Source organism: Macaca fascicularis, chromosome 7 (genome assembly GCF_037993035.2).
Source record: "Macaca fascicularis isolate 582-1 chromosome 7, T2T-MFA8v1.1".
Lineage (NCBI taxonomy): Eukaryota > Metazoa > Chordata > Mammalia > Primates > Cercopithecidae > Macaca > Macaca fascicularis.
In genome coordinates this window covers 136,950,136-137,072,031 of record NC_088381.1, presented here as the reverse complement: position 1 = coordinate 137,072,031, position 121,896 = coordinate 136,950,136, and the positions used below count along the sequence as shown (strand labels likewise).

The window sequence follows — 121,896 nt, the reverse complement described above, 5'->3', positions numbered from 1 at the left end:
TGTAGTTATTATTTTTATTGGTTCATTGTTTAATCTTTGTACTTAGGATAAGGGTAGTTTATACAACACAGTTACAGTGTTAAAATACTCTGTATTTTTCTGTGTACTTACCATTACTGGTGAGTTTTCTACCTTCAGGTGATTACTTGTTGCTAATTATCATCCTTTTCTCTCTGTGTTAAGTAACTCCTTTAGAATTTCTTTGGTTTTTATTTTTGTTTGTTTGTTTGTTTGAGACTGAATCTTGCTCTATCGCCCAGGCTGGAATGCAGTGGCATGATCTCAGCTCACTGCAACCTCCATCTCCTGGGTTCAATCAATTCTCCTACCTCAGCCTCCTGAATACCTGGGATTACAGGTGCCTGCCATCATGCCCAGCTAATTTTTGCAATTTTAGTAGAAATGGGGTTTCACCACGTTGGCCAGGCTGGTCTCCAACTCCTGACCTCAGGCAATCTGCCCACCTTGGCCTCCCAAAGTGCTGGGATTACAGGATGAGCCACCGCACCCAGCCCCCTTTAGCATTTCTTGTACGATAGGTCTGGTGTTGATGAAATCCCTCAGCTTTTGTTTGCCTGGGAAAGTATTTCTCCTTCATGTTTGAAGGATATTTTCCATGGTTATACCATTCTAGGATAAACATAATATTCCAATTTAAGTAATTAGAGAAAGAAGACTAAAACCAAAGCAAGCAGGAGGAAGGAAATAGTGAAGGCCAGAGCAGAAACAAATGAAATAGAGAAAAACAATAGAATCAATAAAACCAAAAGTAAGTTCTTTCAAAATATCTACAAAATTGACAAACCTTTAGCTAGACTGACCAAGAAAAGACAGAAGACTCAAATTACTAAAATTAAGAATAAAAGAGGTGACACCACCACTAACCTTACAGAAATAAAAGGAATTATAAGGGAACACTGTGAACATGATAACAAATTAGATAATCTGGATAAAACGGACAAATTCCTAGAAACACACGAACTACCAAAACAGAATAAAAAGAAATAAAAAATCTTAACAGAAGTATAACAAGAGATTGAATCAACAGTCAAAAACTTTCCCACAAACAAAAGCTCAGGGCAGATAGTTTCCTTTGTGAATTTTACCACATGTTTAAAAAAGAATTAACATTAATCCTTCACGAACTCATGCAAAAAATAGAGGATGGACTTCCCAACTCATTCTATGAGGCCAGTATTACCCTAATACCAAAACCACACAAAGACATCACAAGAAACAGACACTATAGACGAAAATTCCTTATAAATATAGTCAAAGTCCTCAACAAAATACTAGCAAAGTGAATCCAGCAACATACAAAAAGGATTATACACCATGATCAAATAGAGTTATTTCAGGAATGAAAAATTAATATATGAAAATCAATCCACATAATATACTATATTAATAGAATAAAGGATAAAACCATATGATAATTTCATTTCAATACACAAAAACACTTGACAAAATTCAACACCTTTGCATGATTAAAAAAATTCTATAGGGATTGAAGAAAACTTCTGCAACCTAATAAATGGTATCTATGTAAAATCAAAAGCTAACATAATATTTAATGGTAACTAGAAGACTAAAACTTTTCTCCTTAATATCAGAAACAAGGCAAGATGTTTGCTCTTGATACTTCTGTCCAACATTGTGCTGGAGTTTCTAGCCAAGCCAATTAGGTAAGAAAAAGAAGTAGAAGACATCCAGATCGAAAATGAAGTAAAACTGTTTCTATTAACAGATGACATGATCTAGTACATAGGAAATTTAAGGAATTCATAAAAAAATTAAAATTAATAAATGAGTTAAGCAAGTTTAAGGGTACAAGATCGATATACAAAAATTTGTTGTATTTCTATACATTTAGCAGTTCAATGGAGTAAAGAATCATCTTCTAAACAAGTGGTGCTGGGATGGCTGGGTGTCCACATGCAAAATAATGAAGTTGGACCTCTACCTCACACCATATACAAAATTAACTGGATCATAGACATAACTGTAAGAGCTAAAAAGTATAAAACTCGTAGAAGAAATATAGAAGTAAGTATTTGTAACCTTGGATTAGGCAGTGGTTTCTTCTTTAAAAAATTGACCATGGATTAGGCATATGATACCACAAGCACAAGTGACAAAATAAAACAACAGATAACTGGAGCTTATCAAAATTAAAAACTTTTGTGCTTCAATGAATACAATCAACAAAGTGAAAAGACAACCCAAAGAATGGGAAAAAAGTATTTGCAAATCAATTATCTGATAAAGGACTTACATCTAGAATATGTAAAAAACTCTTACAACTCAGCAATAAAAAGACAATTCAATTTTTAATGTGGGCAAAAGGTCTAAAGAGACATTTCTCCAAAAAAGATACACAAATGGCAATAAGGCTGGGCTTGGTGGCTCACACCTGTAATCCAGCACTCTGGGAAGCCAAGGCAAGTGGATCACTTGAGCTTAAGAGTTCAAAACCAGCCTGGGCAATATAGTGAAACCCCATCTCTACTAAAAATATAAAAAATAGCCGAGTGTGGTGGAACACACCTGTAATTCCAACTACTTGGGAGGCTGAAGCACAAGAATCTCTTGAACCCAGGAGATGGAGGTTGCAGCGAGCCGAGATTGCACCACTGCACTCCAGCCTGGGTGACACAGTGAGACTCTGACTCAAACAAACAAACAAAAACAAATGGCAAATAAGCATGAGAAAAGATGCTCAACATCAATAGACATCAGGGAATTGCAAATCAAAACAATAATAAGAAACTACTTCACCTACTAGTATGGTTATAATTTAAAAAGTTGGACAATAACAATAATTGGCAACAATGTAAAAACACTGGAACCCTAGGCCAGGCATGGTAGCTCACGCCTATACTCCCAACACTTTGAGAGGCTGAAGCAGGGGGATCACAAGGTCAGGAGTTCAAGACCAGCCTGACCGACATGGTGAAACCCCGTCTCTACTAAAAATACAAAAATTAGCCGGACGCGGTGGCGTGCGCCTGTAATCCCAGCCACTCAGGAGGCTGAGGCAGGAGGATTGCTTGAACCCAGGAGGTGGAGGTTGCAGTGAGCCAAGATTGCACCACTGCACTCTAGCCTGGGCAACAGGGTGAGACTCTGTCTCAAAAAAAAAAAAAAAAAAAAAAAATTAGAACCCTCATACAACCTGTGGAATGTAAAATGGTCAGCTGATATGCAAAATAGTTTGGCACTTCCTCACAAAGTTAAACATAAAGTTACCATATAACCCCAAAATTGTCCTACTACATAAAATACCCAAGAGAAATAAAAACATATGCCCACAAAAAAGTTGTACACACGTTAATAGTTGTATTATTATTCATAATAGCCAAAAATTGGAAGCAGCCCAAAAGCCCATCAACTAATGAACAGATAAACAAAATGTGGTATATCCATATAGTGGAATACTATTTGGTGTAAAAAAATAATGAAGTACCTTGAAAATATTATGCAGGCTGGGCGCAGTGGCTCAAACCTGTAATCCCAGCACTTTGGGAGGCCAAGATGGGTGGATCACGAGGTTAGGAGATCGAGACCATCCTGGCTAACATGGTGAAACCCCGTCTCTACTAAAAAATACAAAAAAAAAAAAAAAACTAGCTGGGCGAGGTGGCGGGCACCTGTAGTCCCAGCTACTCAGGAGGCTGAGGCAGGAGAATGGCGTAAACCCGGGAGGCGGAGCTTGCAGTGGGCTGAGATCCCGCCACTGCACTCCAGCCCAGGTTACAGAGCGAGACTCCGTCTCAAAAAAAGAAAAAAAAAGAAAATATTATGCTAAGTGAAAGAAGCCAGATACGAAGACCACATATATTGTATGATTTCACTCCTATGAAATATGCAGAATATGCCAGGCGTGGTGGCCCATGCCTGTAATCCCAGCACTTTGGGAGGCTGAGGCAAGTAGATCACTTGAGGTCAGGAGTTTGAGACCACCCTAACCAATGTGGTAAAACCCCATTTCTACCAAAAATATAAAAAAATTAGCTGGGTGTCAGTGCACGCCTGTAATCCCAGCTACTGGGGAGGCTGAGGCAGGAGAATTGCTTGAACCTGGGAGGTGGAGGTTGCACTAAGCTGAGAGCATGCCACTGCACTCCAGCCTGGGCTACAGAGCCAGACTCTGTCTCAAAAAAAAAAAAAAAAAGCAGAATAGGCAAATCCATCAAGATAGCAATTAGATTAGAGGTTGTCAGCAGCTGAGGGGAGGGAGGAATGGTGAGCGACTGCTAATGTATATGGGGTTTCTTTTTGGAGCGGTGAAATGTTCTGGAATTAGATGGTCATGGTTATACCACTTTGTGCATACATTAACAACCACTGAATTGTACACTTTAAAAGCATGAATTTTATGATATGTCAATTGTATCTCAATAAAGTTATTAAAAAATAAAAAGATATATGTCCTATGGATCTTGTTGGAAGAATACGAATTTAAGTACATCAGTTTCTTTTCTCCCCAACATTAAAAGTGACCGTTGTCTATTTGAGATGATCAATAAATAATTTACCTTTTAAAATTTAAATGTTGGCAGGCCGAGGTGGCTCATGCCTGTAGTCACAGCACTTTGGGAGGACAAGGAGGATAGCTTGAAGCCAGGAGTTCAAGATCAGCCTGGGCGACAAAATGGTAAAACATTTTTTAAAAAATTAGCCGGGCATGGTGGCATAAACGTGTAGTCCCAACTACTCAGGAGGCTGAGGTGGGAGGATCACTTGAGTCCAGGAGTTCCATGCTGCTGTGAGCTATGATTGCACCACCGTACTCCAGTCTAGGCAACAGAGAGACTGTGTCTTTAAAAAGTTAAAAATGTTACAGTTAAATTATATGTATATTTGAGGCATTGATCTCTGCATGAATTAACATCTCATATTATGAATAGTTATTTTAAAGTTGAAAATATTTTGAATAAAAAATTTCTGAGCATATTAGTGTCCATATGTAGTACTTAATATGCTAAGATTTAATAAAAGTTTCAGAAGGGCTTAGTATTTTCTCAGTTAAAAAAAAACAAAACAAACAAAAAAACAGCCAGGCTAGGTGGCTCATGCCTATAATCCCCGTACTTTGGTAAGTGAAGGCTGGAGGATCATTTGAGCCCAGGAGTTTGAGAGCAGCCTGGGCAACATGGAGAAACCCCAGCTACAAAAAATACAGAAATTAGCTGAGTGTGGCGGTGTGAGCCTGTAGTTCCAGCTACTCAGGAGGCTGAGGTAGGAGAATCACTGGAGCCTGGGAGGTCAAGGCTGCACTGAGCAAAGATCATACCACTGCACTCCAGCCTGGGTGACAGAGCCACACCCTGTTTCTAAATAAATATTAAAAACACAGTTTCTAATGTTTGAGCATTTCCTTAGCATTCAATCAGTTTTTAAAGATTCCTTACTCTTTCTTCAGCAATATTGGAGTCAAACAAAATAGAAGTCAAAGAGTAAATACATTTCTGGGAATTCTACATTTGACCAGTATTCAACCCATGGTGAAGCAATTAAGAGTTCCTGGGTTAAGCAATTTCCATATCTTTGTTTTTCCAGAATGAATTTCCAAATCAGTGTTTCAAGGCTTCCTGAACATGAACATTAATACACATAAGTTTCTGGGTTTAGGTAAGAAAATTATGAGTTTTTCACTCTTCTCCCTCTTCCTTCACACATTCTCTGCAGTGGTTCAATTTACTCAGAAGTAATTTCATTTGCTATTTTAAAGCTAAGTACGCTGGCCTTTTCACAATAAATGCCTATATGAAAAAGACAAAGCTCATGTGGTCATCAAAGATGATTAAATGTTTGTGGTATTGCAGTTTTGTTACAGGTGTGGTGGAAAAAAGTTTGTGGTATGTAGTTATGTACAATATTATTAGTTTGCAATAAATGACATAAGGGACTATGTTAAATTCTTAATAAAAGCAAATTGATATCATGGAGTTTCATCTTTTGAAGTTGGTTATAAGTAGGTGGCCAGATTGAGCAAATAAAAAATTCAGGATGCCCAATTCGAGTTTCAAATAAACAATAATTAGTATATCTCAAATATTTCATGGGGTATACTTAAACATTCATTGTTTATCTGAAATTCACACCAAATTGGGTATCCTCCATTTTATCTGACAACTCTAATTATAGAAACAGGAAGATATTTCACTCAGGCTTACAAAAAGCTGGCCAGACTAGCAGTAGGATATAAACAGACTAGGTGGTCCTACCTTTCTGTCACGGTTGGTCACCCAACAGTTAAGGAAGTTTCCAGCAAAGTCCTAGATTTGGGCTGGCATGTGACCAGACACTGGTCTATTTTTATGCTGAGGTAAATGGGACAATTTTTCCAGGAATTCAGTAAAAACTGTAGAGAAGGGGGTATGTTCTTAAGAAGGCAGAGGAGGGTACGTATTATATACTGCCACAGTAAAGGCCACTTCAAACAAATCTCCCCCACCCCAGGCAACTAGTGTAGGTATAAATGATGGCCTATTAACTGGAAGAAGTCAGAGAGGGTTTTGAATGTGTGGACTGAGGATGCCAAGCAAAGGAACAGTGAGCAGGGAAACTGGCCTTGGAACGAGTGGATCCCACTGGAATGAAACAAGTCAAACTCAACATATCCAAACCCGAAAGCACGACCTTTCCCTCCAAACTCTTTCCCACTCCCTAAGTTCATTCATGAATTCAGCAAGCATTAAAGTGGCCACTAGTGCCAGCAAGTGCTGGCTCCAGGCATACACCCTTGAGCAGACGTAGTCCCTGCTCCCGGAGAACTTATAGCAGAGTGGGGCAGACTCACATCGTCACAAAAATAAATGATTAATTACACATTTTGACATTTCTATGACAAAAGGATGTTTGGTGCTATACATCTTTAACAAAGCTGGTATACTGCTACTAATTTTCAGGTGGTTATTATAATGAATAAACAAAGGATTATTAGAAGGCATCCTACATAGTTTCCTATTTAGGGGAACAATATTCCGTTAAAATTCACATTTTAGGAATTTGATTTTCTTTAAAAATATTTTTTGCCCTTTTCCACAAATTCTGATGGAATTTGGTTTCTGTTTAGTAATGTTTGCTAGAATATGTACTTTTATATGAAACACTTGCATATTTGTTATTAGTACGATTAATCTTATTGTCACTGAACAAAAAGTAGAAGTTAATTTTGCTTGACGGGTAAACCCTCTTCCATGTTCAGCCGATCCTTTTTTTTAAAAAAAAAATTATTATCATCTTCCCCAGATCAGAGATGTACAGCCCATCGTTCAATGATGATTCTACTCAACTGCTCCTGTGCCACCTCTGGTCCAGAGGATGTAATTCCTGCTAACTTGAAAGGGCAAAACTGACAAGTGCCTATTTCAGTAGCTTATTACCACTTAATGACAGAGGATAGCTTCCAGGAAAAGTACTATAATACATCGAAAAGGGGACTTTTAACTGTATCTGGTAGAATTCCAAAGCACTTAACACCCACTAGGGTCAACGCGGTGACTCCCATCCTACTGAAGTGCAGCCACTTCTGGCCTGGAGCGCAGCTGCTGGTTAACAGCTGTCCAACCTCAGCGCTCCCGACTCAAGACCTTTAAGAGGAGCTCACCGCACCCAATTAAATAACATATATCGTTAGTTTCAAATCACGCTTCTTGTGTCCTGCAAATTTATCTGGAACGGAGAGAAGTACCTCGTGCTTCTCGGGACTTCAACAACTCGGTTTTGGCAATTTTCTTCCCACTTCTTTATCCCTTTCTCCCTTTCTCTTTCCCCCCATGTACCACTCTATTTAATCTGCCAGACGGAACAATTTAGCCTTTTTCTACTGAAGGACCGGAGGAAGAGAAGAGTTAGAGAACTGGACTTGGGGAGGAGCGGTGGTGTTAAACATTTACCGGGAGAGGGGAAGGGCCGGGTGCGCGAACAAAACCCCCTGGCAACCTTCCTCCAAGCGTGCAGCCCGAACTCCCGGTTCCCCCGCCTCGGGCAGGGCCGGACTGCCCAAGGCAGAGGCCAGCAGAGGAAGGAGGACCGGAGCCCCCATTCGCACCTTCCCCCACTCCAGCCGGATTTCCCCCGAACTCGCACGGGCGCTGGCCTCCGGACAGCCGCCGGCCCGCGGATTCCCGCGGGAGGAGGGCGAGCCGAAGCCCAGTGGCCACCCGGATTGTTACGCGCATTCAACTCCGCGGAGTGCGAGGCGCTGGGGTGCAGCGGTGTCTCTGCCCGGCGCCACCCGGATCCCCGCGTGGGAAGCGGCTCAACGGCGAAAGCAGCAGGGGCCCGTGGTCTCCCGGCCGGCAGCCCGCGTTCTTCCGGCCAGCCCCCCGCAAGGGGGAGGGGCGCCGACGCCGCGTTCTCGGGGCCCCGCGGCCGGCGGAAGGGCCGCGCATCGCGGAAGCGCGGCAGCAGCTGAAGATCAGCTGCTGGAGGAGGCGGAGAAGCAGAGGGAGGAGCCTCGGGGGGAAGGAGAGGGAGGGGACCGTCAGGAAGCCGCGAACGCCGCCGAGTGTCTGCACACCTCGCTCTGCCTGCCATGGCTGGTTAAAGAACCATCCGGATCGCAGCGCGGGGGGAGGGCCGGGTGGGGGGAGCGGCGGCCGCGCGTGAGGCCGAGGGAGGGGCGGCGGCGCGAGCGGCGGCGGCGGCGGTTCCAGCATGAAGAGGAGAACTGGCCTGGGGGGCAGCATGAGGTCAGTGGTGGGCTTCTTGTCCCAGCGGGGCTTGCATGGGGACCCCCTGCTCACTCAGGACTTTCAGAGGAGACGCCTGCGGGGCTGCAGAAACCTCTACAAGAAGGACCTCCTCGGCCACTTCGGCTGTGTCAATGCCATTGAATTCTCCAACAATGGAGGCCAGTGGCTGGTCTCAGGTAAATCAACCCCCTTCCCCTCCCCGCACCCTCCCAGCCTCCCCCTCTCGCTCTCCCCCGTCACCCTCCTCCTGCCCTCTGTCCCCACCCCCTCCCTTTCTCAACCCCCTTCTGCGGTAGGAAGGTTTGGTGTCAAATTAAAACCATTGCAGGGGGAGGGGAAGGAGAGGATGTCTTCTATAAAAAAGACCTAAAATGGTTGACAGCTCCTTAATTCGCTTTATCCCAAGTGCAAAGTGATCTCTTCTGATGCCTGCCCCGAAAGTGTGGGTCGGGGAGGGGGGCGAGGTTACCGCTCGACAAAGTTTGACGGCAAACTCTTCCTCCGCGTACTTTAAAAGGTGCTGGGGGCATTTTGGGGATGTGGAGGGGGAGGAGGCCGAGGAGCGCCGGAGGCAAGGGGGAGCTGCAGCTCCCGTCGCCGGCGTCAAGGAAAAGGGGTCTTGGGGCTGGAAAGCGGGCGGTGACAGACCCGGACGCCGAGGGGCCGGGGGCTGCGACCCGGGGGCTGGCGGGGTCTGCAGAGGGGAGGTGACTGGCGACGGTAGGGCCGCGGTGGGCCGCCCCCCTTGGCGCTCTTAGGGGCCCAGCACCATGGCCTTTCGTTCGGTTGTGGCCCCTTCTGCGTCTTGTTTTTAATACGGTTTGGAGAGTGGCGAGGGCTGTGGAGGCTAAAGGGCACCAGCCTGAACTTGAATGCGCAACTTGTGAGGCAGGGGGTAGGGGGGGTCCCCGGGAGACTTGTTGGCGGGAGCCCGGCGCTCCGCACCCTGTTTCCTGCGGCCGCTGTTGCAAGTGGTCTCTGCTTCTCCTCCCTGTCGCCCAGACCGGCCTGGTTGCCCCCGGGCTCTCCCTCTGGTTTGGGGAAAGTGGCGAAATCGAGGCCGGGGCTCCGGCCGGGCGGTGTAGGCCTCGCTCTCCCGGGGCTCCTAGCGACAGGCAGCTGAATCGATAGCCTATTGCTCCCGGGGAGGCCCGGGCCCCGCGGGCCGCGGCGACAGCTGCCCCCGGGGAGGTGCGCCTGCTGCCGGTGGGGGCGCTCGCCGCCGTTGTCCCCTCCTCCCTGGGGTCGCGGGCCCAGGGCAGGGGCGGGTGGGAATGGACCTACGTGAGGGCTAGGGGGCGGCTCCCCGAAACCTGGCTCAGGGGAGGGGGGTGAAGACGACTGACTGGGCGTTCCTGCTTGGCTGCTGCCCTCTTCTGTCCCTTTTCCTATATTGGGAGGGATGAAGGGGGAGCCCAGCCCTGGACGTGGCGCTTAGCTTCACCCAGGTCGGTCCCCGAGTGGCTTTCTAATTTATGTCAGCAGCTCGCCAGAAACTTCTGGGATCATGGCAAAGCATCCGTCTTCGCGAGTAACCGTCTGAAGTGACACGGGGCGTACAGTCCAATTTGGGGGTAGCAAAGAGAAAGATCTTCTGTGATCATTTTATGATAAACCTTCTGGGGTCTGTCCAGAACTGACGTGACTTTTGTACCCCAGATCGTTTTCTCTTTGACTAGGTAGATTTTGGCCCTAGATCATCTGCTGAAGAAATCTGATCTTTCAGACGAAAGCTTCCTTCCCCCACACCACTATGTAAAATTTTATCAAATAAATTTCAAGAGCAAAAGTGAGGGAAGACTTCTTCTTTAAAGACCTAGCTACCAGTTTCCCCGCTACTGTTTTTTATGTATTCATAAAACTCCTGATGTATTCCAACAGAGAAGTTCCCAGACATAAGTAAACTTTACCTACTGAGTGAGGGAATTTGGGGGTACTCTTTTGGAGACAACTGAACTAATCATGTTAATGGAATTGTGAGTAGTCACAGGTTGCCCAGCTTGACACGCCTTTATTTATGTATTTATTTGAGACAGGGTCTCACTCTGTTGGCCAGGCTGGAGTGCAGTAGGCTATCACTGCTTACTGCAGCCTTGACCTTCCAGGCTCAAGCTAACCTCCCACCTCAGCCTCCCAAGTAGCTGGGACTACAGGCAGGTGCCATCATGCCCGGCTAATTTTAAAATTTTTTTTTTTGTAAAGGTGGAGTCTCCCTGTGTTGCCCAGGCTAGTCTTGAACTCTTGGCCTCAAGTAATTCTCCTGTCTCACCCCATAAAGTGCTGAGATTACAAGCGTGAGCCACCATGCCTAGCTCAAACTTTTTAAAAAATAACAAATTTATTGAGATAATTTCCCTGCCATATAATTTATCTATTTGAAGTTACATTTTGAAAAGCACTAAAAAGTTCCCTCCATTCGCTACCAGTTATTACTCCTTTTATCCTTGGGCAAGACGCTCCCCTATATCTTAAATGAACTCTATTTTCTCTAGTCTTGGCCAGGTCATTTCCTTTATCTTAATTTTAGCTTGTAAAAGAGGAAAGTCCTTTCCACAAGGGAGGCTCTGGCAGACCTTTCGATTCTGGGTATTTATTTCCTTACTTTTCTAGGCTTGTGGTGCCCATCTCCATCAGTACTTCCTGGGTTCCAGCCTTCTTTGCCCCTTGCTCCTCCTCCTTCCCCTCATACTCCCTCTAGCTCAGTTCTTCCTGTTCCCTCTTTATCTACTCCTGTTCCTGTTCTTAATCCTATCAGCAGGCTATTCCACCGCTCCTCCAGTTTGGCTAAGATACACCTAGCTTTTCCTGTTTGTTCCTTGGATATAGAGTTTTTGTTTAAAGCCTTTTTAGCTATTTACCTTCCATTATGAGTATACAGCTGTGTTAACAGAAAGTTCCTCCTGTTTGCTTCAGATAAGGAAGCCCCCTTTGGGAGTCCTAATATACCTTAACTTGTTAAAGCTAATTACATTTTGTTCTGGGAAGTCCTTCGATAATTTTCCCAAGTTTAAAACTAGTGTCATGTTTATATTTTTTTTTCTTATCTATCTTTGTCTCTCATTAGCAGTCAGCACCTGAGCGGGGGGAGCACAGTATTCTGAGGCTAATGCTATGTATCCCCAATGTTGTAATGTGGTGGGATGCCAGACTCTGGGATGGTAATGAGATTACTTTTATGCATTTTGTTGTTCTTGTGTCTTGTCTGGATTGGAAAGCCCTTAGAGAGCTGTGATTAAAATGATAGATTGTTCATTGTTTTCATTTCATAATTGTTTGGGCAGGCTCACATTTCTGGTAACTGACACATACTACTTGACAGAATTAACTTAGACCCAGAGCAGAAATAATATTTGCATGATTCCTGTGGCTGAGTAAAGTACTATTAGTTAATAATACATCACTTTTCTGTTCCAACAGTATCCCCTGTTCCAGGGCACAGTGAGGCCAGCAGATATTGAGTAAACCAGAGAAAATCAGGAAGAAGAAAAGGTGCTGTGCTTGGAAGTGAAATTATGACAGCAACAAGTGGAGAAATGGTTATTTGACACGTTAAGATATTTTAACCTAAAAAGTACTTGATTTTTCTTGTTGATGACCAGAAAAAGGCATCGCTGTGATACTGTGTTAGGCAGTGTGGTATAGCAGACGTGTGGCTAACATCATCGCTGTGTCATTTGTTTATTCTGTGACCTTAGTCAAGTTTCTAAGCCTCTCTGAATGTGTTTTCTGAGGTATACAGTTGGAATATCGGCACCTACCTGAGGGGCTTGTGAGAACTATGTTAGTCAAGGTATAGGTTGGGTGCTGAACAGAGTGCCAGGCCTGTCAGAGAAAATACTGAGTTTGTTTTGTTTCTCTTTTGTATTCGTAACACGTGGTGTCATTAATAACAGACAATTGTTCTTACAGTATTGGTAATAGACCAGTGCAGATTAGGCAGACAGGATAGTTTTGTGACTTTTTGATGTGGAATGAGGAGGCGCAATGTGGTGTGGAAAGTGCTTGGGATTTGATGTCATGTGATTTGAGTTGGAGGCTCCACCAGTCACAAAGTGTTTGAATTTAGGTAAGCCCCTTCACTACTCATCTGTAAAATGAGGATAACGATTGCCCTCAAACTGGTAGATGAATGGGGATAGTGAATGGTCAATGAAATGTTATATGTGAAGGTGCTTTATGAACTTGGTTTTGAGTGAATATTACTTTTTTTTTTCTTTTTGAGATGAAGTCTTGCTCAGTCGCCCAGGCTGGAGTGCAGTGGCACGATCTTGGCTCACTGCAACCTCCGCCTCCTGAGTTCAAGCAATTCTCCTGCCTCAGCCTCCCGAGTAGCTGGGATTATAGGTGCGTGCCACCACACCCGGCTAATTTTTGTATTTTTAGTAGAGACGGGGTTTCACCATGTTGACCAGGCTGGTCTCAAACTCCTGATCTCGTGATTCACCCACCTCGGCCTCCCAAAGTGCTGGGATTACAGGCGTGAGCCACCCTACCCAGCCCGTGAACATTACTTTTTATAAAGACTAGCTTATACTTGATGATTGTAGTCTCTTCTTAGAATATTTATGTGTGTTAGTCCTTTGAGGGATGGCGAACAACATTGTATGTTGAAGCGACACAAGAGATCCTAACAACATCAATGAGGTTACAGTAGTACACATATTTAGGGTATATCTCAGGTTTACCTTTTAGGTCTTTGGTTGCATCTAGTACTCTAAATTGCTCTCATTGCCTCCTCTTATGCTTTTCCTTTTTCCTAGAATGGGATCCTTTATATGTTTGTTTAAAGTTTTTTTTTTTTTTTTGCGAAGAAAATGAACATCTTTTAGAGCTCTGATTAGATGACCAATCAGAATGTATCTCTATGTGCATTCGACTTGGATTGTTACTCCGCCTTTTTATATGTTGTAAAGGGTTTGTGCAGATCATCTGAGCAGTAAACAAAAACAAAGATTTGGCTGTTTGGAATGAGAGTGGCTATAATATTATTTCCCCTGAATCGAGATTTAAGGCATTGGAACTTGTAGAACTAGCAGAATAACCCGTAAGTATGAAGTTTTTAGTTATAGTGACTAAATATAGGAAGAGTGCCTTCAGAAGTTTTTCAAATAGCATGAGCAACTATGATGTTTCAAGGTATTAATTATGTAGGAGTTGTGAATGGGGAGAGGCATTTAGTTGCTTGGTCATAATACTTACAAATGGGGATAACTATTTAGCCTATTTCTAGTTCAAATGGGTTTCTGACCATATTGATCATTTTAAGGATCCATAATATATAGAGAGAGACTTTGGAGTATGAACCCTGAAGTCAGACTGCCTGGGGTGAATACCAACCCAGCTACTTGGTCACTTATCCTCTCTTGTCTGTTTCCTCACCCATGTAATAAGGATAATAATACCCTACAGGGTTGTAGTAAGGATTGAATGAAATAACATTTGTAAAGTTCTTAGCACAAGGGCCTAACCCATGCTGTTGCTGCTGCTCCTGCAACTGTTGTTTCCCTTGAATGTCAGGAAAGGCTTTTAGGAGAGTGATACTTTCATCATCTAGCATATACTGCACATGGCACAGTACACCATGAAAAATTGAGAAAGATCTCCATGAGGTGAACTGTTCAAAATACTTTGTGAATAAGCTTAACCAGTACTGTCATCAAAGAGTATTTTTAAGCATTGAATAATAGCTATGATTATACCTATATGCTTAATTTGAACCTGTTAATTAATGGTCATTTCCTGTTTCCCAATCACTAGTTTATATCATGTTTTATGAAATCAGTTTTTTGTAAATAAATTAGTCTAAAAGCACATTATCTGCAGGTAAGGTGTTTGGCTTTAGCCAGTTAAATAAAGCCTGGCTTTATTAAAGCTGTTCATTTAATTAGAATGAATTTCTTGGTTCTGTGGTTACATATCAGGAGAAATATGGCCAGTGATAGAGCAGGTTTCTGACTTTGAAAAGCTTTCATAGTATAGACGTTTTAACAAGGTAATTGAGGAATTAATTTTCAAATTTTCTTCTGGCCTTTTCTATTTACTGATAATTCATTGCTGTGAAGGTATTAAATTTTATTATTTGGTCTATTTATTAGTTCAACAAATAGTTTTTGAGTGCATACTATTTGTAAGACAGGAGCTATGAGAGCAGGAATGATGAATCAGATATAAATTATGTTTACAAAAAGCTGGCGTTTTAGGAGTGTTCAGTTCTCATTTGTAATCTTTCATGACCTTTTAAAATGTATCCCCTCTACCTTATTATACTTTAATAGATATTTGTTTTTTCTCTGGTTTGCTATACTTAATACAGCAAAAATGCCGATGCCTGTGAGATTTGATGGGAAAGAAAGAAGGCCTGTAGAGATGGCCCTGAGGAACTTTGCTATGAAAAATTGTAAGGATCATGTCATAAGGATAAAGTAACGTGAATATTTATAGATACACATTATTTGTCCTACTTGTTCTTTAGTCAGCTAGTTGATACCTATCAAAGGTTGGCAAATTTAGATTTATGCCAGGGTTTGTTACTTCTGCTTTAAAATAACCTAGTGAGATTTAGCTGATGATCATCAGTCACGTTAGACATTATTATTAACACATCAAAAAGTTGTCCTTTTGTTCAGTATTGTTCAAAGGATCATTTTTAATTTGATTTATGCCAATGTGTTTTTGATTGCTAAGATTTCCTAAAGACTCAGTGTTCAGCCTGCTTCCAGACGGGCGAGGAGACTCGTGGTCTGGTTCTTGGACTTGCCTAACAGCATGGCTCCTAAACGCCAGTCTCCACTCCTGCCTCAAAAGAAGAAACCAAGACCACCACGTGCTTTGGGACCGGAGGAGACATTGGCCTCTGCAGGCTTGCCAAAGAAGGGAGAAATAGAACAGCAAGAGCAATTGAACACATTGATGAAGTACAAAATGAAATAGACAGACTTAATGAACAAGCCAGTGAGGAGATTTTGAAAGTAGAACAGAAATATAACAAACTCCGCCAACCATTTTTTCAAAAGAGGTCAGAGTTGATCACCAAAATCCTAAATTTTTGGGTAACATTTGTCAACCATCCACAAGTGTCTGCACTGCTTGGGGAGGAAGACGAAGAGGCACTGCATTATTTGACCAGAGTTGAGGTAATAGAATTTGAAGATATTAAATCAGGTTACAGAACAGATTTTTATTTTGATGAAAATCCTTACTTTGAAAATAAAGTTCTCTCCAAAGAATTTCATCTGAATGAGAGTGGTGGTCCATCTTCAAAGTCCACCGAAATCAAATGGAAATCTGGAAAGGATTTGACGAAATGTTCAAGTCAAATGCAGAATAAAGCCAGCAGGAAGAGGCAGCATGAGGAACCAGAGAGCTTCTTTACCTGGTTTACTGACCATTCTGATGCAGGTGCTGATGCGTTAGGAGAGGTCATCAAAGATGATATTTGGCCAAACCCATTACAGTACTACTTGGTTCCTGATATGGATGATGAAGAAGGAGAAGGAGAAGATGATGATGATGAAGAGGAGGAAGGATTAGAAGATATTGATGAGGAAGGGGATGAGGATGAAGGTGATGAAGATGAAGATGATGATGAAGGGGAGGAAGGAGAGGAAGATGGAGAAGATGACTAATAGAACACTGATGGATTCCAACCTTCCTTTTTTTAAATTTTCTCCAGTCCCTGGGAGCAAGTTGCAGTCTTTTCTTTTTTTTTTTTTTGTCTCTTGTGCTCAGTCGCCCTGTTCTTGAGGTCTCTTTTCTGTACTCCATGGTTCTCAACTTATTTGGGGGGAAATACCTTGAGCAGAATACAATGGGAAAAGAGTCTCTACCTCTTTCTGTTCGAAGTTCATTTTTATCCCTTCCTGTCTGAACAAAAACTGTATGGAATCAACACCACCGAGCTCTGTGGGAAGAAAGAAAACCCTGCTCCCTTTGCTCTGCTGGAGGGTGCTAGGCCCCTGTGTAGTAGTGCATAGAATTCTAGCTCTTTGGCCGGGCGCGGTGGCTTACACCTTTAATCCCCGCACTTTGGGAGGCCGAGGCAGGCGGATCACAAGGTCAGGAGATCAAGACCATCCTGGCGAACACGGTGAAACCCTGTTTCTACTAAAAATACAAAAAATTAGCCAGGCGTGGTGGCGGGCCCCTGTAGTCCCAGCTACTCGAGAGGCTCAAGCAGGAGAATGGTGTGAACCTGGGAGGTGGAGGTTGCAGCGAGCTGAGATCGCGCCACTGCACTCCAGCCTGGGCGACAGAGCCAGACTTTGTCTCAAAAAAAAAAAAAAAAAATAGAATTCTAGCTTTTTTCCTCCTTCTCTGTATGTTGGGCTCAGAGAGTACACTGTGTCTCGATATGAATGTGGACAGTTAGCATTTACCAACGTATATGTGTCTACTTTCTCTTGTTTAAAAAAAGAAAAAAAACTTTAAAAAATGGGGTTATAGAAGGTCAGCAAAGGGTGGATTTGAGATGTTTGGGTGGGTTAAGTGGGCATTTTGACAACATGGCTTCTCCTTTGGCATGTTTAATTGTGATATTTGACAGACATCCTTGCAGTTTAAGATGACATTTTTAAAAATAAATTCTCTCCTAATGATGACTTGAGCCCTGCCACTCAATGGGAGAATCAGCAGAACCTGTAGGATCTTATTTGGAATTGACATTCTTTATTGTAATTTTGTTCCTGTTTATTTTTAAATTTTCTTTTTGTTTCACTGGAAAGGAAAAATGATGCTCAGTTTTAAACATTCAAAGTGTACAAGTTGCTTTGTTACAATAAAACTAAATGTGTACACACACACACACACACACACACAAAAGATTTGCTAAAGAGAGCAGTAGTCCTCAATTACGTATTCTGGCCAGCACATTGAAAGGAAGTGTCAGCCCAGGTACAAGCATGTGCTTATTCACTGATTATTGATGGATTTGGTTGTAAAGTACAGTTGGAGTCATTTAGATCAGGGAAACTTTATTGACTAGTAAAACTTGTCACACAAATACCTACTGCTCTCTGAATTCCAAGTTAAGAAGTAGGTACATTTATTTTCTCATGCATTGATCAAGGCAAAGAGAGCATAAGTTTATAAGGGCACTTCCATTGCTAATAAACGTGGCACTTAATTTTGATCTCTGTTTTCTTTTTATGGTCTTAAGAAAGAAGAAACTAATTGCTTTTCTTATTTTAATCTGAATTTACATACTCAAGGGTGAAATGAAAGTCTTTGAAAGTTAAAGGAAATAAAATCCTAATTCAGATGAAGATTACCTAGGTTAAGAAGGAATCAGTTCTGTTTTCAATTTTTGTTGCCTCACATTATTTAAAAAATATTCATACATATAAAATAACTGAATATTAAATAGTTTGAATTAACTCTTACATTATTGTGGGAATATGAAATTCTATTTCTTTTCTACTCAATTCTCTGTCCTTTAAATTTTTTGATTTTCTTATGTTGCTATAGTATGGGAAAGTAAAATTTTTTTTTTATTTTCAGTTATAAAAATTAGGTTACCATTTGCCAAAGTTTGGGTATGTTAGATGAATTTAGGTAATCTTTGAGTGAATATTTAAAGTTTGGTAATTTATCTTTAGACACATTAGAAAAATTAACTAAAACCATAAAATACTTTTAACGGTTTTATTACTTAAAGTGAGGTTAAATTTTTAAGTAAATTAAGGCCAGGTGCAGTAGCTCACACCTGTAATCCCAGCACTTTGGGAGGCAGAGGCAGGAGGATCACTTGAGCCCAGGACTTTGAGATCAGCCTGGTCAACATAGCGAGACCCTATCTCTACCAAAAATTTTAAAACTAACTGGGTATGGGGGCATGCGCCTTTAGTCCCAGCTATGCTGGAGGCTGAGGTAGGAGGATTGCTTGAGCCCGGAAGGTCAAGGCTGCAGTGAGCCATCATTATGCAAGTCAATTTAAAGAAAAACAATAAAGGTGTTATGTGGATATGGCAAAAATGAAAAGATGATCAAGATTGAAGCTTGTGAAATACTGCATTAGGTAACCCTTTTATATCTTCTCTTTTCTGCATGGAATCAGAGAAATGGAAGGATTTTCATTTTACGGGAAAGGGAGCTGAGATCTAGACAAGGTGACTTGCCCAGAGCTGTCTGCATTGTCTTTGGCTCTCAGGACTCTAAGTAGGACTCATTGCTCCCAGGCAGGTGCTGTTTCTCTCTTTTCCCTCTGTAGGCAGGTCACATTTTCTGGATCTGTCCTAAAGAATTGAAAGCTGAATGTTAGCAATTTCTGGAGCACATGTACAACTCTGGTTGCTTCTCTTAAATGATAAATTATATCTGTGTTTTGCTGTAAATAAGGGTAACTTGTTTTACTTATGTTTATTTACTCATTAAAATATTTATTGAGTACCCATTTTGTGCCCCTGTAATCTTTTTTTTGTTTTTTGTTTTTGTTTGTTTGTTTGTTTTGAGACGGAGTCCCGCTCTGTTGCCCAGGCTGGATGAAGTGCAGTGGCGCTGCGAGATCTTGGCTCACTGCAAGCTCCATGTGCCGGGTTCACGCCGTTCTTCTGCCTCAGCCTCCCAAGTAGCTGGGACTACAGGCACCCGCCACCACGCCTGGCTAATTTTTTGTATTTTTAGTAGAGACAGAGTTTCACCGTGTTAGCCAGAATGGTCTCAATCTCCTGACGTTGTGATCCACCTGCCTCGGCCTCCTAAAGTGTTGGGATTACAGGCCTAAGCCACCACGCCCGGCCTTGTGCCCCTGTAATCTTAATAACAATGAAAATCATTATTTAACTTTTAGCTTGTAACATGTGCCAGGCCTTCTGCTAAGCACTTTACATGTCTCATTTGCCACTTGGAAAATAGCCAGTGTTACCTGTAGTGTAGAAAGGCAAGGAGATTTGAAGGTTTTGTATTAATTGTCATAAGTGAGTGCTAAAGAATCAAGAAAGGACATTGATAAATTACTGCTGAGAGTTCTATAATCCAGAGAACAAGCAATGCATTATGGAAAAATAGATATTAGAATTCATTATTTGTGGTTAAAATGAAGTGAAATATGGCTGGTCCGAATGCAATGGTGCTTACAACTAATTGATCACAACCAGTTACGGATTTCTTTGTTCCTTCTCCACTCCTATTCCTTCACTTGACTAGTCATAAAAAAATGAAGTGAAATGTAATTCTAGGGGTGAAAAAATGATTTTTTTATTACCATGATCCATTACTTTATAGAAAATTTGGTTCCGGTAACTGCTTTTCAAGTTTTTGTTTTTCAGTTTTAGTTCTTATTAGTCGCCACTGCCATTATAATATAAGCTTCCCAAAATGTAACTAATTGTTTCACATCCCCTGCTGATCTGCAGCACTCCCCAATGCCTACCAAATTAAGGAATGCCTCGCCCAGTGTTCAACTGAGACATTGCTGTTTGTAAAAAAAAAAAAAAAAAAAAAAGTTTAACAGATTTTCTAAATAGCTAATATTTGATGTCATTTATTTATCAAATGTTATTTGGGGGCATTTCATGTGCCAGGCATATGTAACACTTAAAAGAATCTTTCGTAAGTTAGGGTAGTATTATTATCCTTATCTTAAATATGAGGGAACTGAGGCTTACAGAAGTTAGGTAACTTATGAAAGTTCCCCTTTATGGTGGAGCTAGATTTCCAGGCTGTGTCTGAATATTTTCTGAGACATGCTAACTGCTTTGAAATTTCTACAATGTTATATACATTTTTAAAGGATCTGATTTTTTTCTCCTTCATTCTCCTCTCTTGATGTTATCACTCTTATATTTTGCTCTCTGCAGTTTTTCGCTTGTATATGTAAATGGAGGAAGATGGGTGGGATTGCGAAGATGGGAGTGGGCTTGGAGCCAGTAAGCAAGGTTCTCATCACAGCCACAGTACTTACTCCTCAAGCAGATCTCTCTTGGTGCTAGCACTCACCTCACCTATATTCTGATGTTTGCAGTCATCTAAAGTCTCCTTCTTCCTCACACTCTGTGTATTCCATACATAAACCATGTGAGTAACTCCCACTGGGTTTAACTCCCTACTTTAGTCTAATTAGGAGTAGGTATACTCTAGTTATCAAGTTGGTTTCTGTTGTCTACTAGCCCAACTAAAAGTAAAAACAATATATGTGTATTTACTGAGCCTGTAATTTGAGTTTAATATCTGTCCAAGCCATGCTGAATGATTACATTTGGCTGAATTTCAGTCAACAAATAGGTGTCTTTCCTCATATAATTATACATGGGGAAAAAATACCTGTCTGGGGCACAGATGAATACTGTGCTTCAGGATAAAGTGCTTTTTGGAAGAAAGTGTAAACCTAATATGGGCTGATTTGCCCAGAGAGCGCTAGTGTGGAAGCACTTTTTCATGCACATAGTATCATAAAGGGAAGTGTAACTGCTAGACCAGATGATAAGCCTGTTTAATCCTTAATGAGCTTGAAGCATAGTGTTTTTATAAGTAAGATTTACTTCTGTCACCACAGCTTCACTCTGCTTTTGTGGAAAAGAAGGCATTTCACTTTCATGGTCATTCACTGAATGGGTGAAAAGGAAAGTTGCTGCATTGGTTCTGGTCTTGGACTCAGTTCGCTCTTCCTGTCAGTTTTCTTAAATCAGAGATTTAGGGAAAGACTTGACAATAGTCATTTGTCACTTTAGTTACCTGATCTTCCCATGCCTTCATGTTCACTTTCCCTGCCACTTTATTCATTCCTTGCAGTGTTGAATACCAGATATTTTTTCTTTTCTTTTTCTTTTTTTCTTTCTTTCTTTCTTTCTTTCTTTCTTTTTTTTTTTTTTTTGAGACAGGATCATGCTCTGTTGCTCAGACCAGAGTGCAATGGCAGTTACGGCTCACTGCAACTTCGACCTTCCATGCTTAAGTGATCTTCCCACCTCAGCCTCCCAAGTAGCTGGGACTGCTGGCATGCACCATCGAGCCCAGCTAATTTTTAAATTTTTCTGTAGAGACAGGGTCTCACTATGTTGCCCAGGCTGGTGTTGAATTACTGGGCCCAAGTGATCCTCCTGCCTTAGCCTTCCAAGGTGCTGGGATTACAGATGTGAGCCACCATGCCTGGCCAGAATACCAGAAATTCTATCATATACCTCTCGGGATACAGAGTCGATAATTCATAGATCAAGTCCATGTGTTCTAGTACTGTTTTCCTATTAGGGCCAGTTTAAAAAATGAAAGTTATATTCCAGAGGGCTGGGATTATGTAGGAGTCATTGAGAAAATGGCATCTGAGGAAATTGACAGGTTTATAATGGATCAACATAGCAGAGATAATGTTGGCAGGAGGACTGATTCCCATATTCCCTTCTGCCTCTGCTGGGGCTTCTGCCAGTTGATAAGATGAGGTAAGGTTACCTTATAAGGTTCATTAGGTAACTCTACGTCCCCTGCCTGCCTTGTTGACTGTTGGGATCCTTCATAACCAAGCCGATCATATATCCTGATTTACTTGGGATCATCTGAAACTCCCCCATTGTCCCAGTGTAATTATTAGTGTTCCTTTCATTCTTAAAAAGGTCCTAGTTTAAAGGATAAGTTATATGGTCACCTACTTACAATCATTGAACTGTCTGGTGTGCAAGTAAAACCAAAGCCCCAGTCTCTTAGTTCCTCACATTCACCATGGGATGCCTCTAGGAGAAAAGCCTTTAAGCATCCATTCTCCCTACTTCAGGTCTTTCAGCTTCCACTTTTTTCTTTTCTTCTTTTTTTTTAATTTGAGATGGAGTCTCACTCTGTGGCCCAGGCTGGAGTGCAGTAGCGTGATCTCAGCTCACTGCAACCTTCACTTCCTGGGTTCAAGTGATTCTCCTGCCTCCATGCCTGGCTAATTTTTGTACTTTTAGTAAAGACGGGGTTTCCCCATGTTGGCCAGGCTGGTCTTTGACGGAGTTCAGTCCCTAGGCGGGGGTGATCCACCCGCCTCGGCCTCCCAAAGTTCTGGGATTACAGGCGTGAACCACCGCTCCTGGCCTCAGTTGCCACTTTTAAGGTACCAGATAGAGGCTGAGAAGCAGAGTGGTTAGTCACTTGCCTTTTTATTAGAAAGGAGACAAAAAAGGCCAAAACCATTATGAACATGCCAGATCCAGAGCCTTATGTTACTCCATCCTTTCTATATACATCATCTTGTAGTTCTTATTATACTGTTTACTTGTACTTTTTTTTTTTTTTTTACAGTCTTCCAATGGGTTGTTGTTCTTTGTAGAGTTGATTTTGAGAAAGGTATTTTGAGGAATGATTCTCCACTGAATTGAAGTTTTTTCTGAGGAGTGTTTAACTAAAAGTAGATGTGATATTGATATTAAGACCATGTTACAATTATCTGTAAAATATGAATGATAAAAAATAAGAATTAAATAAGCAAGAGAAAAATGTTATAGGCTTAATTTTTTGGGATAGCTGTCCAGCACCAGAGTATATTTGGAGTAAAAGTTGGTGCCCTCAAGTGGCCTTGAGAAGAATTTTCAGGAATTGTAGTTTTTCAGGTATATATATGGCTGTCGAATGTCTTTGTCTTCTCTCTTTCTCTCTCTCTCTCTTTTTTTTTTTTTAAAGACAGAGTCTCATTCTGTCTCCCAGGCTGGAGTGCAGTGATGCTCTCTTGACTCACTGCATCCTCCGCCTCCCGGGTTGAAGCAATTCTGGTGCCTCAGCTTCCCAAGTAGCTGAGATTATAGGTGTGCACCACCATGCCCAGCTAATTTGTTGTAGTTTTAGTAGAGATGGGATCTCTCTACATTGCCCAGGCTGGTCTCAAACCCCTGAGCTCGGCCTCCCAATGTGCTGGGATTACAGACGTGAGCCACTGCACCCGGCCTCTCTGTCTCCTTCCTTCCTTCCTTCCTTCCTTCCTTCCTTCCTTCCTTCCTTCCTTCCCTTTTCCTCCCTCCCTCCCTTCTTTCCTTCCTTCCTTCCTTCCCTCCTTCCCTTTTTCTCCCTCCCTCCCTTCTTTCCTACCTTCTCTTTCTCCTTTGTTTCCCTTTCCCTCCCTCCCTCCTCCTTCCCTTCCTTCTCCTTTTCTCTTCTCTCTCTTTTTTTTTTTTTTTTTTTTTTTTTGAGACAGGGTCTTATTCACTCTGTCAGTGGCGCTGACAGGCTGTAGTGCAGTGGTGTGATCTCAGCTCACTGCGACCTCCACCTCCCGGGTTCAAGCCATTCTCCAGCTAATTTTTTAGTGTTTTTAGTAGAGACAGGGTTTCACCATTTTGGTCAGGCTGGTCTTGAACCCCTGGCCTCAAGTGATTCACCTGCCTCAGCGTCCCAAAGTACTGGGATTACAGACATGAGGCACTGTGCCCAAGCCGCCTTTTCTTTTTTTCTTTTCTTTCTTGTAAGACAGAGTCTTGCTTTGTTGTTCAGGATAAAGTGCAGTGGCATAATCATAGCTAACTGAAGCTTCAACCTCCTAGGCTTCATTGATCCTCCTGCCTCAGCCTCCCACGTAGCTAGGACTATAGATGTGCATCACCACGTCCAGCTAATTTTAATCTCTATGTTGCCCAGGCTGGTCTTGAACTCCTGGCCTCAAGCGATCTTCCCACCCTGCCTCCCAAAGTGTTGGGATTACAAGTGTGAACCACTGCACCTGGATAGAATGTCTTTCTTGTTTTCTTCTTTCTCTCTCTCTCTATTTCTGTTTCTTTCCTTTTTTGAGACAGGGTTATGCTCTGTTGCCCAGGCTGGGGTGCAGTGGTGTGATCACAGCTCACTGCAGCCTCCACCTCCTCGGCTCAAGTGATCCTCCCACCTCAACCTCTGGAATAGCTGGGACTGCAAGCATGTGCCACCACACCTGACTAATTTTTTAAGTTTATTTTTTCTAAAGACGGGGTCTCACCACGTTGCACAGGCTGATTTTGAACTCTTGGGCTCAAACAATCCACCCACCTCAGTCCCCAGGGTGCTGGGATTACAGGCATGAGCCACTGTGCCTGGCCCTAGAATGTCTTTCATGTTGTGAAATGTTTAAGTGATCTGGTTGGAGTCCTGTTTTCACCACTCTTATTTGTGATCTTATGCTTCTGATGTCTCTGTAGAATCATAGAATTTTGTTGCTGGAAAGGACTAATAATCATCTAATAGAAGTCTTTAATTTTACATCTAAGTAAACAAAGGAGCAAAGAGGTAAAGTGATTTGCTCAGTAGGTTACAGCTAGTGAGTAGTACAATCAGGATTAAGCTCTGGGTCTTCTGACCTTTTCCCTCAAAAGGGAAAGTTACAAGGTTCTGCATTTATAAAGGACTTGCTCAAGTAAAGTGTTAAACTCTAAGTGGCTTACTCTGCCAGTACATTCTGTCTGCAGTTTCATTGCCTGTGAACATGGTTTTGATTAAATTGGTGATGCCCTATTATTTTACAGATGAGTAGGTAGAAATTTTTCAGGGTGGAGGCCAACTGTCACTCTGGTTGAGTCTCCAGTTTTAATTCTCAGCCTGCTGAGCTATAGTTCCTTACTTTGGAAAGTCTTTGTTTCCTTCCAAGAACATTACTCAGAAGGAGGAATTCTTTGCAAATCCAGATGCCTGTCAAAATCATGTTACACAACTTCCCCCATTCTGAATTTCCATTCAAGTCTTGTATCTAAATTCCAGTTGTATCTTGGTGTTACAAGTTAAAGCTAAGTGACTAATTGGAACCTTTGAGGATTGCTATGTTCCTTTTTTTTTAAATAGGTGTCTTGACTACGTTGATGGCTTAGCACAGATACCTCATTTATATCACTTGCTGCCACAGATGACTCAAGTGTGTGCTTTGCCTTAGACGTACAGTAGTCCCTCCTCATCTGTGGGGGATGAGTTTCAAGCCCCGCTATGGATGCTTGCAACTGCAGATGGTACTGAACCCTATGTATACTATGTTTTTTCTTATGTATACATACCTATGATAAAATTTAATTTGTAAATTAGGCACAGTAATACATTAACAACAATAGTAATAAAGTAGAACATTTATAATATTATACTGTAATAAAAGTTATGTGAATGTGGTCTCTCTCTCTCAAAATATCTTGACTGTAATATTTTCAGACCCTGGTTGACTTCCGGTAACTGAAACTAGAGAGTGAAATCATGGGCAAAGGGGGTTACTGTACTGGCGAGAAACAAGTGAAGTTTGAGTGTTTGGCAGCTAGCCCCTGATTTAGTCTCAGAGTTGACTACTTTGTTTAAATCTGCTGGTGGGTGGCTGAGTGTAGTGTGCATTCCTAGAAGTGTTAGGGCCTTCACTGATTCAGTCTTTTTAGAATTGCCAAAAAAGAGACAAGAAAGCTTTATTATGTTGTTAATTTTGTGTATACAAGGAATTTTGCAAAAGTCCAGACAGGAAGTGTTCTTATGTACAAAACTAAAAAAGGAATAATCAGAAATTGCTCATAGAATGGATGAAGAGTATTTGATATAATCAGGAGAGCGTAATGTCCAGGTTAGTCCTCTATGGCAGAAGAGGTAAGACTGGAGATGAAGACAATCTGTGATCTGGAAGTACCTGGCAATGCATCGTCCACTAACTTAGTAACTTTCCTTCCTGGTGTTGAGGGCCTAAGAACCTGTTTTTAGTATCACCCAGCTCTATTTAAGGAACTTTTATTCTTGGACATGTCACTAATTCCATCCTTTACTATGGAGAATTGCCTGTTGAAATCATACAAGTCATCAGCATATGGTACTTATAAGATAGGCCCCCCACCCATTCCTAATTTAAACAACCGTTATGTATTAACTACAGGAAATTTGGAAAATAGATATTTAAAGGAAAAAAGAAGTAATTCCACTTAGGAAGACCATTGTTAATATTTGGAACATGTTGTAGCCTTTTTGATACACATTTAGTATACATATATTAGACATATAATTGAAAGTAGGCCACCTTTGTTATTTTGTAATATTAAGATTAATATTTTAAAACTTAATATTTTTTCATATATCGTTGCATATTCTTTTAAAGCAGGGTTTCTCAACGTGAACATTACTGACATTTTGGGCTGGATAAGTCTTTGTTATGAGGAGCTGTCCTGTGCACTATAGGATATTTAGTAACATTCCTGGCCTCTACCCAGTATATGCCATTAGCAGTTGTGACAACCAAAAATGTCACATATTGTCAAGGATGATTTTCCCTGGGGGAAAAAAATCACCTGGGTTGAAAACCAGTGTCCTAAAGTAACAGTTCTCAAACTGAAAAAATGCTAGTTTTCATAAGCGAAAAAACATTAAATAGTAAAAACAGTATATTTTCCAAAATTAAAAAAATAGCGAGGAGAGTGTCATTGTTACATTTTCCCAAATCTCTGTGTATCTGTCATAATAAAAGGCATTCACATTTAATCTGTTGCAAAATATTGCTTTAGCTGAAGTATATAAAGAAAATTATAGGCTGGGTGCTATGCCTCCTGCCTGTAATCCTAGCAGTTTGGGAGGCTGAGGCGGGAGGATTTCTCTAGTCCAGGAGTTCGAGACCAGCTTGAGCAACATAGCAAGACTCTATCTCTACAAAAAAGAAAAAAATTAGCCAGGCATGGTGATGTGCACCTGTAGTCTCTCAGCTACTCTGGAGGCTGAGGTAGGAGGATCACTTAAGCCTGGGAGGTTGAGGCTGCAGTGAGCTATGATAGCCCCACTGCACTCCAGCCTGGGTAACAGTGGGACCCTGTATCCAAAAAGAAAAAGCTTTACACATCAGTATTTATAAAAGGGAAGAGCATGTTAATGACTTAGATAACTGTATTCTTCCTTAATACTGTATCAAAACTCAACAAGTGGAAGTTTCTTAAAGATTAGTTGCAATGTAGAATATAAAACCGTATCAAATAATTTGTCATAGCCTGTTACATTGTTACATTAAAATCCATTAATCTGTCTTAAACTTTGGGTCTGTCCTCCCATGCATCGTTTTATAATGTCATACATTGATCATTTGGAAAATACTGGTTCACTGAGTTTTTCAGATTTTCCAAATCTTGACACATTTCATTGTATATTTTAAAAAGTCACATCTATTGACATTACCACCAGTCTCATCAGAAGAGCCTCTATGTATTGGGAAGTGGTTACATTCACCATGGTGAATACAATTTTTCCAAAATTTTTATTTTTACTTGAAAGCTTGAATTTTATCATTGGCCGCAAATACTGCCAATTATTTTCCTTGAAGTGACAGGCTCGTCTTATTCATTTTTGAGAAAATATTACCAAATACCCAAGTCTGAATAACCATAGTTTTTCAGTAATTTCAAGTAAAATGTTATTCGTGAAAAAAGCAGCCAGTTCAGTTCACAATGCAAACTATCTCATACATACGTTTTCACAAAATAGGTATTGTTTTTCAGTGTGCAGTAGAAGTGTTTTATGTGTACTTTCCATTTTGTCATACAAAGTATTTAGATGTGTACTCTGGTTGAAATTTGATACAATTATTTTTACTGCTTCATCAAGGCACTCCTGAGTGAATGTGGCATTTGTGTCTTATTGTGAATGAGTGGCAGTTAAAGAATACACTAATGAATAGTACAATTTGCTGTCACTGCCGTAGTGCCAAGGCACCAGTGGTTTTACCCACCATTGCTTTTGCATTGTCAGTACAGTTTCAACACAGTGAAAAAGGCAGATAACATTGTAGTGTTGTTGCGAAAAGAGTTTTGACTTTGCAGACCTTCTGGGATCCATGGAACACACTTTGAGAACAACTGTTCTGAAGCATATTATGACATCGTATCCTTTCAAGTGTCTATATCAGAATTTAACCAATTCTGTCTTGTTTCTTCTTTTTTTTTTTTTTTTTGCTTTTATCACAATCCTTGTAGCTAAATTCAAGGGCAAAAATATTTTCCCTTAGAATAATATCTTTAGAAGTGGAATTCTGAGTCAATGGGTATGAATATTTTTTATATTTTTAAGATACATTTGATATATATCACCCAATCACCCAATTGTCCTCCAAGATGGTTAAACCAACTTATTTACACTTGTACCAATGTATTATGAGACTGCATCGTGGCTAAAGATGGGCATTATTTTATCTTAACCAATTCAGTCAGAATATTGGTATCATCTAAAAAGCGTATTATGACTTCTTATACAACTGGCCTTGATTACTAGTGAGTCTGAATATTTTAAAGTTTTGGCCATTTTGTAGTCTTCCTTTAGACCGATTACAGTGCAACTGATTAGGTTGTAACTTTCTTTGTTAAAACAGTCACATTCTCCTAATTCCTTTTGAGATTATTCCCTAGTTAACCCTGTTTGCATTTGGGTGTATATCAAATTGCAGCCTCTGATTTAGAGTCCCTCTCTTAAGGAGGTCGTAAATGTGCCTTTCTCCAAATTTCAGAAATTTGAGCCCCACGTTTTTCACTTTTGTTATATTTAAGGAGTATCACCTGTGCTATTAACATTTTTTTCTAAGTTGATTTTCCTTATAAACAGTATTTGAAAGGAAACTTGATATTACTATAAAGTCTACTAAGTCACGGTTTTATGTGCTAGTTGTTTTTTTCTAGTACACCTTAAAATACATAATTATTAAAATCATTTCTGTCTAAAATCATCCAGTGGCCTTTGTTTACCACACTTTAGGAAGAGCAGGGGCTTTGGACTCAAACATCTTGGATTTGAATCCCACTCTGCTTGTAACTAGTGGTGTGCTCTTGGGCAGGTGAGTCTAACCTCTTTGTGCTTCAGTTTCCTCACTGGCAAAATGGGGATGTTCAAAGATGAACTCTTAGGTGCCTTACATCTCTACTCTGTGACTCTGGTATAAGAAGAAAGGGATATTTGAATATTTGTGGATTTCTTTCTCTGTTTCTGATCAGGAATTAGAGACATTGTCTAGGGTTAGTATTTCAAAACCCTAACTTGATTAAATTCCACTGCTATTAGTCATCTGATTTTGGAGAAACCATTTCATTTTATGGGGCTCTAACTGTCTAGTTAGGGTATTACTGCTGCTTTAATACTTCCTATTTATTGTAAAGTACTTCTAGCTAGGAGCTAAGGCAAGCCAGGACCTCACTTTTAACATGTTTAAAATGGGGATAATGTTTCTGTTCTACTTACCTCATTAGAGACATGGAAAAATGAGATAATAGGTAGATAAGTGGACTCAGCTTTTAGCAGAAGGGTACTAGGTAAAGATAGGGTGTCAGCAAAAGTAATGCCTGTAGATGTTATCCCTTCTATAGATACTTCTGTAGTGAAGAGCAACATACGTGTGACACCACCTCTCCTATCTCTCCAGACCTGCCTGTACCCCTCCCTCTTCCCTGCCTACTGGTTTCGATTTGGGAAGTGCCATTGAACAGCAGTTTTGTGACCTTGGGCAAATCACTCAACCTTAACTATCCGTGGGCCAAAAATTGGGAGATCTGACAACCTTGAGTCTGTATTTCTCTATGGCAACAACTGGCTAGAGCTGAATGGTGGCTTATCTTTTAAAAATACAGATATATTCTTCAGTCTGTCACTTAATCTGGCAAGTCTGACTCATTTACTTTGCTGCCTGGCCTCTTTGCGAGGCTGGATTGCATTATGGTAAGGAGCATGGTTTCTGGAGCCACATTACCTAGATTCAGATCCCAACAATGACTGTTGGTAGCTGTGTACCCCTTCATATTATGTAGCTTTTCTGTAGTTTCATGTGAATTCCTACTTCGTGGGGTTGTTTAAAGGATTGGAAGAGCCACTACATATAAGACCCTTAGGATAGTCCCTGACCCAGAGTAAACTTAACTGATATTAGTTGTTTGAGTTCAAATAGCATAATAATTAGCTGACATTTATCTAGCTCTTAATATGTATCAGGCACTGGTCCAAGTCTTTCACACAGATCTATCTCATTAATCCTAAAGGTAATACTGTGAAATAGGTAGTGTTGTTTTCTCAGTTTTACAGATGGAAAGACTATAATTTAGAGAAGTTAAGTAACCTATCTAAAGGCACACAGCTAGTAGGTGCCGGCAACATTGAGAGTTGACCCTGTGTTTGTATATCCTAATCCTGTGGGTTTTTTCTTATTATTCTTTCCTGTGTCTTACTACATGGAGACTAAGCCTGTGGGTTTGAATGCTGTGCTGTGCTATGCTGCCCCACATTATATCCACCTCTAAAATAGGTCTAATCACAGAAGTGGCTGACTTGAGTAAATACAGCTTAGCGCTCTTAATGTTTTTGTAAGTGATTTGAGGAGAGAATGAATATAAAATTTCCAAAATTTATATATGATGTTAGTTCCTTCAGGCAGTGAAATGCAAAACAATAGGAGATAAATAAACTACAGAAAACTTTTTTGGGCTGGATGGGGTGAGTGAATAGAAAAATGGTAACTGAATTTCAGGGTAGGTACTCATGAAGAAAGATAAACTGTTTGTAGAATGATGTGCTCCGAGATACTTAATAAGGACTTGAGAGTTATTTTAGGCTACTATTTGAAGGTTAAAAAGGCCAGCAAACATTTCACACCCATTAGGATGCTATTATCCAAAAAAGCAGAATAAAAAGAGTTGGCAAGGATATGGAGAAATTGGAACTCTTGTACATTGTTGGTGAGAATATAAAATGGGACAGCCACTGTGGAAAACAGTATGGCAATTCCTCAGAAAGTTAAAAACAGAATTACCATATGGATCCAGCAATTTCACTTCTGGTTATATACCCAAAAGAATTTAAAGTAGGGGCTCAAACAGATATTTGTACACTAATGTTCAGAGTGGCATTATTCACAATAACTGAAAGGTAGAAGCAACCCAAGGGTCCATCAGTGGATGAATAGATAAACAAAGTGTAGTCTATACATACAATGAAATATTATTATTCAGCCTTACAAAGGAATGAAATTGACACACACTACAGCGTGGATAAACCTTGAAGACATTGTGCTAAGTGAATGGTGTCTAGAGGGAGAATGGCAGTTGTCAGCGGGAAGGGGTAGTTCTGGAAATAAAGTGTGGTGAGGGTTGCACAACAATGTGAAAATGTGAATGTAGTTAATGCCACAAAACTCTATACTTAAAAACAGGTAAAATCATTAAAATGAAAAAAAAAAAAAAAAAGACTGGAAAGTGCTTTTCTTCCTTGTGTAAAGCTCCAGAACATTCCTTATTTGGAATGCTAGGTGCTGTTCTGTCCTCTGCATGTTGGTAGAATGGATACAACTTAGTTTTAGGCTCCAGGCCCAGCTCTTTGGATTATTAGCAAGTCATTTTATAATCTCTGATATGTGTCTAGAAAAAGGGCCCACATAATCCTTACCTCACAAGCGAGGATAAAATGGATATGTATGTGACTGAATTTCTATACAAATGTCAATTATTTTCAACTTTGGAAAAATAGCAAAACAGACTTATTTTCCATCCACTGACGTAGCTGGGCTGTGTGTCACACAGACTGTGCCTCTGTAATGCGCTGCAGCTTCTTGGAGCTTAGGAGAGGTATAGTTAACACAAAAGGAGGTTTGGTCTTACACAGTACACTCACTGAAGAGGAATAAATGGGCTGAGAAGAAAGCCAGGCTGAATGATTTTCCTTTAGTCTTCACAGTTGTTAAAAAAAAAAAAAAAAGAAAGAAAAAACTTCAGCAATATAAAAGGGTATTAAGTAAAATTGCTATCTGCAAGAGATGACCTCTGCTAACCATTTTGCATCTGTCTTTGTATGTATAAATTTGTGTATGTTTTTGTGTAATTGTATCATACTATTCATATTCTTAATGCTACCTAAAACAAGATTTGAAAAATTAGGACAAATTCATGGGTGATACTTTAGGGACACAAGGACATTTTGAGAGCTGTGTGCACCTAATGTATATCACACTAGGCTAAATGTTTTTGCAGACGTTATCTCACAACACACAACAAGCCTGGGAAACATTTGGTATTTTCTCCATTTTACAATAAAAAAAATTAGGGTAGAGGAGTAGAATAACCAGGACACATAAATGGTGAAACCAAGATTTGAATCAGGTACTTTTATTCCAGAGCTTGCACTTCCTGTATCCTTCTATAGCAACATCTTTGCTGCCTCTCGAAGATGCAACCCCAAGCTCTGTATCTACTCCCATTGTGTTACTTGTTAAAAGAATGTTTTGAACAATTAATACAGTCACTAATACTTTATATTTTAGAAATTGTTCCATGTGAGTATAAACAGAGCTGCCTCATGCTTTTATTTATTTATTTAGGCTGCGTTGTACATATATAAATAGTAAACTTTCTTGCATTTTTTTATTGTGAAATATATACAACATAAAATTTACCATTTTAACCATTTTTAAGTGTACTTACTGTTCAGTAGTATTAATTACATTCATGTTGTGCAACCATCACCACATCCATCTTTAGAATTTTTCATTTTGCACAACAGAAACTACCCATTAAACTAATAACTCCCCATTCCTCTTTTCTCCAGCCCCTGGCCACTGCCGTTCTACTTTGTCTCTGATTTGAGTATTCCTCATGTAAGTGGAATCATACAATATTTGTCCTTTTGTGTCTGGCTTATTTTATTAAACAATAATTTTAACCAGACTTCTATTGATGGACATTTAAATTATTATTCTTTTGCTCTTCAAACAATTATCAGTTCCAGGAGCATTTGATCCAGAATTTCAGACTGCTTTCTCAGTTCTATGCTTGGCGGGCTTTTGAGGAAACCCAAAGCAAGTCCTTACCTCAGCTTTTCTGAGCAATAAAATAAGAAGAATGTTAAATAATTACTTTTGTTATAGTGTGTTGTAAGGGCTTGCCTAGTTTCTGCTTATAGCTTGGGACCCTTTGGGAAAGGGTACTCTTTAAGGATAAAGGTTTTCTATAACTACAAAGCTGCTGCCACAATGTGATTATGGTACATTTTTTGATGAATTAGTGATTTTAGTGCAGAATGAAACCAACCCGAAAAACCAAAATCAGAGTATGTAGTTGTATTTTCTTGGGGTTCTCAGATGAGTTGAAGGTAAGCAATTGTTTGTGAGAAAACCAGGCTTAGAAGGCCTGGCCTCTGCTCGTCTTTGCCTGGCACTGGCACTGAGAAGAAAGGGAAGGTCTAGCCTTCCCAAGAAGTCTCTGTGCTCCACCTCCGGTGCCCCAGAGAGGCTGGGGCTGGGCTCCCTCTCCTGAGGCTGACCCCATTCTCATCCAACTGCCAGGCCCATGGGGCTGGCTTAAATGGTCTGAAATGATCCTAAATATTCTTCACTTGGATTATTTGCAGGTCAGTCTCTCTCTCTGGAACTAAACAATAAATCTCTGCCTTTCTGAACTGATAAGGTGATTAAGGGAGACAACTGTAGAGCTTCTTTTGCGTCTGAACTGACTTTCCCTTGCTTCACCAGCCCTCCTTTGCTTTGTTGAGTCAGAGGCTTGGGCACAGCTGTTTGTTTAGCTCCCTCTGCTGGCTGAAAAGCAGCCTAACGGTTTCACATTATGGCTCAATTTGTACTGGCTGTTTTTCTGCCAAGGCATACTTGAAAAGTGCCGTCTTTGCATAGGGATCTTAATACCTTGCCTAAAGGAATGAGAAGTTGAGTGGGGTAAGGGAGTGTGTTTAGCTTACATCTTCTGATGCTAACCTTGAGGGCAAAGTCAAGAAGCAGGCCCCATCACAGCAATAATTTTTGCCTCAGTGATTCCAATCTCCCATGGACTTTGACTGTCATCATCATGTTCGTTACTAAGGACACATCATTTAAAATGATCCCAAGACATTTAACAAATAGCCATGAATTTTAAATTACTGAGTACTTGGCAAAATGAAATCATCCTATAAATGCCTAGAATGAACATCAAAGATTATTGCTGTCTGGGTGATGGGGGGAGACCTTAGGCTCAGAATGGTTATGAGTTGGACACAAACATATAGATATTCTGGTTTCTTTTTTTTTTCTTTTAGTAGAGACAAGGTCTCACTATGTTGCCCAGGCTGATCTCCAACTCCTGAGCTCAGGTGATCCTCCCACCTCGACCTTTGAAAGTGCTGGGATTACAGATCCTCCTACCTCGACCTCCCAAAGTGCTGGCATGAGACGCTGGGCCTGGCAGATATTCTGTTTTTGTTTTCGTTGTTGTTGTTTGTTTGTTTTGAGATCAAGTCTTGCTCTTTCACCCAGGTTGGAGTGCCGTGGCACGATCTCTGCTCACTGCAACCTCTGCCTCCAGGGTTCAAGTGATTCTCCTGCCTCATGCTCCCCAGTAGCTGGGACTACAGGCGCACAATATTCTGCTTTTACTTAAGCTGCTTCAATTTAGGAGAGACTGTGCTGTGGGTCGTAGTGAGCCATGAGTATCCCAGCCCATCCTGCAGAGTCTTGTTTTCTTTTGTCTTTTTCTATCATGAACATTAAACGTAATCCAAAACTCTTTATTATGGAAATGTTCAGCTGGGCTCACGCCTGTAATCCCAGCACTTTGGGAGGCCAAGGCAGGCAGATCACTTGAAGTCAGGAGTTGGAGACCAACCTGGGCAACATGGTGAAACCCTGTCTCTTGAAAAAAATACAAAAATTAGCTGGGTGTCATGGTGCTCCCCGGTAGTCCCAGCTACTCAGGAGCCGAGGCAGGATAATCAGTTGAACCTGGGAGGTGGAGGCTGCAGTGAGCTGAGATCGTGCCACTGCACTCCAGCCTGGGCGACAGAGTGAGACTCTCTCAAAAAAAAAAAAAATTTGTTCAAGCATACACAAAAGTAGAATAGTATAGTGTATGTATCTACAGCAGTTTTCCATATTTTATTGATAATCTATCCCTCTACTTTTTTTTTCTGGAATGTTTATAGGAAATTCCAGACATACTCCATTTCACCCACCTCAGTATGCATCTCTAATTGATGAGGATTTTTTTCTTTTTTAACATAACCATAGTAGCATTAATAATACCTAAGAGATGTAACAATACTTCCTTAATATCATGAAATATTTAAACAAAGTAGAGAGATACCAATCGGATTTGACAAAATGTTGATAATTTGTTAAATTTACTTCCAATCTATCATTATTACTGGTAGAAGGATTTACTTATGATCTTTTGTTTTTAAGACTTTATTTATTTTAGAGAAGTTTCAGGTTCACAGCAAAATTAAGAGAAAGGTACGGAGGTTTTCCATGTTCCCCTTATTCCCACACCTGCATAGCCTCCCCCATTGTCAACATCTTCCACCAGAGTGGTAAATTTGTTAAAACTGATAAACATATACTGACACATCATAAACACCCAGAGTCCCAATGTTCAAAAAATGAAACTTAGTGTTCACTTTTGGTGTATATTCTATGGGTTTGGACAAATGTAATGACATGCATCCATCATTACAATATCATACAGAGGATTTTTACTGCCCTAAAAATCTTCTCTGCTCCATATATTCAACCCCTGCCTCCAAGCCCTGGCAATTACTGATCTTTTTGTTGTCTCCATGATTTTGTCTTTTCCAGAGTATCATAGAGTTGAAGTCATACAGTCTGTAGCCTTTTCAGTTTGGCTTTTTTCATTTTGTAATGTGTACTTAAGGTTTCTCCATGTCTTTTCACTGTTTGATATTTCATTTCTTTTTGTCACTGAATAAGTTTCTGTTGTCTGATTGTACCACAGTTGATTTATCCATTTACCTACTGAAGGACATCTTGGTTGCTTACAAGTTTTGGCAATTGTGAATAAAGCTGTCGTAAAATAAATCCATGTACAGGTCTTTGTGTAGATATTAAGTTTCAACTCCTTTGGTTAAATACCAAGGAGCATGATTGCTGGATTGCATGATGAGAGTACATTTAGTTTTGTATGAAACTGCCAAACTATCTTCAAAGGTGGCTGTACCATTTTGCAATCCCACCAGCAATGAATGAGATTGCCTGTTGTTCCACATCGTGACCCGCGTTTGGTGTCATCTAGGTTTTCTCCTACTATCTTCTAGGAGTTTTATAGTTTTGCGTTTTACATTTAGATTTATGATCAATCTTGAGTTAATTTTTATGAAGGGTGTAAAGTCTATCTAAATTCATTTTTATGCATGTGGATATTGAGATGTTTCAGCACCATTTGTTGAAAAGACCCTTTTTGCTCCATTGTTTTGTCTTTGCTCTGTGGTCAAAGATCAGTTGATTATACCTATGTGGGTCTATTTTTGGCCTCTCTATTTTGTTCCATTGATCTATTTGTGTATTTGTTTGACAGTATTATACTGTCTTGATTACTGTATCTTTGTAGTAACCTGAAGTCAGGTAATGTCAGTCCTCCAACTTTGTTCTTCAAAATTGTGTTGACTGTTGTGGGCCTTTTGCCTCCCCTATAAATGTTAGAATCATTTTGTTGATATGCATAAAATGATTTGCTGAGAATTTGAGTGGGATTGCATTGAATCCATAGATGAAGTTGGAAAGAACTGATATCTTAAAAATATTGAGCCTTGGCCGGGCACAGTGGCCCAAGCTTGTAATCCCAGCATTTTGGGAGGCCTAGGTGGGCAGATCACCTGAGGTCAGGAGTTCGAGACCAGCCTGGCCAACATGGTGAAACCCTGTCTCTACTAAAAATACAAAATTAGCCAGGCATGGTGGCATGTGCCTGTAATCCCAGCTACTCAGGAGGCTGAGGCAGGAGAAGTGCTTGAACCCAGAAGGCAGAAGTTGCAGTGAGCTGAGATTGCACCATTGCACTCCAGCCTGAGCAAAAAAAAAAAAAAAAGCAAAACTCCGTCTTTAAAAAAAAAAAAGGAATATCTGTCCATTTATTTAGTTCTTTGATTTTGTTCATCAGAGTTTTAAAATTTTTCTTATATATTATAAAACTTTGTTAAATTTATACCTAAATATTTTATATTTCAAATTCCACTTATTCATTGCTGGTATATAGGAAAGTGATGAACTTCTGTATATTAACCTTATATCTCCCAATCTTGCTAAAATCACTTCTGTATTTTTTTTAAAGAAACACTACAGATACACTTAAAAGCCTCTTTTACTATGTGTGTTTATCCATAAACAATATGAAGTATTGTTTTTGATATTTAAAAATACATGCTTAAATATTATCCCTTTCATATCCTTTTGAAACTTGCTTTTATTACCATTAGGTTTTCAATATTTATTCATGTTTGTATACATGTTTCTTGTTCATTTTAACTGCTGTATAATATTCCATTGTGTTTAGACTCCATCTATTTTATATTCCAGTGGAATTTATCCATTCCTGAATTGTTAGGTATTTATGTTGTATATAGGTTTTCTTGATATTATGACCAGTGCTTCAGTGAACTTTCTTGTACATTCCCTTGTGCCACTTTGTGAGAATCTGTCTAAATTATAATGTACATTTCCCTGATAACATATAGAATTTGAGATCTATAAAATCTGTTTGGTATTTGGGTTTCCTTTTCTGAATGGTTATATTCTTTGCCTCTTTTCCTATTGGAGTTTTAAGAATTATTTGTAGAAATTCTTTGCATCTTCTAGATATTAAGCCATTACCAGTATCGTGCGCTGCAAGAATTCTTATAAATTCAGGCAGTCCTGTCCTGGTCCTTCAGTTTACTCCACGGGCCAGTTTGCTGGAGTTAAGTCAGCTTCTGTTTTTACTCCTGGGGTCCCTTTATTCTTACTTAACAGTTGAGTTATGCTACTAAGGCGGACAATCCCTTCAACTGTCCATCAGAATGAATTTGCTTTGTCAGTTATGGTTCATTTTTTGTTCAATAAGGCAGTATAGAATAGTGGTTAAGAGTTGGGGCTACAGAGTCTTTACTGCTTGTGTTTGGATCTTAGCTCGATGACTTTATTATGTGATGTTGGCAAATTACTCTTTTGTACTTGGCTTTATCATCTATAAAACCAATGAGGGTAGAACCATTATGATGACCATTTTATGTTTGGTGAAACTGAGGCTAAGGGAGATTAGGTCAGAAACATGAGCAAGTAGAAAAAACATGTGTGCCTCTCTTTTAACTTTTTGCTTTCACTAGAGGCATGAGTATAGAGAAATATTTATTTAACTTAAAAAAATATAGTAGCAGAAGCAGTGATAAGTCCCTGACTCACAGCCTCAGTGTTGGGAGAAAACCATAGGAGTGAAGACTATAGAGAACTGAAGTGTCCATACCTAAGTCTGTTTGTAGTGTGGAAAACCATTTGTGTCATTTTTCATGAAAATAAAGTGACAGAAACCCAAACCATGATTTTCATGACCTTAGCTTGATGTTTTACAGAGTGGTAAATTTGTAAGAAATACATAATTTTGATACTATCCTAGGCCAGAGAACTCATAGTTGAAATAAGCCTATCATAAAGAGAACACTGTGGGCCACACTTAGGGCATCAGTCTGGTATACAACTTGATTTGGACTGACAATGGAAGGAAGAAGAAACTCAAGAAACAAAGGAATTTGGCCAGGCGCGGTGGCTCAAGCCTGTAATCCCAGCACTTTGGGAGGCCGAGACGGGCGATCACGAGGTCAGGAGATCGAGACCATCCTGGCTAACACGGTGAAACCCCGTCTCTACTAAAAAAATACAAAAAACTAGCCAGGCGAGGTGGCGGGCGCCTGTAGTCCCAGCTACTTGGGAGGCTGAGGCAGGAGAATGGCGTGAACCCGGGAGGCGGAGCTTGCAGTGAACTAAGATCACGCCACTGCACTCCAGCCTGGGCGACAGAGCAAGACTCTGTCTCAAAAAGAAAAAAAAGAAACAAAGGAATTCAAGTAGCAAAGACAATTTCTTTCTAGGAGAAGGAGAATAAGTAGAATAAGTATGATTTGGCTTCTGTATCTTCTTCTATTTTTTTATTATAAAAAGAAATCTGCTGTGGCAAAAAGTGAAGCAGTATAGGAAGGTATAAAGTAAAAATTAAAACATAAAAGTTTTCCAATAGTATATACCCAAATTAAAAGGAGGGATTCAAAAAGTTATTTGTACACTTGTGTTCATAGCAACATTATTCACAATAGCCAAAAGATGGAAATAACCCAAATGGTCATCGATGGATTAGTGGAGAAACAAAATATGCATACAAATATATATACGATAGAATACTATTCAGCCTTAGAAAGCAAAGAAATTCTGATACATGTCACAGCCTGGATGCACTTTGAAGACATTATGCTAAGGGAGTGAACCAGACCTAGGAGGAGAAATATTGTGTGATTCAACTTATATGAGGTTCCTAGAGTAGACAAATCCTTAGAGGCAGAAAGTAGAATAGTGACTACTTGCCCGGGTGCAGTGGTTCACGCCTGTCATCCCAGCACTTTGGGAGGAACGAGGCGGGTGGATCACAAGGTCAAGAGTTTGAGAACAGCCTGGTCGGTCAACATAGTGAAACCCCTTCTCTATTAAAAATACAAAAAATTAGCTGGGCGTGGTGGCGGGCACTTGTAATCCCAGCTACTCGGGAGACTGAGGCAGGAGAATCACTTGAACCCAGGAGGTGGAGGTTGCAGTGAGCCAAGATTGCGCCACTGCACTCCATATTCCAGCCTGGGCAACAGTGCGAGACTCCATCTCAAAAAAAGAAAAGAAAAGAAAAGAACAGTGATTACTAGGTGCTGGGAGGAGTTATTGTTTGTTGGGTATAGAGTTTTCAGTTTGGGGTGATGAAAAAGTTCTGAAGGTGAATAATGGCAATGGCTGTACAACAGCACAAATGTACTTAAAGGCAGTGAATTGTACACTTGAAAATGGGTAAAATGGTAAGTTACATGTATATATATTTTACCACCATAAAAAGTCTCCCAACACCAGCCTACCAGTTATAGTTGGCACTGTAAACAACTTCTTTTATAGCCATCTAGATAAGGCTATGCAAATACAAGCACAGATACAAGATTATAAGCATACTCTCAATGCTCATTCTTTGGAACACTCATTTATGTGCCAGGTATTTCCCAGTGAACAAAACTGACAAGGTTCCTGCTGTCATGGAGCTTTTAAAAATTTTGTTTTATGCAAATGGATATTGATGTACATACTGTTTATACCTCATTTTCCCCCTTAACAAGTATCTTTGGACATCTTTCTGCATTAGCTCTTATATAGATCTAACAACTTAATGGCTTCATAGTATGCCCTTGTATGGATGTGCTATCATTTGTGGCTGCATTTTTCATTGAATGGAGGAGGGGAGGCGGAGGTATAGAGCTTGCTATGGTTTGCTGCTGTTGTAAATTAAATTTTTATTAGGAAAATAGTATAGCCTTCTTATAAAAAGTGCAAGAAAAGTAAAAGTAAAAAGTAAAAGTGAGAAAAGCAAAACAGCAACAACCCACCCAGACCCAAAGTTACACAGAGTTAAGAGCTGTGCTGAGCCGTATTCTGTCTAGATCCTATTACTGTAAGAGGCAGGTGATTTCTTAGTTACCATTTGTATGGTGTCCCACAGTCAATGAGATCACATTAAGAAGATTGCTTTGAAAACCATTATGCTAGAAATATTATGGAAGTCATCTCAGGTTCTATTAAACAAATAAAAAGGACTTCCATGAAGGGATTCTGGGTAGCAAATGAAGAAATATTTAAGCAACTCTGGAAAGACAGGAACAGGGTGGCTTTAGGAGTCTCAATATCAGTGCTTATCCCTTTCATTTTCTATGTCTGCTTAAGATGCAGTTCCTGGGAGAAGATGAATGGCCTAGAGAACATGTACCTATTGATGGTGAAGTAGGGAGAGTTCTGGGTTTTTGTGCTCCATGTGAATCTTATGGAGTTGGGGAGGTGCAGTTTTGGAAAGGATGGGATTCGAGGCTGGCAAAACCATCTGTCAGCCTTGTGATGTCAGCTGTTATAACCACAGATTCTTCCTTCCTAAGGAGGAGATGACCGCCGGGTTCTGCTGTGGCACATGGAACAAGCCATCCACTCCAGGGTCAAGCCCATACAGCTGAAAGGAGAGCACCATTCCAACATTTTTTGCCTGGCTTTCAACAGTGGGAACACTAAAGTGTTCTCTGGAGGTAAAAAGGAAGATTCTACCTTGGGAACGTCACTGTGGTTGGGATTTTAGAGAAAAGAGTGTGAAAATAACTCCTTATTTTTCTTCCTGTATTTCATTGAGCTGTGGAATTACTGGTTTCTCATAGCTTGTCTTTTCTGCATTACAGCAGTCTATTAGGATAGTGTGTGTCTTTTCTCTCTCTCTCTTTTTTTTTTCTTTTCTTCACCTGTCTTTTTCTTTATTTCTCTCTGGCAGAAAACTTTTCACATTGCCATCTGGTACACAGAAACACATACAGACACACACACACACACACACATATTTGAAACAATACTTAACCTTTCTATATGTGGCATACTCTGATTTTGTTTTTTATTCTATTCTATTTCATTTTTAAAGATTATGCTGGCCATAACTCAAATGGATGTCATAACCCACAGATGGCTTCTGTTTGAAAAGTGTTGTGTTAGGTACAATTGAAATGGCTGGTGCTCACACCAACCTCTTGGTGATGGCTTCCATCAGCCATACTCCTTCTCACCCCCACATTTCTAGTTCTGACCTCTTTTCTAAGCTGCAGATTTTCCCGCTGAATATCTACCTGTGTTCCAAAAGCAACTTAAATACAATAGATCTAAAACCAAGATCATTAGTCCTCCCTTGAGGGAAAATTTCTTCTTGTCTGCTGGATTTTCTTTCTCAGTTATTACCATTCACCCAATTATATAAGCTATTAAGTTTAAGAAATTGCTGACAATTAACCATTTTCAACTTAAAAAAGTAGCAGTTTCACATGGTTCATTCTACCTATGATCTTGGAGTCATCCTCAAACCTGTCTTTCTTACATTTCCACATCTAGTCTGTCACCAAATCCTGTCGGGTCTATCTTGAAAGCCTCTCATATTCATCCTTTAGTTTGGCCTGGATTTTTGCAATGGCTTTCTGTGATTTCTGTTACCACTGTCCATCCTCCTTTGAATTCATTTCATATACAAGTTTACTTTTAAAAATAAAGACTGGACCATGTGAACCATTGAGCCTACAGTGCCTAAAAAATAAAGTCTAAACCCCCATCTGTCTGGCCTGACCTCCCTTCCCTGAGTTATATACTCTAGCCCATCAAACTATTTGTCATTTGAAGACTGCACTGCACGGTACTATTTTGTCCTGTGCCTTTTGTTCATGGTGTTCTTCCACCTTAATTGTCCAGTCCCCACCAATTCCCCTAAGCCTTTCATTGGTAGGAGTTTTGAGTTATTTGAGTTTCTCTTCAAATATCTCCTTCTCCATGTACTTTCACCCTGCTTATGAAGGAAATAGTTGACCCCATAGCTAGATCATATTGCTACAAAGCAAACCCTCTTGTTGCTATTAGTTGTTTGTCCAATTGGACTGTGAGTTCTCAAGGACAGAGTAGAATCTTATTCTTTTTATATACCCAGGACCTAGCACTGTGCCTGATATCTAGAAGGCATTAGTATGGGTTTACTGATTTCATTGGCTTGCACCCACAATAGAATTTACAGCCAGGCCTTTGTTTAAGATGCCCTGGGCCATATCTTTACTGCTACTTTTGCTTTCTATTTAAGTGACTGTTGGTTGTGCATTTTAGCATAGAGTGGGGCTTTTTTTATGTTTTGTCTTTTTATATTCAGGTTTTAATTTTTTTGCTATACAAACCATTTGAAGGCAGGACTACACATATCATGAATATAATTTATATCCTTTGATAGAATAAGGAGAAATACAAGATTAAAACTTTCACATCATTTGGAATCACAGTCATCAAGTTTTAATGCTGTGAAAGATGATGTGGCTAGGTATGGTGGCTCACACTTGTAATAATCCCAGCACTTTGAACGGCCAAGGCAGGAGGACTGCTTGAATCCAGAAGTTTGAGACCAGCCTGGGCAACATAGTTAGACCCAAACATGTTAGATCTCTACAAAAAAAAATTTTTTTTTTTTTAATTAGCCAAGCATAGTGACACATGCCTGTAGTTCCAGCTACTAGGGAGGCTGAAGTGGGAAGATTGCTTGAGCACAGGAGGTCAAGACTGCAGTGAATCATGATTGCACCACTGCACTCCAGCCTGGGCAGCAGAGCAAGATCCTGTCTCAAAAGAAAGAAAAAAATTTTTAAAAGAGCATGAGGTTAGAAATATTAGCAAACATTTATTGGGGGCTTATTAAGCGCTCAGCCCTATTCTGAATGCTTTTACAGTTGTACTCTTACGCTCACAATTACTCTGTGATGTTATTATCACTATTCTGTAGGTTACAAAGCTGGGTCATAGAAATGTTAAAGATTTTATTGTGGGTCTCATAATTAGTGAGTGTTCTGCTGAAAAAAAAAAAGCTAGTGAATTAATTTGCCAATGATCATTTAGTGTTTTCCTTGATGGCCACAGTTTTGTTTTGTGTTGTTTCCCCAACATTTTTTTTTTTTTTTTTTTTTGAGACAGTCTCTCTCTCTTGCCCAGGCTGGAGTGCGATCATAGCTCACTGCAGCCTTGAACTCCTGGCCTCAAGCGATTTCCCCCACCTCAGCCTCCCTAGTAGCTGGGGCTTCAAGGGTGTGCCACCACCTGGCTAATTTTTTTATTTTTATTTTCGTAGTGATAGGGTCTAGCTATGTTGCCCAGGCTGTAGCCACAGTTGTTTTTTTTACATCATCCACTGGATAATACATGTTGGGAACTGTTACTATGTTATACTTGGCTGCTATTATTTTTAAAAAATTCTCTGTAAGAGTGTCCTATCCTTCTTAAATGATTTCTATAAATCTTTTTTCTAGCTAACACTTCTAATTTGTATTAGCATTGGCTTTGTTCATATTTTTTCCCTGAAAACTTAATAATACTAAATTGTAATGTGGACAGGGACCACCTTGCAGGAATGATCAAATGTCTGCTTTTTTCTTTTGCAGGAAATGATGAGCAAGTTATCCTCCATGATGTTGAAAGGTAAATAGATTGGTGGTATGTGAAGGTGATTGACTTTGTTTTTCATATATGAAGAGGCAAATATTTCTTTAGACTAAAATTGGATTTTGTTTTTTGAAGAAAACAGTGTGAAACCAGCTGTTCTTTTCTAAAATATATTCCTACGATAGTTTGAAATAAAGTTTTGATTTAAAAAGGAAAAAGGGATTTGAAAGTTGGCATGAAAGTATACGTTTTAGATGAAAATTTAAAACAAGAGTTTAGAAGAGAAGGAACCATAATATTTAAGAACAGTAATAGCTAATATTGATTGAGTTCTTACTATGTGCCAGACACCATTGTAAATGCTTTGTACATATTAATTTGTTTAATCCTCACACTTATTTTCTAAGGAGATACTATTGTGATCTCCATTCTAGATGAGGAAACGGAGGCACAGACATGTTAGATAACAGAAGGTCAAGTGACGAGAACCTGAACTTAGGCTACCTGGCGTCAGAGCCATACTCTTCATCAGATTGCTAGGAGACCCCTCTTCCACCCTGTTGGCATCAGACTTGGCTGCTCTAAAGCTTTCCCTTGCTCTTTGAAAATCAAGTACAGGCCGGGCGCTATGGCTCACGCCTGTAATCCCAGCACTTTGGGAGGCTGAGGCAGGCGGATCACAAGATCAGGAGATCGAGACAATCCTGGCTAACATGGTGAAACCCCGTCTCTACTAAAAATACAAAAAAAAAAAAAAATTAGCCGGGTGTGGTGGCGGGCGCCTATAGTCCCAGGTACTTGGGAGGCTGAGGCAGAGAATGGCATGAACCTGGGAGGCGGAGCTTGCAGTAAGCCAAGATTGCGCCACTGCACTCCACATTGGGTGACAGAGCAAGACTCCATCTCAAAAAAAAAAAAAAAAAAGGAAAATCAAGTACGACCTCCAAATCTGTATACAAGCAGAAGAATTCTGTAATAAATGAAAATACTAAACTCAGCTATTGAGTTACTTTTAAATATGCTTATTTAACACAAAAATTATAAAATCTCTAAAAAGACTCCTTAATAGTACCTTTTCTTAAACCTGAAAGTTGACTACCTACCTTTCAGGAAATATAATATTTTTCAGGTTTAGCTGGGTTGACTTTCTCCTAGAAATGGAGAAGATGGCACCCTCGGTACTGAAGTGCTGGGACTCTGCACTATGCTTGTGTGTATGTGTGTGCCTCTGTCTTGCTCTCTATCTCCCAGCAGTGAGACATTGGACGTGTTTGCTCATGAAGATGCGGTATATGGCTTGTCTGTGAGCCCAGTGAATGACAACATTTTTGCCAGTTCCTCAGATGATGGCCGGGTTCTCATTTGGGACATCCGGGAATCTCCCCATGGAGGTAGGGTCACTATGCAAAAGACTGTTGGACTGTGTTGAGCAGTTTGGTGTCAGATTCATTGAAGATCCAATTTATGACCTCAGTATCTATGTGCAAGTGACGTCAAGGGAAAGGAAATGTGAAACACTCACATGGGGGCATAAGAGGTCTTTGGAGGCCTTATCCTCCACCTAAGTACTCAGGAGTGAGGCACCTTTGCCAGTCCTTCTCTACCCTCCTGTGGCTCTCCACAGACCCTTGTACCTTGCTGTTTAGTGCCCCAAGGAGCAGAAGTTGTGGTGCTGACATGTAACTATGCTTGATTATTTACAGAGAATGCGGGTGTTATGCGCTTTCCTGCATCCTAGTTTCAGGCTTGTTATTTTGTTGAACCACAGAATCTCAAATTACCTGTGTATAGGATCTTAAAATGATGGCAAGTAAACTCTATTTAAAGGGGATTGTCTGTGTGAGTGCCTCCTCTGAATGTGCCCTTTGACTCTGATGTGTAAAATGAAGAAGTTGCTTTGTTGACTTTCTCTGAAGTTCTTCAGGAAATGCATCTTCTCAGCTCATTTCCTACGGAGAGATTTCTGTAATTCTACCTGTCTTCAGAAGACCCCTTCCTCTAGTACCAGCCTTAGTGCCACTGTCATACTCACCCTGTCCTTTAGTGCAGATTGTAATGATCACAGCTGTGTACCTAAATTTACTATCCTGCCTGCTTTGTCTGGCAGGATCTGGGTCTTTTAATTTTTTTATATTCTAAACATTTTACATTCTGGGCCGTGCTCATTATTTAGGTTCAGGCTATAAGAGAAGCTTGTTTTTAGGGTTAGGTAGGTAAGGTAGCAGGAAGTAGCAGCTGTGGTCAAGTCACTGTGGGCTTGGTAGGTGATATTCTCCTTAGTCTGAACTGCCTGATGGCAGAGATGACTGAGTGCTTTACCTGCTCAAAGACCTGTGAAGTACTGCATATGGAGGTCATAGACTGAGAAGTGCTTTCTTTGTATTACTCTAACAGGTCCCATAGGAGTATATCCTGCTAGGTAACTAAGTGGTTTCTTCTTCACTTGGAACCTGCTAATTTTTGTAAAATGATGCAGGGTTTCTAGGTGAAGTTGATTACAGACTGGCTAGATGTTAGGGAGCATTGTGAAGCAGAAGAGAAAAACCACACCATTATTTCACCATGTCTTAATTTTGTTGTGTTTTGTTTTATCTTCATCAAATCTGTGTGCAGTTTAAAAACCTTTAATTTCTAAAACTAATACAATTGGATTAAAAGCATAAGAATCCTACCAGTAATTGGTTGTGAATTTTTTCAGCTCCTGCGGAATTCAGTTTTACTTACTGTAAAATGGTTTGTTTTCCCATTTTTAGTAACCATTTCTGTTTTGTCTCAAGATCTGATAGCTACTATATATATTTCTGGGTGTTATAGCTTAAAATGTTGTTAAATGTGTTTACCTGGCTATGTATAGGACTCATGGGGACCTCGTGAGTAGGGGTGACTGGTGAAATTATGTACTGTTTTGGGGCACCAGGTCATTGGAGTGGTTATTAAAGAGTGCTCCGACCTGCATTCACATTTCTGCTTATCTGCCTGCCAGTGGCCCAAAGGTACCTGGAATGAACTGGTTGTAATTTTTCTTTCCACAGAACCCTTCTGCCTGGCAAACTATCCATCAGCCTTTCATAGTGTCATGTTTAACCCTGTGGAGCCCAGGTTGTTGGCCACAGCCAATTCAAAGGAAGGAGTGGGACTCTGGGACATTCGCAAACCTCAGAGGTGAGTCCCCTTTATTCATAAGGTGTTAAAACTTTCCCCTGCCTCATTTCTCAGGTAATGTGACCAGCCAGTAAGTGTTGTAAGGACCTCTTTGGCAGTTATCTCTGCTGGGCGTTTCTTAAGATAAATAGTGTGTCTCAAGCCAGGAGAGCCTGTTTCCAAGGAATAGACAATGAAAAATCCATACTCCTTGCTGAGGAGGAATCATAAACAGTAATCTGGACTGTAGACAGGGTCAGTTTTAGGCAATTATCTGAAGTAGTCAGAGCATCCCTTTAATATTGCCTTCTCTCTTCAGGCCCAGTGTTCCCCAGATGCATAGGAGCTCTTGGTGTGGGGTGGGTGGAGGGGAGGAGGTGGAGGTGGAGATTTGCCAAACTTGTTGCTGCTGAGCCAGAGGTTCTTAAGCCTAGGTTGGAGGGGATCCCTAACAGGGCTTAAAAAATACTGAACTGCCAAAATTATATGAAAATTATATATTATATTTTCAAATAAGTGCATTTTCTGTTTATCAAAAGGACTAATGACCTTTATAGTGACAACAACAAAAGGTTGAGAGCCATTGCATTGTGGTGTTCACAACCTCATGTGTTCCTCCACATGGCACTATGAAAAGAGCATACTTAAGACAATCCTGAATGATGGCATGAATCACTAATAGGGGAATCTCAGGCATCATTAAAGGATGTGGGAATGGGGGTGAGTAGCAAGCTCTTTTATGTTCCTTAAGTCCCATGGGGGAGGGACTACTTTTTATGGCACCTGTACATAAAGCTGGCCATGCTTTATTTAAAAACTTCCATGCATTGCTAGCTAGCTCCTCTGGAAATTCTGCATAGATGTAATTTCCCACTTCGTAAAGCAATGTTGCAAAAGAGTATCATGGAAACTAAGTGATGTTATAATTTATTTCATGGGCCTCAGATGAAAGGAATAGTTAAGTACAGAAGATTATCTTCCTTGATGATTTTTACTCCTAGCTGATTCTCTCCATGGGGCAGTAAGAGATGGTTGGAACTATTGTAGCAGATACGTGTAGCCTGGAGGGTTGTCCCTGGCATTGAGCAGGGCTCCCTAAGCTTCCTGAGGGCAGCAGAGATTTCTCCTGCCCCCTCTTGCATAGGCACCTGGCTCTTGCTTTTACAGTCTATTGAAATGTGTGTAGTGGCAGGACCCCTAATGTGCTTTTGCACTGTGTACTTTAGGAGGCTTGCTGTCTGCCAAGAAGACAATTGCATTTAGCTGCAGTGTTCTCTACTACTTCAGGCTCTTTAGTAACAACTGTTGTACCTCATCCATATTACGAAAGGCAGGATTTGGACGAACTGTGCCAGCCTTCTCCCAACCTACTATCTCCCCTACTTAAAATTGCAGTGAATAGCTGGCAACTGGAGTAGGGCACTGAGCTATTCATCTCGAGTGGAAAGCTTGAGTAATTCATGGTGTCTGCAGTGTCTTGAGAGAGGAGGAGTGTGTGGATATTTTAATTCTCCCAATTCTCTCCCATTCTCTTCCACCAGTTTCTTACTGTGCATTATATGGGCCCTCCTCTGCTTTCCACTTGTCTCCTCACTAATAAATATAGTTTCTTTCTTGTTAAAAGAATTGTAAGTGATGATGATTATTTTATTTTTACAGTGACATTTATTGGTTTTGGGTTTTTATGCAGAAAAAAATAAAAACAAAATCATCTCCAGATTATCCCTAACACTTGTATGTTTTTAAAATGTTTGTCTGTCAGTACAGTTCTACTCCTTTCTAGTGTCTGTAGTCACTCCAGAGGTAACTACAGTAAACAGTTTATCTTTCCAGAACTTAATATAATATGTATACTACTATGCATATGCATCCTTTAAAAAATTCGAGACAGAAGGAAGCATGTAGTAATACTCACTGTTCTTGATTTCTTTTTTAAATTAACAATATGTTTTGGAGCCTTTTTTCATACCAATACTAACAGATCTAGCCCCTTCTTTCAATTCCTATATGGCATTCAATTTATATGATGTACCCAACAACCAGGAGGACTTCTTGTTTCCAGTTTTTGGTCATTATAAACAATGTTACATTTAACCTGGTTGTATGTCTATCTTGGCCTACTTTTGCAAAAATATCTGTATGGACTTGCTGCATCAAAGGATGCATGTTTTTAAATTTTTGATAAAAACTGTCAACTTGTAGCCCCACCACCAAAGGCTGCACTGACTTACAAATCTACCAGCTGTGTATGAGATTGCATGCGTCTCCAGACCTTCACCAACACTTGAACTACTGCTAGTATTATGGGGGAAAATGATACCTTGTTTTGAGTTCTTCAATTATGGGTAAGGTTTTATAGTTTCTTTGATAACTTACAGTTTTCAGAGTCCATGTGGGAGAAAAGTTGCCTAGTAAGGCTAATTGGCAATCGTGACTAATTTCTTTTTGGAATAAAAGAAGGAGCATAGTGCCATGGGGACTAGGATGTTATTGCATTTATTTCAACTCTTCTAAGGTTCTACAAGGTTTTATGGGTGTCAGGCAGAAAAGGGGCATGAAATATCTTTGGAACTCTTCTTAACTTTGCATCCACTGGAGTTTGGGGATGAAATTACAGATCTTTTCTGTTAGAATTCCTCCAGTACAAGTTGGTTTGGGGGAAGAAAGCGCCCTTTTTCTTTTCCATGTAGTGATTAGTTATGCTGAGTTGCAATAGATGATTTGTCTCTTGAGCACTACTGCCTAGAAACGCCAACCTAGATTTTGGGGCAACTCTGTATCTGTTGGGAGGACAAGCCTGGAACATGATAGAACTTTTTCAGGGATACTTCAAGTGTAGGGAGAGATTTTAAGGAATTTGTGAATCTCTTACAACTGCAGGTAAAATTGTGTGGCTTATGTATCTGAGTGAGCACACGTCATATTTTCTCTAGGGATGGTAGAAAGCTTTTACCAAGTTCTCATAGAGATCCTTGACTCCAAAAGGGTAAGATTGCTTGGTGTTCTCATTACCCTAGATTTTAAACCTGTTGTGGTTCCTTATCAGGATTTTAAATGACTTCTAGCTTGTAATTGCATGGGCATGTGGGTGAATCAGGGCCTGCTGTCCTAGAAACAGATAATCTCCTTGGAGCAGTGATGAGGGTCTCACCCTGAACACCTTCTCCTTCCTGGCTTAACCTATGTATTAGTCAACGTTTGAATGATTTCCCTGGCTTACCCCAAGCCTACACTATACCTCTCCACTTGGTAGCCTGAAGGTATAGGAGCAGAGTCACTTTTGTCCCACTGCTGCCCTGAAATAAGCTGATTAGAGGGCTGGCTGGCAGAAAAAAAAAAAGTCAGCTCTAAAGAAGACTTTAATTATAATATGATCTGACTTCCTCATTGTACAGATTAAGAATAAGAAACTAACCCAGCGAGGTAAGGGGAGGCAGAAGAGCTGCCTTTAGTATAGGAAGAATAGGCTCTGAAGCCATACCTCCTGGGTACAAATCCAGGTAGTACACCTTAATAGGCATGTGATCTTGAATAAGTTACTTCACCACTCGGTGTCTCATAATAATAACTAATAACTAACATTTATTAAGCATTACTTGCCCTCTGGGTATTGACCATCATATGAATAATTACCTTATTTAATCCTTACGATAACCCTATGAGGTAGCTTCTATTATTTTATGATAAGAAAATCAAGGCACAGAGAGGTGAAATAACTTGTATGTTATATTTGTGTGTGTGTGTGTGTGTGTGTGTGTGTGTGTGTGTGTGTGTGTATCATCCTTCCCCTTTCCCCTGTTTTTCTTTTTCTTTTTTTAGTTTTTATTTTCAGAGACAGGATCTCACTGTGTTGCCCAGGCCTCAGGCTCCCAAGTAGCTGGGATTATAGGCATGAGCCACCACACCCAGTTCCCTCTCTTACTAAATCAGATAGGGTCCCTGTACATTCTAGTTTTCTTTCATCTATGCCTCCTTACAATAGAACTTTTTCAGAATTCCTCTCAAATTTTTCCAATACCGACCTGTCATATTCTGAAGTCTGAGTCCTTTAGACTTTCTGTCCCTGAAAGTTAAACCTTATTTCACTGTCTCATGGCCCAGAACCTGTTCAAACTTCTTACCTTTTATAACCCTGGAAATCTGCATATACTAGTTATTTTGCTGCAACACTTTAGATCAGAGGTTGTAATCTAGCTGCCTGTAGGCCAAATTCAACCCACAGAGATATTTTGGTTTACCTGATATGCTAGAATTTGAAAAATTATAAAGTAAAATTGCAGTTTCTTACATCTCTTGAAAAAGACGAAAGATGTGCTCTCGTTGGGCCTTTATTCTCATACGGCAAAAGTCAGCCAAAGCCTCTGTGATGTTCGTTCAGGGTCCCACCACATCTTGATGTCTTAATACCGGTGTGTCCCTCATTTACATCACTTGCCTGGCCCTGTAGACATTGGAGTTGGAAAGTTCTGCTTTAGGGATTTTAGTGGTGATGAGTGGGCACTGGGGAGGAGAGGCTGGAGTGTAAGTGACTGGATAAGAGAACATTTCACACTTGCAAGTGTACATTGCATGTTCTGTCAAGGTTTCATTTATTTCATTTAGATGATTTCTGCTGTTTTTTTCACAACCAACCTCCTTTCTTACTGCCAGTGTTGCATTTATATCTATCTTGGGCTGTTGCAGTGCCTCTGAACAGTTTTCAGAACTGAGATCCTCTAATGTCTAGAGAATTCAGGAAAAGCAAAAGTTTCCCCTGCTCTCACTCTGTCATCCTTTTCATTGCCTGTTTTAGCTGTCTGCTTACTCACCACCTCTCTCCCTTCTAATCTCTTTAGTTTCTGCCAGGAACTGTTAGTTCTATGATAGATAACAGTGTCTTGCTTTGACAAGGATAATAAAGAGAGTGGTTTTTTTTCCCACTCAATAATAAAACTGGGGCAAGCCAAGAATCCCTATGAAGACTTGCCTTATAAGATGGTGTTTTCACTTGTGTAAATGACGCATCTGAAAATGGGCAATGAACGCAAGTTCCTACTATCAGAGAAGATTGCTCTTAGGTCCTCTCTGGGTTTGGGGACCTCTCAGTTAAACGTCTGTTTTTTGGGGCCTGTGACAATCCTACTTCTATAGAGACCACATTAAATGAAACTCTGCCTTCTGAACAAGCCAGACAATCTCTGCCACATTGCATTTGAGGGTTGCTCATATCATTATAGGAAAATAAAGCCCAGGGGCTTAATGTCAAAGACTGGAAAAGGCACTCATGTGCTGATGTATGTTGAAACTTCAATGAATGAGACTGCCCTAAATTTAGCCTCCTTCCTTTCAGAATGCAAGGCAATCAGGATAGACAAAGATTTCTTAAATTTCTTAAAACCTCTGAAGCACTATGCATCAAAGAAAAAATTGACACATTGGATTTCATTAAAATTAAGAACTTTTGCTCGGCAGACACCACTTTTTTTTTTTTTTTTTTGAGACAGAGTCTTGGTCTGTTGCCTAGGCTGGAGTGCAGTGGAATGATCATGGCTACAGCAGCGTTGACCTCCAAGGCTCAAGCAGTCTTCCTGCTTCAGCCTCCCAAGTAGCTGAGACCACAGGCTCATGCTATCATGCCTGGCTAATTTTAAAATGTTTTTGGTAGAGACAGGGTCTCTTTGTGTTACCCAGGCTGGTCTCGATCTCCTGGGTGCAAGCAATCCTCCTGTCTCATCCTACCAAAGTGCTAGCATTACAGGTGTGAGCCACCACACCTGGCCAAAGACACCATTAAGTAAGTAAAAAGGGCGGGGCACAGTGGCTCACGCCTATAATCCCAGTACTTTGGGAGGCCGAGGCAGGTGGATCACGAGGTCAGGAGTTTGAGACCAGCATGGCCAACATGGTGAAACCCTGTCTCTACTAAAAAAATGTATATGAAAATTAGTGGGGTGTGGTGTCGTGCACCTGTAATCCCAGCTACTCGGGAAGCTGAGGCAGGAGAATAGCTTGAACCCAGAAGGCGGAGGTTGCAGTGAGCTGAGGTCGCACCACTGCACTCCAGCCTGGTGACAGAGTGAGAGTCTGTCTCAAAAAAAAAATAAAAATAAGTGAAAGCGTGAGCCAAGAACAGATCTGGAAAAAAAAAAAAGCATAATACATATATTGAGTAAGAATATCCAGAATTTATGAAGAAGTACAAATCAGTAAGTAAAAAACAAAAAAAAATCAATTTAAAAAATGAGCAGAAATGTTGAACAGGTACTTTACCAAAGAAAATATCCAAATACCCAATAAACGTTTGAAAAGTACTGAACTTTATCACTCATGAGAGCAATGCAAATTAAAACTACAGTGAGTGTCAGTATACACCTAGAGTGTTTAAAATTAAAAAGACTTATAGTATCAGGTGTTAACAAGGGTATGGACCAACTGAAACACTCATACATTTTAGGTGAGTGTTCAGGAGAAAGCAAGCTTTTTATTAAGGAGTTCAGAGGACGGAACACTAGCATGAGTATTGTAAACCTACATATGGCAAAGATGGGTGAGTAGAAGACAGAAGGGAGTAGCTTAATAACTAGAAGGCATGCCCCCGACTAAAGCTAATCATTGTGACAAGCAAATCCCAGTGATCTCCAGCTTTTCTGTTGCAGTTTTCTATAATACCATCAAAATTTCTAGGTCCCCTGACTCTTCAGTCTCTTTTGTCCCTTTAAGGCAGCTCTGTAAAGAGCCAGTGTACAACCATTAGGGAAACCTATTTGTCAGTATCTACTAAAACTAAACACCGTAACTCTATGACACGGCAATCTCACTCTTAAGTATATCTAAGAGAAATGAGTACCTATTTCCACCAAAGACATGTGCAAGAACATTTACAGCTGCTTTATTTGTAATAGCCAAAAGCTAGGAACAACCTAAATATCCATCAAAAGAAAATGGAAAATGGTTAAATAAACTGTGGAATAGCCATACAATAGAATATTACACAAACATAAATAAACAACAAACTATAAATATACACATTGACATGGATGAATCTCACAGTCATAGTGTTGAATAAAAGAATTCAAATACAAAAGAATCTTTACTGTGTGATTCCATTTGCATGATGCTCAAGAACAGGCAAGTTATGGAAGTCAGAATAGTGGTTACCTCTGGGTAAGGTATTGACTAAGGAAGGCATGAGGGAAACTTCTGGGGTTCTGTATCTTGATCTGGGTGGCAATTTCATGGTTGTATACCTATATACATTTTTACTGAGCAATGCCCTTAGAATTAGTGCACGTTACTGTATCATGTTGTATCTTTTTATTTATTTATTATTATTTTTTTTTTGAGATGGAGTCTTGCTCTGTCGCCCAGACTGGAGTGCAGTGGCGCAATCTCGACTCACTGCAAGCTCCGCCTCCTGGGTTCACACCATTCTCCTGCCTCAGCCTCCCAAGTAGCTGGGACTACAGGCGCCCACCACCTCGCCTGGCTAGTTTTTGTATTTTTAGCAGAGACGGGGTTTCACCATGTTAGCCAGGATGGTCTCGATCTCCTGACCTCGTGACCCACCCGCCTTGGCCTCCCAAAGTGCTGGGATTACAGGTGTGAGCCACCACTCCTGGCCAGTATTATGTTGTATCTTAAAATTAAAAAAAAAAATCCAAGGCCACTATTGTCTTCAAATGGGTATTTATCTTCTTCCTTATGATTCCAGTAGCTGTGGCAATAACACTGGCTCTTTACAGAGCTGCCTTAAAGGGACAAAAGAGAGAGACAGAAGAGTCAGGGGGACCTAGAAATTTTGATGGTATTATAGAAAACTGCAACAGAAAAGCTGGAGATCACTGGGATTTGCTTGTCACAATGATTAGCTTTAGTCGGGGGCATGCCTTCTAGTTATTAAGCTACTCCCTTCTTTCTGTCTTCTACTCACCCATCTTTGCCTTATGTAGGTTTACAATACTCATGCTAGTGTTCCGTCCTCTGAACTCCTTAATAAAAAGCTTGCTTTCTCCTGAGCACTGTATTCCTTTCTTAAACTTCTTTGTTTTTTATTAATGTCATCGTCTCTCTTATAATCATCCTGGCTGAAATCTCAAAATCTGTTTGCCTCTTCTGTCTCTCCCTCCCTCTGCCATAAACATCTTTGCTCTGTGTTAGTGCTTGGCCACTCTTTTCATTCCTTAAACCCCTACCCACTTCGGACCCATTTCACTCTCTCCATAAGGTTCTGACTTCACTGGCTCCTTAGCTTATGTCTCTTCTCCCTTTGCACCACCCCCCAAAACACATACACATAGAGGATACGTTCTCCTTTTTTCTTGATTTTTCTTTATGTATTCATGTCATAGTTACCAGGATCAAATGGTGATCATCAGGGAAAACTTCCTTGCTAGATCTCCCTGTTACATACTCTTAAAAATGATTTTACTCACCATGTCCCCCAGCACCTGGCACTATTTTGGCACAGAGTGTATGTTGAATGAGTGTAGCTGTCCCTAACTTCTAGAGGAAAGGATCTCTCCATTCAGAATTTCTGTAATGTTTATGGACCTGTTAATCCCTGAGTATAATGATATGAATCCAAATGCTGTATTTCAGGAATAAATCCTTAGAGGAAGTTGTAAGATTTCTTGCTGGGCTTTGAATGTCACCATCAGTTATGTGGCAGAGAGCCAGGTAGTCTGGTGAAGTTGCTTTGTAGCTTTTAGGCCACAGGGTGGAGTTGTAGAATCAGTTTTGCCCGCTGGAGGACACCAGGTCGCTGGTTTCCTAACCCAGTGATTCTCAAACTTTAAGGGGCATCAGAATCACCTGAGGAGCTTGTCAAAGCACTCCTTCCCGGATCCCATACCTACAGACTGAATTGTTGGTCCGGGGTGGGATCTTTGATTCTGCCATTATTTAACATACACCCAAGGTGATTTAGCAATTTTGCTGATCTTACAAGATGGAAGCTGTGGTTAATCAGAGAGGTCCATGTTGAATTTGCTCAAGTTCACTCAGACCCCAGGTCTTTGGGGTTTAGGCCAGAGATTCCTTGTGTCCATTCTTTCTCACCAAACACAAATGTCTTTCATGACAAGAGACTTCACTTCAGACCAGAGCATCTGGGGGAATGCCTGGTAAATGGAGGGGAGCTCTGCAAACACGTATCATTTCATATTCTTCCTTTCGTATTCCACAAGTCCAGTTATTCAGAAGTAGATGATATCAAAACCTAAATTAAATGGACTTTCTTATTTTATTTTTTAATTTTTTTTTTTTTTTTTTTTTGAGACAAAGTCTTGCTTTGTTACCCAGGCTGGAATGCAGTGGTGTGATCTCGGCTCACTGCAGCTTCCACCTCTTGGGTTCAGGCAATTCCTCTGCCTCAGCCTCCCGAGTAGCTGGGACTGCAGGCATGTGCCACCATGCCTGGCTAATTTTTTTGTACTTTTAGTAGAGATGGGGTTTCACCATGCTGGCCAGGTTGGTCTTGAACTCCTGACTTCAAGTGATCCACCCATCTCAGCCTCCCAATGTGCTGGGATTACAGGCATGAGCCACTGCGCCTGGCCAACTTTCTTATTTTAAAATCATATGTTGACCTTTTCTTCTTAAAAATTTTTATGGTAAGGCTTTTTTTCAAATATATGTAAAAGTAGGCTGGGTGTGGTGACTCATGCCTGTAATCCCAGCAATTTGGGAGCCCCAGGCAAGAGGATTGCTTGAGGCTAGGAGTTCAAGACAAGCCTGGGTAACATACACCCTATCTCTACAAAAATATTTTTTTAAATTAGTCAGGTGGGGTAGTGGCAGAACCTGCAGTCCTAGATACTGGGGAGGCTGAGGCAGGGGGATCGCTTGAGCCCAGGAGGTTAAGGCTGTAGTGAGCCATGACTGCACCACTGCGCTCCATCCTATGTGACAGAATGAGACCCTATCACTAAAAATAAAATAAAAAATAAAAAAAAAACAGATAGGACTAGGCGCGATAGCTCACACCTGTAATCCCAGCACTTTGGGAGGCCAAGGCGGGTGGATCACCTGAGGTCAGGAGTTCGAGACCAGCCTGGCCAACATGGTGAAACCCTGTCTCTACTAGAAATACAAAATTAGCTGGGCATGGTGGTGGGCGCCTGTAATTCCAGCTACTCAGGAGGCTGAGGCAGGAGAATCACTTGAACCTGGGAGGCGGAGGTTGCAGTGAGCTGAGATCATGCCATTGCACTCCATCCTGGGCAAAAAGAACAAAACTCCGTCTCAAAAAAAGCAAAACAAAACAAAACAAAAAAACAGATAAAAGTAGAATAGTAAAAATAAGATTTACCTATTCTGGGTATTTCACACTATGTATAATTATTCAGGGTTCTCCGGAGGAACAGAACCAATAGGATATATGTATATATGAAAGGGAGTTCATTAGGGAGAATTGGCTCATACTGTTACAAAGGTAAATGATAGGCTGTCTGCAAGGTGAAGAATGGGAAAAGCCAGTAGAGTGATCAGTTCAAGTGTGAAAGCCTCAAAAGCAGGGAAGCTGACAGTACAGGCTTCAGTCTGATGCCAAAGGCCCAAAAGCCCCCAGGAGGCCACTGGTGCAAGTCCCAGAGTCCAAAGGCAGAAGAACTTGGAGTCTTATGTCCAAGGGCAGGAGGAGAGGAAGCAAAGCATCAGGCTTGGAAAGAGAACAATGAACGTCAACAAGCTGAATATCCCCGTTTTTCTGCTAGCTTTGTTCTAGTCACACTGGAACAATGCCTGCCCACATTAAAGGCGGGTCATCTCCCTGCCCACTGACTGACATCTCAGTCTGCTCTGGAAACAGCCTCACAGACACACACAGCAACAATGCTTCAGCAGCCATGTAGGCATGCCTGAATCCAGTCAAGCTGACACCTAATATTGGCCATCATAATTTGTGACCTTCTGTCTGGCTTCTTTCACTTAGCATCATGTTTTTGAGATTCATCCACATGTATTAGTGTCTCATTCCTTTTTATGGCTTAAATAATATTCTATTATATATACATTACACAGATATAGATATACACATTTTGTTTATCCATTCACCTAATGATGGCCATTTGGATTGTCCCATCTCCTGGCTATTGTGAATGATACTATCATTAACATTCATGAAAAAAATTTTTTTGAGAACCTGTTTTCAATTATTTTGGGTATATTACACCTAGGAGTAGAATTACTGGATCATATGGTGATCTATATTAAACTTTTTGAGAAACTACCAAACTGCTTTCCATAAAAAGATAATTAAAAAAGAAACATAACCACAAGATTATTCTACCTAAAAAATAACGGTAATTCCTTAATACCATCTCATATCTAGTTGTTACAATGGTTTTTATGAAGCAGGACTCAAACTCCTTACAAAGCAATTAGATGATTTGACTTATAAGTCTGTCTTTGTTTGTAGGTACCCCTGTCTCTCACTTTTTTCTTTTTCTTTTTTTTTTTTAAGACAGAGTTTCACTTTTATTGCCCAGGCTGGAGTGCAATGGTGCAATCTTGGCTCTCTGCAACCTCCACCTCCTGGGTTCAAGCAATTCTCCTGCCTCAGCCTCCTGAGTAGCTGGGATTACAGGTGCCCGCCACTACACTCAGCTAATTTTTGTTATTTTTAGTAGAGATGGGGTTTCACCATGTTGGCCAGGCTGGTCTTGAACTGCTGGCCTCAGGTGATCCACCCACCTCAGCCTCCCAAAGTGCTGGGATTATAGGCGTGAGCCACCCCGCCCGGCCATCTCTCACTTCCTTTGCTTGCAACTTATGTGTTGAAGAAACTGGATTATTTGTCTTAGGAATTTCTTATATTCTAGCTTATGCTGATTGCATTCTTATACTGCAGTTTCGCATGTTCTTCTGACTCTGGTTTTTCCCATAATTTGATATTAGATCTAGAAGCTTGAACAAATTCAGGTTTGATTTTTTTTAAATGGGTACAAAAATATTTCATTGATGTGTATGTCCATAAAGAAGTTAAAAATACCTAGTTATCTCTCCTTTTGTTTTGAAATACTTTGACAGACTTGTTAGTTTAGCTTTTTAAAATACAAGCAATACTGGTGAAGATGTAGAGAAACTCAGTCACTCATATATTGCTGGTGGGAGTATATGATGGTACATCCTCTTTGGAAAACAGTTTGTAGTTACTTTATAAATTAAAGATGAGCTTATAACCCAGCAATTTCATTCTTGGATCTATATCTAGGAGAGATGAAATTTATTTCTACACAGAAACTTGTACATGAATGTTCATAGCAGCTTTACTCCTTATAACCAAAAGCTGGAAACTACCCACATATCCTTCATTAGGTGAATGTGGTACATTCATAGCACAGACTACGACTCAGTGATGAAAAGGAACTAACTGTGTTGATAACAACTTGGATGAACTTTAAGGAAATTTTGTTGACTGAAAAAAGCCAATCTCAAAAGAATACATGCTGCGTAATTCCACTTATGTAATCCTCATTAATGATACAATTCTCAAGATAAGTACAGTTTATTGATTGCCAGGAGTTAGGGATGAGAGTAGAGGACAGAGTTGCATGAGGGAGTCTTGTGATGGTACCGATAAATATCTTAATTGCAGTGATTGTTACATGAAGCTATGCATGATGTACATATACAAGTGAGTTTCCATAACATAGTGGTTATCACATTCACCTAATACAAATGAATGCATGTGTAACTGGTAAAATCTGAATAAAGTCTGTGGATTGTACCAATGTAATTTTCCTGTTTGTGATACTGTACTATGGCTATGCAAGATGATGATAACATTGGAACATAGGTAAAGGATGCACAGGACATTCTTGTACATTTCTCATGTCTTGCTCTGAATCTGTAATTATTTCAAAAGGAAAAGAAAAAACCAGCAACAGGTAATAATGTTCTCCTTTTAAAACTGTCCACAAGCTAAAGCCCCCTCTGACTACCTCTTCTAGTCCTGGTCCTTCATGTTTTCTCCTGGGGGTAGTGAGTATTATGAGTTTATAACATATGCTTCCAGAACTTTTTCTTGGTTTTTATATGCTTATACATGTACCTGTTGAAAAATATATGGCATTATTTCCATATGCTTGTATGTTTTTCACACAAATAATATGCTGCTATATAATCATTCTACAACTGGACTTTTTCACTCATTGGTATGTGTTGAGAATTTATCCATATACATGCGCGTTCTGCATAACGATTTTCAGTCAGTAATGGACCCACATATATGACAGAAGTCCCATAAGATTATAATGGAGCTGAAAACTTCCTGTCGTCTGGTGATGTAGCTGTCATAACATTGTAGCACAACACATTATTCATGTGTTTGTGGTGATGCTGGTGTAAACAAACATACTGTGCTGCCAGTCATATAAAAGTGCAGTACATACAATTTGATGTACAGTACATAACACTTGATAATAAACAGCTATGTTACTGGTTTACCTATTTACTATACTGTGTTTCTTACAGTTATTTTAGAGTATATTCCTACTTATTTAAAAAAGTTAACTCTAAAGCAGCCTCAGGCAGGTCCTTCAGGAGGTATTCCAGAAGGAATTATTATCGTAAGAGATGACAGCTCCACCTGTATTATCAACCCTGAAGACATTAGTAGGACAGATGTGAAGGTAGAAGATAGCGATACTGATGATCCTGACCCTGTGTAGGTCTAGGCTAATTGTGTGTATGTGTGTGTCTTAGTTTTTAACAAAAAAAAAGGTTAAAAAGAAAAAAAATAATAATAGAAAAAAGCTTATAGAATAAGGATATAAAGAAGGAAAATGTTTTTGTACAGCTGTACAATGTGCCTGTTTTAAGCTAAGTATTACAACAAGAGTCAAAAAGTTAAAACAGTAAAAAAGTATTATAAAGTAGAAAAGTTATAGTAAACTAATGGCCGGGCGCGGTGGCTCATGCCCGTAATCCCAGCACTTTGGGAGGCTGAGGCAGGGATCACTTGAGGTCAAGAGTTTGAGACCAGCCTGACCAACATGGTGAAACCCTGTCTCTACTAAAAATACAAAGATTAGCTGGGCATGGTGACGTTGCCTGTAATCCCAGCTACTAAGGAAGCTGAAGCAGAAGAATCACTTGAACTCGGGAGGCAGAGGTTGCAGTAAGCTGAAATCACACCACTGTACTCCAGTCCGGGTGACAGAATGAGATTTTGTCTCAAAAAAAAAAAAAAAAAAAAGTTATAGTAAACTAAGGCTAATTATTGCAGAAAGAAAAATATTTTAAAATAAATGTAGTGTAGCCTAAGTGTATAATATTCATATAGTCTGTGGTGGTAGTGTACAGTAATGTCCTAGGCCTTCACATTCACTCATCACTCACTCACAGACTCACCCAGAGCAACTTCCAGTCCTGCAAGCTCTGTTCATGGTGGATACCCTATACAGGTGTACCATTTTTTAAAATCTTTTATACTGTATTTTTACTGTGCCTTTTAAATGTTTAGATATGTTTAGATACACAAATACTTACCCATTGTGTTACAGTTGCCTATGGCATTCGGTGTTCTGTATAATAACATATGTTAACATGCTGTACAGGTTTGTAGCCTAGGTTATATCACATAGCTGGGGTGTATAGTAGGCTATACCATCTAGGTTTGTGTAAATACTCTCTATAATGTTTATACAACAAAATTGCCTAACAACACATTTTGTAGAACATATTCCTGTCATTAAGCTGATGCATGACTGTATTAACATATCCAGATTTATCTTCTTTTGCCAGTTAAGAATTTGAGTCAATCCTTTGACTCTCTGTTGCGTCAGCTCAGGTTTTTCTTCCAGGAAGTCTTTTGTGACTACTGCCACTCCTGTCTCCCCAGTAGAGGGCAGTTATTCTGCCTCTGTCTTCTCATGGCACATCTTCTCCTTATTACAGCACTGTTCATGGAAACTGTAACATCTTTGAATCCATGCGCCTGGCGCAGTGCCTAAGATAGTCAGCAGGCATTCAGTAAATATTTAAATGAATGTATGCATGAATAAATGAATTACTGAATCGTAGGGAAGGGTGTAAGGTGAATGACTTACATGAATCCCTCTGGCCCTGATGCCTTGCGCTCTGATGCTGTTCTTTTTAATGGGTGGAATAATCCATCTCCACAGCGTATTCTGTGAAATCTTGTTGAACCAAGAAGCAGAAAAAACTTGCTTCTCCTATTTTGACTGCTTGATTGTGTGGTCAGGGCCAAGTCATATAATTACTCAGGACCTTGGTCTTCTCCAGTGTAACATAGGTTGATGTTACCCACACTATTTTATAGGTTTATTTTAAGGATTAGATGATACGATATACATGAAAACATTTTGGAAATTAAATTTAATGAAGAACTTGTTGCTTCTTCAGGGGTATCTATCTTGATATAGTCCCTTCAGTGAATTCTTTGTAGTTTGAACTTTCTATTTTGTGATTCCAGGTTTGACCTTACGTTTTATGTGTTGGGAGTCACATATTTTAGATAGGGACTTCTTAGTATACTCTCAATAATAATCTTGGCTTCTTTTACCCATGAATTTGCCCATGTATAGAAGACTTTCCAAGAACACTGCTAATGTTTCTGGATTATGCATAAAATACTTGTGTGTTTTTAATCTGTTTTCTATTCTGATCACTTAACTTTGCCATTTATTTATGGATACTTTGGAAGTGGGATGGTGGATCGGTAGAAAGAAATAAAACAGTGTAGTTTCAGACCTGACTTGGTGACTATGTCCAATGCTAACCAAGGGAAGCTTGTTTAGTATCTAGAAACCTACCAAAGGAGGGATATTATTTGTCCTCATTGAGAAGGTGGTAAGGGACACTAAGATTTTCAGAATCCTTTGAAAATTTTCATTTGATTTAATTAATATTTAATTAGTATTATATGGATTTAAAATAACGACTGAATTTCAAGTTTAGCATTTGTACCAGAATCCTATGGGTCAGTTTATTATGTGAAGTTTCCATTAAGAGGCTCTCTAAATTCCCTATTCTCATACTTTTCTCAAAGCTTTCTTCCATGGACCCTTTTTAAAAGAGGGAGTATATGTGAGAAGACATTTCCTTCTGATTATAGAAGAAGTTTATATTCATTGTAGAAAAACTTGGAAAATAAAATGAAAGCTATAAGGAAAATAAAAATGACCGAAGTTCTATAGTCTAGTTAATATATCTTCTTATTAATATCTGTATATCCATCAACATGTACAGTATATCACTACCTATTTTTGAACATAATTGTGTGGGACATATATTTAATACCTGCTGAATTCACTGGTCACTTTCTGAAATATGATAGATGAATCTACTTTCTTTTAACTTGTAATTGACTTCCTTTTAAAGCTTAATTATTAATTTTTTTTAACTTCTTTTCTGCAAATATCAGAAACTTGGTTTTGTTTTGTTTTTTTTTAATGTTATTTTATTCTTTGAGACAGTGTCTTATTCTGCTACCCAGGCTGCAGTGCAGTGGCTCAGTTGATCCTCCCACCTCAGCCTCCTGAGTAGCTGGTACTACAGGCATGTGCCAGCATGCTCGGCTAATTTTTGTATGGTTTTTTTTGTAGAGACGGGGTTTCACTTTGTTGCCCAGGCTGGCCTCGAACCCCTGAGCTCAAGCAGTTATCTTGCTTGAGCCTCCCAAAGTGTTGGGATTACAGGCATGAGCCACCATGCCCAGCCAGGAACTGCTTTAAAGTCTAAGATATAATTAATATACTTGTTTACCTGTTAAATTATCTTGTTGGACCCTTACATGATTAGCACATGGATGAATTTAACTCACTTAAAGGATGTATGGTGGCATCATGGCTTCATGTGAGATGTAGAGACCTGGATGGTCATTGACAAATCACTGTGGACCACAGATCTGCACCTATGCGCCTATGTAGGACTTTGACTCAGATGCTTTCCAAGCCTCCTGCTATTTATCTGATTTTATGCTGCTCTGCTGCTTGCCTCTCAAGATCAGGTTTCATGGGTAGACAAATGTCAAGAGCCATGTGAATCTCAATGGAGCCTGTTTTTACTTTGTTAGTGTGTGTGTGTATGTGTGTGTTTGTTTTGAGACAGAATCTCACTCTGTCGCCAGGCTGGAGTGCCGTGGTGCAATCTCTACTCACTGCAACCTCCGCCTCCCGGGTTCAAGTGATTCTTCTGCCTCAGCCTCCCAAGTAGCTGATACTACAGGTGCGCACCACCACACCCAGCTAATTTTTAAAATTTTTAGTAGAGACTGGGTTTCACCATGTTGGCCAGGATGATCTCAATCTCTTGACCTCATGATCTGTGTGCCTCGGCCTCCCAAAGTGCTGGGATTACAGGCATGAGCCACTGCACCAGGCCTGTTAGTTTCGTTTTAAAAATGTTTTAAGTCAGTGTTTTTCAAACTGCTGCTTATGATCTATTACATTGTTCATTCAACAGCTGATTATCAAATGCCTATTGTCTGGCACTGTTTAAGTATGAGATACACAAAGAAAAGATATAGAAGCTAATCATCTAGTGGGAAAAGACAAACAGGAAACAAAATAAATATGTAAAAATACATGGTATATAAGATGGTGATTGATGCAGTAGAGGAAAATGAAGTGGATCAGGGAGGAAGCATTGGAGAAGTTATATTTCTGCATAAGGTGTCAGGAAAGGCCTAACTGAGGATACTTGAATAAAGAGCTAATGAATGAACCATGCTCAGACCTAGGGAGGAACATTCTAGGCTGCAGGATCTGTAAGTACTACAGCTCTGCAGCAGAAGCATGCCTGGCATGTTCTAGGAGCAGTTAAGAGGCACCATGTGGTTGAAGTTGAATAAGGTCCTAGGAGGTGGGGTCAGAGACATAAAGGATGAGGGTAGGGGTATTGTCTAGGGCCTTGCTGGCATTGTAAGGAATTTGGTTTTTACTCTAGTTGAAATGGGGAGCCACTGGAGGGTTTTCAGCAAAAGAATGATAGGATTAGATTCATGGTTCAGCATCTCCTCTGCCTGCTTTGTTAAGGATAAACTGAAGCATGGGCCAAAATGAAAGCAGAGACAAGCAGGAAGCTCTTTCAATAATCCAGTGGGTGGCCAGGCATGGTGGCTCATGCCTGAAATCCCAGCACTTTGGGAGACTGAGGCGGGCAGATCACTTGAGGTCAGTAGAGTTCAAGACCAGCTTGGTCAACATGGCAAAATGCTGTCTTTACTAAAAATACAAAAATTAGCTAGGCATGGTGGTGCCGCCTATAATCCCAGCTACTCGGGAGGCTGAGGCAGGACAGTCACTTGAACCCGGGAGGCAGAACTTGCAGTGAGCCAAGATTGCACCATTGCACTCCAGCCTGGGCGACAAAGTGAGACCCTGTCTCCAAAAATAATAATGATAATAATCCAGTGGGTGATGAAATCAATTTAGATGGTCACAAGTACTTCTTAAATAAAAGTACACAATAGAGGCCAGGCATGGTGGCTCACACCTGTAATCCCGGCACTTTGGGAGACCGAGGCAGGCAGATCACGAGGTCAGGAGATCGAGACCATCCTGACTAACACGGTGAAACCCCCTCTCTAATAAAAATACAAAACAATTAGCCGGGCGTGGTGGCCGGCACCTGTAGTCCCAGCTACTCGGGAGGCTGAGGCAGGAGAATGGCGTGAACCCAGGAGGTGGAGCTTGCAGTGAGCCGAGATCGCACCACTGCACTCCAGCCTGGGCGACAGAGTGAGACTCCGTCTCAAAAAAAAAAAAGAAAGTGCATTGCATATAGTAGCTGCTAAGTATTGTTTAATGAATTTATGCTAAATTAATGTGGGTGTAGGAGAATACAGTATAAAATGTACTTATTATGAAAGGTTACTATAAAAAATTTTTAAAGCTGTTGTTCTGAGGCATTCATATTATTGCCAACTAGAGGTGATTTTGGTTTTTGGACATGTTCTCAATGAGTGGCTCCTGTATGAAACAAGCTGTTTTCCTGTAATCGTGTCTCATCAGTCAGCAGGTGGAGGGAAGGAGTCTTTCCTTGACCTTTCTCTCTTCTCTTGTTTTCAATTGTTTTTATAAGAGTTCTTTTTAGAAAGTACCAAATCATAATTTTTGTTTTCAGACTCTCTTCTGCTTAGGAATTTTTTTCAGACTTTTCTTCTTTCCTCTTCAGCATTCCTGTAGCTTTGTGGCCTTGTCACCTAATACTCAGTGCACCCACCCCAACTTCTTGTCTTGCCATCACAGACTGTCCGTTTACCTGCATATCTTCCTACTCCCTCCTTCGGCACTGTTACTGTTGCTGTAGCAACTGCCATCTCAGTGTCCCTCCTTCCCCTTGCTTTTTTCCTTCTTGCCAACCACTGTTCATTGAACTCTTCCCAGTTTTATGCACTGTGAGGTCAGGGCTGATACTACGTAAGATGAAGATTAAATGGCTGTTTATGAAAATTGTTATTTCACCAGCTTTTGGGTAGAGAGGGGTTTTGAATAAACCAGGCCATCTGATAAATGACGAAATGTTGAGTCCCTTATTTTGTGGAAAGTCATGATAATAAATCTGTTATTATACTGCTTCTTAATTCACTTTGAGATCTTGGTTGGTTCTGTGGGGCTTTTGGAACCTGTGGGCCAAAAAAGTTGAAGCGTTCTGGGCTCTAGAACACTTCTTCTCTGGGCACGTTCCTGTTCTGGAAGATGATGATTAGAAACACTGCAAGGCCCGCCATCCATGTGTGCTTCTGAAAGGGCTGGATACGCCATTTGATTATATAAAGATTTCTTTACAGGAATTTAGTCAAGCTTTTCTGCCAACTTCAGTCAAATTTCTGGAGATTCAAAAAGTATACTGAATTCATCTATATATCAAGCCAGAGAAGCCTAGCAGTGAATCATGTTCTGGGGAAAATAAACGTGTTTATTCACAGATCGCAATGTGTCTTTCTTAGGCTGGTTGTCTGACAGTTCTGGGTCTCTCTAGAGAAGTTTCAGTCTTGGGACTGAGGAGTGCATTAGGAAAACAAAAGAGAAAGCCCAGGTTTTTCATCCCCCTTCCAACTCACATAAAATAAATGGTTAAGGGATTACTGGGGCTCTAAACATACTTGAATGCGACCAGTGTGGACTGTGACTCCCTGAACTTGCTCACTCTTTACCTAGTTCTAGTATCTTCTAGGATTTATCATATTCTATGGGTTGTGTTATAGGAAATACAAAACATCCCATATTCCTTATAGGTCATCCTGTCTTAAATCAAACTGGTGGGGAGAGACTTTCTCCCATAGAAAAGACCTTGCTTTTCCCTCTCTGCTTGTGGTATGACACCAGCTGTGATGTCTGTGAGTTAGGACAGTAGTGCCTTGACTCCAAGTATTCCACCGGTCTTATAGAACTTTTACATGCAAACAATGAGGAAATTCATGCCAGTGGCCTTTGGAAAATCTTGTTGGCACCACCAGGTGTACCGTATGGATTAATCATGGATTTATAGTAATCTAGGTCCACAGAGCCTGATCTTGGAAGCTTTTTCAATTCCCTGTGTTGTGCTAGAAGTGATACTCTCAATCACTTTCCCTGGAAACAGCCTTGGCCTGTTTCTCTTGTGTTCCAAATCTTGCCTTGGTCAAGGACTTTTTTAAATGTTCTTTTTACCCCACCAGAGCAATAAAGAAGTCCAATTGAGTGGACTTAAAAAAAAAAAAAAAACAACCAACCCCGCAGGAGAGAGCTTGTGAGGGACATTTTCCTGATGTTCTGAGGCATTCTTGCTTTTCGCCCTGGGTCTTTTGGATCACCTTGGATCACCTTCTACCCTGTTCTTGTTGTGTTTTATAGCAAATCCTTGGATGAAGATAGGTTGGGATAGATGTATTTCATTAATTTTTCTTATAAAGATATTTTTATTTGAACTTGTTAACATGTTTTGCTAGTTCTTGCAATATATTGCTCATCTCATTTGAATGTATTGGTAGCCACTTCTCTGAAGGAGTAGAGACAGTGGCATTTTCATTATCAAGATAAGTGTCCAGAAAGCAAGTCAGGATTGAGGCATTCTTGTTTGTATAGAGGCACCCCTATTTCTTTAAGAGAAAATGAGAAATTAATTCTTCAGGGAATGTGTTGAGGACAGGAATAGAACTCCAATCTGAAAAGGAATTGGAGATCCTTCTGCAAACAGACATGATAATAATCCAGTGGGTGATGAAATCAATTTAGATGGTCACAAGTACTTCTTAAATAAAAAGTACACAATAGAGGCCAGGCACGGTGGCTCACACCTGTAATCCCGGCACTTTGGGAGACCGAGGCAGGCAGATCACGAGGTCAGGAGATCGAGACCATCCTGACTAACATGGTGAAAAAGTGCCTTATGATATGGTTAGCTTTTCTTTGACTTTGATAATTTATCTTTTGTCCACCTTGTTTTCTCTCTACCCCCAACCCCACAAATTCCAAAATGGAATCATGTTTCTCACAGTGTGGTTTGAAAGTCACCTGTATTACAATTAACTGGTGTTGCTGGTAAAATTCAGATACCTGGGCCCACTTTCCAGATTGAATTAGAATATTGTGGGGGGCAGGGGGTGGGAATTCTGAGAATCTACGTTTTTTAAAGTCCTTGATGATTTTTCATGCATCTTACACTTGAAGCCAGAATCTTTGACATCATCTTTGTATCTTGACTATGAGGGCAAACTGCTTCCAAGCTCTGCCTTTCTAGCAAACCAGATCATCCTTATCATTCTCACCAGGAGTGGCCAGCTGCAGACCCCTGCTGATAAATTACAGCAGGTAATGTATGATAATGTAATGATAATGTAACTTACTTTCTGGATTTCAGGTGTCATTCCATCCCTCTGGAAGGAATGGAATTTTGTGACAAAACATGAAGTTTTCAGTGTTGGTGGCTGCTGCTCTTTAAATAGCACCCCTGAACAATCTAGGAGCAAGATTCCTCTGTACTTTCTTTGTGTGAGAGGTTAGAGTTCCCTGCCCAGAAGCATAGGCAAGAGAAAAGTTAGTTACTATCCTGGAGCCCACAACCTAATTCCTGTAGTGTAATCAGACTGCAGATGGTGGGTCAGGGAGCTTGGGTGGAGTTGGGATGGTCCATATGCCATCCTGGGCAGATTCCTCTACAGGCCTGACTAGGCTGGGCAGAGGAAGTTCCTGATAACAGATGGAATGGGTATTTGCCAGAGGCTCTAGCTTTCCTCTCAAGGATGCCTGAGCTGCTGCAAACCCCTGCTGCTATGGCTGGTGAGGCTGGCCAAGTCTCTTTCTGTTGACTCTTGTTTCCACCCCCAACTCCTAGTCAGTCCTACAAATGCTGGTTTATTTGCACACTCCATGCTGATTTTGGATTGAAAGCCTCTCATTGTTTTTGAGTTCAGTGTTTAGATAACACCACATGCCTATCGCAGCCAGGGCACCCTGTAAAGGAAATGCCTGGTCTCTAACAGTCCTGTCATTCATTTTATGTATGCGAGTGAGTGTGGTCTGTGTTTCGGACCATTATAAGAGCATTTCTCTGCAGGGATTACTACTTGGGGCCTGCAGGGATACGGGGCCCCTCCTTGATGTCTGGAATTCTAGGGGTGGTTTTCTAAGTCTTCCCTCTTTCCTTTCATTCCAATCCTAACAGGGTTACAGGTTGTTTTGCCCAAGGCTTGTTTCCACACATAGCTGCAGTACCAGAGCATTCCTTCCTTTGGTGAGAAGACTGCTTTGGGGGACACAGGACTGACTGGGGCTGGTGTTGGTACAGGCTGTTTTTGTGACCAAGCTAGGTTGGCAGCTGCCTCTGTACTGTGGTTTCAGGGCTTCCCTTCCCATAGGATAGGATAGCTCTTTTCTTGTCCACTTAATTTTCCCCACCATTCTCTTGGCAAAAAAAGAAAATATGTTATCTTCATTCAGTATTAACTTTCTTCTGGTAATATATAGCTCTTTTTTCATTTGGTACAATGCAATTAAAACTTCTTTAAAATGTTTCAAATAAATCTGTTAGGCTCTAATTTAGTTGTCTTGAGGCCCTTTTCAGGTCTGTGATTCTCTAGAATTTATAAACTTTTTTCTCTAAATCTACTGGGATCACTACCTATCCATGACAGTAATGTCTGCATGAGACAGAGTGAGTTCTAATGTGGCACTTGTTCTACAGTGTCCCCAACATATATACTTAACTTCACTTTCCTACCAGTAATTCAGTGCTCCAAAAATTAACCCAAAATACAAAAGAAAACTTGGTTTTGACATGGACTATGAGCATTCATCTCTCTGTAATAAAATAGTGATCCTGACTGCCTGAAAGATCGCACTTACCACTCCCCACAACCTTTAAAAGTTAGTACTGTATATACTTGTTAATGTTCATGGCCATCCTGGTTCACTGTAATATTGAAAGTACGTTCTGAGTCATCAAAAGAAATTATTTAGAACCATACTGTGTGAAACTTTTTTAAAAATGTGAATCTTATGAAACTATGGAAGAATATTAGGTGAACCAGAACATAGTACTCTTTAGTGAAGCTAGATAAATGAAGTTCTATGTATTAACCAAAGTATGTTTTAACACTACATATCAATTTGTGGGGAATTGTAAGGAAAACAAGTCATTTTCCTTTTCTAATTGTTGCACTCCTTGCTCTGCATTTAAATTTAAGAATTGTCTTTAATACTTATTCTCTAATCATGCTATATAGAATATAAAAATTCTCCATGAACACATTAAAAATTCAAAATAAAGTAATAAAATGATTATGATTGAAAAATTATCCATTATAAACAATAAAGTTTCTATTGTTCATTTTTTTTAGACAGGGTCTTGTTCTCTCACCCAGGCTGGAGTGCAGTGGCGTGACCATGGCTCACTGCAGCTTCAGCCCCCTAGGCTCAAGTGACACTCCCTCCTCAGCCTCCTGAGCAGCTGGGACTACAGGCACATGCCACCATGCCTGGCTAATTTTTTTATTTTTTTGTAGAGACAAAGTCTCATTATGTTGCCAGGGCTGGTCTCAAACTCTTGGGCTCAAGTGATCCTCCTGCCTCAGACTCCCAAAGTGCTGGGATTATAGGCATGAACCACTGTACCCAGCCTATTGTTTTTGCTGATGGTTCTTGTATCTCTAATATGAAGGATGAATATATTGCTTAAACACCATCCGTGACTACCCAGTTAGAGTGGATGCAACCCACTTCTCAGGGTCTTGACGAGTATGTTTTCAGTTGTGCAGTTAGCTTGGGTAAACAAAATCATTATTTTAATATGTCTCTTCTTTCAAGATGTTTGTTATCCTTTTCTTGTAAATTTACTGGTAATTCATCTTTTGGAGACTGAGAAAGAGAACTGACAATTGAAGTAAATTGTTTTAAAGTAACCAAGGAAGCGTTGCTACCCTCATTTTTCTAGCCACTGCATAGAAATATCCTTTTGCTGAAATTCAGCTGTACAAGCTTGACAGGAGGTCCTAGGCAAATGTGTTTTTCAGATTCTTGTCTGGTCTATCTCATGCCTGATTTCTGTGCCTTGTGCCTTCCAGTTCTCTCCTGCGCTATGGTGGAAACCTGTCCCTCCAAAGTGCCATGAGTGTACGATTCAACAGCAACGGGACGCAGCTCTTGGCCCTGAGGCGGCGCCTGCCCCCTGTGCTCTATGACATCCATTCCCGCCTGCCTGTGTTTCAGTTTGACAATCAGGGTTACTTCAATTCATGCACCATGAAAAGCTGCTGTTTTGCAGGAGATCGTGACCAGGTAAGTGCTGTCTGCCTCCTGCATCTCACACTCATGCTTTTCTCTCTGATTGTTCTTTCTATACTAGTCTTTATTTCTCATTAGCATTATGTCAGGTAGAAACAATTAAGGGGAAATAGTGAGTGCCTGACTTAATAATAGTGAGGTGTTCTGACTTAATAATAGTGAGTTTCTTCATCAAGGCTGCCACTGGGTATATACAAGGCACACACCATAAACCAAGGCTGGCCACGATATGGTTCTGAGCCACCTAGCTCTGCCAAGTTTGTGAACAGATTTTAAGATTCTAAGAATGTGCCATTTCAGAAGAAAGGAGGGAATCCATGGAAAATTAGCCTGCTGGGGAGAGAGACATTAAAAAAAAGAAACCAATAAAACACAATGATGAATGAAACACCCTAAGTACCATCCAAAAGACATGTATCTTGAATGGCCTCTTGGGATGGCATCTTTTTGTTGGATGAAATGGGGTAAGCAGCTTTGTTTGAGAGGGAGCCAGATGCTGACTCTTTTTCTTTTTACTGCCAGCATCACAACTGGAAATGGAGAGCCCAAGCTGTGAGTTTCCAGCCTTTTCTCAGTCTCACTAGGAATGGAGATGCTGATGTTGACTTAAAGCTGGCAGCTTAAGAATACACTTGGCATTCTTGCACCTTTCTGTCTTGGCCATAGAAGTTCTGAATTGTCAGTGACCAGTTGGGCTGGTCTGGGTCACAAGCCAAGGAAAGACAAATGCGAAGAAAGACAAATCTAAGGAAAGGTTGATCAAATAAACAAACAGGATTTTTTATTCTCAAGCACAACAAATCTTATTGCTACTTCACATATAGATTGGGAAAAAGAAAAACCTTAGTCTCTTGCTAATGCTTAGTGTTCTTATCTTTGGGTCAATGAACTATGTCAAATTTTGAGTTAACAATTCTTATATGTTGTACCCCACCTCTTTAGAGCTATTTTTGGCATAAAAGAAATATAAAAGAGGCATAAAAGAAAAATTTCTTTGAGAAACTGGCAAAACCTTGCTTTTTGAAGTAAAAGCTAGGATTTTTCTCCCTAGATGGGGGTTGCTGGAGTCTTCCTAATGTCATAGTTTAAGGATTAGTAGATGTAGTAGGAACCGAATAAATGCCTGTTGAATTGTCTTGCGTGTAGATAGATGAGAATGTTCTTTTAAGTTTTCTGAACTAGAGATTTCCCCTCTTTATATAAATAGAGACCATATATCCAAATTCAGAATTTATACTCATGTTGGAGTCTTAGGGCCTACTTAGCTGAGATCCATACTGGAGACCACTAGGTGGCTTCACTGATGTCTCCTTGGGGAGGCCACAGTACCTGAATGACTTAATTTGTATATGCCTGTATGGCACTGCAGGGAATTTGTTTCTTGGGTGGGAAGAAACAGTTTCTAGAGGCGATCAGACTCACGATAGAACAGATATGCAGAATGGTTGATTTAGCTTTGTCTGGCTGTGGAAATGACAATCACATCTCTCCCTCTCTTCCTTTTTTCCTTCCTTCTTCTTTGCTTTTGTTGATTTTCCATATTTTATCAACAACTTATGCATGTAATTCTTGTTTTGTTGAATAATAGAACATGCAGTGAAGATGATATTCATAGTTTATTAGGCTTTATTTCCAAAAACTAGAGGCTGAGGGAAAGGTGATTTTCTTCAGGTTGTATTTAGCAGCCAAAGCCTGTCTTCATGGACCTTAGAAGACCCAGAACAAAGACCTCTAGCCAACATGTAAGCACCTAGACCATGGTTTCCCATCCTTATCATTGTTAACATTTTGGCTAGATAGTTCTTTGTTGTGTGGGGCTGTCCTATGCATTATGAGATGGTTAGCAGTATCCCTAGCCTGTCTCTACTAGATGCCAGTAATATCATCCTAAGTTATCCTCCAGGCAACCAAAAATGTCTCCGGACATTGTCCCCTGGGGGGAAAATTGCCCCTGGTTGAGAACCTGTGATCTGGATTATAATTACCTATTTTGCTCAGAGGCATTGGGGCAGGTATTGTCATAGGCAGAGCCACAGAAGGTATTTTGTGATAGTCCTAGGTATATACATCAAATATATCATTGTTTCTGCCTTTCAGTTTATATATAATCATAAAAATATTGAATGGCTTTTGATTTTTCTCTATTTAGATTTGACTAATTTATTATTTGTGACTTATGTCCTGTGGGAAGAGTTTATGGGTATTTTATTCTCTCTGACAAACAAGACTTCTTTTTGGCTGGGATAAGTGGTTTTTCTTGAAAGAAGATGCGAAGTCATTGAATCTAACTTTGGATCAGTTAACAGAGTTAAAGTCTTAAAAGTCTGTTCATATTCCCAAAATAGTTAGAGGTATATAAAATACAGAGATTTGTGCTTGGCTTTTTTGTTGACTCCTTAGGGACTAAGAAATGTGGCTAATTCATCAATGTCTTGTCTCCAAATCCTGGCACACAGTGAGAACACAATAAAAATTTGTTGAAGTAAATATTGAATACTTTTGTCAATGTGTGGTATTTAGCTTTGTGGGCCTAAGTCTTCTCTAACTGTAAATCAGGATTGATAAGTATGATTTTTCCTGTTCAACTTCCAGGGGCCTGGAAAGATGGATGAATTAAATAATTCATCCAATTAGGAGGATGAATTAAATAATGGATTTATAGTGAAACTAATCTGCTGAACTTATAGTTTTTTCAAGTGTTGAACAAGAGGTCAGTCTTACTGTCCCAGTCCTAGAACATGTCTCAAAGGTGATTTTTAGACTCTGACTTTCCACACTCAGGGATAAGGCAGCAGTTGTCACAGTTACAGTATGACCTGCAGGACTGACATGTATATTGTTTGATGAGTCTAGACAGAATCTTGTTTTCTGCTTTCAATTTCCAAAGCCTGCCTTTTCCTTATATTGGGCTTTATATTTGACCTCATTCCTGTATGCTCTGAGAACACCCACAGCCTGAGGCTCTGTGTTCTGGAACTCTTCATTTAGTCATAGGCTGGGTAACCATCCCAGACAGGAATCTGAGAATTTCCATAATAGGAATGAACGTGGATAAGAAAAGCAGTAAGAGATCCTATTTATCTGAGACAGTCATCTGGCTTTTAATTATGAGATTATTCAGTCCATACAGATGGACCCAGATATTGTTCAGAGTATGTGTACTTCTTTTTAAACTATCATTAGTCTCAAAATAAAATTAATGTTTCAAGAAATTAGACTTGTGGAATAAAGTGTGAAATATCTAGGCCTCCTTTGTGTCTCCCTAATGCTCACTGCCACCCCTGTAGATGAATTCTAATTATAGAGCTATTAGAGATCATATTGTACAAACCTTTTCTTTTACAGATGAGTAAACTGAGTCTCAGAGAGGTCACAAGTCACAACACATGTAAGTTTGTAGGCAAACCAGGGCTAGAACCCAGATTTTTGGGCTCTCAGTAGAGACCCCTTTTCGCTGTACAAATGATCACAACTTGTTGCAGACAGGAGCAAGACAGGCAGCAAAAAATAAGTGAATTGGGCTGGGAGTAAACATTAAAGAGTGATGGGGACTATGGAGAGCCCACATCCCATCTAAATGGGTCAACTTCTACATAGCTTTAGCCCATTGTTGCCAGGGTTTCTGATTTTTTTCAAGAGAAGACAGAAATAAGGATTTTTACGTGAGGTCTCTTGGTTTTAAAATATTACAACAAATTCATGCTTTATTGTATAGATGAAACAAATCTGTACACCATACCTATTCTGCTGTAGATCCACCAGTTTGAAACCTTTGTGCTTCATTCAGCAAGACATTTTTTCTCATGTTTAGTGCCATGGACTGTCACTAACTCACCGAGACAAGTTCCTTTTTCCTGCTTCCTACCGAAGGCTTCCTAACTTCATGTCTTTTTTCTCGCTCCATCTTTTAAATTATGAGAGCATGTATTTACTGAGCATTTACTGTGTGCCTGATGCTCTGATAGATACATTCACATAACATTGCCAGATAGTACCCTCTTTGAGATTTGCACTCAAAGCCCTGTATACAATCTGTCTTCCCCCCCTTTTGGCTACAAATACATAGTTTGTTTCTTTCTAGTGTATTATAATTATTCAAGTTTGATAACTTCTAGCATCAGATCAGGTGACCATAGTGACATCAAGTTGGCTGGGTATCAACAGAAGCAATTAGCCTTAACTAAAGGCTTACATTTTTTTATTTTATTTTATTTTATTTTATTTTATTTTATTTTATTTTATTTTATTTTATTTTATTTTATTTTTTTAAAGCAAGCCTACCTTCTAGTCTTGCAATATAGTGGGAAATCTTGCAGTAAAACAGCATTCCTTTCCTTGGAGGCTGCCTGAGCCCAAAGGTGGTTCTTGCTTTCACTTCCTACTTGGATTTTTGTTTTGTTTTCTCCTGGAAGCCTGACTGGGTACATTCTGTCTTCTAAGCTTCATACACTTCTCTACATACTCAGTGAGCCAGTCTCTTAATAGGGTTAAAAAAGAATGCCAGTGTTCTACCTGCTGGCTTTTCTGGCATGCACGTATAAGACAGCACTTGGCTCTTGTTCCTTCTCTTTCACAATTCCTTAAATGGCTCTTGTCCTAGATTGTGAGTCCAGTAGAATGGCTGAGGCTTCTGGTAAGCAAGTCTTTCAGGCTAGCAGGCTTGTTTGCCTGGAAATGGACAGTTTGATCATTTAAAATATTTCTTGCTTTAGTCTCATATGATGCCTGGTCTAATAGTCCCTACATCTTGCTGAAAGTAGGATGTACACGAAAGGAGAAAGTATAGTAAGATTTTCTTGAAACGACTGAGCACTGGAGTACCTGAGCACTAGGATCTGTTATACTGGTCTTTTGAACTTGATAGATGGCAAAGCCCCAAAAATCGTGATCATGAAATCATCTTGTCCCATCCCCTGGAGGAAAGAGCTGACTTGTACCCTATGAGTCCAACAAAACGGCCTTGGATAAATGGCCTCCCTCAGACATTACATCACCACTCAACCTCTCTGTGTTGATATTATATGGGTATAGCCGAGGTGTGGAATGCACCAGTAAGTACTCTGTAGGCCAGAGAGGCCCTGTAAAGTTATAACTTTGCCTTTTTTTTTTTTTTTTTTAATAACTCCATGCACCCCTGATTAAGCCCACTTTTGGGCCTGGCATGCCATATGTTCTCCTTTATCTGAGATAAAGATATACTTTTAATGAGGGAAATTCAACCCTTGGTTTCTATCCTTTGATTTGTTGTGATTTTAGGCTACTCTTTTTTTTTTTTTCATCTCCTTGCCATTTATATCTTACATATTTTTAGCCCTTTAACTTGTAAAGCATGTTCACATCCACTGTTATATTTTTTGTTGTTGTTGTTTGTTTGTTTGTTTTTAGACGGAATCTTGCTCTGTCACCCAGACTGGAGTGCAGTGGCTCCACCTAGGCTCACCGCAACCTCCGCCTCCCAGGTTCAAGCAATTCTCGTGCCTCAGCCTCCGGAGTAAATGGAATTACAGGCACATGCCACCATGCCTGGCTAATTTTTTGTGTTTTTAGTAGAAACGGGGTTTCACCATGTTGGCCAGACTGGTCTCGAACTCCTGACCTCAAGTGATCCACCCGCCTCAGCCTCCCAAAGTGCTGGGACTACAGGCATGAACCACAACACCCAGCCCACTATTATATTTGAATGCTCCCAGCAACCTTTGGGTGCAATTGGACAGGTTTTATCCTCACATGAAACTGAGGCCGACAGTAGTGTGAAACGGCGAATTGAATTGTTAGCAAAACCAGGACTAGACTCAGTTTCTTGTTTTTGACTGTACCCTCTTGCTCATAGGCATGCTGCCCGCTGTGTTATAGAGATCAAGCAATGATATGATCTGGTGAGGAAGAACTGAACACAGAATGTGGCAGAAGAATTCCTTGTATGTCTTGTTTAGAGAGTGAATGTTTTAGGAAACTTTTTTTGAGGAAGAGGGCAGACTTTCTGTTTTGTAAAGAGAAGGTAGAGGGAATATAACTTTTTTTTAAAAGGTGCAAAAATAATTAAAACAGTAACATACATTTGTGTGTATGAGGGAGGGATATTTAAAATTAAAATATTATGTCGTCACAAGAAAGACCAGATATTCCTTACTCTGCCCTTGGGCAACCAAGAAAATTAAAGCCTGTTTTATATCCCAAAAATAAAAGAGAAACTTGATAGAAGTAACAGTGCTCAGTGCTTGCAACCAAAGTCAATTTATACTCTTGTTAGATGAGTCCAAATTCTAAAGGCTACAAAAATCCTATTAAATCAAGGGGGTAAAAGAATCATTTTAGGACAAAGTTATTCAAGATGAAAGAAAGGCATATCTTCAGTGAGAGAACTGCCTACTGTTGGATACTTTCTTGCTAATGTGTTTAAAGATTTTGGACTTCTCAACTTTCTTGGTTTTCTGGTAGCCAAATCCACCACTGCCTACTCGCTTTTTCTGCTCGCCTTCATTGCTGTTGACATTCAGATCAGCAAAGGGAGGCACCTTGAAACCAAATGATAGAGTAACTTGAGGCAAATTGAAGTTATTAACATTAAAGATCTGTTTCAGAGAATGGGAATCATAGGCTTGTATGTATGATTTTTATGTTTCCTGGGCTGACTTGTGAAGAAAGTAGTTCTTTTCAAGCTGAGACTGAATGTCAGAAATTTTAGACCAGAAAAAGTCAAATTCACTTGACGGAACCTTGGATTGTTTCAAGTAGTGAAGAAAACCCAATTCTTCTGGGTGCAAAATGAGCAAGGCATGCCCTCTCCCATTTAGGCCTCTGGCTGTTCTACCCACATGGTGAATATTATTCCTTAGAGTCATCCAGAGGGTCATACTGAACAATCCAATCGACTTCAGTAATGTCCAGTCCTCTTGCTGTCACATCTGTACACAATAGTGTTCCCGAATCTGCATTGCAGAACTGGAAGAATGTGGTTGTATGCTTATTTTGCTTTTGCTTTCCATGAATGGCCAAGATGGGCAAATCAATGTAGTTCAGCAACTCATAGTGGTATTTCACAGACATACAAGATGAAAAGAAGGCCATCAGCTTATTTTTTTTGGTTCTTCTTAAGGAATGTAAAGAGCAGAAGGAATCTCTTTTCAGAAGGACAAACAACATATCCCTGCTCAAGACCATCCACTGTTGCATTAGCTGTGTTATCAACACCAGCATACAATGGCTCCTTTTTCAGAGAAATCCTTGCCAGGCATTCAACTTTTTGAGTTTGGGTGGCAGAAATAAGCATCGTCTGTCTACGTGTTGGCAAAAGTTTAATAATTTGCTTTAATTCCTCTTCAAACTCAACATCCAAGATACGATCAGCTTCATCGACGACCAGACACTTCAGATTTTTATACATAAACCCTGGGATATTCTGCATATGGTTCAGCAGATGGCCTGGTGTGACCACAAGGATGTTGATCCCGTTAGCAAGTTTCTATGCTTCAGCAGGTCTGTTACTGCCACCCATTATCAACCCATAGGTATGCACGTGGTGAGTCATTAGCTCCTTAAGAACACCAAAAGTTGGCATGGCTAGTTCTCTAGTAGATGAGAGAATAAGGACCCCTGTTCCATTCCTGGGCATGAACTTAAATTTAACAATGAGTTCAGCTGCAGGGATGAGAAAAGCCGGGGGTTTACCACTGACGGTTTTTGTAGCTGCAAGAAGATCCATGCCTTCCAGAAGTGGTCTGATACTTTTATGCTGAATTTCAGTCATGTTTGTAAAACCCATTTCTTTTGTTGCCTTCAGAGTATTTTCATTGACAAGATTACATAGAGAAGCAAATGAAATATCCTCAAAAGCTCCTGTCAGTCCCAGGGGCAGACTGGGCACCTCACTGTCATCTTCATCATTATCTGGCTTCTCCACATTATTTTCTGTTTCTTTAGGAGTCTTGGCACTTTCTTCTTCAGATTCCTCTTTGTTTTCAGTTTTTGCTTTTTTTGTATCCGGTCCAGCATTATTCACCATTTTTCTGTTTTTCTTTTTTGATTCTGAATTAGGAGACTGCATTGCTGCTTCTCCATTGGTTAATACAGTGGATTTCAGGGGAGATGTTTTAACTTTTATATTTTCCACTGCTTCTTGAGACACGTCTCCATTTTGAGCATCTGATAAGCCCACGTTCATAGAATGTTTTGATTTTTTAACCTTTCCACCTCCCATTGTTTCTTCAGACACATCTCTAATTTGAGTTTCTGACAGGGTCAGATTTGAGGCCCCCTGAAACTTTAGGTTCCGCTGCCGCAATTTGAAGTTCCGCTTCTCGATCTTCTTGCGTAGGAGTTTCATCAGCAGGTGAGACATGCTGTCCAAGTAGTGTCTAGACCATGGTGCTACACTGTACAGCTACTCAGTTCCAGAATACAACTTTATTAAATCAGCCGTTTATAACTCTTTTTGAATCCTGTACCTTTTTGAAACTCTAAAAACTATAAACAGTCATCTCTGAAAAATATACACATCTACATTGTTTTCCATATAATAATAAAGTGTTTATGGAACTCTTGAAACCTAGAGGCTCAGGTATTATCAATCCTGGATTAAGATTTTACCTTTGGGGGCCGGGCGCAGTGGCTCAAGCCTGTAATCCCAGCACTTTGGGAGGCTGAGACGGGCGGATCACAAGGTCAGGAGATCGAGACCATCCTGGCTAACATGGTGAAACCCCGTCTCTACTAAAAAAATACAAAAAACTAGCCGGGCGAGGTGGCGGACGCCTGTAGTCCCAGCTACTCGGGAGGCTGAGGCAGGAGAATGGCGTGAACCCGGGAGGTGGAGCTTGCAGTGAGCTGAGATCCGGCCACTGCACTCCAGCTTGGGTGACAGAGCGAGACTCCGTCTCAAAAAAAAAAAAAAAAAAAAAAAAAAAGATTTTACCTTTGGGTTATGTTGTCTTTTAGTCCGTTTACTGATGCAACTTTAGAACTTAGAAGCTTAAAAGGTTTTGGAGTATGTGAGGCCTGCTAGGTATGGTCTGGTTTATAATCGTTCAGGAACACAAGGTGACCTGGATTCTTCTTAGGAACAAGTGGAATTGATGTGATCTGGTGACAGGACATGGCAGTTCTTTAATGCATGGCTCCTGGCTAAGAGTCTGGGCCCCACTAGGAAATCCTTGGTAGATGTTAATGAAGAGGAACAGAGTATAACCTGTCTCATCCTCCTTAGAGATTTTACTTTTAGTAGAAGAGCTTTGCCTCTTTTTGAGGTATCTTCAAGCTTTGGAGAAAAAAGAAAATAATGTTACTTCCTCAGAATGCTGGGACACCTTTTCTTGAATGAAGAGTATAAATACTCATATATGGACTGAAGTGAGTGCTACCATCTCCTCACTCCCCAGTCCTCACATACAAAAACTGAAGCCCATGGAAGGGGGCTAATAGTTAATGGCCCCTCATCTTGCTCAGGTTTCCAAAATGGTTGGCCAAATAAAGATTCATGTTTCTGGTCACTTTGTTATAACCACCTGTTGGTAATTTACAGCATTTTTTTCCTTTTCTGTTGATTATTTGACTGTTATTGGCTGCCTTTATGGAATATTCCTTTATTAATAGAATTTTTTTACACAGAACCCATAAAGGTTGGTTATTTTAATAAACTGAAAGATTCCAGAAGCCTAATGGAGCTGAAATGGCAAATGGCTCAAAGCAGCAAGAATAATGTAACTTCACATGCAAAAATAGTGTTAAGCTTATGGGTATGCATATTTGTATGCTTTTATTGGGAGGCAATGAAATTTCTCTTACCACAAATAAAATAAATCTATGGCTTTGCCCGTTTCCAAAGAAAATTTGCTCTGATTGCTTTGTATTTGTGGCAAGCACTGGTTATAAATGGTATGATCAAAGGTATATTATATGCCAATTAGCAAACCTTTTTCTGGAAATAGTCATCTAGAGAGCATATCACAGAGTTTTCAATCACATTGTTTTTCCCCTTCTGACAGAAGGTCAGGGGAAAATAAGAACTATGTTTGATTTAAATTTAAATAGCAGTCTCTGTGATGTTACTGATCCAGGCTAGCGAGCCATCTGGTTTTTCTGTCGTAGTCAATACAGCTAATTAGACAGGCATGCCATTTACTGGAGAATAATTAATCAATTACTATGGAAGGAGCCTTTGGAGAGAACTGGGTAAATTGATCAGTACTCAATGAATAGTAACTGATTGATATGTTTCCTTCGTCATCAACAGATGTTGGAGAATATCAAATCCTGTGTAAGCATGCACCACAAACACACACATACACACAAATACACACACACACACACATTTTCTATAAAGGTCAATGGATTGACAGAGGACATTTGGGTCAGTGAGACAGTGACAGATACCAATCAGTAATCTTTTTCAATGTTGTTCTTGGTGGTGGTCGTGATGGTGGTTCCTTCCTGAAATCTATTGAGAGGGAGTTGTTGATCTGTTCCTATGCTTGAGCAAGTTAGTATCTCCATACCGACAGTGGATTGGATGAAACCCCACCATGCACTGGCCTCAGGTTAACCCTACTTAAAATGTCTAGATCAGTAAACATTCAGATTAGTAAATAGCTTGCCCTCTTGGACCACAGAATGAATGAAAAGTGAGGTGAATCAGAATGTGGCCAACTTTTAACCTTTGTGGCCAGCTGGGAAGGATTAGGGATAATGTGTGTCCACACAACAACTCACGTTCATTTTAGCATTGATATTTCCCACCTTACCCACAAAACCAAACAAAAATTAAATATATCTTCCACTCTGATCTAATTATAGTCTATGGATCTCCTACTTCCTCCTCAACTCAGGGTGTTTTGGAAAATGGAGACTTTATTGCCTAGATAATGAAGTATCTAAAACATTCTTTCTTCCTCTTGGAGCCCCGCCCTGTTCTTCTCAATAGAATATAAGATAAAAGGCTCTGTGAAGTGAGTTTCGTTTTTTTGTTTTTTATTTTCTCTTATATTCTTTTAAATCTTATTATTTCTTATTATTTATTTTTTCCTCTTACATTTGTTATTGCCTTTTTTTTTTTTTTTAAGCACAGAAGCAGAACATGAAGTGAGTTTTTAATTTGTGGTTTCCCCCTCAATGTTTAGAATGATATTAAAAAAATAACTTAGAGAAGGCAATGAATTCTTCATATTCATGTCCCCATTTGGCCACAAACTTCTTATCACCTTATTTAGTTTTTGCCTTTCCAAAGTTGAATAGTAATTTTTAGTTTTTTTCACAGTAGTGTATGAAATACGAACGTTGGTTGTGAAGTCATAAAAAATATGAAACATAGGAATTTGGGGTAACCAATTTTTCTATTAAGTTTCTATAGCTTGCCTATTTATATAGAAGTATCTGCTGCTGAGCCTTTCTGTTATCTAGGCCAGAAGCACTTTACTCCAGGTCAGCTTCAGACCCCAAACACCAGATTTCCTGGGTGAGAATGAGCAGGTACTGTTTGAAATTAGATCATCAAGATAAAGAAAAGACAGAGGGAAAAGCCTGTGCCTCCAATTTCACCTCTTGAGGTGAAGTCCAGTTTTCTGGTTAATTGAAATAATTACTGTGTTTCTTAAGTTTTAATATAATGAAGTACTTTGGGTTTGTTTCTTTTGGTAGTGAAGCAGTGCCATGGGCACTGTTTGATCTTTGTTTTCTTGCTTATATTTCCTTGTATCCTTCAGCAAATATTTGTAAGATGGCCCACCTAGACCTGCAGTGTCCTGGTGGTCCTTTTAAGCACTAACCATCAGCAAGGCCCCACTCGGTGGCCCTAGCCAGCCTGAGTCTGGGAGGGGATGACCCTTTCAACATAGCTTTAGAAGACAGGAATGTTTCTAGCTGCTCTTATGATAGTAAATGTATCTCTGTACTCAGCTCACTTGAAATAATCTTTATTTCCACAAAATTAAAAAAAAAAAGACAAAAGAGCTCTTAATGGCTACCTTATATTTTAAAATAGCCAGAACTCTGTCCGCTCTCCTGGAATACTTTTCTCCCAGATATCCACATAACTTGCACCCTCATTTCCTTCAAGGCTCTATTCAAAATACCATTTTATCAAAGAGGCCTTCTGTGACCACCCTCTGTAAAACGGAAACTAACACGCCAACCTCCAGCACCCCCTATATGCGCTAACCTGCTGTTTAATTTTTCTCTATAATACTTGTCACCACTGGATACATTATATATGTTTTTTTGTGTTTAACTTTTTTTGCTCTCCCCATATTATATAGGTCTATAATATTTTCCCCCTCCCATCAATAGAATGTAAGCTTCATAAGACAGGAACAGGGTCTCTTTTGATCAACTCTGCCTTCCCTTCCCTGGAACAATGCCTAACATGTATTAGACATTCAATAAATATTTGTTTAATGAATAAAGGAATGACCTCACTTTTATTTCTGTCCTTATAGTCAGGAGTACCCAGGCAGCCAACTTTTAATGCTAGAAGGCATCCAGCAGACAACCGTGAAATGCCATAATGAATTCCGCAGGACAGTTTTGTGATTCCAGAGTGTGTGAACACTTAAATGCCCTCACTAGATGGCAGTGAGGCAAGACGCGCCCCCTTAAAAATCATCCCGAGCTGTTCTCTTGTGGTGGGTGGAAGAACAGTTCCAAGAGGAAGAGAGGTCAGGAGTTCCCTTTATCCCTAAGAGGAAGCCTGTACATTTTATGCATTTTCTGCATATTTTGGGAGCTGTCATATTAAACCCAACAGGCCTTAACTCTGGGAGAGTTTTCTTCCTTCTAAGGCAGTCTTCTGAGTCAGCATTCTGTCTGGGAATCCCGTTTTCCCTTCTCATGGCTTTGTCCTGGTGAATAGCTGAACAACTAGGAAAGCGCTGATGCTTCACAATGAAATAGTAAAACCCCTGATAAGCCCACTGGGCTCAATCTTTTTAAATATTATTTTTTGTTTGTTTAGTTTGCAGTGGTATGGGGGGCAGGGTAGCAGGAACTCCACATGAAGTTCATAGCCTCTTTTAAACACGTAACAGGTAACAGGAAATGGTGGCGCCCGCCTGTAGTCCCAGCCGCTGGGGAGGCTGAGGCATGAGAATCGCTTGAATCCGGGAGGTGAAGGTTGCAGTGAGCTGAGGTTGCACCACTGTACTCCAGCCTGGGCGGCAGAAACTCTGTCTCAAAAAAAAAAAAAGTGTACATTAAATATATACATTTACATTGTTGTGTAACCATCACCACCATCCATCTCTAGAACTTCTTCTTCATCTCAAACTGAAACTCTGTGCCCACTAAACATCACCTCCCCATTTCACCTCCCACTAGGCCCTGTCAACCACCATTCTACTTTGTGTCTGAATTTTCATGACTACTGTAGTAGGATCATATAGTATTTGTCTTTTTGTGACTGGCTTATTTCGGTTAGCATGATGTGATGTCCTCAGAGTTGATCCATGTTGTAGCATGTGTCTGAATGTCCTTCCTTGTTAAGGCTGAATGATGTTGATGGACACATAGGGGATGATTCCACCTCTTGGCCATTGTAAACAGTGCTGCTATGAACATAGGTTGCAAGTATCTCTAATCTTGTTTTCAGTACTTTTGGATGTATACTCAGAATTGGAATTGCTGGATCATATGATAATTCTATCTTTAATTTTGGGGGGAACTATTTTGTGGGTCTTTGTTTTGTTTTTGATAGTAACCATTCTAATGGGTATGAGGTGGTATCTCATTGTTTTGATTTGCATTTCCCTAATGATCGGTGATGTTGAACATCTTTTCATGTGCTTATTGGCCATTTGTATATGGCCATGTTCTACTTCTTTGGAGAAATGTCTATTTAAGTCCTTGGCCCATTTTTTAAATCATGGTTTTTCATTGTTGTTGTTGTTTAGGAAGCTTTTAAATTAAAGTTTAACAAGATGAGCCTTATGAGTTTCCTTGTCTTGAGCATGTTTGTAGAGTGACTTATGAAATCACTTGGGCTAGCAGCTTAGGGACTTTTTGGGTCTAATCCAGCTTCCAACATTCCTTCACAGAGTAATCATAGAATCTTAGAATTAAATGAGCCTCACAGAGCTACCAGTCCAGTTCTCTCCTTTCGCAGATAAAGAAACTGAGCCTACTGCTTTTTCCACTGTGCCCTTATTACCTAATCCCTATAGACAGCATTTTCTTCATCTTTAAACCTACCTGTCTTTGCCTTTTTTCTCATGTTCCTACAAGTGTTTTGAAGGCTAGAAAATTGATTTTAAATGATTGCACAGTATTTAGTAATTTATGTTAGGTAAGAGGTTGTGTGCATGTTGGACTTATACTTTTTGGGGATTGTTTGATGTCGTTTTCAAGTATGACATTTTCTTTAGAAAACTCTAGACCTGGCCAGGCACTGTAGCCTATGCCTATAATCCCGACACATTGGGAGGCTGAGGCAGGAGGATCACTTGAGCCCAGAAGTTTGAGACCAGCCTGGGCAATGAAAGTGAGACCCCTGTCTCCACAAAATATTAGCTGGGTGTGGTGGTGCCTGCCTGTAGTCCCAGCTACTCTGGAGGCTAAGACAGGACGATCATTTGAGCCTAGGAGGTCGAGGCTGCAATGAGCAATGATTGTGCCACTGCACTCCAGCCTGGGTGACAGAGCGAGACCCTGTCTCATAAATAAATGAATGAATAGATAGGCTACGTGTCGTGGTGCGTGCCTGTTATCCATCTACTGGGGAGGCTGAGGCGGGAGGATCACTTGAGCCCAGGAAGTGGAGACTGCAGTGAGCCATGATCATGCCACTGCGCTCTAGCATGGGCAACACAGCAAGACGCTGTCACATACACACACACACAAAAGGAAAACAGTAGACCTTTCTTTTTCAGGGAAATGAGCAGATGGGGGCAAAAGACAGGAAGAAGTAATGCTGACCTCAACTTAAAGTAAAACACTTATGTTAATCTTTGGAAATAAATGAACTCTCAGAATTACTCTCTGGTTGCTATAAGACAATGTTAGAGAATGCTTTTATGAGTTCACATTAGAGTAGATCTGGTACAGTGTCCTTTTTGAGATCAAGCAGTTTGGAGCTGCCACATAAAAGACCACTGCTTATGCCCAGGCACTAATTCATGGCTATGTTGGTGATGGCTTCCTGCTCAAAGGTATCAGCTGGCAGTAGAGAAGTTCAGGATACTTGGCCTTATGTAAAAGATCTCTGGGAAGCTCCTAGTTTTTACATTCTGCATTAAAATTTTTTTAAATTGTGGTAAAATATACATAACATGAGATTTACCATTAGAAATCCACAGCTCAGTGGCATTAAGTACAATCACATTGCTGTGCAGCCATCACCACTATCCACCTTCAGAACTTCTTCATCATCCCAGACTGAAACTCCCCAACAAACAATAACTCTTTATTCTCCCTCCTCCCAGCCCCTGGCAATCACTTGCTCTTTCTGTGAATTTTACTACTCTCAGTGCCTCATATAAGTGGAGTCATACAGTATCTGTCTTTTTGTTTCTGCCTTATTTCATTTAGTATAATGTCACGGTTTATCCCTGTTGTAGCATGTGTCAGAATTTCCTTCCTTTTAAAGGCTGAATAATATTCCATTGTATGTATTACCACATTTTGTTTATCCATTCGTCTCTCAGTAGACCCTTGGGTTGTTTCCACCTTTTGGCTATTATGAATAATGCTGCTATGAAAATGGGTATACAGATATCTCTTAGAGTCCCGGCTTTCAATTCTTGGATATATACCTAGGATTGTAATTGTTGCATCATATGGTAGTTCTATATTTAACTTGTTGAGGAATTGCCATATTGTTTTCTACAGTAGCTGCACTTACTCATTCCCACCAGCAATGCACAAGAGTTCCCACTTTCTCCACATCCTTGCCAATACTTGTCTTTTTTTTTTTTTTTTTTTTTTTTTGGTAATAGTCATCCTAATGGGTGTGAAATAGTATTTCATTGTGGTTTTGATTTGCATTTTTCTAATTATTAGTGATGTTGAGCATCTTTTCATGTACTTACTAGCCATTTGTATATTTCTTTGGAGAACTGTCTAATTTGCACCTTTTTGAATTAGGTCATATTTTCATTGTTGCTGAGTTTAGCTAACATGCCTTTTGATTTGCAGGTATTTTTAAGAGGGTGTTTACTGTGTGGTGCCTTATAAATATATGCCCATTTATGTTGTTTATTTAAAAGAAATCTCTGTACAGATAGATATATTAAAAATCAATATGTTTAGGCCAATTGTGGTGACTCACACCTGTAATCCCAGCACTTTGGGAGGCCAAGGTGGGCGGATCACCTGAGGTCAGGAGTTTGAGACCAGCCTGGCCAACATGGTGAAACCCACCTTTACTGAAAAATACAAAAAATTAGCTGGGCGTGGTGGCACGCACCTGTAGTCCCAGCTACTCGGGAAGTTGAGGCAGGAGAATCACTTGAACCCAGGAGTCAGAGGTTGCAGTGAGCTGAGATTGCACCACTGCATTCCAGTCTGGACAACAGAGCAAGACTCCATCTCAAAAAAAATTAATATGTTTATTATTATATTATATATTGTATTTATTCTATGTTATATAATGTTATCTATATATTTTTTTGTTCCAACAGTATATCCTTTCAGGCTCTGATGACTTCAACCTGTATATGTGGAGAATTCCTGCAGATCCAGAAGCAGGTGAGTATATCCTTCACATAAACATACTGCTATTGCTGGCTCTGTTGACCTTTGGTATGCTGTGCCCTGAGGGGACAGATCTTTAGCAGTAGAGGACAACACTTCTCTTCTGACATAAGCTGTGACCAAAGGAAATTTAAAAATAAAAATTATAAACCAGATTAAACTATATCCCTCAGACATAGCTTTATCTGACATAAATGATGCTTAGATTTTTTTTTTCCTCCTAAGAACCTTTCTTCAGACTTCATAGATCTCCTTTATGTCCTTTATTTCCAATCTCCTCCTATTTCAAACCTGGATTTTTTTTTTTTTTTTTTTTTTGAGATGGAGTTTCTCTCTTGTTGCCCAAGCCAGAGTGCATTGGTGGTATCTCGGCTCACTGCAACCTCTGCCTCCCAGATTCAAGTGATTCTCCTGCCTCAGCCTCCTGAGCAGCTGGCATTACAGGCACACGCCACCACACTGGCTAATTTTTTGTATTTTTAGTAGAAACAGGGTTTCACCATGTTGGCCAGGCTGGTCTCGAACTCCTGACCTCAGATGATCTCCCCTCCTCAGCCTCCCAAAGTGTTGGAATTACAGGCGTGAGCCACCATGCCCAGCCCACACCTGGAATGTTTTTGTCTTGCTTTTACGTGCTTTGCTTTTATTATCCATCTTCATATTCTTGCTTATTACTCTACAAACAGTTGGTAAGGCTCTTTCTTTCCTTTGTCCTCCCTGGTCATGTTAACTAAAGGGAGGCTTTCTCTGTTGATGGACAGGTATGTTCCCTGGGGCTTTGTTGACCCGGGATGTCAGAGAAATTAGGAAGAAATATTTCTACATTTTTTTGTAGTTGTATTCTGAAAAAAGCCTACAGCTTTCCATAAATTTGTATTTAAGCCATCTGAGCTTTCAAAAGTGTGGATCATACCTCTTCGTTCTTTTTACTTACTGTTTTTTTTCTTTTTTTTACCTTTTTTTTCTTAGGATGGTTTGTTTCTTAATCTTCATTCTTGATAATAGTGTCTTCATGTGCTCGATGAGTGTTACCTAATGGTAGAAAAATGTCTGTTTTTAATACTCAAACAGCTCAATATAGCCATCTGTTCCAGGTGATACATGACATTAAGCTGAAAAATGGCCTTTAGGAAAATTAGAGGACTATGCCCAGTATATTACACAAAACATGTCTATAGTAGTGCTCAGAGTTTAGGGAAGTTCTTGGCTGTTGCTGAATTAACAATATTCTTACCAAATATCTGCCTTTCAAAACCTGTTGAAGGCCCACTTTTGGCATAACTCAACATTTGCTGCGGTCTAGTTACTAAACAAGTTACAAAAGGGCTTTTCCCCTTCTAGAATTTAGAAAGCATGAGTGAAATAGCTTACCTTTGAAGCACAAGCAAATGGAACAGCCAGTAGTCTACCTGAACAAAAAGTGAAGTTCTAGCACTTGAGGTGGTTGTAGATACAAGTCTCTCACCCCTGTAAATCCTAGCTTGATTCGTTGAGAAGTAATCTTTGGGTTTAATTGTATCTTTTACCTGATCTTGGAAAGCTTTTAATTATTAAGTTAGTATGACTTTAAAAATAGAATGTGGATAATCCTTCTTCTCCTCAGGACTATTCTCTGGAATCTTTTTCAAGTTTGAATAGAGACAATAGGAAAGAATTAGCAATAGTATCGTAGGTTTTCTTCTTCTCCCTGCTGCTTTCTTTTTTTTTTTTTTTTTTTGTAAGAGATAGGGTCTCACTCTCTTGCCCAGGCTGGAGTGGAGTGGCATGACCTTGGTTCACTGTAGCCTCAAACTCTGGGCTTAAGTGATTATCCCACCTTGGCCTCCCAAAGTGCTGGAAGTATAGGCATGAGCCACTGTGGCTGGCCCCCTGCTGCTTTCTTTACTGATTTAGGATATGGACCATCTAGTCTGCCAGAGCTGCAGTAACAAAGTATCACAGACTGGGTGGCTTAACAGAAATTTATTTTCTCACAGTTCTGCAGGCTAGAAGTCCACGATCAAGGTGCTGGCAGGTTTGATTTCTCTCGATGTCTCTCTCCTTGGCCACCTTCTCACTATGTTCTCACTTTTCTCTGTGCACATGCATCCCTAGTGTCCCTTGCCCTTCTTATAAGGAAGTTCTCATGTCACCTTCTAGATGTTCTCCAGAGATAGTACCCCTAAGTTTAGTTAGTAGTTCCTTAAAAAATAATTATGTCAATTCCTCTGCTGTACTGATTTTCTCTCCTGAATTTGTTCTACCCCTGTTTATGGATTAATGGAATACATCTAGCAGATTTAGTCTGACCAGGCCAGATAAGAATCTTTGGCTGCTTTATTCTAAAGTGCACTATGCAGTGTTTCAGAAAGTACACCCAGTGTCACATAAGCTTTTTTAGAGGCCACAGAACCCATGATCTATTAATACTTTCCACATGGGCTGTGGTTGGTTCTGCATCGCCATCCTTTACTTGGTAGTTGGGCTTCTTTGTGCACAAGGACAAGACCTTATGACTATCCCTGTTGTTGGATTCACTAACTGTAATTGAGGGTTTGTTTTCTCTGTATCGCTCTTCAGCTCACATCGTCAGTCACAGCAAGTCTGTCCCTTTGATCATCATCTTGCTCTGTATGTATCTAAAGTATCTTTTAAGATTATTTTTTGCATGTCTTGACTCATTTGGGGATTCAGCCCTTCTGCCACTATTCTGACAGATCCCACCCACATTTTTTTTTCTTTTCTCTCTCTTTAAAAAAGAAAAAAGTCAGGGTCTCGCTATGTTGCCCAGGCTGGAGTGCAGTGGCTATTCACAGACACAATCATAGCATACTACATACAGCCTTGAGCTCCTGGGCTGAAGCAATCCTCCTGCCTAAGCCTCCCAAGTATCTGGGACTACAGGTGCGCATCACTGTGCCTGGTCTCTTTTATTTTTTCGTATTCATGGATCTTCTCTTTTTCTTTCTATTCTTCCTTCTTGTTCTTTTTTATTACCTCCACTATTTTTGTAATTAAATACTTTTTTTATCAAAGTAATAGAGCTATATAATTTTTAAATCAAATATTATAAAGCTTATTTTTTAAAAGCACAGCAATCCCTTTCTCTACCTTTGCCTATAACATGCTTATATTTTTGGATTTTCAATATTAGACATTCTGTGTTGACTTTCTACTATTGAAATCAATCAGTTTCCCAAGAGAGGAATCTTCATTCTCCTACCTAGAGAGTATTTGCCTGGTAATTAATCTATGGCTCTAAGAGCCAAATAGGGAAATGAGGCTGTGGGTCATCTTACAGATCTATATGAAGACTTTTGTTTAATCCTACCCCGCAACTGTACCTTATATCCCCAGTCTAAAACCTCCTTTGGGTCAGTGTCAGTTGGCAACCCCCAGACTTCTGCTTATGTGGGGAAAGGATGGTTTCCTGGCCATGTGGACTCAAGGGAAGAGTTTTACCCATGCTTTATACATGGTTTTAACTTCTCCTGTTTTCAGCCGTACTCTTCAACCTGGCTTCAGGAATATTGGTACCTCTCATTTTTATATGTAATGCCTCAATTTTTAAATGTTGGCAATTAATGCATAGCTATAAAAAATATTTAGCAAAGTTCAGTAAGCCTAACAAGGTATCTGTGGGCTGGATGCATCCCTTGAGTTCTAACTTTGAATGCTTAGATGAGGAAAATCTTGTCAGAAACTCTTAATCCAATCTAATGTATTTTTGACTTAAATAATCATGGGCCAACGATAAGTGTGTACACATTCATTCATTCATTCATTTTCTCTCTCTTTCCCTCTTTCTCTCACCTATTGGATATATGATTCTAAGACAGGCTAAGGCCAGGCGCGGTGGCTCAAGCCTGTAATCCCAGCACTTTGGGAGGCCGAGGCGGGTGGATCACGAGGTCAGGAGATCGAGACCATCCCTGGCTAACATGGTGAAACCCCGTCTCTACTAAAAATACAAAAAACTAGCCGGGCGTGGTGGCGGGCGCCTGTAGTCCCAGCTACTCGGAGGCTGAGGCAGGAGAATGGCGTGAACCCAGGAGGCGGAGCTTGCAGTGAGCCGAGATCGCGCCACTGCACCCCAGCCTGGGCGACACAGCGAGACTCCGTCTCAAAAAAAAAAAAAAAAAGACAGGCTAGTAAGGGAAAGCTGATTTGCCATTGTATACCTAATGACATAATCAGAACTAGACTCTAGATGACAAGCAGTCAGCATTTATTTGATGCCTGCTGTGTGTTTCATGTGCGTGCCAAGTGCTGAGAGAACGAGATGGAGAGCAGTCCTGAGTGTTAGCCAAAGTCAAAGCCATCTTTTTCTTCTGCACGCTCCTGCTCAGGAAGACTGTTAATCAGTCTGTTTTTTTGCTATACAAACTCCAAAGAGATTAAATTTATTTGCAGTATAAACAGTACTATATAGGTCTTTCCAACGGGACTTCCTAGTGGGCTGAGGAGATCATTTCAGTATATAAGACTTATATCTACTATAAAACTTGCTACCAGGGAAGATCAGGTCCAATTTTTTAGTTGATTTTAAATAACTCATTCTAAAAATCCCTTTAAAAATTAGAGGAAGGGGCCAGGTGCAGTGGCTCATGCCTATAATCCTGGCACTTTGGGAGGCTGAGGGGGGCGGATCACTTGAGGTCAGGAGTTTGAGACCAACCTGGCTGACATAGTGAAACACTGTCTTTACTAAAACTTCAAAAATTAGCCGGGCATAGTGGTGCACACCCATCATCCCAGCTACTTGGGAGGCTGTGGCAGGAGAATCGCTTGAACCCGGGAGGGAGAGGTTGCAATGAGCCGAGATCGCACCACTGCACTCCAGCCTGGGTGACAGAGGAGACTCCAGCTCAAAAAATAAAAATAAGAATTAGAGGAAGGAATAGAACTAGAACTGGGAACTTTGCTGTGGCAAAGAAAAAGTCCATTGGAATATGTCTGTGACCTCTAAAGTAGGTAGGAAGGACACCTGTTTTTATATGGCAATTCTGAAAATAAAATAAATAGACTAGCAGTTACATATAGAGCCAGTGTTACATATTGAAAGGAGCATTAGACTTAAAATCATACCTGGATTCAAGTCCTCTAACTTGAACTTAACTACCACTAACTACATGACTGATTTTTAGCAAGTTACATAATAGTATTTGTCTGAGCCTCAGTTTCTTATATAAAATGTCTCCCTCCCCTGCCTTATATTGTGTGATGATTTAATAATCTTGGAAGCTTTCTGAAAACAATGCATATTCAAATATAAGACATTGTTACTGCTATGTATAGTAAGATCAGTGTAGATCCATCATTTCCAAAGCATTTTTTTCCTAGTAAGTTAAGTATGGAAGTAATGGATTTGGCAATGTGGGGGGAAGGTTGGTAGGTGTCTCTTAAAAATATTTATTTTGGCCGGGCGCGGTGGCTCAAGCCTGTAATCCCAGCACTTTGGGAGGCCGAGACGGGCGGATCACGAGGTCAGGAGATCGAGACCATCCCGGCTGACACGGTGAAACCCCGTCTCTACTAAAAAATACAAAAAACTAGCCGGGCGAGGTGGCGGGCGCCTGTAGTCCCAGCTACTGGGGAGGCTGAGGCAGGAGAATGGCGTGAACCCGGGAGGCGGAGCTTGCAGTGAGCTGAGATCCGGCCACTGCACTCCAGCCTGGGCGGCAGAGCGAGACTCTGTCTCAAAAAAAAAAAAAAAAAAAATTTATTTTGCCTTTCCCTTCTCTTTCCCTGAATTCTTGTTAGAAAGGGCTTTAGGGTTTTCACAGGTCAAGTTGCTTTTCTTGAGCTACCTGTTACTCTTAAGACCTTCTTATTTATGGAAAGAAGCATAATGTGATAGAGTTGTTAGGACTGGCTTTAAATTCCTGATCCATTTATCTTCCAACTGGGGGCTTTGGAAAAATTTCCTAATCTTACCAAACTCCTGTGAAATAAGGATTTTAACACCACCACCAATAATAGTACTTTCTTAGGATTATTGTGAGAGTACTTAGTAGCTACTGAATGACTGTTATTCCTCACTAAGAAAACCTTCTCGGCTGGGCACAGTGGCACATGCCTGTAATCCCAGCACTTCAGGAGGCTGAGGTGGGAGGATCGCTTGATGCCTCAGGATTTTGAGACCATCCTGAGCAACATAGTGGAACCCTGTCTTCACAAAATTTTTTTTTAAAACTAACTGCTACTGGGCACAATGGCTTGTACCTGTAATCCTGGCACTTTGGGAGGCTGAGGCAGGAAGATTAGTTGAGCCCATGAGTTTGAGACCAGCCTGAGCAACACAGCAAGACTGCGTTTCTAATAATAAAAAGAAAGAAAGAAAGAAAGAAAGAAAGAAAGAAAGAAAGAAAGAAAGAAAGAAAGAAAGAAAGAAAGAAAGAAAGAAAACTGGGCATGGTGGCATATGCCTGTAGTCCCAGTTGCTCAGGAGGCTGAGGCAGGAGTATTGCTTGAGCCCAGGAGTTTGAGGCTGCACACTTCAACAACAGTATGAAAGAATGAGACTCTGTGTCTACACTCTCACCTTTTAATAACTCCTTAGAGATCAAGACATTGTCCTTCCTTGCTGCCCTCCTGGAATGGCTGACTGAGTTGTTCTTGCATGAAGGCTGCCCTTGACTCATCAGTAGTTCAAGAAGGTTATCTTATGTGACAAATTTTTCCCTGAATGGAAGGGAAAGACATGTATTTTTACTGCCAAGTCACTGCAACCGCCCCCACTGGCAGTAGGCTGATGAAGTAGGCTGGAAACAGCTGTAAATGCATTTTTATGAGCCTGCATATGTTTGTGTGCTCTGTCCTCTTTTTCTAGACATGTATTTACTCTCAGTGACTTAGGCCTAGGTATCTGCTTTTTCCTCCCATGTAATTGGAAAAAACAGCTGTTTTTAATTGGTTGCAAGTAGTTGGTTATAAACACATGTGAGGCACATGATGAAAGAAGAACTCAGCATAACTGACATTTTTGTGCAACTAAGCAATGATGCCTGTGGAGCTCTTTGAGCTGTACTGACAGCATTGGCTATCCCCATCTGGCTTTTCTCATCTCTTAAGTGGTTATGTAGTCTCCAGGAGGCAGTCACTGCTCTGTCTGTATTGTCAGTATCCTTGATTGTCCTTCTCTTTATGGTTTGAGACTAGAAGACCCTGCAACTGTTAACTTGGGCCTTTTTGAAATGCTAAGAGGCTTGGTTACCTTTTCTCGATGTACCAGGAAAAGAAGTAGTCTCTTGTCTTGCCGTAAACTTTTTTTTTTTTTTTTTTCTTTTGAGATGGAGTTTCGTTCTTGTTGCCCAGGCTGGAGTGCAATGGCATGATCTTGGCTCACTGCAACCTCTGCCTCCCGGGTTCAAGCGATTCTCCTGCCTTAGCCTCCTGAATAGCTGGGTTTACAGGCATGTGCCACCACACCCAGCTAATTTTGTATTTTTAATAGAGACGGGGTTTCTCCATGTTGGTCAGGCTGATCTCGAACTCCCAACCTCGGGTGATCCACCTGTCTTGGCCTCCCAAAGTGTTGGGATTACAGGCATGAGCTACCATGTCCGGCCCTTGCAGTAAACTCTTAATTCTGCCAGTGGAGTCAAGAATGAAACAGATTGTCTTAAATCTGCTTACCAAACCCCTTTTTTGCAGATAGCTTTAAGCTTCAAGCTTTATTGCAGAGAGGATGATGAGGGCTTTAATTTCAATTTGTTCACTTACTGAGTATCCTTAGATAAGACATCATGTAAAGCTCTATGGGCCACTGAAAAATGAACATTTTTTTGCCTTCAAAGAGCTTCCAGTATAACAGAGACGACAAAAAGGATGTGCATGAGCACACACACAGACACATACACTCAATATAAAAGTGGCTTCTGAGCCCTATAAAAAAGGTAATGAAGGAGGTCTTGAAGAGACTTGGGGAGACTGGTAAAGTTTTCATGCAGTTAGCATTCCAGAGGACCCTGAAGGATAGGTAGGATTTCAGCCCCTTTATTTCTCTGCTCCTACTTACTACATTATAGTAAAAATGCTGTAAAAGAATATCTGGGCCAGGCGCAGTGGCTGCATGCCTGTAATCCCAGCACTTTGGGAGGCCAAGGCGGGCGGATCACGAGGTTGAGAGATTGAGACCATGCTGGCCAACATGGCGAAACCCCATCTCTACTAAAAATACAAAAATTAGCTGGGCATGGTGGTGCGTGCCAGTAGTCCCAGCTACTTGGGAGGCTGAGGCAGGAGAATCGCTTGAACCCCCGGTAGGCAGAGGTTGCAGTGAGCCGAGATCGCACCACTGCACTCCAGCCTGGTAAGACTCCATCTTAAAAAAAAAAGAGAAAAAAGAATATCTGTGCTGGATTAGGTGGCTCACACCTGTAATCCCAACATTTCGGGGGGCCAAGGCAGGAGGATTGTTTGAGCCCGAGAGTTTGAGACCAGCCTGAGCAACATGGCGAAACCCCATCTCTACAAAAAATACAAAACATTAGCCAGGTGTGGCGCCATGTCCCTATAGTCCCAGCTACTAGGGAGGCTGAGGTAGGAAGATTGCTTGAGCCTGGGAGGTGGGATTACTGTGAGCCAAAATCATGCCACTGCACTCCAGCCTGGGGAACAAAATGAGACCCTGTCTCAAAAAAAAAAAAAAAAAAAAAAAAAGATATTAAATCGGCTGCAGGAAGATTGGAAAAAAAGAAACACTTATTGGGTGATGGAACCCATATGTGGAGATTTTTTTTTTCCTGCATGCTTGTGTTCCACCATCTAATACACTCACATCTTTTCATTTCATCATATATTTATTAAAAACCTTACTCTGTGCTAGGCACAGTTCTAGAGACTAGGGATACAGTGGAGACAGAAGCCCTGCTATCGTGGAGCTTATGTTCTAGCAGAGGAAACAGTGAACAATAAACATAGTAAATTATGTAGTATGTTTAAAAGGTTAGAAGTGCTATAGAAAAAGTAGAACAGAGTAAGAAAGATAGGAAGTGGTATTGGGCGGCCTGGGGTGGTATTGGGGGCCCGCGGTGTTGTGGTTGTATACAGAATATTTAGTATAGGCCTTATTGAGAAGTTCATATCTGAGTAAAAGCCTCAAAGTGCTTAAGGAGCTGGCCATGCAGAAATTTGGTAGAAGAGCATTTCAGGAAGAGCCAGCACGAAGGTCCTGAAGTAAGAGTATACCTGGTGTATTTGATAAACAGCAAGGAAGTCAAGGTGTTAAGGCAGAGTGGGGGATGGGGATAATAGTGGGAGATGAAGTCAGTGATGAGTGAAGCAAGGCGGGTGTGCAATCATGTAAGCTCTTACTGAGGAAATGGGGTGACATTAGAGGATTTCGAGCAGAGAATGGTATAATCTGACTTGTTTTAAAAGGATCACTCTGGCTGCTGAGTTGAGGATAGATGGTAGGAATGGGGCTGCCAAGAATAGAAATGAGAACTAGTAGGGGTCTCATTTGATACAGGTGAATGGTGATGATGGCTTGAACCAGGGTAATAGAGGTTGGATTCTAGATATATTTTGAAGGTAAAACCATCAGGATTTTCTCAAAGATCAGGGAAGAGGGCAGTGCAGGTAGTTCAAGATGTTTCTTAAACATCCAGGTAGAAATGTTGAATGGTTTGAAGGTCTAGAGTTCAAGAGAAAGGTCTGGACTAGAAATAACAATTTTAAGTTTGGATAGCATGTAGATAGTATAAAGCCATAAGACTGGGTGAGCTTACCAAATAAGTGTGTATAGTTAGTCAGGATTGAGCCCTTAAGATATTCCAATCTTTAGAAGTCAAGGGGAGGAAGCTGGGTATGGTGGCATGCACCTGTAGTCCAGCTACTTGAGAGACTGAGGTGGGAGGATCACTTGAACCTATTAGTTCAGGGCTGTAATGTGCTGTGATTCCAACTGTGAGTAGCCACTGCACTCCAGCCTGGGCAGCATAGCAAGAAAACAAAAAGGAATCAAGGAGAGTATCCAAAAAGGAGATCAAGAAGGAGTGACCAATTGAGGTAGAAGGAAAACCAAGAGAGGGTGATCCTAGGAAATCAGGTGAAGAAGCAACTAACTAGGTTGAATGTTGCTGATAAATCAAGTAAGAAGAGTTCAGATGAAGACTGAATTAACCATTGGATTTTTTGGTGAATAGCATATGCTGTCATATACTAAATTTTCCCAAGTCCAAATCATTCATATTGCTCAGGGAAGGACTAGGTAATCAACAGAGATTTGATGTCCATTTTATCATTTGAATAACTACTGTTATCTGGTTTTCAACTTCTCCCCTACAAAGTACTACTACCCTTTTAGGTATCTGTTCACAGTCTTGCCTTATCAGTATGTTGTTCAGGATGGTTTGATAACCCCAGCCTAGAGCTGCCCGATAAGGTTCTTCATGAAGTACTGAAAGCATTTCCTATACCATAATCTGTCTTTTTAGCCTGATTATGATAGAGTTGTTGTTTGTTTGTTTGTTTTTTGAGACGGAGTCTCCCTCTGTTGCCAGGCTGGAGTGCAGTGGCACAATCTCGGCTCACTGCAACCTCTGCCTCCCGGGTTCAAGTGATTCTCCTGCCTCAGCCTCCCACATAGCTGGAACTACAGGCATGCGCCACCACACCCCACTAATTTTTGTATTGTTATTAATGTAGAGATGGGGTTTCACCATATTGGCCAGGATGGTCTTGATCTCTTGACCTCATGATCCGCGTGCCGTGGCCTCCCAAAGTATTGGGATTAGAGGCATGAGCCACTGGATGATAGAGTTTTTTTGATAGCACTCTTAACAGTGTTCTTCACTAATTTCCATTTAGCAATCATTTATCACATCTCCTTCTTACATACCTTGCTCTATTCTTACTATCTTGTATATATCAACATCTAAATCTCAGAAGACCAAGGTTCTTTACTTCTTCATGAAGGTCATTGCTCTATTGTTTACAAATGCAAGCTTTTATCTCCTGCTGTCATAAGTTTTTGTTTTCTGTCAGCCCCTTCCAGTCTTTTGGCCCCTGTTCTAAGTTCCTCACTATTGCCTGCACACTTAATTTCTTCCCACTCTTACAAAGGTATTTGTTCCACCTATTATAGTCATTAGGCACTTAACAATGAGGATGCATTCTGAGAAATGTGTCATTAGGTGATTTGTTGTGCAAAATTCATAGGGTGTATTTACACAAATCTAGATGGTAAAGCATATACACACCTAGGCTGTGTGGTATAGCCTATTGCTTCTAGGCTACAAACCTGTATAGCATGTGACTATACTGAATACTGTAGGCAGTTGGACACAATGGTAAGTGTTTGTGTATCTAAACATAACTAAACATAGAAAAGATACAGTGAAGATACAAGGTTGTTTTTTGGATTTTTGTTGTTGTTTCTGTGGTCTTTGTGTGTGTGTGTGTGTGTGTGTGTGTGTGTGTGTGTGTGTGTGTGTTTGAGACAGTCTTGCTCTGTCACCTAGGCTGGAGTACAGTGGTGTGATCTAAGCTCACTGCAACCTCCAACTTCCGGATTCAAGCGATTCTCATGCTTCAGCCTCCCAAGTAGCTGGGATTACAGACGTGCACCACCACACCTGGCTAATTTTTGTATGTTTAGTAAAGACAGGGTTTTGCCATGTTGACCAGGCTGGTCTCAAACTCCTGGCCTCTGAAGTGATATGCCCACTTTGGCCTCCGAAAGTGCTGGGATTACAGGCGTGAGCCACTGCTTCTGGCCAATATACAGTATTATAATCTTATGGGACCACTGTCATTGACTGAAACATCATTATGCAGTACATGACCATAATGGGGTTGCAAAGAAAGGGCAAAAAGTCCAAGGACTCTGGCAAGAAAATGAATCCTGGTGTTTTGTCCAGGTTGCATTTGGGATTGATTTCAGTACAGAGTACTTAAGTGGTCTCTTTTATAGCCCAAAGTGCCATGATTGATAAGTTGCTATTAGACCAAGACATCAAGAAATCTTGACCACATTGCTTTCAGCGTTTGAGTCAAAAACATACTCATTCTTGGAGGACTTCATGAAGCAAATGAACTTGACAGTAAACAAAAGCAACTGAAATTGGCTAGAAATGGGAATAGTATTCTGACTCTTCAAAGGCCTGAGGCAGTAAACCCCTGGCTGAATGTGATGAAAGTGGGCCATAAGTAGAGAAGGGAGGGAAATTAGGACATACACATTTCCCTTGGTTTTCTCTAAGGAGACATTTGGCCTTGGCATTTAGAAAGATCTTTATCTGAATTTTGAGCAAGTTGTTTTCCCCTGGGATCCTGGGGTCTCCTAAGGTAGTAAGTGGATCACTGATACTGAAATTCTGTGAGATACCTTTTTCTAATTTTCCTTTCTGAGATCTTGCAATAGATATGGTTATAGTCTTCCCCACCCCCCTACCACCTCTTCTAAATCAAAGAAAGATTAATATATGGGGACTTTGGCCTCAGCTTAGGAACGAAACTTAAAAAGGGGTGTCAGCTGGTTGGGCGCGGTGGCTCATGCCTGTAATCCCAGCACTTTGGGAGGCCAAGGTGGACAGATTATGAGGTCAGGAGTTGGAGACCAGCCTGACCAACATGGTGAAACCGCATCTCTACCAAAAATACAAAAAAATTAGCTGAGTGTGGTGGCATGCGCCTGTAATCCTAGCTATTCAGGAGGCTGAGGCAGGAGATTTGCTTGAACCCAGGAGGTGGAGGTTGCAGAGAGCCAAGATTGTGCCACTGCACTCCAGCCTGGGCAACAGAGCGAGAGTCCATCTCAAAAAAAAAAAAAAAAAAAGTGTCAGCACATTTGGCTAAGCTTACCAAAGCAGATAGCCCAGAGAAATGACTATTGGTTTATACAGAATTTTATAAACAAATGGAAGCTCAGGAATGAGTCAGATCCTTTTTCCTGGGTATGTGGTATTTTATTTATTGGTACCCATTATTAGCGATTCGGTCAGGACAGTTCAACAACCAAGGGGGTGAGGTTGATCCTTACCTGGGCCCTTACCCACAGTTTTAAGAGATGACCCTGAAGGGAGATTATGTGGGTTATATAGTTCTTGGATTAAAATATGCCCTTCCTAACTCCTTCCAATTTGATCCTACTATCGACCAGCACAGTCTGGTTAGATGACAGAGGAAAGGAGACCCTAGACTCTTTCTGATATTGGCATTTTGACTTCAGCTATTTCAGATTAAAGGAGAAGCTATCTGGCTTATACAGATTTCTAGGATGAATCTCAAAAAATTATTGTATGTAAACTGTTCAGTAGCAATTGTATTCAATCATCTCAAACCTGGGAACCAGGAAAGAAACTATGAAAAACCTCTCTGAAGCCATTTATTGCTATGATTGTACACAGTCTTGGTTACCTTAAACAAATGGCCACTATAATTCTGCCTGTACCTGTTTTCACCATCAGTCTCTGGGTTTATTGATTTCCTCTTTTTTTTTCAGATTTCCTAGGTACCAGCGTGGGTGGAAAGAAGGAAAAAAAAGACCTTGTGTTAAAATTGCTACCAAGAAGAGAAATCAGGGCTGGGCGCGGTGGCTCACGCCTGTAATCCCAGCACTTTGGGAGGCCGAGGCGGGTGGATCACGAGGTCAGGAGTTCAAGGCCAGCCTGGCCAAGATGGTGAAACCCCGTCTCTACTGAAAATACAAAAATTAGCCAGGCATGGTGGTGGGCACCTGTAATCCCCGCTACTCAGGAGGCTGAGGCAGATAATTGCTTGAACCTGGGAGGTGGAGGTTGCAGTGAGCCCTGATCGAGCCACTGCACTCCAGCCTGGGCAACAGAGCGAGACTCCATCTCAAAAAAAAAAAAAAGAGGTCATATTGCCTGAAAGTGCAATAGAAACAGTTTTTCCATGGTCTGAATTTTCAGACATTGATACCCTTCAACTATTCTTTAGATCTGAAAGTTACTTTAATTGTGTTCCAAGTCAGAAAGATTGTTTTGCTTGATGCACTTTAGTTCTATGATAGCTGATTCTTTATGAGACCTTCCATCTGTCCTCTTACTCTAAAATTGCTCTCTTTTTAAACACTATTCATTCAGCAAGTATTTATGCACCTGGTGCCTTTGGACATTGCACAGGTTCTAGGTACGCAAGAGTAAGTAAAACAGATCCAGTTCTACTCTCATCGTGTACTCAGTGTCAGTGACGTGATGAAATGGCTTATGGTAATGCTATAGAGCTTGTGCTTGGGATACCATTGAATACAGTGCCCCTTCTTTTAATTTAGGACTTCAGAAGAAAACCACCTATCTAATAACTGCCAGAAAGATTTAGTAATCTAAATCTTCTGAATGTAAGCTTCTCACTCCATTCCTGTTCAAACTTTTCCATCTTCCAAAGGAAGCTGTTATGGTGGAAAGCATATTAGGCACTGTAGCCAGACTTTGGTTGAAATCTCGGCTCTGCCATTTTCTAGCTTTGTGACTTGGGATAAGTCACTTAAATCCCCCTACATCCCCCCCCGCTTTTTTTTTTTTTTTTTTGAGACAGAGTCTTGCTCTGTCGCCTGGGCTGGAGTACAGTGGCTGGATCTCAGCTCACTGCAAGCTCTGCGTCCCGGGTTTACGCCATTCTCTTGCCTCAGCCTCCCGAGTAGCTGGGACTACAGGCACCCGCCACCTCGCCCAGCTAGTTTTTTTGTCTTTTTCAGTAGAGACAGGGTTTCACCGTGTTAGCCAGGATGGTCTCGATCTCCTGACTTCATGATCCGCCCGTCTTGGCCTCCCAAAGTGCTGGGATTACAGGCTTGAGCCACCGTGCCCGGCCCATCCCCCCTTTTTATGAGGCAGTAGGATTAAACAAGAGATTATTGCTAGATTTAAATCAAAGTTTCTTTGCTAACCACCCTAGTGGGAGTAGAGGTAGAAGTAGGATGTTAAAAAAGTAAAATTCAGAGGAGACCCATGAGCAGAAACGCTACTTGTCATAATTAACCTTATCTAGAAGAAATAGACCCAAAGGAACTTTTGGGGGATGGTAGGATCTCTGTCAAGACAACTATTTTGGGGTTCTTTAGATTCCTATTTATCCCTCTTCCCTAATTCTCTCTAGTTTGTTTTCATTTTGACTAGGCCCAGCTTCCCTTTCATCCCACCTTAGGAACCCAGTGCACTCAGACTGCCTAGAGGTTCCCACAATGGCAGTGTACGTCAGTGCCTAACTTTTCCTCATCCTCTTTCTCCATGAAAAATACGCTAATCCTGTGTCCTAGTCCCTTTCTTTTTTTATGGTTTATTAGCAAACTTGATGTTGGGCTGAGATATGAATATGATAAATATATTTTCCATTCTGGACAATTCAAATATTAATGTCAAATATGGAGAAAAGTTTTGTCACCCACCAAATAGATTGAGCACCTAAAGCTGGCTGAGTGAGCAGATGGGTGCAGTCTGGAACCTTTTGCTGTCATAAAAAAGATACATACATGGCAATAAGGAGGTATCTCTTCCATGAGAAAAAGGAGAGTTGTGTTAGGGGACCAAAAGCAGAAAGTACCCCTAGAGCCATATTATTTTTGGGGAAGGGATATTGTTGTAGTCTTTTTCCCTCTAAACACAGACATTGAGAAATATTTGGAATGAGTATTTGTATAAGGTGGAGTTGGGAGTGGAGGGAGGCACTTGGAGCACAGACTGTCTAATGATACTTTGTGGCCTAGTGGAGCCATGCTCCTGGTAGGGACTAAGAGGTGATTTCTTGAGTAGATGAATGAACACTCATTTGTTTGTGTCTGGATGCATCACATTTTGCCAGTTAGCCAAGGGCACATGTTTTTCTGTGTGTACTGAGTTGTCTCATTGCTCAGAAGGAACTTGATCAGAATTTATGTGCATGTGTTCTGGATGGGTATGATATCATTATCAGTGCAGTGGAACCTTTGAATTTATCCCAAGTTCATAAATGATAACATGTTTATCTGTGTTATAAGTTCCAGGCTTCTGGCACTTTTCTCATTCACTGAAGAAGGAAGCCTACAGGATGGTCCTTAAAATGCAGCTTCTATCGATGTCCTCTTGACTTTAATCTATACATGGTATCTTTAAGGTCCACTCTCTAATTCTAATTTTCAGCACTTGGACCCTGCTTATTATGAAAGTGATCCAAATCTTCTTTCCTTCTGTATCCTTAGTTCTCCCTGCTATTGGCGGGGTAGGGGGGAAGTATTCTCTCTATTATTTCCCCCAGTGGTTTTGGTTTTTATGGGGTTTTTTGTTTTGTTTTGTTTGCTGTCTTCATCATAGAAACTGAGGGCAAATGGATTAGCGATGTTTTTTGTACGTTTAAGTCATTATATGCTTCTGGTTCTGCATGTCCCTGGTTCAGCTGCCTACCTATTCCCAAGCAGTTCAGTCTCGTTTTGCTCGTGATTGGCCTTTTCTAAGGTAGCACTTGGATTCTATCTTGGGGATCAAAAATTTGAGAAATGTTTTCAGTGGCTTTGGTTTCATTGACAATGGAATTGTGGTGGGTGGGTGTGGGCAATGCTTAAAGGCTAAATAAAGGCTCTTCATAAGAGCACATATGCTGAGAGGTGTTTCATCTTCTCTCTTTCCATAGCAACTTATCTGTAAGATTAAGCATTCTGCTGGTGGTATAATAAAAAAATCTTAGCTCCCATTCAGAGCTGTTTATCTGCTGTTACTGGAACCTATTTACTTTCATTCATTTCATCATCTGATTTTTGTTTCCTTCTGTTTTCCCAGGTGGCATTGGTAGGGTGGTCAACGGAGCCTTCATGGTGCTGAAAGGGCATCGATCTATTGTTAACCAAGTCCGATTTAATCCCCACACCTACATGATCTGTTCTTCTGGTGTAGAAAAGATTATCAAGGTGAGGCACCTTCCCCTTCTGTCCTTTTAGAGAAATTCTCGCAATTTATAATTAGAAGAAACTAGAACAATATATGTAGGACCTCATATCTAAACATACTAAAGGTCTATCAGAATTCTCAGATTTTGACATATTACAAAATATTAGAAAGCTGATATTAAAAAAGTGATGCCAGGCATACTGACAGTACCTGTAGTCCCAGCTACTTGGGAGGCTAAGGCAGGAGGATCACTTCGACCTAAGAGTTTGAGGCCAGCCTGGGAAGCATAGCAAGACACCATCTTAAAAAATAAAAAATAAAATAAAAAATAAAAAAAGAAGAAGAAAGAAAGAAAGGTGATTTAAAATGCTCTTTTCAGAACCATTTAGTTTTTCATTTTAAAAAGTTTTTTTAGAGACAGGGTGTTGCTATGTTGCCCAGGCTGGACTTAAACTTCTGGGCTCAACCAGTCCTTCTGCCTGAGCCCCCCAAAGTAGCTGGAACTACAGGCATACACCACTGTACCTGGCTTGGAACCATTTTTTTTAAAAACTAATCACTAGGCTTTGAAACAGACATTGTCTTCTAGACACTACCTTGTATGCTGCAACATTTTCAAAGGCGTTTGGCCTTGAGTATAATGAATTCTGTTTTCCAGACCTCATCTGGAGGTTAGGAGAGCCACTCTCCCCTCAGTTACTTTGTATGTACTTTGCATTAATTGCCATCCTAATATGGCATGGATAAAACTAATGATTGCCAGAATCATAATTAAATTGTCTCAGAAGATATCAAAAAAAGTACTGCATGTGGTTGTAATTGAGGCTACTTGAGTCTGAATACTGAATACTTGCATCATTTGCACATTGGCTGAATGAACTCACCTCTGCTAAGAAATGTTTTTATAGCTGCAAAAGTGGGTCCTAGCCTGGCCTGTGTCCACAGAAGGATGACCCACTGCCCATCACTTGTATTCAAGTTGCTAGTACCATTTTTTCCACATCTGAGAAAATGAGAATTCAGGGTAAATGATTAATTCTGGAGGTCCCTGAGATAATGACTTTTAAGTAAGGATAGGTGATGTTCCTGCCAAAAGCTAAAACACTTTGATTTTGGCTGGGTGTAGTGCATCACACCTGTAATCCCAGTACTTTGGGAGGCTGAGGCAGGAGGATCACTTGAGCCCAGGAGTTTGAGACCAGCCTGGGCAATATAGTGGGACCCAGTCTCTACAAAAAATTTAAAAATTAGTGTATACCTGTAGTCTTAGCTACTCGGGAGGCTGAGGCTAAGGGATTGCTTGAACCTAGGAGGTCGTGCTATAGTGAACCATATTCCCACCACTGCACTCCAGCCTAGGCAACAGAGTAAGACCCTATTTCAAAAAAAAAAAAAATTCCTCAATTTTTTTATTAAAATGACTTTGAAAACCTGAGAGTTTTCAGAGAAAAACGTAAAAATTTATTTACGTTGTGATTATTTTATTTCATAATTTTCATTTTCTTTTGTTCTTAAAAAATAACTATCCAGAGCTAAATCAAGTTGTACTTGATGGCAGGGGGCAGCTGTCAGAAATAAATTATTGAGGCCAGGTGTGGTGGCTCATGCCTGTAATCCCAACACTTTGGGAGGCCGAGGCAAGTGGATCATCTGAGGCCAGGAGTTCGAGACCAGCCTGGCCCAAACAGTGAACCCCTGTCTCTACTAAAAATAACAAAAATTAGTCAGGTGTGGTGGTGTGTGCCTGTAGTCTCAGGTACTCAGGAGGCTGAGGCAGGAGGATTGCTTGAACCCAGGAGGCAGAGGTTGTAGTGAGCCAAGATTGTGCCACTGCACTCCAGCCTGAGTGACAAAGCGAGACTCTGTCTCCAAAAAATATATATACACACACACATATATATACACACACATATATATATACACACACACACACACACACATATATATATATATAAAAAATATTGGCATGTAGGTCAGTATTTTTATTTGCCCTTAGTCTAACTTCTTTGATTTAGGCTTTGCTGGTCCTGTGGATCAGAGCTGACTTTCATGGCAGCACACATTTCCCTGTGGGGCTAGAATGAGGAAATCATTTTTACTGACTTTTTCTTTTTACAGATGATGAGATTTAAATTATAAATTAACTGTCCAAGGTCACACAGCTAATTGGTGGCAAAGCTAGGATAGAGCCCCCTGCCCTTTGTTCTTCCCAGTATACCACCACATTTGCCATGCTGGTGGGAAGGCAGCAAGCAGCCCAATTCCCCTGCTGGATTCGATCTTTTCAACAGGGCAGTCATTGAAATGGCCCAGTTCCTTGCATTGCTTTCCCCTTTCCTTTGGCTGATGACTGATAGGTTGTAATGTGTCCTCTCTGGGCCTGTTGATGTCATTCTCTTTCTCAGAGAGCTTTCTGCTTGGCCATCTCCTTTACAAGAGGAATTCCTGTTTGAGTGTGCACTCTGGGATGCTTCTATGATAAGTCTCCCTATTTATTGTTTAGTCAACTGAAGTCCTTACCCTAAATGTCGTATGTCGCAAACTAGCCAGGTTCTCAGAGGAAAAAGAAAAAATTGTTTTCTCTGTGAGGTTATCCAGACTGAACTATGGAGCTCACCACTCCCTGGTTTGCATGGGATCTGAACCCTGTTCCACCAGGAGGCACATTTAGCCCTTTGAAACGTTAAGTATGTACAGATGATCATAGTGAGAAGGAAAGCAGAAAGCTCTGGAGTCCTCAGCTTTGCTGTCTTATAGGTGTCATCCCCATTCACAGTCTGGCTGGGAATGACATAGCACTAAGCACTGCAGGAAGGGAGGTGGTAAGGAGAAGGATGAGACCAACAGCCGTGCCGGCCTCATCTCAGTTGGAATTACTGCCTCACCCTGCACTTACATTATCCTGAAAGGCCACTGAGTCTTGACCCTTGGTTCTGTCTCCCATCTGGAAAATGAGGGTGCTGACAGTGACTTGCCACCCAGGAATGCCTTGTAAATTACCTGTGCCTAACTCCTATTTTAATAAATGTCACTTTCGTGCCTGCTATTTCTGAGAGGATCAGTGGCTCACAGAGCATTAGCCAACACGTTCTGGTCCAGCCTGAGACCTGCTTTTCTCTCTCTACTCACCCTTCTCTCTGTCCTTGTCCTTTACTGCCACCTTCCTGGCTAGGAGAAGAGTCCCATTGTCAGGAACAACACAGGGAAACCCCATCTCTACGAAAAATTTAAAACTTAGCCAGGTGTGGTGGTGCCTGCTCTGGTCCCAGTTACTCGGGAGGCTGAGGTGGGAGGATCACTTGGGCCCAGGATTGAAGCTGCAGTGAGCCGTGTTCATGCACTGCATTCCAGCGTGGGTGACAGAACGAGACCCTTTCCCAAAAATAAAAGTGTGTCATGATCACTTGTGTAACTCAAACACTTGTCACTTAATTGTTTTCCATGTTTATGAAGTTTGAATAAGAATTGAACTGCATCCTTTTTCTCAGCAGCCCCTTAAGCTAAACTTCACTGTGCATGGAGAGGAAAATATTTGCCTCATCTCTCCTCTTGCCTCTTCACTTCTTTCTTTCTTTTCCTTCTTTTCTTTTCTTTTCTTTTTTTATTGAGACAGGATCTTACTGTGTTGCCCAGCAGGCCGGAGTACAGTGGCACAGTCATAGTTCACTGCAGCCACAACCTCCCCAGGCTTAGGTGATCCTTCCACCTCAGGCTCCTGAGTAGCTGGGACTTCAGGTGCACACCACCACTCCTGGCTAATTTTTGTATTCTTGTGTAGAGATGGGGTTTTGCTATGTTGCGCAGGTTGGTCTCAAATTTCTGGGCTCAAGCGATCCTCCTGCCTTGGCCTCCCAAAGTGCTGGGATTACAGGTGTGAGCCACCACGCCTGGCTCTTTTTTTTTTTTTTGAGACGGAGTCTCTCTCTGTCACCCAGGCTGGAGTGCAGTGGCGCAATTTTGGCTCACTGCAAGCTCCGCCGGGTTCACGTCATTCTCCTGCCTCAGCCTCCAGAGTAGCTGGGACTACAGGCGCCCACCACCATGCCCAGCTAATTTTCTGTATTTTTAGTAGAGACGGGGTTTCACTGAGTTAGCCAGGATGGTCTCAATCTCCTGACCTTGTGATCCGCGTGCCTCGGCCTCCCAAAGTGCTGGGATTACAGGCGTGAGCCACTGCGCCTGGCCAACGCCTGGCTGTTTCTCATGAACTTTGCCCCATGATGAGACATGTCTATATATATATATATTTTTTTAAGACAGGGTTTTGCTCTTGTCTCCCAGGCTGGAGTACAGTGGCGCGATCTCAGCTCACTGCAACCTCCTCCTCCTGGGTTCAAGCAATTCTCCTGCCTCAGCCTCCCGAGTAGCTGGAACTACAGGCACCTGTCATCATGCCCAGCTAATTTTTGTGTTTTTGGTAGAGACAGGGTTTTACCATGTTGGTCAGGCTGATCTTGAACTCCTGACCTCAAGTGATCCACCCACCTCAGCCTCCCAAAGTGCTGGGATTACAAGTTTGAGCCACCGCGCCTGACTGCCACATTTAACATGTAACGGGAAGTTGGTTTTTTCATTGATTCCCTTCTGAGTTGTTAACTTTCCAGTGTAAAGAAATTACCAGTTTCACAAATAGTTGGAATTGATATATTAATATTAAGCATTAGAACCAAGATAATAGGGACGGTCAGTACTTATAATGTTCAGAAGCCTCCCTGAGGGTGGGTTTTAACATTCTGGTTGAGGCGTTCAATTGCCAAATGAAAGAGAAGACATCACATTTATTGGTGTTGGGTATAGGCTTTGGTATCATTCTCATTTACACATATGAGAAACAGGCTTTCAAGTGTGAGGTCATTTGCTCAGGGCCACAGGAAATGACAGGGCTGGGGTTCCTACCTGCTCCCCTTACTCCTGAAGCACTGTGAGTCCCTTGAGGATTGAAGACTGGCAGTCTGGAGTGAAGGTTTTGTTTTGCTCTGAATCTTAGGATTGCATGAGACCCATCTAATCTACTGTTTAGAGGGAGGAGCTGAGCATCACCCACTAACTAGGAGTGAGTGGGAATCCACACTCAAGACTCCTGCCTAGGCCGGGTGCGGTGGCTCAAGCCTGTAATCCCAGCACTTTGGGAGGCCGAGACGGGCGGATCACGAGTTCAGGAGATCGAGACCATCCTGGCTAACACGGTGAAACCCCGTCTCTACTAAAATACAAAAAAAAATTAGCCGGGCGAGGTGGCAGGCGCCTGTACTCCCAGCTACTCGGGAGGCTGAGGCAGGAGAATGGCGTGAACCCGGGAGGCGGGGCTTGCAGTGAGCTGAGATCCGGCCACTGCACTCCAGCCTGGGCAACAGAGCTAGACTCCGTCTCAAAAAAAAAAAAAGACTCCTGCCTCTTAATCCTACATTTCACTCCATTACTCCAGGCTTCAGGAATGAACAGTCTACCTCAGCTTAATACATTCCAGAGCCCAAACACAAGCTAACTTTCAGTGTTAAGACTTTCATTCCTCAAGGGAAAAATGTGGAGCTGGGGTAATAATACATTGGAACTTAAAAATGGGCTTGGTGAGGAGTTAAGCCAGCATCTCACTGTTGTTATTTTGTACTTTTGTTAACAAATTCTGAGTTTCTGTGAGGTACAAATAGATTTATCTTTATATTAGAGAACATGGTTAATGACATTTTACCACTTTTAAACTGGAGAGGTGAGAGATTTGGCTCAGAATTATGAATAAGATGCAAAAAAAAAAAAAAAAAAAAAAATCCTAAGAGCTTTCCCTTTTGGACCCCTCAGCTTCCTTTCTAAGCCACCAATCTCTTTTATTCCCTTAGACATCTGTTTGCAGAGATAGTAATAATAGCTTAAGCCACATGCTGGAGACCGTGTGTAAACCTTCAGATAAACCCTTTATTTTATTCTACTTATTTTATGGTAACTGTAGTCTAGTGTTTCTCAAAAGTTGGTCTTCCTACTTACTCATCCCTTGAGTGGTTAAAAATGCATGGTCCTGATACCTGTTCATGACTTACTGAATCAGAACCTCTAAGAGTAGGACTCAGGATTCAACATTATAATTGCTCTTCTGGTGATTCTTGTGTACTCCAAAGTGAAAACCAATCCCTTAAAATTCTCTAGGGTGAGATTATGAAGCTGGAGAGGAGAGAACATCTGAGCAACATCTAGAGTTATGGGTAGGGAAAAAAGTTGAAGGAGGAATGAATCTGAGTTGGGAACTGGTGGAGGGATGCTAATCTAGGTTTCTTCAGCCTCTTTGGAACTGGGGGGTCCTCTGCAGAGACACTACCTCTCAGGAATTGCCAAGTAAAGCATGGCAGGAATGGGACTCAGGAGAATTCCCACAGGGAGGTGCATTTGTCCTTAGATAGCATTTGGGGAAACGAAGTCTTGGTCTAGATGAAGGATGGGGAATGAGGGGCCACTGTTTTCTGGGTTGGATGCCATCTAAAGATAGACACCAGCCTGTCAGGCAAGAAGATTGCCTGGGATTTCATCTGAGTTGCCATGACTACAGGCTGATGTAACTGGGCTGCTTTGTGCTGCTATGAACCAGTCTGGCAGTCAGGTGGAGCTAATCGTTCTCATTTGCAGTGACAGCTTAATTACCTTGCACTTGAATTTTGCATAACAGTAAAGTTGAGCCTTTAAGTCAGGCAGACCTGAGTTTGAGTCCTAGCTCTGCTGCCTTTTATCGATGAGTCCATGTCCCTGACCATGGAGTAGAGGGGTATTATGAGTGGGGCTGAAGTTACCTGTCCTTGGGGCATGTGTCCTACCTACTCCTATAGCTAACAGACTTGTTGGGGAGCAAGCCAGCAGCTCCCTGGTTAAGAGAACCCAGTTTCCTGGGTAACTGGTGCCTGTATATCCAAGAGGGAACTGCAGTGTAGGCAGTTGGCTATTCTTATCAAGCTCCAGTGAGCAATTCCCATCAGTTAAAAATAGGAATGTTGCAGTTGGGCAGAAGTGGAGCCATAGGCTCAGATATTAACTACCATAGAGGGCTGAGTGCTGGGTCTGTTTACATTTCGGAAAAGTGGTACCTCTCTGTGCACAGCTTCGGTCTTCTGAAAGTCTTTAACACCTTGGCCAGTCTTCAAGTCATCCTCTATCCTCCAGGATTGTTATTATAATGTCCAACTACTAATAGATGAAACTAAAAGGGAGGAAGATTCTGGTGGAGAAAGTATGTGATTACCCTGGGCCTAGAGACAGGACTTAGGTAGGTCTCTTGACACTAGACTAATACTGTGTTCTAGACCATGCTTGTCCCCACATCTGATTCTAAAAGCCTCAGTTTTCATACACAGCCCACATGATCCAGTCTAGTAAAGAACATATTTTTAAGTTGGTTAGCAAGTCCTAACTAAATTACAGGGAGGGTCTGGGGAAGTTCTGCCTTGGTGTTCTTTATTACCACCAGTGAAAGAATACTTTCCAGTTACTCCTTGTTGCTTTTGTTTTTCATTTTCTGTACAGATCTGGAGCCCATACAAGCAGCCAGGATGTACTGGAGACCTCGATGGTCGGATTGAGGACGATTCCCGCTGCCTTTATACCCATGAAGAGTACATCAGCCTTGTGCTGAACAGTGGGAGTGGCCTGTCACATGACTACGCCAACCAGTCGGTCCAGGAAGACCCGCGGATGATGGCCTTCTTTGACTCCCTGGTACGCCGAGAGATCGAGGGCTGGAGCTCTGACTCAGACAGTGACCTCAGTGAGAGTACTATCCTGCAACTGCACGCAGGGGTCAGCGAGCGCTCAGGCTACACTGACTCAGAGTCTTCGGCCTCACTGCCTCGCTCCCCGCCTCCCACAGTAGATGAGTCTGCCGACAACGCCTTCCACCTGGGGCCCCTGCGGGTCACCACCACAAACGCAGTAGCCTCAACTCCACCAACACCCACGTGTGAGGACGCAGCCTCTCGCCAGCAGCGTCTGTCTGCTCTGCGGCGCTACCAAGACAAACGCCTCCTGGCCCTTTCCAATGAGTCCGATTCTGAGGAGAATGTCTGTGAGGTGGAACTAGACACAGATCTCTTTCCCCGGCCACGGTCACCCAGCCCCGAAGATGAATCCAGCAGTTCCAGCAGCTCTAGCAGCTCCGAGGATGAGGAGGAGCTGAATGAACGCCGAGCCTCTACCTGGCAGCGGAATGCCATGCGGCGTCGACAGAAGACAACCCGAGAAGACAGGCCCAGTGCCCCAGTCAAGCCCACCAACACTTACATTGGAGAAGACAACTATGATTACCCCCAGATCAAAGTGGATGACCTCTCCTCCTCCCCCACCTCATCTCCTGAGCGGAGCACTTCCACACTAGAGATTCAGCCAAGCCGGGCCTCACCGACTTCTGACATAGAATCAGTTGAGCGAAAAATTTATAAAGCTTACAAGTGGCTCCGCTACTCTTATATCTCCTACTCAAATAACAAAGATGGAGAGACCTCCTTGGTGACCGGGGAGGCAGATGAAGGGAGAGCAGGAACCAGCCACAAAGACAACCCAGCCCCTTCTTCCAGTAAGGAAGCCTGTCTAAACATAGCAATGGCCCAGAGGAAACAGGACCTGCCCCCTGAAGGCTGCAGCAAGGACGCTTTTAAAGAAGAGACTCCTAGAAATCCCAGCAATGGCCCAGGCCATGAGCACAGCAGCCATGCTTGGGCAGAGGTGCCAGAAGGTACCTCTCAGGACACTGGCAATAGCGGCTCTGTAGAGCACCCTTTTGAAACCAAGAAGCTCAATGGAAAGGCCCTGAGTAGTCGGGCTGAGGAGCCGCCTTCTCCTTCTGTCCCCAAGGCATCTGGCTCCACTCTCAACATCGGGTCTGGCAACTGTCCCAGGACCCAGTCTGATGACAGTGAGGAGAGGAGCCTCGAAACCATCTGTGCCAACCACAACAATGGACGCTTACACCCTCGTCCCATTCACCCTCACAATAACGGGCAGAACTTGGGGGAGCTGGAGGCGGTGGCCTACTCTTCCCCAGGACACTCAGACACTGACCGTGATAACTTGTCCCTGACAGGGACACTTCTACACAAAGATTGTTGCGGGTCTGAAATGGCCTGTGAGACCCCCAGTGCTGGAACAAGAGAGGACCCCACTGACACCCCAGCCATAGATAGCAGCAGGGCTGTTCATGGCCACAGTGGCCTCAAAAGGCACCGAATTGAATTGGAAGATACAGATTCAGAGAATTCCTCCTCAGAGAAGAAATTAAAAACATGATAAATACAAAGGGAAAACAAAAAGCTACAAAAGTAGCCTTACCAAAAAAAAAAAAAAAAAAAAAAAAAAAAAATCTGTTTAGTGAATACAGAGGAAAGGAAACAAAGTATTAAAGGCACATGAAACCAGGGCCTGAAATTTTGTGTCTGATGCTGCTCCCTTCTATCCAACATTCAACAACGGGTCTGAATGTCTAGCTGGCCGTTGGCTTGTGCTGTATTAAGAAAGGGAAAAAAAAAACACCCCAAGTGATTCCTTTCTAGTGAGGCATGAGCGTAGTGTGCCGTGCAAGGCTCTGTGGAAGTAATTCTTTGTTGAGACGTTCAACTTGTTCTTGTGTACGCACACTGGCACGTGTGCGCTCATTGTCTCATAAGACCTTTCTTTCAGTTCTCCATCAGAAAGGACTTTGTGAATTTGTACTTTTTGCCATCTCACCCTGTTTACATGCCATAGGTGTTCTGGTCTGGATGATGGGTGCCTGTTAAATCAGGTTGTGCTGCCAGTGAGTTGTAGATTTATGCTGGAAGAATGGAGAATGGAAACAGGCCTTCAGCCCATTGGCTGCACTGGAGAGGAAAGCATGGTTCCTTTCTTAAAGAAATCTTCCATGTTTTCTCTAAGTAACACTTCTTTATTGAGCATTTAATGTGGACATACTATAAAAAAGGAGAAATTTTAATGCTAATGAGAGGTTTAGCACTTCAGATTCAAGAGAATATAGATTCCTGATAAATTTCACTGTTTGCAAATTGAGCAGTGCTGCAACATGTACTGTATGAAGGCCATAAAATAGAGCTAGTCATGGATAACAGACTTTAACCAGTTAGGTGCTAGATCCTAAGAGGCACTCACAAGGCCAGCAGGTGCTTCCTTGGCTCCCGTGATGGATCGAGGCATAGTGAAAGAAGGGCAAAGACAGCTTTCCAGAGCTTTGTGCTCAGACTACTAAAGTAGTTGTTATAGGTGTGTTAATGAAGAAGCTTAGTGAGGAGCAGAATGTGGTACTATATTCATTTAACTCAACCCAGAACTATTGGTCAGAAGTGATGGGACTGGCATCTTCCCTCAGACTTGCAGTTGATAGAGGCTGTGGTGTTCTCACTAGACTTTGCAGAGCAGTAGGCGTCTCAAGGTAACAGATTCTTATTGAGTAGGTCTATTAAGAGTCAGAGGGTGAGGGAGAGGAGTCTCCGGCTTATGACTGCTGGTTCCCATGAGTCTTAAGTCTTCTGGTTCCCATAAAAGACTCAGTTTTATTGAGGTAGATACAGGTTTAGAAGAGAAAAGAGCAACAGATTTTCAGCGTTGCAGTCACTCGGTTATCTGTGAAGGGTTGTGCAAAACAGGAAGGTCTAGGAATGACTAGATATCTTGTTGGCATAAATGTTATGAAAAGGCAGAATACTGGCAAGAAATGAGGAAGAGAGAGAAAAACAATATAACTTTCTTGAGTGCAAAGGTGCTAGACAATTAGGAGCCCAGCTGGGACTGGTGCAGGGAGGGCCGAACGCTGACTAGTGTGGCCTCACTGCCCCAGACTTCCTTTTAGAGGAAGGCCTGTCCTGCTGGAACTGGGGCCAAGGGGAGGCTGCCTATGAAGGCAGAAGACGTGGATGAATTCAGGCACTGGGGGTGGGGGGTTATTTATAAACGCAAGGTGGTTGATTTAAGCCAAAAGGAGATACCATCCTGATAAGTTCTGTTAAAGAGAAGATGTGCCTGGTGTGTGTGATGTGGCTGGGGTATGAAAACACTGAGAAGGAGATGAAGGAGTGTGCGTAGCATGGGGGTGTGTACAACTTAACACCTGGACTTTTACTGGGGGAGTGGGAAAGTGATTCTGTAACCAACACTAGAATTGCTTTGGATTTGTAATCAAATTGGTTCTATGATTTGTCTTTGACTATTCACAGATAATTGTAAATGCTGGTTTTATAAGCCCAAGTCATTTTACATTTGCTTTTCCAAAATGTATTAAATTTGAATTTTTTAATCCTTTATATACAAAAAAAATACATATGATCACTCAGTGTGTGTTTCTCTTCCCCTCCTTAGTCAGCACACCCAGTCCTTCATTTTATTCTATTCTATTTTATTTTCATCAGCACATAGCCTCTTCTGACTTCTCAAAGGACAATCCACAAATCTTCCTGAAGAGAAGTAGTTAAAGTTCCCTTAGGAACTAGCTGCTTGGTAGTTACAATTCCCAAATGCAGAATTTGGTCTTTTCTTGTTAAAAGCCTTAATCTCATTTGGGTACTCAAAAGAGAAGTCAGAGTTTATTCTGGTTAACTTGAGAAGCCAAGAAAGATCATTTTTAGTAAGTATGCCTTCCATCCTTGGCAAAGGCTTCCCAGCATCCTCGGCTCAGCTCACCAGGTGATAGGCCCCATAAAACACACACATGAGCAGGGTGAGAAATGCTTGCTTTATAGCTGCTCCACCCTCATCTCCAGAGATTTTTGTGTCTGTGGTTGTGGGTCTGGATACCTGGCAGGAACCACTTTTAGAGTACCTTTGCCTAAACTCTTTTAGAATTGAGGCCCCAACTTTGACGGCGCATTTAATACCCAATTTCTTCCATAATAGATATTTTTAATAGCAGAACAGATGGCACTGATTAGATCAAGAACTATTTGGAAGTGCCTCTTAAGTTTTTTTCCTGCATCCTGTACATAAAGTTTTAAGTGGCAGGTCCAGATATGTAAAATCATTTCTCTCTATTTTCCAGCTGGTTGTGTTAGTGATTCTCTAGGACAGCAGGTAAATGAGTTAAATAAGTTGTTGGCTTGGGGCAAGTGAAGTTTGTGACTATGCTTGATTTAATAAGCTGAGAGTCTCTTGTTTGTCTGTCAAGGTGCCTTCCTCTGCTGAAGCCTTACCTCCTTCTCACCCAGCAACAGTTAACTCTTCTCTTGTGTATATGCAAATAAACCTATTATTCACTTCTCACGTCTTCCTCTTCTCTTCCAGGGAAGACTTGGTTGCTTAGACACCTCTCCTTTATTTCTTTTCTGTTTTAATTCTTACCTAGTTGGAAACTTGATTGAAAGCTATGCTGAAAACTAGAAGGAAAACTGCAGTGTTCCACATCCATGACAATGGTCATTGTCACTTTTAGGTATTGGGACAAAGGTCACATCTGGACAACAAAATGCAGGGTAGGAGGAGGTATTTATTTGGTCTCCTTTACTGTGTTTAAAGGGACGTAAGATAGCGAGACCCTGGAATTGATAATTTTATTAGTTGGAACAGAGGGAACAATGCAGTGAAGTGACATTACAAACGGCTTCCAGAGAAATATTTTCTGATGTTTCCAAATACCAAATTGCATTTCCTGCCTTGCCCCAGGCATGCACTGCAAACTTTTTCAAAAAAAAAAAAAAAAAAAACACGAAGCTCATATCTCCTGTCTGTAAAGCTGCCTGCTACAGTTAACTGAAAAATTCTTGTCAACCAAGGCTTGTCAGGAAAACATGCTTCCAAAGGAAGACTGTCCTTCCCCCATGACCTAAGCAAGACAGCATGCCACGATTGAAACACTAAGGTGAAGTAAGGCTCAGTGAGTCCCAGCCTTGCAGCAGCAGGATAGTGGTTTTGAACAAACTGTGTGGTTCTCAGGTGGGATATTCGGATCTGAGTGCTCATTTGTCCTTGAGCACTCATACTGGAATGAAATTACATGAATTCAAATAGTTAAAAGTAATTTTGAATTTCTTAATGATGCTTCTCACATGCAATAGTGCACGTGGATCGAAAACCTGTCTGAATCCTAACTGCATTTCATTGTTAGAACAATGGTGGTAAGATGCTTCTCAGAATGGAGGCTTAGAGGCAAAACTTAAACTTCCCTGTGCCCTGCACTAACATGGCCTGGATAAGCAAGAGCAGTTACTCTGTTCAGTTCACAACAGGATTTACTCGAATGTGCAGAGGATCTAGCGGTGCTTATCTGCAAGACAGTTATGTTGTAAGAAAATAGGATATCTAATGTTTCAAAGTACTGAAGTTGGGAAATGACTCCTTTGGGCTTATGGAGTCTCTACTTAAATCCGATTCCTTCTGTTCCAGCTCCTCTGTGTGTCCCTCCTAGGGATCAGAAGGCTCTCTAGCTCTCACTCTGATAAGCTCTCATTTTTAAAACGTCTCTGTAGTGCCCACCAGAACCAGTGAGCCAAGATCTTTGGCAAGTGTACAGCTGCTCAGAGCCTCAAGCTTTACCTCTGTAAAATGGGTTCAGCACATTGTCAAGAGATCAAATGAGCAGATATGTATATATATGCTATCTATATGTTATATAATATACAAACTATGATAGAAAAATATACAATGATTAATTATATAATAATTATATATAAGCTATACATAGCTTGGAACAATGTCTGTTTAGAAAGCACTGAAATGTTTGCTATCATTAGTACATTCTCTCTTTTTTGCTTTCGTTGCTTGTTGATACCAGTGTGCACACCATGTAGAAGACTTTTTTGGATGGAGTCTGCTGAGAAAGTAACCTCTCCTTCCGAGAAAGAATGTACTGTACCTCAGTAAGTCTTAACCTGAAAACACACAAAAAAGAGTAAATTATTCCCATTATAGTGGACCTGACTAAAGCAGAGTTTGGGGCCTTGGACACCACCTCCAACTTGGGAAGCCAACTGTCTAGAGGCTCCACCTGCAATCTGGGAGCTTAAAACAAAGCGAGGCCTGGCTGACAGAGACCTCTCAGCTCCTTGCTTATGACCACCCTTACCATGAGTGCCTGACCTCCCGACAGCCTCATTGATTCCTGGAATTTGGTACCAGCTCTCCACTTTCTGCAAGTCTGCAGGGGTTGGGGTGAGTAGTGGCAGATTTTATTAAACTATAGTCTTAATATGGTGGTGCTGAAGATGACAGGCCTCGGGAGCTGGGACAGCAAACTTCTCTCCGGCCTTCAGAGCTAAAAGTTTCCTATCTGGCATTGGGCCAGCCCTAAGAGAATCAGGAAAGTGGCAAGCCATGGAAATGCTCTGCGTCTCTGCCAAAGAAAAGTTTTGACCAGAGTTTTCCATGCAGGATTGGTGTGTGGGTGTGCATGCACACGTATGCATTCGGTAACATCTGATTCAAGAAGAAGCCAAACCATAAAACAAAAGCAAGAGAAGTCTGATTAGTCCAAGGGGAAGGAGGGTCAGAGTGCAATCCTGGCCCACTAAACCCTCGGGACAGATCTAGATGGAACCTGGATCCCAGGAGCACATGCGTGGCACTTGGAAAGGCAGTGGAGTGAGAGAGAAAGGTTTTGAATTGCTGGTGGAAAAGAGGCGATGGAATTATACTTAGGGAAAAAAGCTTTTCAAATAAGACACATCTGCCAGAAGAGAAGCCAGAGCAAGGGTGGGGATATGGGGAGGGCAGAGAAGAGTCCAGGCCGAAATAAGCATTTCTGAGCTTATCCTGAAGGAGAGGGAGTGGTTAGCTGCATCACCCAGTTCAGCTCCCTCATTTTAGAGGTTGAGAGGCAAGGACAGTGAGAGGCTGGGCTTGACTTTTGAGGCTATGCTCTCTGCACGTCTTGCTGCTTCCTTCACTAAGATGTGGTTCTTGATTGGGGAAGTGCTTACCTTGACCTCCCCACCCTCACCCAGCACGACTCCAGTGGGGACTCTGATGACAACATGCAGCGGTAGCAAGGAACTGAATATGGTCTGTGAGGAGGCAGGGTGAGGATGGAGCCTTTGGCAAAGGAAAACACAGGGTTAGCTGTGCTTGGATCACCGTCACCGCTAGAAAATCATCACTCAGACTAACGTGACTTGTCTCTGCACCTCGCTTAGCAACTCTAACCACTCCCAGGTTACTGAATGCTGTCCTGGTGTTTCAGCCCCCTGGAGATGTAAATGAATCCTTTGGATGACTTTTAGAGAAGAGCAATAAACATGTTAGGGTACTGGAAGAAAAGCAAAAGGGACCAGAGGGTGGGAGCTGAATCATTAGGTTGTAGGTATGCAGAGGCTTTAGAATGGGAGAAGACCTTTCAGGTTGTAAGCACCCAAGGGCCAGAAGAGGAAAGGACAAGTTTTAAATGGAATATGCCCAGTTGCAGGCCCAAGAAGACTGGCTCAAATTGCTGTTCTCTTCTTGCCTGTTGGGTCCTGGAATGGTCTTTTTCCTAAACTGGCTGTGATAAGCAGCTTATAGCTCATATCCTGTTATCTTTATCCTAGTTTTAAACATCCCTGCTCAAAGCAAACTCAAGCACTTTGTTTCTCAAGCAGCTGCCTAGGTTGGAATTCTATGGGCCGGAGCTGCCAAGTTCAGCCTCAGTGGGGAAGGCTGGTCAATGCCAATAGGTGGAACAACTGGCCATTCCACCCAGCTGTTCCACCCCACAGTCCCAGACTGTCTCATTCCAGGTCTTGCTGACTGTGGGGGCGAGAGTTGCCACAAAGATGAATTTTTCCTTCTGCTCAGGCCGGTGTCCAAATCCTGCAACTCCCCCAACTTGTCCTTTGGAGAGACCCGCGGAGATGTCCTAGGCTTGGGGCCCCGCTGAACCAGGGTGTGTGGCGTAATTTCTCATGAGGCTGGCTGAGTCAGCAGTTACATTTGATCTACTGACCCTCCCTCTCCTCTCCTGACTTGGGATCCAGTAGGCAACCTCACTCCCTACTAAGACCAGCAGACATGCTTGAGGGATCACTGAGGGGTAGGAGTGTGGACCCTCTGTCTGTTACACACGACACTGTTTCTGCTGCTTCATCCCTTGGGTCAATATGGGTGGC

General features: G+C 41.1%; 1 protein-coding gene and 2 pseudogenes across 10 annotated transcripts; 2 read left to right on the top strand and 1 right to left on the bottom strand.

The window, feature by feature from the left end:
* The first annotated feature begins 8,488 nt into the window (after positions 1 to 8,488).
* DCAF5 (DDB1 and CUL4 associated factor 5) lies at positions 8,489 to 118,080 on the top strand. Of its 10 annotated transcripts, none has more exons than XM_073997610.1 (9): positions 8,489 to 8,702; positions 41,496 to 41,639; positions 44,550 to 44,586; positions 45,805 to 45,941; positions 47,583 to 47,712; positions 72,179 to 72,392; positions 88,997 to 89,063; positions 105,767 to 105,894; positions 113,375 to 118,080. In XM_073997610.1, the coding sequence occupies exons 2-9, from the start codon at positions 41,528 to 41,530 to the stop codon at positions 115,127 to 115,129; spliced, it is 2,580 nt and encodes an 859-aa protein (XP_073853711.1). In that variant the 5' UTR covers positions 8,489 to 8,702; positions 41,496 to 41,527; the 3' UTR covers positions 115,130 to 118,080. The 10 variants fall into 10 exon arrangements, with proteins under 10 accessions (XP_073853711.1, XP_005561650.3, XP_015309405.3 ...); XM_005561593.5 differs by having other exon boundaries at positions 45,802 to 45,941; XM_015453919.4 differs by having other exon boundaries at positions 8,489 to 8,881.
* On the top strand, positions 15,332 to 16,418 carry LOC141407297 (protein SET pseudogene; annotated as a pseudogene).
* On the bottom strand, positions 78,749 to 80,736 carry LOC102130533 (ATP-dependent RNA helicase DDX18 pseudogene; annotated as a pseudogene).
* Positions 118,081 to 121,896: the final 3,816 nt, after the last annotated feature.

Coding starts and splice junctions, on each gene's coding strand:
- DCAF5 (XM_005561591.5), top strand. CDS start 8,668: ATGAAGAGGAGAACTGGCCTGGGGGGCAGCATGAGGTCAGTGGTGGGC. Junction 8,882..41,495: donor AGGCCAGTGGCTGGTCTCAG/GTAAATCAACCC, acceptor TTCCTTCCTAAG/GAGGAGATGACCGCCGGGTT. Junction 41,640..44,549: donor CACTAAAGTGTTCTCTGGAG/GTAAAAAGGAAG, acceptor TTTCTTTTGCAG/GAAATGATGAGCAAGTTATC.